Raw genomic sequence first — 144,179 nt, 5'->3', positions numbered from 1 at the left:
GTGTGTTCGTGGTTTTGTGTGCGGTTGTGGGTGTGTGTGTGGTTGTGTGTGTGTGTGGTTGTGTGTGTGGTTGTGCGTGTGTTGTTTTGTTTGTGGTTGTGGTTGTGTGTGTGTGGTAGTGTGTGTGTGGTTGTGTGTGTGTGTGTGTTTGTGTGTGTGCATGTGGTTATGTGTGTGGTTGTGTGTGTGTGGTTGTATGTGTGGTCCTGTCTGTGGTTGTGTGTGGTTGTGTGTGGTTGTGGTTGTGTGTGGTTGTGTGTGTGGTTGTGTGTGGTTGTGGTTGTGTGTGTGTGGTTTTGTGTGTGGTTATGGGTGTGTGTGGTTGTGGTTTTGTGTGTGTGTGTGGTTGTGTGTGTGGTTGTGTGTGTGGTATTGTGTGTGTGTGGTTGTGTGTGGTTTTGTGTGTGTGTGGTTGCGTGTGTGTGTGGTTGTGTGGTTGTGTGTGTGTGGCTGTGTGTGGTTGTATGTGTGGTTTTGTGTGTGTGTGATTGTGTGTGTGATTGTGTGTGTGTGGTTGTGTGTGTGGCTGTGTGTGTGGCTGTGTGTGTGGTTTTGTGTGTGTGGTTGTGTGTGTGTGGTTGTGTGTGTGATTGTGTGTGTGTGGTTGTGTATGTGGCTGTGTGTGTGATTGTGTGTGTGGTTGTGTGTGTGTGCGTGTGGTTGTGTGTGTGGTTGGGTATGCTTGTGTGTGTGTGTGTGTGGTTGTGTTTGTGTGTGTGATTGTGTGTGTGGTTGTGTGTGTGTTGTGTTTGTGGTTGTGTGTGTGATTGTGTGTGTGTGGTTGTGTGAGTATGTGTGGTTGAGTGTGGTTGTGTGTGTGTATTTTTGTGTGTGGTTGTGTGGTTGTGTGTGTGTGGTTGTGTGAGTATGTGTGGTTGGGTGTGGTTGTGTGTGTGTGATTGTGTGTGTTGTTGTGTGTATGGTTGTGTGTGGTTGTGTGTGTAGTTGTGGTTTTGTGTGTGGTTGTGTGTGTGCGTGTGTGTGTGTGTGTGGTTGTGTGGTTGGGTGTGGTTATGTGTGTGTGTGGTTGTGTGTATGGTAGTGTGTGTGTGGTTGTGTGTTTGTGTGGTGTTTGTGTGTGTGGTTGTGTGTGTGTGGTTGTATGTGTGGTCATGTCTGTGGTTGTGTGGTTGTGTGTGATTGTGGTTGTGTGTGGTTGTGGTTGTGTGTGTGGTTGTGTGTGGTTGTGGTTGTGTGTGTTTGTGGTTTTGTGTGTGGTAATGGGTGTGTGTGGTTGTGGTTTTGTGTGTGTGGTTGTGTGTGTGTGGTTGTGTGTGTGGTATTGTGTGTGTGGTTGTGTGTGTGTGGTTGTGTGTGTGGTTTTGTGTGTGTGTGTGTGGTTGTGTGTGTTTGTGTGTGTGTGGTTGGAGTTGTGTGTGTGTGGTTGTATGTGTGGTTGTGTGTGTGGTTGTGTGTGGTCGTGTGTGGATGTGTGTGTGGTTGTGAGTGTGGTTGTGCGTGTGGTTGTGTGTGGTCGTATGTGTGTGGCCGTGTGTGTGAGTGTGTGTGTGTGTGGTTGTGTATGGTTGTATGGTTGTGTGTGTGCATGGTTATGTGTTGTTGTGTATGTGGTTGTGTGTGTGGTTGTGTGTGTATGGTTGTGTGTGTGGTTGTGTGTGTGTGGTTGTGTGTGGTTGTGTGTGTGTGTTTTTGTGGGTGGTTGTGTGGTTGTGTGTGTGTGGTTGTGTGAGTATGTGTGGTTGGGTGTGATTGTGTGTGTGTGATTGTGTGTGTTGTTGTGTGTATGGTTGTGTGTGGTTGTGTGTGTAGTTGTGGTTTTGTGTGTGGTTGTGTGTGTGCGCGTGTGTGTGGTTGTGTGGTTGGGTGTGGTTATGTGTGTGTGTGGTTGTGTGTGTGGTAGTGTGTGTGTGGTTGTGTGTTTTTGTGTGTTTGTGTGTGTGGTTGTGTGTGTGTGGTTGTATGTGTGGTCATGTCTGTGGTTGTGTGGTTGTGTGTGGTTGTGTGTGGTTGTGTGTGGTTGTGGTTGTGTGTGTGGTTGTGTGTGGTTGTGGTTGTGTGTGTTTGTGGTTTTGTGTGTGGTTATGGGTGTGTGTGGTTGTGGTTTTGTGTGTGTGTGTGGTTGTGCGTGTGTGGTTGTGTGTGTGGTATTGTGTGTGTGGTTGTGTGTGTGGTTGTGTGTGTGGTTTTGTGTGTGTGTGTGGTTGTGTGTGTTTGTGTGTGTGTGTGGTTGGGGTTGTGTGTGTGTGGTTGTATGTGTGGTTGTGTGTGTGGTTGGGTGTGGTCGTGTGTGGATGTGTGTGTGGTTGTGTGTGTGGTTGTGAGTGTGGTTGTGTGTGTGGTTGTGTGTGGTCGTATGTGTGTGGCCGTGTGTGTGTGTGTGTGCGTGTGCGTGTGTGTGTGCGTGTGTGTGTGTGTGTGGTTGTGTATGGTTCTATGGTTGTGTGTGTGCGTGGTTATGTGTTGTTGTGTATGTGGTTGTGTGTGTGGTTGTGTGTGTATGGTTGTGTGTGTGGTTGTGTGTGTGTGGTTGTGTGTGTGTACTTGTGGTTGTGTGTGTGGTTGTGGTTGTGTGTGTGTAGTTGGGTGGTTGTGTGTGGTTGTGTGGGTGTGTGTGTGTGTGGTTGTGTGTGTGTTGTGTTTGTGGTTGTGTGTGTTGTTGTGTGTGTGTGTGGTTGTGGTTGTGTGTGGGGGGTTGTGTGTGGTTGTGTGTGTGTGGTTGTGTGTGTGGTTGTGTGTGTGGTTGTGTGTGTGTGTGTGGGTGTGTGTGTGTGGTTGGGTGTGTGTATGGTTGTATGTGTGGTTGTGTGTGTGGTTGTGTATGTGGTTGTGTGGTTGTGTGTGGTTATGTGTGTGGTGGTGTATGTTGTGGATGTGTGTGTGTGGTTGTGTGTGTGTCGTTGTGTGTGGTTGTGTGTGTGTGGTTGTATGTGTGGTTGTGTGTGTGGTTGTGGTTGTGTATGTGTGAGAATCCCGAATGCTTGTAAGCGTGAAGGCGGGTGGAGGGGCAGAGGTAGGGAGCAAGCAAGAGGAAAGACAGATGGGCTGAAGGCTGGCGGTTCGCGCGTGCACGCTCGCATGAACGCAAGCTTGTCGCCAGCCAGCTGCACATTGAAAACTCACCTACTAAAGTCTCTCCAAGCAGCGCAAGCGGGCTGACTCAGCGATACCTAAAAAAACATACAGCTGCCAAAGTATGGTGTGCGTATGCTTGTAATAAGAAAAAACTTAAATGTATCAGCAGAAGGCTGTCTTCCAATGGTTTTGTACATAGTGTGTCATCGTTTTAAATTCCTAACATCACCATCACGTTTAGAAGGAAAGAGTTGGCCATCTTGGAGTGGTAAAACAATGATACAGTGTTTACATTCCAACTCCATCTTGGAATTATATTTTGCATACAGAATCTTTAATATAAGATCCAAGATGGTCAAAATAAAGCTTCTAAATGTGGTGACCATCTTAGAATAATACCACCATGATACAGTATTAACAACAACATGTCAAGGTGACTGGCAATTGAGAAGCAATGCTATGTGGGATGAAGTGTGCTGCAGATCAAGTGAACTGCAAGTGAGAGATAGCATCATCTGGGTAGACATAGCACACTCTAAAAACAAACAAAGTAAAAAAAGGAGAAGGGGGCGTGGCTTGGACGCCGAGCAAGATGGCCGGCTAGATTCAGAGCTCCGCCGCACTGTAGCACTTCACGGAGGTTTTGCCCGTGATTTGGGGAACGTTCCTGCAACACTTGGTGGCAGCTGCAGTCGGAACATGCTGGGGACGTTTTGACCGACTTTGGACTTCCGAGGCCAGCTCTTTCGACCCGAACGCCTGCACGAGTGTTTTACCTCAGGGTGCGCCATGTCAGACGCCGGGGAGTGACGCCGCCGGAATTCAATCGTTTCATGGACACAAGGTATGCACACACTGACGTGCATTAATTTCCCCTGTGCGCTTTTGGGTCACAAATCCTAATCCTAACAAACGTTTTTAATTCCATAGGACAGGACAGTATCCCTTCTACATCAATTATTGTGCCAATTTTTAAGAAGGGGTCTAGGCAGGACCCTACATGTTACAGGCCGATTTCATTGATCGACTCTTCTGTGAAAATTTTGGGCCGGGTTCTGTTGCATAGATTGAATGATAGTCTTGCTGATAAAGGTGTCCTGTCGAAAACTCAATATGGTTTTAAAGCTAAACATAGCACTATAGATCAATGTTTGAATTTACATCTATTAATTAATAAGTACACTGTGGCAAGGGAGGGGTCCATGTACATGGGGTTCATGGACCTCTCCTCTGCATTTGATTATGTAAATAGATCCAAACTCTGGAACATCCTGCTTGAATTGGGGGTAGACGCACCCCTAGTGCACTTCATAGCAGAACTGCACACAAACCTCACGGCCAAAATTAGAGCAAACTCAGATGGTAGACTCACTAAACAATTTAGGTCAGATAGGGGCGTTAGGCAGGGGTGCATTATGGCGCCCTTGTTGTTTACCCTATATATAAATGCCCTAGAACATACCCTAGGGGAGGTTCTCGCAGATAGTCCGCGTGTGGGGGAAACGATTTTACCTGTTTTACTATACGCGGACGACGCGGTCCTTATATCACAAACGGGGGTAGGCCTACAAAGATTGTTAAATAGCTTTGGTTCCTTTATGCAGAATCTGGATTTAAAAGTAAATGCTAAGAAATCTCAGGTTCTAATCATTGGAAGAAGTAAATCAAAAACCATGGCAAAAACCTTCTTTTGCAATGGCGAAATGGTTTCCAGGGTCCCTACATTTCCCTATCTGGGGGTGGTTTTTGATCAGAACGGCACCTGGCGGGCACAAAATCATAGCCGCTCGGTGGCATTCAAAAGAACAGTCTCAGGACTTATGGGGTTTAGTAAAAAACTGGGCGCTAAACCGATTAAGGCAATCTTAAAAGTATATGAATCTAAATGCCTTTCGGTTGCAACGTATGGGTGTGAAATTTGGGGTTAAACCAGGGAAGAAAAACTTCAATTAGTGGAGAACCAGTTTTTACGTAGCGTACTCTCAGTTCCCCAATCCACCCCTACTTTTTCAACCCATACAGAACTGGGACTTGGGTATATTTCTGACCGGATCAAAATCGCCCCCATGATTTACTGGTTAAAAATATGGATGAACGATGAGATCACGCTTAATCATTCAATTATTAAGGATTGTCAGACGCTGGACAATGTTCATAAAATCCCCTGGTTGGCATATATAAGAACTGGATTCCAGAGAATAGGGCGTACGGGTTTATTTACATCTCCAGAAACCATAACTAAAAAAGACATCAGTTTAACGAAAAAAGCCCTCTTGGATCTTCTCTCTCTAGAGCGGGAAGGGATTGAGATGGGAAAGTCCAGGGTACGAGAAAATTATGCACTGATAACTTGTACAGGGCCGGAACCGTATCTAGTCATAGTAAATAAACCCTATCATCGGTTTCTTTTGACAAGATTCCGGCTCAACTTAATTCACTATACGTTGGGTGCATATGATAAATTGTGCTCCCCTGAAGAAGCAGTCCCCTGCTCTTGTGACAGTTTCTCACCCCAAAATACCCTACATTTCCTGATGTTCTGTGAACAGTTTATTGAGTGCAGGAGGAAATATTTGCTGCCAATCCTGCGAGAGGCAGGATTTTTACAAGTTAGACCGGCACTAGTGTACCTAAAACAACTTGGTTCACCAAAAATAATGTTTAATGTTGCCTGTTTTCTAATTGCAGCAAATCGAATAAGAAGGAGAAATGTCGCATTCCCACTACTCTTAAATAATTGTGATAATTAGACGCCTTGAACACGTATACTTAATTTTACTAAGTTATGAATTGATTTTTAAGGCAAACATTGCTCTATTTTTATGAATCTTTTAATCTTATTGAATATTTATTGCAACTGTAATCAATTGTACATTTTTTAATTCAATTTTCGTAGTAATTACTTGTATGTTTATATGACTGTGCTTTCTGTCTTTATATGATATTAATTTATCGAGAATAAAGGAAATTGGGTCACAATTCATCGTTTTTTTTGTGACTAGTTTTGGCCCATGGCAATATTTTTTTTTTTATAAGCTTTTTTTTTTAATGCGTCATGACACTGATAGCTCCCGAATGCAGTGACTGAGTTGAATAGTCACGGTGCTTCACCGCTCTGTTGATGCCGCTTTGCCAGCACCCTGGACAACATGTTCCATTGGTTGTTTTTTCTTCTTTTTTTCTTTACTTGTCATGCCTTTGAAGCTTTTTGAGGATGTGCAGTGAATTGAAGCGTTACCACAGGACTCTTTTTTTTTTTTCTTGCTCCTTTGAAACCTTTTGCCAGTTCACGTGCCATATGTTGACCCTCACTCTCTATGAAGGTGTTCTAATGTCTGCTGAGCTTATCAAAATACAGGCGTTTCTTCAGTGACTTTTTTACTTACTGGTTTGCTCATTTTGCTTCAGGAAACTAATTATTTACATACTGCAATGCTCTAACATGCTACATTCCCAGCTTTACTGTGTTCTGTGCCCTGCCTTATAACACGTCTTTGAATAGTGCGTCACAGCACCACCACTCCTACAAGCCGCGACTGATTTGAGAGCTGCGGCTTTTTTTTCTACATAATATTCTCGACGTGTCTATAATGTCTTGACCTAGTACAAGTTACTTATTTATCTTGTCACCTTGGAACTAAGATTAAATTTTGGAACACGGTCCTTTGCTGCAGAATATTTCTTCATGGTCTCTTCAGTCCTATTCGTACCATACATTTTGTTCTTCCATTGCTGACTTCTCCTTTTGTTCTGTATGGTATACTCACCTTATATTCCTTGTAAGGTTTCTTGGTGGATACACAGGAAATACCCAATTGCAAAGTAACTCTTTATTGTAATGTGTACCTATATTTGCCTTCACTGTGACTCTTTCCAACTTTGATAATGCTTACTTGCAGAATGGTATGTTCCTCATTATAATAATTTTCCTCGAAGGCCTTGTTCTCTCTGCGGAACCTACTGAATGTCTATTGACTCTTGCTAATGTAGGTGCACTTTCCTTCAAACAACTCTAGTTCTTACTTTTATTGTTGGAGTACTAATATACCAAATGGCATCTCTGTCTCCATTTTTTCTCTTATGGTGAACCTCCGCAAACCAAAATTTGTTTTCACTCCTACTGTAAAGTCTCCTGTGAGTCCTCCAGGCGTTGTACCTTCATCTCCACACTCTCCCAAGATGGCGACTTCATCTTCTCATCGCTCCTCTTCAGGACAGTCCTCAACAAATAAATCTTCGCCTCCTGCGACTTCTATTAAGCGTTTGAAGCAAGACTCTCCAGCACCAGATGCACCTCTTGCTTCATCTTCTATTGACTTAATTTTGGAGGAGATTCGAGCACTACGCCCATTTATTGAAGACACAAGTAAAGATATGCAACTTTTAAAGGACAAATGGGACATTATGGATACCCGAATCTCTTCTATTGAACAACAACTTCCGGAAGTCCAATCTAACACACAACGCATCGTAGCTCTGGAGAAGACTGTTCTATCCTTGCAACAACATACAGAGGATTTGGAAAATCGAAATAGGAGGAACAACCTACGTATTTACGGTTTGCCGGAGAATTTGGAGGGAGATGATCCAGTCACTTACTTCACCACCTTCCTGCCAAAACTTTTGGATATGCCACCTTCTACATCCATTAGTATTCAAAGGGCTCACAGACTTGGTTCACGTACATCTACTTCCACGAAACCTCGAGGTGTTATCATCTTGTTTTTGAAATTCACAGACCTTCTCTCCATTCTATCCGCAGCTAGAGCTAAAAAACAAATCTCCTGGCTTGGTCAACGTGTGTATTTGTCTCAAGATGTCTCTAATGCTACTGCCTCCAGACGTAAAGAATTTGTAGCTCTTCGTCCTTCGCTGCGCTCTCTTGGAGCGCCTTATGGTCTGTTCCATCCTTGCACATTCAGAGTAACTTACCAAAACAAATCCTGGTCCTTTCAAGATCCTGGAGAGCTACAACATGTCATCCTTCTGCACAACAATGAAGGAATGGATTCATCACCTTCAAACAGTGGCTGACACTTGTTTTTTATTTTTATTTTATTTTATTGATTGTGCTCTATAAGAGTTCTATGGTTTCCTGTGTCTCTTATCCCTTATGACTTATAATACCTGAGTATTGTTGCTTAGTAATTCATTCATTCCTCTTGAATATGTTCACTTGTTAATGTTATATACTTTTCAACGAAATCCCCATCACTTGTATTCCAGCTGTTTTTCTTGTTTTTTATCTTGTATTGTCCCTTGCATGTTTTTCATATTAATTGTTCTCTTTCTTCCCTTATGCAGATATCTACCGGTCTTCCCCTCATCCTATGTTTTTTTTTCTCCTTTGTGGTCCTGTGAGGTCCCGGTGCGGTCATGCTTCTGTTCCTGGTCTTACCCGTCTTGTTACGCATCACCACTTCCCCACCTCCCTCTGTATACCCTCCCCATCAGGTATGTTGTTTGCAGTCATCCTTTGGATTTGTACTGTCTTTTCTGTCTCTTCCTTTCCTATTGATGTCTCTCCTTCCTTTCCCCCTTTTCCTCTTCCCCCTTCCCCGCTCCTTTTTCATTTCTTACTCTTTCTGTCTTTTTTCTCAGTACTTAATGGTTGGCTTGTTGTTTGTACCAATGTTTTTGCACTCTTTTATCCTGTATATTTTCCCAGGTTTTAACCTTTAAAGTTGTCTCATGGAATGTGAAAGGCTTTAACAATCCTATTAAACGGCAGAGAGTCTTATCCCACTTATCTTCATATAATCCTGACATTGCACTTATTCAAGAAACTCACCTTTCTGATCTTGAATCCTTGAAGTTAAAAAGACAATGGGTTGGTACTGTATTATTTTCCCCTGCCTCTCATAAAAAGAATGGAGTTGCTATTCTGATCCACAAGCGACTCAAATGTAAGATTATTTTGGAAGAAAGGGATGAAGATGGTCGCTGGGTATTAGCTAAACTCCTTATTGACTCAATTCCTATTACTGTATTTAATGTTTATGGTCCTACTAATTTTGACTCTTCCTTTTGGCCATTAATCACCTCCAAATGTATTCAACATAAAGATAAGTACTTTATTTTGGATGGTGACTGTAATCAGATATTTGATCCTTTCCTTGATCGCAAATCATCTGTTCGCTTTGTTCCACACAAACCTCATAAACAGTTTCTGGACACCATTACACAAGCTAATTTAGTAGATTCTTGGAGACTTACTCACCCTGATGTTTTAGATTTCTCTTTCTTTTCCCCTCCACATGCCTCTTTTTCACGTCTAGATTATATCTTCCTTTCGTCCTCCTTGTCTTAAAATCTTCTGTCTTCCTCTATTGAACCTATTGTAATCTCTGACCATGCTCCTATTGTTACAACCTTTGACCTTCTTCCTCCTATTCCTGCATCTTCTCGTTGGCGTTTTAATTCCTCCTTACTAACTGACCCTCATTTCTCTTCTTCTTTTCGTTCTTTCACTTCCGAATTCTTCCAGATTAATTCTGACCCACAAACATCCCCTCATGTCCTTTGGGACTCTTTCAAGGCCACGGCCCGTGGTTTCATTATCGACTTCGTTTCCAAAAAGAAGAAACAGTTTACTCAAAAACGTAAGATTGCCCTTGCTCATATCAAGACTCTAGAACATCAATTTTATACTTCTTCCCCCACTCATGTATCTCCAGACCTTATTAAGGCCAAACTCTTGTTCAATAAACTCACCACCGATTCGGCATCCACCTTTCTTCTTCGAAGCAGTGCTCGTTATTATGGTGGACGTAACAAATCAGGTAAACTTCTTGCTAATTATCTTAAGTCACGCAAAGAGCGTACTCTCATTGATTCTATCTATTCCCCCTCAAATATTCTCGTGCACACAGATAAAGATATTTTAGAACAATTTCAATCTTTTTATGAATCCTTGTATACTCCTGAGAACCCACCTTCCCCTGCTCTTCTTCAATCTTATTTTGATAAATTGCCTAAACCAAATACAACCCAACTTCAATTCTCAGACATCGAAACAGACTTAACTCTTCACGAACTCTCTACTGCATTAACATCTCTTACCAAAGGCAAAACTCCGGGCCCGGATGGATTTCCGGTTGAATTCTACTTACACTTCTCCGATCTTCTTCTACCTCGTTTACTTTCTCTTTTTCAGTCTTTTTGTTCTACTGGTATTGCTCAAGGTTCCTTTCAGGATGCGACTATTTGTCTTATCCCTAAAGAAGGCCGAGATCCTAAGTTTTGCAAGAATTACCGACCAATTTCCTTAGTTAATGTGGATTATAAGCTATTTGCTAAACTGTTAGCCTTACGCCTTGACCCTTTTATGCCTCACCTCATTGGAAAAGAACAATGTGGATTTGTAAAGGGTCGTCTCACGTCGGATAAATCTAGACTTTTTCTCAACGTTTTAAATAAAGCCTCTTCTCTCTCCATTCCATTAACAGCTATTTCTGTCGACGCTGAAAAAGCTTTTGATCGGGTTGATTGGTCTTTTCTATTGGCTTCTCTGAAATGGCATGGTTTTGGTCCTAAGTTCATTTCCTTAATATCTTTAATTTATTCAACGCCCAAAGCCTCAGTCCTTGTAAATGGTCAACTCACTTCCCCCTTTGTGCTTCAACGCGGAGTTCGTCAAGGTTGTCCTCTCTCTCCCCTTCTATTTATATTAGCTCTTGAACCTTTTCTATCTTCTATTCGCAATAACCCCTCTATTTCTGGCTTTCCATATGGAGATCAACATCTCAAATTGTCTGCCTATGCAGATGATATTCTTTTATTCATCTCAGATCCAGAGACTTCTGTCCCTTCCTTGTTAGAAGAATTTGAGAAGTTTTCCCTTGTCTCAGGATATAAGATCAATTCTGATAAAACAGAAATTATCCCATTAACCAAATTTTGCCTTCCGCACTATTTTTCTTCGACTGGTTTTGCTTGGACCACTACTAAGATAAAATACCTTGGAGTTCTCTTTTCTAATTCCATTTCATCTTCTATCAAACTTAATATGAATGCGGTTATTTCGAGAATTGAATCTTTATTTTCTTCTTGGAATCCCCTCTTTCTCTCTTGGTGGGGTCGTCTGGATTCTGTTAGGATGATGATTGCTCCGATCCTGATTTATCTGCTCGCCATGCTTCCGGTTCATATTCCAGCTCTCTATTTTCGTCGCATTGATTCTGTAATATCCAAATTTCTTTGGAAACAGAAGAAACCTTGTATATCCTTAGTATCTCTCCGTAGAACTAAGTCAAATGGAGGGGTCAATTTCCCTGATTTTCGCCTGTACCATAAATCTTTCTCTCTTCGTCAAGCTTCTCGTTGGTTATCTCCAGAACCGTCACCTTTTTCTCCACTTTGGCTTCATATTGAACATTCCTTAATGTTACCCTTTTCCTTTCAAGATACACTTCACTTCACATCTAAGTCTCCCTATCTTAAATCGCCATTATTCAACCATACCACTTCTCTTTTGAGACCTTTATTCTCTATATCACCCGTGTCTCGAGAATCCTTTCTGCTTATGCCCATTTGGTATAATTCACTCGTTCTTTTACGTAACAGACCTATTGCCTGGCCTTCCTGGAGATCAAAAGGTATCATTTGGATTCACCATCTTTTTGATGGTTCTTCACCTCGTTCTTTTCCTCAATTTCAACTGCAGTTTCATTGCCCCCGCTCGTTTGCACAGAAATATTATATTCTTATGGAAATTGTTCTTGATCGTTATTACTCTCTCCCATCTGCAGAACTACCTTTCCCCTCTTCCCCTCTTCTTACTATTCTAGCCACTATTCCTAAAGCTTCTCTTATTTACCGTTATTTTTCCGCTCCTAATCCTGAACGTAACAAATCAAAATTGGAGTTGTCCTGGGAAAAAGATCTGGATTGCTCATGGTCTGTTTCGGTTTGGGATAAGCTCTAGACTAAATCTTTGAAGACCTCTCGTTCTGCCTCTCTCACTCAATCCATCTTTTATTTTTATCATAGACTCTATCTTTCTCCTCTTTCTCTTTCTCGTTTCCTTCCCTCCTCTGACGTCAAATGCTGGACATGCAACACTCCTAACGCTGATCTCTTTCATCTTTTCTTTCTCTGTCCTTCAGTTCAAACCTTTTGGATTCAGGTTTGGTCCCGCATTTCCGCATTTTCAATATCTCTATTCCCTACTCTGCTCCCTTAGTATTTTTAGGAAGTCTTTCTGACTCCTTAGATCTCCCCACACATTCACTTGGTCTCTTTGATCTTATGATAGCCGTTGCCCTCCAACTCATCGCATCCAATTGGAAGTCCCTCACCAAACTTTCCGTCACTTGTTGGTGGAATCTTCTATGTCACTCCCACAGAATGGATGTCGCCTTTGCTTCCTCCTGTAAACCTTCCCGCAATGTTGACCTTTATTGGTTGCCTCTTACTCTATACCTTGATCAATCTGCCAAAAGTAATTATACTTCGTTATCTTCTGACAACTTTAAACCTCCTTGAACAGTTGTGCTCCTGCTTACAGTTTTTTCTACCACAGATTTCACAGTTTCTTAGTTCCATTATTTAATGTATTGTATATTTCTTTCCTTTCTCTTATGTATTTATTGTACAATTGAATTTTTTGCCAACAATGTTTATGTTTATGCTTATATTTATAGGATTATTATCATCATATCCCTTTCTACCCTCCCTCCCCTCCCCCCTCTTCCCTTCCAAAAATTAGAAAATGCTTTGATTCTTTATTAGTGCCTTCAGTAGTATATATTTGCTTCACTTATTGCATAATGTATCTGTTTCTTTATTGTTTTACTGTTGCCACCTTCTTGGTTTTATAATTAATATTTCAATAAAGCTTTCAAACTAAAAGAAAAAAAAAAGGAGAAGGAAATAAATGCAAGGGGACCTATATAAGTAGAAAAAGTAAAACTAAAGGACTGGCCTATCAGCCTTTAAATAGAAGTGCATTGATTTTCAGGTGAGTGCGGACATGTGATCGGGCAACATGTATAACTGACAGAGCAATAGAGCCAAAGGCTGAAGTGAGTTGAAGTGAATTGACGCATTGTCACACGCTGTATGTGGTCATGAGCAGAAACAGAAATGAAATACATGGCAAGTTCTATTCTTGTATGAATATGTATTTCTGTACAAGTAGGTATGATTTTTTGGGAAATGTATTTATGATTACAAGAACCTGGCAGACTATCAAACCTGTCAAATCAAAAACTGCAAACTTACAAGGTACCACAAAATATTTTCACCCTTCATCCGAAAAAAGAGCCAATTTCACGCGGTGAAAAGAAGGAGAGTTGAAACCCTTGGTTAGAGTAGGTTTCTAGCTCATTTGTGGCGCCATTCACCTATATAAAATTCAATATGGATTTTGCATGGGATGCAGCTTCAGAAGAATTCATGTTTGTACTTTGGGGGCCGCCTCAATTACCTCTCTGTGGCTTTTCAGAGACTAGCACTAAGCCCTGCCTATTTTTCATGGCCCCTTCCTTCATACAGTGACGGTCTCAAAGGCCTGCCCCCCAAAGCCACATTTCTCTCTGGGTAAAACATTATTTGAGGTTGGTAAGTCTGCAGGTACTCCAAACAAGTTCTGTCAGGGATTAGCACAATTCAAATCTTCTACACCTAGGAGTTTCCAAAAGGTGCAACCAATACCATTAGCACACTTCAAATCTTCCACACCTAGGAGTTTCCAAAGGATGTAAACAATAACAAAGTCCTTGACTACTAGGGTAGTCTGTGAGACTCCATGTAACAAATGTTATACCAATAGGCTTTAACACAGTGTACTTGTATTCCACCCATAGATGCCTGTTGCCTTAACATATGCATTTGACAATAGTAAAAGTCCTCCCTACTGCCTTTGGCGTAACCTTTCCCAATGAGCCAGTCAAGCTTATAGGTCTAATATTTCAGTTGTCACTATAATCAAAACAGTCCTATCGTATTCAGCATACGATTTACAGAAGGCTAAAAGCAGTCAGTCAGGAAATTGAATGTGTACAAAATTATATTTGCCCTACAGCAACAAAATGACATATATGTACAAACTTACATTTGGCTAAACAATATTCAACATCCCTAAGGGCGCCTGACAAGGATTATCACATGCAACTTTGTCCCATGGGGCAGCCAGCACAGAACCATTTCCTAGTAATAATAATAATCCACATTTGTAAAGCGCACCCGTAAGGGTCTCTAGGCGCTGGGGGCCGTCAGGAAGATTAAGTAAGCTATTGCCCAGAGTCACATGGTGCTGGGCTAATCTGCCGTCGGGATCGAAACGTGATCCCCAGATTCCGGAGTCAGTCACCCTGGCCGCGGCGCCACACCTCTTCCTAGGATAATCTGTGACATTGTATTTAACAAATACCTATCTATGGCCTTTTACATAGGAAATGCAAATGCTTATTTCTTTAACAAATGCTTGCCACAATAAATAACTGCCTTATTTGTATTTGTTCATGATATATATATATATATAGACACACACACACACACATATATATATATATATATATATCCGACTTAAAGCCTTGATCATAACCAACTCTGTCCTGCTGCATTGAGCATATGCTTGCTAATAAAAGCAAGACTAGTAATACAAGCACTCTTTTTCAGTGCGAGCACATAATTTGTGCCCAATCAAATGCTGTAATCAAAGCAGTCAACATGTGGATGGGGCTGTAGCCCCTCTTCTAGTAGTGCTTTTGAAAGCTCTTTTTCGGTTGATTGCAAGGTATGGCGACTGATGTTCTGTCAAGCCAGACCCAAAAGGATAGGCAATGTGCTATTTCATAAACAGGTGTCGTTCGTCTTTAGCAGAAAGGGCTTTGCGTGTGTGAGTCAGCAGATTCTGATTTAGAAAAGATGTCTAAAGTCTCATTTGTCACTGCTAATGATGCCCTTATGAGGTGCTGCACAGTCGCATTCTTTTCCACCTTTGAAAGTTCAAGCAACTCAGATATGCTAACATGGATCTGAAAGTAGAAAGCACACTAGACTGAGGCCCAGATGTACGACCAGGTAAATTGCGCCTCGCAAATTGCGCCTCTTTTGCGGGTCGCAATTTGCGAGTCGCAATTTACTATGTACAACAGTGTTTTTCTCACTGTTAGCGATTCCCAACGGGGTCGCAAATTGAGAGGCGCATGAATATTAATGAGCCTCTCGCAATTTGCGACCCCATTGGGAATGGCAGGCCCTCCCAGGGATGGTGGCCTGCTGGGCTCAGCAGACCACCATGCCTGGGACTGCTTTTAAATAAAGCAGTATTTTTTTTTAATGAAGCCTGTTTTCCTTAAGGAAAACGGGTTGCATTTTAAAAAAAAAGAAAATTAAAGGTTTCATTTTTTAAGGGCAGGCAGTGGTCCCTGGGACCACTGCCTGCCTTTAAAAATATATTCTCCTGTGTTTGCAAAGGGGTAGGGGTCCCCTGGGACCCCTTCCCTTTTGAGACCCCATTACCACCCTCTTGAAGAGGGTGGTAATTTGCAAGAGTTTTGCGACCGCAATTGCAGTCACAAAACATTTGTACATAGGGTTGCGCACGCTATTAGGAAGGGAATGCCCCTTCCTAATAGCGAGTCGCAAAACCCTATTTTGCGAGTCGCACAAAAATTGCAAGCCACAAAATAGGGTTTGTACATACCCCATGCTGTTTTTGCATGCCCAAACGGGTTTGCAAACCCGTTTGCGCATGCAAAAACTGTCGTACATCTGGCCCTAGATCTTTTGCATCTTACAAGTATAAAATCTACGATAAACTAAACCCAGGTGAAAATTCTGTTACGGAAATGTAATCTTGTGTAATGTCTGCTTACATTTGTTATACACAATTCCTGAAATGGCGTTATTATACCAGGTTGCATGATAGTGCACTATTCGTGCAAAAATGACAGTTCTCTGCTCTTTTGCAAGGAGCACATCCACACATATATGAGCTCCTTCGGTGCCAAGGACCACTACAGCAATGTATCGTTTCTGAGACCTAAACATATCTTCACCTTTAGGTGATTTTTATTTTATAATATTGCTAACGGCCCATCAGTTCCCCAAAAAAGAAAATCTTTGTATAAATCATGAGAAAACAAACAATGACAAAATTAAAAGGTCATCAGCCCATGTCACAACTATTGGCTTTGCCAGTGCTTGTTTCTAAAAGTATCTAATTCCCATGGGAAGTGTCCATGGAGGTTGCAGGAGGAAGTTAACACAAGGTCAAAGTAATATTACATATTGAAGGAAGTTCCTATTAATGCAGGCTACCAAATGACTCGATCACAAAATGACTCATGATCATCAGAGACTCCCTGTTCCAGGGCTAGGCTTTCCTTTCACAGGTCATTCATTTGAGGTATCAGCCTAATTAGCTTAGTCGAAATGAACTAACACTACAACTTCCAGATTTAATTACAATGCTAAAGTATAGGCCAGAGCTGGAACATGGCGTCCCTGCGGCATGGGCTAAACTGTTCATTCTGTTATTCAAAAGTCAAAATGTACCTTTCAAGGAAAAGGCAGATATTTTGGATTTACCAATGCTTATTTTTTTGGCAGCACAGTTGAGACAAAAGCAACGGGAAAATGGATAATTTGTGGAAAAAGTTTGCATTTCTTTTCCGTAGCACAACTTTTTCAGATGCTTTGGTTAGAGTTCTTTTCTCAGAGCGCCTGGGCTTGCCAACTAATTTCAGGTGGAAAATACTGCCTGTGCATTTCAATTAAGGCTGAATCCAATTGGAAAAAAACCTGAAATATTTCCTTTGGCGTGATGTAATATATTGTCCGAGATTTAGTTACTTTTTAACACAGACCTGAAGCAAGGTCTACTGGTGGGATTTGCAATCCAAGGCAAATCATGATTTCTGTTGGATTGTAACTCGGCGTAACGCAAGGCAGCACAATCACTACCGTGCGTTACTTTGCATCATGGGGGCATTCCATGGTTGGAGTGCGTGCGTACTGATGCAACCACCCATGGGTTTTGAGGGAAATCCCTATCTGCAAAGAATTGTAACCGACAATTTGCGTCAAAATCCTGCGCCTCCCTGAGGCTGGTGTAATGAGGCGATATGTTGTCGTTTCTTCATGTTTTTCATCTTTGCACTTGGTCTACATTCAACAGCCCGTCTGCAACCAGGAAAATGCCGTACAGCATAGTTTTCCTACAGGAAGAGCCCCCTTCCTGCCATAAACTATGCTGATTACAGTATAGTCACCCTTGCACTTTGGCTCAAGAGTGTCTCCGTTGGAGCATGGCTGCCAAAAATGCACAGGCGCAGGGAAAGAGCAGAACTGCTCAACTTCTTAGTAACTATGAGGCAGTTCTGCTCTTGCACGTTCACGGAGCGCAGCAACGTTACTCGCTGCATAAGCAGTGGCGACTCCTTTGCTAAGGCAGAGGAGCCTTGCCCTACTGCTTTTCAGCAGTGTAAAAAAGGAAAAATAAAAGGATAAAAACACGATCATTTTCTTTTTCCCTGCTGTAGCAGTTTTGCGGGGCGGGCTGCTCTGCTCACCGACCAGCGGGAGGAGTGGTAAGTGCATGTCAGTTCATATGATGGTTTGGCCAGCCGTCTTAGGCCAGCCAAACAGACATGCGCACTATGCATGTTCTCCACCCTGTAAAGCACAGCCTGGGTGGTGAACATGCACAGGCTCAAACTGCCTGTCTGAACGCCGAACCACGGCGCTCAAACCAATCACAACACTGCTGACAGCAGCACCATGATTGGCTTAGGGGAGCCTGTGTGCTTCCTGCTTCCGTCCCGGCCAGAAGAGACACGGAGAGAAGATGGAGGAGAGACGCGGTGAAAAGATAAATGTCTTTTCTTTTCTTTTTCCCCCACCCTACCACCTCCAATCCGTGCCAGCCGCCACTGTGCATGAACTCTTTGGAAATCTGGCCCAAAGGGTTTCAAACAATGGCTGAAGGTAACAGATCAAAAGAAGCCAACCTTTAAAGGAAGTTGACTCAAAGTTGTATAAAATACTTACAGAATATAGTTTATTTGCTATGTGTGACTCTAGTGCAATAGGCAGCAACCTCAAAATAAGAGCCCCATAAAATGTAAAAATCCGATTTCTAAAAACGCATTGTAAATCGAAGGTTCAAGCTCAAGTAATGACGCCTTATGGTTGTCACGGGTCTATTTTCCTCACAGATCCAAGAATGCATAGTAATTTGAAAATTAAGTCTGGACTCAGACTCACCTGGTTGGTGGCATGGATGGAGTGTAAGCCATTTAGCAATGTAACAGATTTCCAGATCCCGTGTCTGATATTCAAAAGCACACACAGGTGCCAAAGGAACTCCTTTATATACTTAATTTCCCATCTAATCTGATTCCTACATAGTTGAGCAAAAGCCAATTGGCAACCAGACTGGCAGTGACTCAAAGAGCAAACTATGGGAGCTGATAAGCGGTCAAATTTAAGGAGTTTGCAGACTCCTAGAAGTTATTGGAAGACCAGGGAAGCAGCTGTGATCAGAATCTGGTGTAAGTAGGGAGGCTGGGATCTGTAATGTCTGTTGTTTTATGTCCTCATTGGTGTCATATGTGCTTGCCAGAGTGTGCGGGTACATAACATCGCATTGTGAGTCATTGGCTGTGTGTTCCATGTGCAAGGCCATTGCTGGGGATTGCTGTTTGGACGCTGTGACTATAGGTGACAGAAATAAAGTTTGGGCGTCCAGCCCTGCTATGTTTCCCAGGTCCATGTGTGGTTTGCTGCTCCAGTTCAGGTTTTTTACTTTGAATACTGGGACTTGTAGTCTTGTTTATTCAATTATAAAGCAGGAGTACGAGTCCAAGAATTCAAGGAAAAAACTTGGACTGGAGCAGCACCTGGGAGACTAGGCAGTTAAGGGCGAGACCGATCCTAAAAACAATTTTACTAGGAGTATTCTACATAGTCTAGACACACAGCCCCTCAAGTTAGGTATTGTTAGGTCCAGTACTGGTTAGAATATGTACTCTAACCAGTACTGGACCTAACAGGACCTAACTTGAGGGGTTGTGTTGTCTGTGTATGTAAGGCCTTAACAAATGTTGATTCGTTTGCACATATTGTGTTTTAAGTACACCTAACAATCCACACTCCTCTCTCTCTTCCACTGCCTCTTAAGCCCCCCTCATGTTTGGCTTCTCATATAATGTGTTTTAACAAGATGTCCCAGTGTGATTGTTGGGAAACCTGAAGCTCACACCCCCCAACTGAAACTGACCAAGCTACGCCCATGATTCAGCATAACTTCTCCATTGCTGCAGGTATTTCTGGGAGTTGCTGAGTTGACTCTTAGAGCTATCTAGTGTAGTTTGTCATTTTTTTTCGCTTCAGCAGTTTTTGCTAGGCAGGTTGATGGGAGAAAGAGGGAGGTTGAGATGTTAATGGTTATCGAATATTTGTTACTGATTCCCTTTAATCAGTGTCACAACATGATTTAAAGCTCTTGTTTGGAATTTACCATTGATCAAATCTGATTACCAGACTTGTTACCGACATGCTTGCATGTCCAGAGTGGCATTCTGCCAGTCTGGCGTGGTATGCTTCAGGGGAGGGGGCTGCTTTCAGAGCTAAGTGGCTTTCATCACCCAACTGTGCCCACGAGGCCCCATTCTAGCCATCCCTCCTTCTGTGTGAGGCTGGTTTGTACAATATTGCCTGGGATGATTTTGGTTTCCAGCTCAGCTCAATATGCTGTATTGGCATTTGACCTAGATGTTGAAGTTTTCTTAAACTTCTCAAATTTTCAGCAATTTTTTTTTACTTTTTCTTCCCTGTGCAGTTAAAAACAAAATGAAATTTTTTTTTTTTAGTTTTTCTAATTTTGCCAGCCTCACATAATAAGGCTGTTATATTGATTGTAAAGCACACATTACCCAAAATCACATGCTTCCCAAGTACACGCGAAAGTAGCTCATCCAGGCCAAGTTCATAATTTCTTTGCAGTCTGGGGACAGTGACGATTTTATAACGAGGCAAGCATTGATATAAGTCCCAAAATACTAATAAAACTCCTTGACTGTCTAATCCAAACTGGGGTGGCCCTCAGAGCCTTGAGACCTTTGTGTGGCATGCACAGCTGTCCAGTCGCCCCAAGTGATGCCCTTTCTGTCCGTCCTGGCTTCAATCCGAACCACTAGCAATAACAATGAGTAGGATTTCAGGTCTTTGTCTTTTTTAACCCTCAACCGCGGGGCTCATTCCCCTGCTGTGCTGGGGGGGAGGGGGGTGCGCGCAGCGCCATGGTGCTCATGATTTGCTCGACTCATCATGCTGCACGGTGGCGCTGTGCCCATGACGAGCTGAGCTCGTCTCGACCACCCCGGTTCCAATGGAACGCCCAGCACAGCAGGGGAATTATCCCGCGTGGGCGAGGCGCAACGGTCATGACGGGCTCAGCTCGTCATGAGCACAGCGCGACCATGCCTCATGACGAGCTGAGCTCGTCTCAACCACGCCGGTTCCAATGGAACGCCCAGCACAGCAGGGGAATTATCCCGCGTGGGCGAGGCGCAACGGTCATGACGAGCTCAGCTCGTCATGAGCACAGCGCGACCATGCCTCTTGACGAGCTGAGCTCGTCATGAGCAGGCAACGGGTTAATGTCTAGTTTAACAGCATGACATATTGTCACCAGTTCTTTAAAAAAATGCAGACTGTGCTTTGCTTCTGCCAAGAGAATTATGTCTCTCTTCCCTTGTGCCATTTGGCTGTTTAGTGCATCTTTCCACATCATATAGAATGCTTGAATTGCAATGCATGAGGGGCAATTTTACAACCCCCAAAAACTCGTAATAATCGTTCATTAAATCTGAATGCTATCTCTTACCTGCGCTGTATGCAGTAAGCATGTTTGCTTTGTTTTTTACGTCAGCAGCCCTTTTAAAGCACTCATCAGGGCTGAAAATGGAAGGCAGTTCTTTCGGCTTTGCCAATTCTCATTGCTCTCAGTGCCTTAACAGAAAATACCCAACCAAAATGAGGAGGGAGCACACTGCCTGGCATACCAGCACACAATTAGCCCAAATGCATTGTGGTAAATGCAGTGCTTGATAACTCGCACTTCAGTTGAAAGTCTTTTGTATTCCTCCTAGTTGGTGCAGCCAGTGTTGTGTATCTCTAGACACGTGTTTCAGGATTGTTGCCCTTCTTCATTCGAGAGTAACAAGTGAAATTTGGGGGGGCTGGCAATGTTGAATCTGCCATGCCCCAACACCAAATGGATGTTCAAAGCTGAACAGCTAGGCCAGGAACCGTCTGAACTGAACGCACAAAAAATATTTCACTATTATGGCAACTTTTTAATAAGGTGAAGCTTGAACTCCTCAGGCATAGAGAGCTAAGGGACCAAGGTCTGAGACAATATCTCTCACTTAAAGTGTCACACTGAGACTGCACGTGTTACTGTCCCCAAGATGTCATGGGCCTTCGGTCAGTTCTGGATGGATAACACTTTATGAGCCAGGCTGATGATTAATTCATACATGGTTGGTCCTTTTCGGTAAATACACAGGGGCAGATTTACAAGCCCCATGCGCCACTTTTGCGTCACTTTTGCCCACAGAGAATAAATAAACACTGTCTTGTTCGCTCTCCGGATTACATATCAGAGGTTCAGGTTGTTCAAGGACTCCCGCCATTATTTTGGTAGAAAACCCAGAAAGCAGATGATTAATTTGGACGTGATGTAAAGGTGTGTCCGTGGGATTGCCTTATTACTCTTCATTTCACAATGAAACCATGTATCTATTGCTGGTCTTTCTTTTCATATGTTTTATTGAATTGACTGTGTTAGCCCAGTTAGGTTCAATGAAAGCAAACCGACACTCCCAGGTCCATGATGCATATTTTTTTAACCACATCCATGCTGTTGACGGAACCACTTTGTCACCAGCCACGGACGCGCTGTATTGGTGACGGAATGGTTCCGTCACGGCCCGGCTGCCGCACCTGCGCGGCATCAATTTTGCACCGGCGTGGCGCGTTCTATTAAGCGGGCAGGGCCGTGACGGAACCACTCCGTCCGAAGCACAGCGCGCCCTTGGCTCGTGACGGAGTGGTTCCGTCATGAGCGCGGCGGCGCCGCGCGGCCCCCCTTCCCCCCAGCGCCACAGCGGAATTACCGCCGCGGCCAAGGGGTTAAAGCATCAGGACTTCTTCCATGGTGTCGTCCTGACATGGCAAAGGTATGGGCTAGTACGGAGTTAAAAATCAAGGCCCTATAAAAAGAATCAAGGTTTCACTGTGAGTAAGATGTGCCAGTCGAATTCTATGTCAGGACCAGAGGCCAGGATTACGCTATTCTTTCTTCACTTTTATTACAGCAGCCATTAGAAACACATTACAACAGACTTCATTTCCCACAACCCTTTGGGAAAAAGTGATAGTTCAAACTTCAACAATGTCCAATCATTTGGCTCCACAAAATCGCCATAGTCCTTTGTCACTGCTGCCTCTTCCTCTGCTACTCTGGCAGCCGACTTAAGTGCCCTGGCATTTGGCCTTTTCCCTTTCTCGTTTTTCAGTGTTTGACAGGTTTTACGTGCCGTAATGACTGATTATTATGCTATTTCATTGTTTTATGCTTAACTATTGTTCATTTAAAAAATAAGTTGGAGGCTTTTATTTGAGTTATTTATCGATTGAGCTAACGTACAAAATATAATCAAGTCTTTGCACACAACGCTAAATGACCAATTGCTTTATATCCTAACGTGTATGATATATAATTAAGTCTCTGGATATAAATTTGAATGATGGATTGTTTTATAATTTTAAAATTTGTTGGTATTATAGCTATTTTTGTAAGATTTTAATTAATCAAACAAAATAAATAGACTTGAAACTTATTGTTAATTTATACTGCTGTTGCAGCAAGACAGCTAGACACTCCTCCACAGCCACTTTGAATATTAACTGCGTGCTGTACACCTGGAGCAAGTGCGGCGTCATCATCCGATCAATGTAAGCAACCATCTTCAATGTGCTTGATGCGTTATGCTACAGTGTGCAGGCCCACACTGTCAGTTTCAGGGAGATTGCGGCGCGGCCATGCAGGTACTTACCTCTGCCTTCTCTGCCCTGTTTGACTGGTGCAAGACACCCGTTCTGGATCAGTACTTCACAAGCATAGATTGCCCTTGTTCAATAGACAGGACATCAGCCCAGGCAAAATCTATTAACCCCATAATGCAGGGGTGTGTGCTGTCCTCGGGGCCTGGCACTCTGTAATTGGCCTCCTCGGCTACTTAATAGGGATGGGAGACCCCACCCTTATGAACCCTCTTATATCTGCTCAGACCCCCAGCATTGGTAATAGCTCATTTTTAGGTCTCGTGGCGTTTACAGCGCGAAGCGCTGTCTCGCCAGAGACCTATTGTCAGCGGCTTTGCTTTCCAGGAGACAAGAGCGCGCATCGTGAAGAATCGGATCGGAGTGGGCCACGCGCACGTGAACGCGCGCTATATTGAGCAGGCCACAATTCCCTTCCAATGCGCGCTTACACAGACCTTGAACTTTTAACGTTGTTTTTTCATTTTCAGCTTTCAGTTTCCTTAGGTTTCAGTTTTGTTCTTACAAGCTTTCCCACCTTAGGTTTCAGTTTTGTTCTTACAAGTTTTACCACCGACTGTTGAAATGCGCTACCGTCACTAAAAAACAAAGTGCAACTTATTAGATGAGCAAGTGGCGTTCCCCTCACAACAATCGCGTGTCAAAGAAAGGGAAAGCAGCAATTTTGGCAAAATTCTGGAGGTCAATTAAGCTTCCCGTTTCTTAGGGAAACTCTCTTCGCCCGCCCCCCTCGATCCTATTAAGTTCATCCAGGACTGAGACAACAGAAGTCTACAGTGATTTGTCGTGCGGGCAGCATTGGGCTTGCCCCTGCTCGCCAGACTCCCCGCCCCCTCCTTGCATGATCTGATCACAGCTCAGCCACGACTCTCACTTCGCACATGCCACCCTGTGTGTGTTTGCTGGAGGCTATGGTCGCGCGCATGCGGTCCAGAGAAATCGCCGACTGTTGGCACCAGGGTGAGGAGGGGGCAGGCGTAACCCACAGTTCTCACTTGTACTTGGAGACCCCACGCAGCCTAAAAGCGAACAGGAGGGCTTGGTGCATAGGTACCTTGTGCCCGAAGACACAGAAAAAGACAGGATGGATCAAAAATGACTCATCGGCATCTGGAGTGGCACCAAGGTACACGAGCAGTATCCTAAAACTAGCACTACGCGCCTAACGACCATTACCATCGCCACCAGGCCAACAAAGAATCCGACAAACCTCTCCGTCAACCACTCCACAAAGTTATGTCACAGCACAGTACCTGCTCCCACAGCACTTACCACTACCATGTCAATTCCTGGCACTGAACACATAGTATTCATCCTAACTATATCGTCACACCACCTCTGACACCAATCATAACCCCAGAAGCACACCTGATCCCCTCCATACTGACTCTCAACAAACTGTCCACGAACCACCTACCCAACCTCAATGTAATAGATAATGAATAGACGGTTGCGATGTATCGCCACGTTAACCCCGTTATATCGCGATCAATTTTGCATTAGAAAAAGCTCAGCGGCAGGGACTCACCCTGGGTGCTGGGCGGATCCGGTGCTGCTCTGGCGCCCTGTGGTTGTTGGGCCGGCGGGGAGGGCAGAGGCTGCTGAGGCCCAGCCGGCACGCTAACGTACCGCTCAGGTGGGGGCAGGTAGCGGCGACAGAAGGAGTGTAAACAGGGCAGCAAGCAGGGTCCACGTGATGTTATATTCTGTTTGCATACTGGGCAGGTATCCAGAAGCGTCCGGACTCAACCAAGCTGCATCGCTGCTACGGGGGAGACCACGGTTCCAAAACATGAAGTGGTGAGTGTTGCCAATGTTTCCCATATTCTAGAACGGCGCAACTCTTACTTTGCGCACGAGCACCTCCAGTTTCTAACCGTCACAGGCCGCTCCGCCTTCCCATGGGGTGGGCGTGACCTGAAGGGAGTAGCGTTCAATTGTCTATGGCCTTCGCTCGCTGCCAGCTGATGTATTGTCAGTATTTGAAGAAATTGGGATGTCCTTTGCACTATGTGAATCGCTGGTGCAACTTCAGATTTAAGCTGCACTCGAGCGAATTGGCCTTTGTCTCAAATTGAGGCTTGATTCTGGGCAAATCACTTAATCTCTCCGTGCCTACCAAATAATGAATGTGTACTTGTGTAACTGGTACTCATGTAAAGCACTCCAATACCTTGGGTCGAGTTCGCCTTATGTAAATCTGCCCCTCAAAAAAAAGAAAACATAAAAAACGAGCATTCCCAATGCAATAGGTCTCTGCATTTATGAGAGTTTGTGCTATTGACACAGCACCACCACAGCATCACTCAGCACCACCACAGCATCACTCAATGCTACCCCAGCATCACTCAGCACCACCCCAGCATCACTCAGCACCACCACAGCATCACTCAGGGCCCCCACAGCATCACTCAGGGCCTCCACAGCATCACTCAGGGCCTCCACAGCATCACTCACGGCCTCCACAGCATCACTCAGGGCCACCACAGCATCACTCAGGGGCACCACAACATCACTATGTGCTACTACAGCATCACTTAACGCCACAGCATCACTCGTCGCTACCACAACATCACTCCGCGCCATCACAGCATCAATCTGTGCAACCATTCAACAACAACTAGTTCAAATATGTTCTCTCAATTTTTCAAGTTTTATTACAAATGTCACAAAAAGATGTTAATATTTCACTTCTGTTCTTGGATTTTCGTCACAATAAAATACACTGAACATAATCTTCACAAAAGTTATTTACAAAAGTTTAAGCTATTGCCATTATAAATTACAACCACTTTTATTTAAGTATTAATTATTAAAAAAAATCAAAAGCCATTGTTCTTTGTAATATCAATACATCTAAGTCACGTAAATACAAAACATGTTGCATTACAAATGCTATAGGAGTCACATTTGCGAAAGTTATAACTATTGGCATTGTAAATGACAAAGCTATTAATTTAGCTATTTTCAAAAACAACACATAAATAAAAAAAAATTCATTTACAAGACCAATGGCTCAAACTTTCCTAATACGAGACCTATTGCATTGCAAATGCTTGTTGTGCTTGTTCTGGAGTCATATGTGGAGAAGGATAGTGTTACCTACCTCCCCATAGATGACCATTTCTGCAAAATTATGGACACCTCTATTTCTAAGGCGGTTTTGCAGGCAATGGCCCCGTGCGGAAGAACTTACTGCAGTATGCAGAATTCTGCTTCAGACCCCTCCCTTTGAGGGAAGACATTTTGGGACTCGGAAACCTGTCTCCTGGCAGGCTTGAACCACCCGCACCGAACCCTAACTGCAAAAGGGACACAGAACCAGGCATCGACCTGAGTGCTTTTGATAAACTGAAGCAGGTGTTATTGGAATGTTCTAAGGCCACCTCACTAGCTCACCATCCATCCATTTATTCCTTTAGGTCAGCCCTTTCGACAGGCCATTCACCAGTGGGGGATTATCCAGTTGAGGAACACCCCTTGTACGAAAACTTTTGTGAGGCATCCGCCTGTCCCTTCTTCCAGAACCCAAATACTCTGTCCTATGGGATGTGAACAAAGTCCTTAATATGTTTTTGTCTTGGAGATCCAATAAGTACCTCTCAAGGAAGGAGCTCTCAGCTAAATTAGCCACCCTTTTCTTTTTAGTTTCTTGCCGGCGAGACTCGGATGTAAGAGCTCTGGATTTAACAGGTAGAGTTTTTTCACCGGACGGGTTACTTTCCATGTCTCAAGTCGTAATTCCCATTTGGTTACCCAACCTTCCTTACCAGATTCCCCAAATCTATGTCTAGTTAGGTTCATAAATAGCTATGAGACGATGACAGCGGATGTCCATCCACATGGAGAGAGACAACTCCTGATAGCCCTGAGGAAGTCATTCTGGGCAGTCTCTTCATCCACTATCACCAGATGGGTTACATGGGCCTCTCAACACTGGCATTGATACCAAATTGTTTGGAGCTCACTTGGTCTGGCAAAGCTGTTCTCTCGCAAAGCCCATTTAGAGGATATCCTCAATGCAGCGGACTGGTCTAAAAACTCTACTTTTAAGAGGTTCTATTTCAAACCAGTCCAGACTATATATAGCTTTGCTGGTTGTGGATAAACTTTAATCCACCATAATCCTCGGTCCTGATATAGAAAGTAAAATTTCCTAGCTATTGTTAACAGAAAGTTTCAATTCTATTAAGGACACAGAGGCAAAGATTAACATACCAGGTTAATTTACTCCCACCCCGATATGGGAGAACCAAGTAGGAGTAGGTAGGCTTTACTCTCTTGATAGTGCTTCTGTAAAAATAATTTCTTGTTGATACTGTGTAGTTTCTGACAGAATATACTCCTAGTTGTAATCATATATTGTTGGCTACAAACTTTGGCTGAAAACATTATTGCGGATATTCGTTTCATATATCACCATCCCTTTACATAGGATCTGATGGGTCAAAACAGGATTTAGAATATCACTACCCGTCTGCAGTCGCAGGAAGAAAGAGGAAGAGGCGACAGTGACAAAGGACTAAGGAGCTATTGCGGAGCCAAATGATTGGACATTGTTGAAGTATGAATTTTGACTTTTCCCCCAAGAGTTGTGGGAAATGAAGTCTGTTGAAGTGTTTTTCTATTGGCTGAAGCATTAAAAGTGAAGAAAGAACAGTGTAATCCTCGCCTCTGTGTCCTTAATAGAACTGAAACTTTCCGTTATGATAGCTAGGACATTTTCCATTATATAATCATTGCATTTCACTAACTACAAATCCCGGAGGTGCACATGCTGCAAAATGGAAACTCATCTGGAAAGATGGTGTCTTGATGACACGAAGCTAGGTGGCACACACAAACTTAAATATTGGTTTAGGCTGTCTGCTTCTCAAAAGTCTTGGCCTCTGCAGTAATGCCACCAACAGTTGCCCCGTGGTGCTACTTGCAGGGCCCCTGGAATTATGTAACAGTGGAGTATGAAATGATATGGCATGGCTGACTAAATTAGGTTTAAGTTTATTAGTTAATTGTGTGGTTTCTTAAAACCATTGGAATAAAATGACAATTTTAAAATACAAGATATATATTCCATAAATACCCAATAAAAGAAAATGTTATATCATGAGTTTAAAATGCACATATGTACGTTTTAAAAACTTTAACATCATTAGTTCCCGTCAGTTCTGTCTGTGTCCTCAAGGGTGCATTGTTTTGGTCGTCACTTTTCCCAAGTTTTAAACAATGATGGGTTTATGATAAAGTACAAGTGTGAAAAAGGTGAAGCCAATGTTATCCTTTTGAGAACAGAATGAAGTGAGGATGATGGTTCCGCTAATGGGGTACCCCAGCAGTATGGCTGTGCCTGTACTTGTTCCTGGTTATGGGTGTTACAATATATGTAAAGTAAAGTGAAGGGGCATAAAAGTTCAAAAAAGTGCTGCCGATATTATCCACTTGGAATTAAGATTAAGGAGTAGTGGTTCCGCTAGTGGGCTGCTTTACCTCAACAGGCCTTGGAGGTGTGCTGTGAGGCGTCCTTTTCTCCACCTTCTGCAGATATTTAACAAGGCGATAATTCAACTGAGGGTGCCCTTGATTGCAGCTGTCCAGTAAGGCCTGCCTTTTCAATCGTATTCCTCTTTGATTGAAGGGCATTTCATGAACTGTCTCCTTTCACCTTGTATCATTGCAGGAATAGAATAAGGGCCTGATTCTGATGGATGTGGGTTGGAAAGCTTCCTGACTGAATCGGTTTAGAAATGGTTTCCGACCCACTCGGATCGGGAGAGTCCGACCGATGGAGTACGATGCATGCGGATGCTTCCAGATAAGATTTGGTTGGACTCCCATTGACTTCAATGGGAGCATATGTTCCTAACCGCATCATAATTGGGCCCTGGGTCGGGAAGACAGGTTCTATGCATGGGTTGCATGTGGCCCACTGGCCTGTGCCAAGCAACGGTGGCCCCGGGACTGGAGTAAGTGGTGCGCTGCCACCCGCAGTGACTGCCTGACAGTGAGGAACAGATACAAATAGCACCCCGCAGCATCCCAAAACGCGCCAGCTCAAGCGGGCTGAAATCATGTCTCTCCGGTGGGGATGGGACAATGAACATTACACACAGCAACTGCACCAGCGATAATGCATAGGATAGTAACGGCCCATGCGGATGCGGCAGGAGTAAATGTATTAAAGGTTTTAATGTCTAATAGCTTAAATCCTTGGATGATACGACGTTGAATGCGAGCAGCAGATAAAGACCTTCGGAACTTCAGGCGATCTGTGATGCGGCAGTCACAGCGGTGGGTCATGGAGAACACGTCGGAACACGTATTATGTCGGCGTCTACGTGTGATTCTGTCTCCCCGAAAACTGATGTCATGAATGGTGTTGAGCGGCGCAGAAATACGGTTTCAATAACTGGTTAATTATGTATTGGTTGTTGCTGCCAAAGTTTGTACTTGCGGTGATCAGCGGACCCTCTCCGCAGCAGGATCGGGCTCGAAAGCAGACGACATGCCGAGTGGCGCTTGGAAAGAGAAGAAAGACAGCTGTGCATACTCGAGCCTTTTCGGACGTCCGAAGTTCCGTTACTGTGCTGCAGCTTTGGAGCGGGACAGTCTAATATTGCCAGAGGAAACCGTATTTTTAAAGTTTAAAGGAAAATAGCAAACTTCAACATTGTCCCAAGTGTTCTGTTAAATGCCAGTTGCATCTTAAAGGGCTTACATGTATACACAAGAAATGCTTCTTTGTTTTCATCACCCAAGTGTATTCCTTTTCCTGCTCGGAGGTTAGTTTTTGTGATTGCACTGCAACCACCAGCAGGCGGCCATCATACCATTACAGAGAAGTAACAGAGGGAGCAGCCGACCCTGAAGAGGTACTAATCTGCAAGCACCGGCAGGCGGCCATCTTACCACTACAGAGGTAACAGTGAACTGAGGGAGCAGCCACCACTAAAGAGGGACTGCACTGCAACCACCGGCAGGCAGCCATCTTACTACTACAGAGAGGTAACAGAGAACAGAGGGAGCAGCCGACACTGAAGAGGGACTAATCTGCGAGCCCCGTCAGGCGGCCATCTTACCACTACAGAGACGAGGGAGCAGCCGACACTAAAGAGGGACAAATAACATTAATCCTCTGGAAGAAAATACATTGACAATGGGTAATTTCCTAGTTAGCACGGAGGACAGTTTCAATTCTGTTAAGGATGCGGAGGTGAGGATTATGCATATCCTTTCTTCATGTATTAAATAGCATGCCCAGAACCTGGATGCCTGATCCTAAGATGGCGGCCTTTGCCACCAGGCAGTGCATAGAACAGAAAGAGGAATGCTCCTTCAAATCTTTGATGGCCATCTTGGATTGGTGCTTTCTCTTCCTCTTTTAGAAACTGAAGAGGTATGCACTCATGATTCAATGCTGCTTCTCCCCTGTACCTTTCTTCCTGTTTCTTGCCATGTCGGGTATCTACCTTTGCTCCTGTTTTAATCTCACTCCTATTGGTTTTATTCTCACTGACTTCCGGAATTTGCGCACACCCTCTTATTTTACTTCCTTGCGCCTTCACTACCCTAGTGGCTCCCCTTTTTCTGTCCACCACACCACGTCTTCACCTCATCTCCTTATCATGGCTTCCAGTCAAATTAAGTCTGGAATCAACTGCTTCAAAGTAATCTCTCCCCCTCATATGTCCAAAGCAGTAGCTAAACGGTTCAAACATAACACCATTGAACAATTTCCAGATTCCCTCTTTGTTGACCAATTCCATAATGGGCGCCTAGGCAAGATTAAAAATGACTTCCTTTTCTTCACTAATGATATCCCTTCCTGGACCTCCAGCTTCTCCAATTCCCTCAACGTATCCTCCTCCTCTTCTTTCCCGCATGGGAAGCGGTTAAAAATGTCTCCCTCCGCTCGCTTTAATGGCTTTCTCACCATTACACTTTATAACAATGGCACTGTCATGATCCAAGCTTCTGACTCCTCTCTCTCTCTCTTCGACCACATCTTCCACTCCCTTCGTCCCACCCCTGCGACTACTATCTCTCTAGATTCTTCCTCTTCTTCTTCCTCTAACTTGTCTTCTTTCTCCCTTTCTCCCCCCTTGACCCCCACACATTCATTTAGACCGCTCTCCCGGGAGTCACAGGTCGACCCTTTTTCCCCCCCTTCTCTCGTTCCCTCCCCTCCCATTCTGCCACCTTCCCAACTGGACCTCCCCCGTACCTCAACTGCTTTACACCCCACTTCACCTCTACATCCTGCATATCCCCACTATTCCACTGCCTTCTCCCACCCCCAACTCCCCTATTCCTTCCCATTTCCCCCCTTTTTAATCCACCTTCCTTACAATCTGAATTACCGATCAACTCGCCTTACCCTCCCCCTCCCTCCCCTCTGCTCCTCACCCCTCTCCGCTATTCCCCTTTCCTCATACCATCAATTCTGTCCTCACATCCCCCATCTCTCTACAACCTTCTCTCACCCTTCCCATGCCTCACATCCCTGCCTCCCCTATTGGTAATCCCATCATCTTCCCTCACACCCCAATCCCTCCTCATTTTACATTCCCCCCTATGCTTCACAACCCTGTTTCCCCACTTGGTAATTCCTCCCTCTTCGCTCCCTTTGACTTCTCAGTCCTTCACTCCTCCCACAACTTTCATTTTGCTCGACCCCACCCACTCGGCGTGGTGCCTTCGCCCCTACATTCACCTTTCATTACCCATGGTACCTGGCCTGCACCCTCTCTCTTCTCCCCACTCGTGTGGCTTCCCATTGACCTCCCTCCCTCATATCCCTGTTCGGCCTCTTCTCCTCTCACCTCACCGTATCCATGGCCTTCCCATTACCCCACTCCTTCCCCAATCCTGCTTCAGCCATCCATTTCTACTTCTCAACTTTCTCCTCCTAGGTATGATCTCTATTCTTCACCTCTGCTCAACACCAGTAGAAATAGCTCAGTAACTCCATTCACTCCTTTCCACCCCCTTCTCCCCCCCCCTCAGACCTGTACAGCACATATCTCTCCCCAGTCCCCCACAGCCCACTGCCTTTCTTCGCATACTTCACTACCTCCCCCACCTTCGACCCTCGCACCCCAACACTCTCCCCGGTCCCCCACTTCCTCCTTTCCTCCTTTGCCTAGGCCACTCTCTCCCTTAACCATTGAGCCACCCTTCACTCCGTGCTCAGCACACCGCTCGCTGGAAACTAAACTTGATTCCCTCATCTCGTCCATTTCCCAGCTTGAAATGTCCATTTCACTCCTATGTGCTGAGATATCCCCCTCCCCGAACAACCTCCAGAGGAGTTCCTTGCTCTCGCGCCCCAATAGAGCCAACCACAATCTGTCCTCCACAGACATTACCAACCTATTGACTACCTACAAGACCATCAATTTTAATTCCCCTACACTCGCCTCTCCTAACAACTCTACTCAATTTGCCATTCAGACCATCTCTTCTGTCAGAACTTACCAGCCTCCCCCTCAAGGGGCACCTTCATTCAAGAATCTAATCCCTATCCCCTCATCAGTCCAGACTCTCACATCACCAAAACAGTTGCGTCAGTGCTACACTGTATGCTCCATAACTGCAGATCTGCAACCACACAAACTGGAAATCCCCGACACCATCACTCACCACAATCTCGACATGCTCTTTCTCACTGAGACCTGGTTTAATGACTCCTCTCACACTTCATTTGATCTTTTGTTACCTACTGACTACTCTATTCCCAGAAACGACAGACCAGTCAAGATCGGAGGAGGTGTCGCGATCATCTTCAGAAACACCCTCCAAATCAAAGCCTTGCCCACCACCCTCTTTCGCACCTTTGAATGCCTCTCCCTAGAATTCCAAGTTCATCATGGCACACCCTTCAGGTTCCATACCATCTACTATCCGCCTGGTAATTGTTATTCCTTCATTGAGGAATTCATCGACTTCATTAGTGACCAATATTCACAGAGCGACAAGCAGATCTTCCTAGGCGATTTCAATCTCCACTGGGGCTCTGTGGAAGACTCGGCTGCCAACAAGCTTGCAACCTCTCTCAGCTAACGATCTTGCACAACATTGCTCGGAAATTACACATGCCAAGGGCTCAATTCTGGACCTTGTGATTTCCAAATCAGACCAGATTACCACTGCTTCACCCATCCGTGTCGACTGGTCTGACCATTTCCTCATTCCCTTCTGTTTTCACCTCTCTCACATTTCCACTCTCGGCCAACCCAAAAGAGCCTCTACATGGTTCCGCAACACAAAAAACATTGATCTTGAGACTCTATGTGATTCTGCTATGCAGTCTCTTCCTAGTCTAGACCCCAATATGGATGTCAATGATCTCACTCCCCTTTGCCTCTCAATCCTTGCAGTTGAAATCGACAAGGTTGCTCCACTCCAAAGCAAAAGGAAAAGACCCCATCAGCTCCTTGGTTCAACAAAGCTCTCTATGACGAAAGGAAAAACCTTAGAATCTTGGACAAGCACTGGAGACAATCTCCATCCACCCCCAACCTCTCTCTTTTACGTTCAGCAAGATCCATATACCACAAGCACATCTTCCAGGAAAAAACATCACATTTCAGATCCCTCCTTGATTCAGCTAAAAACAAAACTTTTCGACCTCATCAAAAACCCTAATTATTCTCCCCAAACCATCAAGCCTGAGGATGCTTCTAAGAAAGCAACTGAGTTCACTGTATTCTTCGATCAAAAGGTAAAATCTCTGGTGGAACAGGTCAACCACCCCACCCCCATCGAGGAGCGAAAATCCGTAGTCACTTGGCAGAACTTTGCCGCCATCTCAGAGGTTGATCTCCTCAAATGCATCCGCGAAACCAAACCCTCCAACCATTCCTCCGACCCCATTCCCAGTGGCATCGCCATTGATTTCTATACTAACACTCTCTCCTACTGGACCAGGCTAGTCAATCTCTTCCTCAGTCAAGGATTTATTAATTTATTTTTATTTATTTTTATTTTGAAAGTTTTATAGAGCGCGAACAAGATCCTTACGGATATCAGAGCACTTTACAAACAGTGTATGAATATGCATGCAAATGAATAATAATTAAACAAAAACATTTGAGAAAAAAGGTGTAAATGGTTACAAAATAAAGAAAAACAATGTAAGGTGGCAACGATGCAAGGCAGTCAATATACATACAAAAAACAATATAAATAGTGTCAGGAGGACACTATTTATTTATTTGAGGACACAATTGTCCTCAAAACAGGACAGGTTACCCCCTTCTAAAAAAAACCTCTGCAGATGCAAATGACCTCAATAACTTCCGCCCCATCACCAATCTCCATTTTCTTTCAAAGATCACAGAAAAATGTGTTGCAAAACAACTCTCCCAACACATTATGGACAATAATCTCCTCGACATGTTCCAGTCGGGCTTTATTCAAAACTGCAGCACTGAAACATCCCTGCTGCAAGTGATCGATGATGCGCTGCATATTCTCGACTCGGGGGAATCGTGCCTTCTGATTCTTCTTGACCTCTCTGCAGCTTTTGACACTGTTAATACGAACACCCTCCTTAACATTCTTCAACAGAGAATGGGCGTGGAAGGCACAGTACTCAAATGGTTTGCCTCTTTCCTCTTGGACAGATCCCAAATTATCAAGATTGCAAACAGTCTCTCTTCTCCACTGGTGGTTGGTCAAGGCGTCCCTCAAGGTTCTATCCTTGCTCCCACTCTGTTCAATCTCTATCTGGAACCATTAGGGAACCATTTAAGCAAATCTGGAATCCTCTACCATCTCTATGCGGATGACACCAAAATCTACCTCAAGGTGTCTTCCTCTCATGATCTCTCACTACTCAGCTCTACTCTCAATACTATTCACAACTGGATGTTAGTTCACCAACTCATTCTCAATCCCTCCAAAACAGAATTCCTCCTCTTTTCTAGCTCTCTCTCTCCGCCTCCTGTTCAATCCTGGATGGATCAATCAAATCTACTCAACAGTAAAGCCATCATTGTGGACTGCGCTAAATCCTTAGGTATCTTACTTGACAAAAGACTCAACCTAATCTCACACATAAACTCCATGGCCAAGAGCGCACGTTATCAACTGCGCCTTTTATGGGTGATTCGTCGGTTCTTCCCGGAGAATGACCTAAAAACCTTGGTTCAATCGCTAGTTCTCTCTAGACTGGAATATTGTAAATCTCTTCTGACTGGCCTTCCCAAATCTCACCTCTCCTGCCTCACATCCGTCCTCCATTCAGCAGCTCGCTTCATTACAGGGTCCAAACCTAGTGACCACATCACTCCTATCCTGTCTTCTCTCCGATGGCTTCCCATCAAGGTTAGAGCTATCTACAAAACAGCGTGCATCACCCACAAAGCTTTGCACTCTTCCTCCCCTCGCTATCTGGCAAATAAAATCAAACTGTCTGGAGGCTCAAGACCTTCTCGGAATGCGGAAAAGTTCCTTCTTGAACCCCCCTCCTTCAAAAGGGAAAAATTGTTGGCACAATCGTTCTCAGGTAATGCGGTGAGAATCTGGAACTCGCTTCCTCCTTCGCTCCGTGCCATCACCTCCATCCAGATCTTCAAAGCGGACCTCAAATCTCTTTTATTCCAAACACACTTTCAGAACTAATTCCCTCCTTCTCAGACCCCACCAGGAAGTTGTTTAGTCATTGTAAATTTGTCACAAATATTTTTATTTTTGTTTGTACATCCTGTGCTTGCTGCGTTTGATGTTGTGTTCCTTTTGCCTGTGTTGTTTTGATTCTATGGCCTGCTATTGTTCGCCAGGAAGTTCTTTAGTCATTGTATAATTTGTCATATTTATTCTTATTTTTGCTTGTACAGTCTGTTCATACTGTGCTTGAGATTGTGTGCCTTTTGCCTGCATCGCTCCGATTCTATGGCCTGCTATTTTTGTTTGTTTTATTCCTGCAACAGTTCTCTCATGTAACGTAACTGGTTCTATTGTACAGTGCTCTGACACCTTCGGGTAAAGTCTGCGCTTTATAAAAATGCATTAAATAAAATAAAATAAAATAAAATAATCGCATCAGAATCAGGGCCTAGGTGGGAATGCTTTCCTAACTGCATCAGAATCAGGCCCGAAGTGGAGTAGATCTTCCTTCCCAACCCTGCATAGCCGACATGTGTTTAAATTGGCATTCTCGTAATCAGGGTGGTAGGAGGATCTTAACGGGTAGCAATCCCAGTCGATATTTCAAGAACTGCATCTTGACTACGGCTGGATATCCTGTGGTGAAATATTTTTTCCATGCAAGGTTTTTGTAGTTGTTTAATGTCATCCATTTGTGTGTTCTTTTTGATAGCGAGGCCATGTCCTCAATGATGGAGCGGATTTTTAAGGCCTTCCAGGCTGTCTGGTTGAAAAATTGGTGACTGGTGTGTAGCAGGGTTTCTGTTCTCCCACAGAACTGTGCACAGAGGATTGGAACCTCAGCGAATTAGGGTGACCCAAAACTCACCTTAGTACCCAACAAACCCCTTACCGAGCTAGCTACAGTGTCTCATTGGTCATAACTAACTCCCAATGTTTAGACAAACCAGAACATGAGCTTACAATACCTCAGGTTACGTGGAACACATGAGCACTCTTTCGCTATACTATCATTTCAAACCAGAACGTGGAGTAAATGAGGACACGTGCACATTTGAAATATTTATTTACTAATGCCGTCTTCTCAGGCGCAGTATCTTAGATAATACAAGGAAACATATTATCAGAAGCAAAGTTATCAGCATAGTTACTAATCCATAGAAAGCAAATGGTGACAGCATGTTAACATGCTGTAATGAATAAGGGTTAACAACACTTATTTCTCACCCTCCCTAACACACATATTATATTAATAGCTAAGAAGGTCTCTTTGGGTTTTAGCAGGGCGGGCCCATACCTCAGGATCCTAGAATGAAGAGATCACATCAGCATACACCAGCTCTCTCTGCATGCGAACAGCATCAAGTGTGTTTTTGTGCTTCAAGCAAAGCAATATAAAACCCGCCTAAAGCCCAAAGTTGGCAGAAGCTGCACTTATGTTATGTCTATGAAGGCGCGAAGATCAGACCTCATAACAATTCTGTATCGTGTTATTCCTGAAGCTTCAGCACTATCTGTACAGACATAGTTTATTAAGCAAAGCTGATATCAGAGTAATAACATATTATTCTCATGTAAACCACAACGAACTACTAGGTTGAAAGCTAAATCAACAATTAAGTGTCGTGTGCAGAAGCAGCAAAAGGAAAAACGGCGTTTAAACATGCAATGAGCCCATGCTAACTTAACGCATTCTAAAGATATACAGTAGCTATATGACACCCCCCCATGATCCGAGGACGGATAAGATATGATAAGATAAGATAAGGGCAACTTCAGGAAAGCAGAGTTCAAGAACTATGAACAACCTTATAATTATAAAAAACTACTGTAATCAAATCAAAATTCAAAGAATGTCAATTTCAGAATTCAACAGCACTCAAGCCAATAGGAATGGGAGGTGAAAAAATGCAAAAAAATTGGGGCATCATCATAAACCAATAAGGGTCATCAAGGCAAGACCGAATATGCAAAATATGCAGCAACAGCCTCCAACAGGAAATCACCGTCTTCATCCGAAAACAGTTCAGCCATCCAATTCAAAAGAGGAAAAGAACAAACGTGTTCTCCCAGTATCGGAGCCTCTATTACCATCAGAGGACAACTCGGTGGGTTTTCAAGAAAGCTCAGTGCCAAGAAATCTTGCGCTGCTGTAAGAATGTTCCAAGGACCCATTAGTCCATGCATCGCTGCTAAGGCCATAATCCTGTCGCCAGTACAAACCAACTCGTGAGTAACGATGGGACTCATCAGCTGATTAAAGTCGACCTCAGGAGAAACCGGTCCGCAGAGACACAAACCAAGGGCCCAGTCAAAATCACAGCTAAGGCAATGAAACACAGGCTGGGCACAGGTGAAGTAGGAAAATCGAAACGATAATCCATATGCCGTGCTTAAAATCGCAAGCGGCAGCGTGCCATAATATTCAAGCATCCGGTTGCGAAACAGCGCCAGGAGGGGCTGGGCGGCTCCTTCCACATGTGGGGCATCCATATTTAAGGAAGCAAACAACCACTAGAACGGCTGCGCTAGTGCCAGTATAACCGGGAATCCACCAAACAAACTTGAGAAAATGGAATGGAAGAAAGCAGGGATGACTCCAAAGATTTTTTCAAATGAAGTTACAAGACCACTGCTAACAAATTTTAAAAAATGCGCCAGCCCAGTTGTGGAGGACGCGTTAAAGATAGAATGTACCATCTCGCTGAAATGCAACGGTAAATCAGTATTTAAAAGGGCCTGAACCTCAGTACGGGTATTAGCTATGTGAAGAACGAAGGTTTCCCTAGCCGAACTCAAGGCCACTTCCTTCTGGGACAATAGAGCCCTTATTCTGCTCATGCCGCTGAACTCTGCTTTCAAGGTTGGGATGCGTGGCCAGATGGAAACATCCCTATTTTCATGCGTGGGTGGGTACAGAACATTTCTGCAGCAAACTACACGTTCAGTTACGGTGACCACATAAGCTACACCTCTAAGTAACCCGCAACAATCTTCATTATTTAAAAGTAAATAACTTCCGTTTCCCAGCAAGGTAAAAGTCGGGGTGATTGCAGGAACTGGAGTCCCTTTTAAAACACAGGCTAAGTTCGGCCGGTCTTGGTTACAAGAACCGTGCAATTGTATATGCCTACACATTAGCGAATGGTCTGGTGTTTCTGTACACTCCTCCCCATTCAGATAAACCTCCTGTCCGTCTTTCAAACATCTATAAGTGAAAGGGAGGGACCAGACTTCATGGAGAAACGCACTACCTAAGGGCTCATAGCGACCTATGGCAACATATCTCATACAATTTGTAAATTTATACAAAGCAAACGGTAATGTTATCAAACCATGGATAAGCCACGTTGCAGCATTGGCTTCTGCCACAGAAAAAGGCAAGGACTCCAGTCTCTCAATATGTAACATAGAAAATGAAGCATCTCGCATGGAAAGCAAGCGCTGCTTGTCAGTCAAATTAAAGGGGGCAAAGAGAGAAGAAACATTCATGTAGGTCCATGGCACCTTGCCAGATTTCAACGTTGGAAGGGTCCATGCAAATTGCATGATAGAACGCAATTGATTCTGACCATGGTACAACACAGACACTTCATCATGCACAATATCCACTACAGAAGACACAATATTATCTAAAGTGTAAATGGGGAAAGAAAGCATGTTAATACTATTATCTACCACAGCAAGCACTTTTTCTAGATTGGCTTTATCTATAGCTCTAAGGCGTGTCGCAGCCTCAATCTGTGATGTCTTCCAGATCTCATTGTAAACAGCATATATCCATCTTTTTGATCTACCACTAGCCGGGCCCTTTATGAAATCATTTAAATCTACATCATCATTCAGCTTTGCAAGATGTAATTTAACTGCAGACAATTTAGAATGTTTCAACCAATTTTGACATAATTTGCCCACAGAGTAAGTTGTGACAGAATGCTCGGTTTCAAAACGTGGATCAGGTCTGACCTGTGTAAAGCCATCAGATAAACCTAGAAAACGGTGCTGGCACGAATCAGCACTTCTGTGCCACATCAGCCAACCTTTCGGATCCATACTGGATATGTTAAAGGATGAATTCAACAATAGGGTTTGCAAGTCCCTAATCAAAAACTGAGTATAATTACTCCAGCCAGAATATTCTTCTAACTCTGGGATGGTGGGAGAATTTAACTTTTTAGAAGTAGCCAATCCAAAGCACGTCGTTTGTGAAATAGAGGAATTCAAAAACAACAATTGATTCGGGATGAGACAAGCACGGTGCAAAGCCTCAGTGCCTTGTACCTGCCAGTTTTTAGAACCCCAAACTGATTTTAAGTCAATAATTTCCTTCCATAATTCATAGCCGCCAACAGCCAGCTGATCAAGAAAGGACTTCGAATACAATAATTTGGTATCGGTAAGTCTAACCTTGGACATAGGCTTCTGTGTCATTTTGAAATAAAAGGACTCGGGATTAAACTGATTGAAGTCAGTAAAATAAGTGTACTTTTTCAAAAAAGTACTCAAACTGCCTTGTTTAGGGGCTGGGCAATGCTCCCATTGTGTATAATTTACAGTATTCCTTCTGGATGCTGTTTTATGTAAGAAGTGATTGCCAAAATGTTGAAAGCAAAACAAATCACCATAATTAGCAGATTCAAAGTACAAATCTTCAGCATCAAAGGCAGAATAGTATTTCAAATCAGAAAACAAAGATTCTACGGCCTGAACATCCCAATCATCCGAACGTATGTTTTGTTTCACTACATCCCCCATGTTAACTCTAAGCACATTGGGGACATTAACAACCTCGGTAGGGCCATGAATTTGAAACCTAACCGCATCCCACACTATCCCATCAAGGACAGGCCAAGCAGTGATGTTAACAAATCTCAAGTCTCTTTTCAATCTGTGTGCAGAATGCGATGAGGAAAGGGGGGCCAAAGTTCCATTTAGATGACGAATGCATGTTCTTTCTTCGACATAGTGTCCATTCATAAGTCGGAAAAAGTAAAACACAAACCCAATTGACATAAAAAAGTAAATTGAAAAAAGCACCAGCCAAATATATGTCCAAGGGGGAATTAAAAAATGTTTTTTAAATAAGCTGGCATAAACTGCAAAACGTGAGGGTTTCTTCGAGGCATTGGAAACAGTGTCAAATGAAAATCTGGATTCTGTGGCCAAACGGGCTTGCAGGTCAGGCATGGACAAGTCAGTGGGGTAAGTATAGTCTATTTCATCAAGGTCTGTACCAGGCAAAGTACTTAATAAAGGACTGGAAATAACAGGCAACGCGATGGCCACTTCAGTTTCATGATTAGAAGCAGTGGGCAAAACTGAATTTCTCACAATGGAAGGACAGGAAACAGCCGGTGTCATGCTAAGAAGAATCGGCCACTCTGTGTATCTTGACATTGTCAATTGAGATAAACCTGTTTTCCTTACGACCAGGAAGCGGTGGTAAAATGACTGTTCTTGTGCCCTTCACTCCAAGTACTGGAACCGGAGCTCGATAGGAAGGACCAAATTCTTTCTTGTTATCGATCTTCTCTCGAACCAGTTCTCCAACTTGGGGTAGCCAGCCGACTACCGGGATCTGCAACGCATCATCCGATGTGGAGGGCAAATGTTCCTTTGCAAGACTGTCTCTGGTCTTTTGTAGATCCTGTAAAACATTGTAATGTTCATCTACGTCAAAGGTTGTGGCGCGAGCCACGCAGTCTAGACCGTCAAGGTCAGGGACGTACATCTTGATGCCAAAGAGCATTTCATATGGGGTCCGCCCACCCAGAGACCTTCTAGGGAGATTATTAAGAGCACGCTGCACGCCATAGAGGTGGGCTAGCCAGTTTCTGCCAGTGCCTATAACTCGAGCTGTCAAAGATTGCTTTAAATCACGGTTCATTCGCTCCACTACACTATTACCCTCAGGTCTGTAGGGAGACGAAAACTTGACTTGGACCCCCATCGAAGTCATGGCATCCTTATACGCCTTAGAGGCGAAAGCCAGACCCTGATCCGAATGGAAGGTACCACAGGCAAAAATCCCTACAAAGATGCGCAAATCTCTAATGACAGTCCGTGAATCAGAGCTGCGATGGGGCCAGACCCACACAAAGCGTGTGCATGAATCAACTGCTACTAAGATGTACTTATACGCAGTATCAGAGGAAAAAGGACCGCAGTGATCTAAATAAACACAACCTAGCGGTTTATTAGAAATGTACAACTGTGTCTGTGGCGGACGCGCAGGAGTCGAAGGTTTAATCTGCTGACAAATGTCACAAAGAAGGACATAATCACGCGTCTGTTTGTACAGTCCCCGCCACCAGAAACGTTGTAATTGAGTTACAGTGGCCGAGACGCCCGCATGCGCAGACGCCACACCTTCATGAGCCGCTGTAATCAAGTCAGCCCTGCGATCCGAGTTGGGAATCAAACGTTCCCCAACATCAGGAATTTTCACAAAAGGAACCTTTTCGGGACTTAAGTGGTATGTGTACTTCGAAGGGAACCCCGTAGGATGTTTACCTCCCTTCTCAGTGGCAGCAACAGCCGCCAAGATGTCATATCAATCTTACTTTTGGACCGAGTAACTGCTGCAACTAAGTATGTAGACACCGCTGATTTCGCTGCTTCATCAGCAAGCGAGTTACCGACAGCGTGGACTCCAACACGCTGGTGGCCAAGAGTATGAATTACAAAAACGAGCGGCAACGTAGCCTTAAGCTCTGCAACTCGAACCCAGATCATCTTATGTTTTATTGTGCTACCCTTGGAATCACGAAAGTCATTCTGAATCCAAAAGAACAAGTTTTCATTGTAAGACTGGACACAGTAGAAAGAATCACTTACAATAAGAGTAGTAACACTAGGATCAGCGTACTCCAACGCTAGTAAGAGAGCACGAAGCTCTGCCAATTGTGCGGTGCAATCTCCCAGTGGCAGCGTGTGCACTTCCCTGGATATGAACTCATCGTTCAACATAGCACCGACCACAATGGCGCATGCAGAAACGTCGGCATGTTTAGAGCCATGCGCAACCTGCACCGAACCATCAGTGTAAATGATGCAATGGAAGTCCTCCAAAGGTCGCATAGCTAGAGGAGCAGGATGAACAAACTCATACTGCAAGTACTCTTGCGACCGCAACGAGGCGTCAAAAATAAACGTGACATCCGTGGACGTCAAGGACGCAGCCCACTGAATCCACCGAGGGTGCAAAGCTTTTGAATTTGGTACACTGGCTTTCGTGACTGCCTCCAAATGAGGACAGGGTGTAACAACCAACATGCGTTTCCCCTGTGACAGAGCCCGTTCTTTAAGAATCGCCATCTGCACAGCTGTTAAAACCTTTTCCACAGTGGGAAATCGCATCTCAGCCGGAGTGTACAAGTGTGACTTGTAAGCAATAGGTACTGTGTCTCCTTCATTAAAAGTGAGGTACGTGAAACCCACTGTCCCCGGTATTATTCTTATCACCAGGTTGGTATGGTTATCACGAGTCAGTAAGAACTTAGAAGCGAGCAGATCAGCCTGCAAGGACTGCAAGATGGCTGAGTGCTCAGGCAGCCAGCATGATTTGGAAAAAGTTGGTTGTATCAAAGCATACAAAGGCTTGACACGCTGGGCATATTCCGGAATGTATGTCCTCCCAAAATTCAGAAAGCCCAGTAAAGACTGTAATTTTTTCAGTTATGTAGGAGCGCGCAACTGTGCGCATTTCTCCAAGAAGTGAGGTGCCAAACCTCTACCTTCATTGTTGAGCTCATAGCCCAGGAACAACACTGTGTACTCAGCAATGTGCGATTTTGCAAAGTTAAATTTGTAACCCATGTCTGCAAAGTTACAAATGATTGAATTTACACGACACAGATGCTCCCAAATCTCGTCGTCTGTGAGATATATGTCATCCACATACGAACAAGCATCTGGGTCGATCCTCTCCAAAAGAGAGACTATGCGAGCGGTAAATATACCAGGACTATTCTTATAGCCCATTGGGAGACGCCGGAATTGTTTTTGGACCCCAGTGCATGTAAAACTGGTCCATTGGGAGCTAAAGCTGTCCAATCTGTGGGCATAGAAACCGTTGGATATGTCAAGCGTTGTTTTAAAACGCTTACGCACTAGACTATCCACTAGGGCAGAGCCGTGAGTATTCTGTACTGCACAGTTACGGCAATGCGAGTTCAAATGCCGGTAATCCAATACCAAACGATATGATCCGTCAGGCTTGGTCACAGTAAAAAGAGGATTATTCATCGGTGACACACACGTTTCAATAACTCCCTGATATTCCAATTGTTCAAGGATTTCCGCGACGGAAGCCTTGGCCTCACGCCGAATGGGATATTGAGGTTGAGGCTGCGGCTGAGACCGCAATGGAATTTCGTGGCAAGGGGACAATTTATCCCAACCACATTGGTTACGGTACAGAGCCGGCGCGAGAGCCCGAGCCCACTCTTCTGCAAAATGCTGCGCATGCTCTTTCGAGACTGTGTTCGCGAAACTGGGGAGGATTACCTCCTCCCCTCGCGGCGCCGCGAGCACAAAAGGTTGGGGCCAGTCAGCCTCCGAAAGCAAAATATCATATGTAGAAGAAAGTTTTTCTAAAAAATACCCCTTTGACGGTACGCTGTATGTCACCTTCAATTAACAGGACAATTTCATAAAGTCTTTCAGGGGGAGCAAGTCTCGTATCGGCTGTTTCTATCACAACGTAGACATCAGTCGCTGTCACCCTCAGTGGTGGACGCAGTGCCTCTCTCACTATGGTAATCTCCGCCGCGCTGTCCAGCAAGGTCAGAGCCCACGTCAGATTCCGAAGCCGCGTTCTCACTATCTGTGGCATATCGATGCGCTGTTAAGGCTGCGACTTTCTTCTTCGCAAACTGCGGTCTCTTAGGCGTAGAATCCTCCTGCTTCGCTGCGCCGTCTGTCTGGCGCGACTGGCCACGTCCTTGTTGGCCACCACGTCCCCTACCGCCTCCTCCTCCACCGGTCTTCGGGGCCGATGAGTCCTGAAAGGAACGAGGAGAGCGTTGATCAGAAACCTGAAATCGATCAGGTGATTTAATCATCGCGCGATCGCGCAAATCATAAACTCTGTCTGTCGGCGCAGGAACTTGTGGCACAGGATAAGAATCCTGAGTCTGCTGTTGGTGCTTCCCCTGTTTCTGTTTTTTAGGCCAATTCTGTTTATTGGACTTGGGCTGGACATCTGCTGTAGCAGACTGCCCCTGTGGTTGTTTTTCCTCCTTGATAGGAAAATATTTCAGACCTTTACTTGTGCGACCTATAGTTTTATATGTGGCCACAACAATCTTCGCTAACTGTCGGGGTTTTTCGGCATCGGGTAGAGCAGCCAAAGCATTCGACACCTGAAAGTTCACCGCATCTCCCTTTATATTGGAGAGGATGAGATCACTAACAATCTCAAAAGAACCACACAGGCGCATACCCAATTCAACCGATGCTTCCGGTCCGTGATCATCCTGAACACGTTTAACGATCGTAGGCAGTACGGACATAGACGGGGTGCCGAAACACCTCGTATAAACGGCCGCAAAAGTTTTTCCCCAACTTTCACAGTCAACGAGTTCAGGAGTTAAATCCTTAGGCAAAGTAATCGTCAACATTCTATGTTTATCAGCAGGAGTAGAATTCGGAAACACAGCCTCCAGTTGGTCAAATTTCTCAGCAAGCCAGAAAGGGAAATCATCTTTATCATCGGGTCGCTTACCAAAAACCGAATTGACCATAACCGGATTGAGTCTTAAACCGCCATGTTCCGTTTGAACGGCCGGACCCCCCGGGGAACCTCTCGGGAGAAGACGAACTATGTATTGCACTAATGCACGAATCACGGCAATCGAGACAACATGTAGTCTGCGAATATCCGCTAAGGGACAAGCGCCGTGATTCGGGTGCGGGGTGAATCCACCCAATGCAGGCCAATTTGTGCCTGGAATGGACAATGGACCCAACCTCGCAGCGGACAAAGAGTGGGGTAGGTCGCCATCAAACCAAACGCGATGCTGCCAATGATCAATAGGTATCTCCAGTGCCCTGTACGGTGTATATTTAGCCGGTACAGGTGAGGGTGTGTAGGTGTGGAACACACCAGAATTTGCGTCCACTCCCGGAAACGTTACCCACGAATAAAACAGTTCGAAAGGGTACGCCGGATCTGCACACACCACCAAAATCACAGCCAAGCCCTCTAACGGGACTTGGAAAGCCTGTAAATGGTTGCGCACCGCAATGCGACTATGCTGCGGGATGGCCACAGCCTGCGCCATGATTACACCGGAATAACTGAAAAACAAAGGAAACTTTGTAGCACAACTGGGTAGTAAATCAAAGAAACCGTTGTAGATAGATTCAAGCTTGAAAAGACCTATTTCAAAAAATAGGCAGGTTTCACCGACACCACCGTTTTCCGGAAACGACAGTGAAGGGGTTAAGGTTTGAACGATATACTACTCGAGTGTCATGATATAAGTCCACCCACGTTGGGTGCCATGTAACAGGGTTTCTGTTCTCCCACAGAACTGTGCACAGAGGATTGGAACCTCAGCGAATTAGGGTGACCCAAAACTCACCTTAGTACCCAACAAACCCCTTACTGAGCTAGCTACAGTGTCTCATTGGTCATAACTAACTCCCAATGTTTAGACAAACCAGAACATGAGCTTACAATACCTCAGGTTACGTGGAACACATGAGCACTCTTTCGTTATACTATCATTTCAAACCAGAACGTGGAGTAAATGAGGACACGTGCACATTTGAAATATTTATTTACTAATGCCGTCTTCTCAGGCGCAGTATCTTAGATAATACAAGGAAACATATTATCAGAAGCAAAGTTATCAGCATAGTTACTAATCCATAGAAAGCAAATGGTGACAGCATGTTAACATGCTGTAATGAATAAGGGTTAACAACACTTATTTCTCACCCTCCCTAACACACATATTATATTAATAGCTAAGAAGGTCTCTTTGGGTTTTAGCAGGGCGGGCCCATACCTCAGGATCCTAGAATGAAGAGATCACATCAGCATACACCAGCTCTCTCTGCATGCGAACAGCATCAAGTGTGTTTTTGTGCTTCAAGCAAAGCAATATAAAACCCGCCTAAAGCCCAAAGTTGGCAGAAGCTGCACTTATGTTATGTCTATGAAGGCGCGAAGATCAGACCTCATAACAATTCTGTATTGTGTTATTCCTGAACAGACATAGTTTATTAAGCAAAGCTGATATCAGAGTAATAACATATTATTCTCATGTAAACCACAACGAACTACTAGGTTGAAAGCTAAATCAACAATTAAGTGTCGTGTGCAGAAGCAGCAAAAGGAAAAACGGCGTTTAAACATGCAATGAGCCCATGCTAACTTGACGCATTCTAAAGATATACAGTAGCTATATGACAGGTGGGGGTGTCACAGAGTAGTGTGAGCTCTGTGCTTTCCAGTGAGTCCTGTAAATAGTCCCTTGCCAGTGATAAGTCGTGTCTTGCTGCTTCTTCCATAGCAGGTGATTCAATGTATTAGGTTCTGCTTTCTTGATCTGTTCCAGCATAGTAAGTATGTTCCTCGCCTGGCCAGAGTCTGTTGCAGCAATCCAAATTCCAGGTGGATCTGCACGAGTGAAGTGAGTAGTGGGAGTGAGAATATGATCCTATAGGCACGCACCATTGCATTGTCCAGGGTTCTGGCATCCTGGCCTCTAAGCATCTCACTCCCAGACAAAATTGTTGGTATGAGTTTTGATCACGCTACTTCAAGAAGGGTTGTCAGAGAAGGCCCGGACAGTTATTTCTTCAGGTTTTTAAGGGTTACTCCCAACACCAACCCTTTCCTTTGTATTGCCTCCTTCTGCACTGCGAAGGAGCTTTTCTTATCGCTGATGACCCCTAGATATTTGCATTCATCCATACTTTCAATCCGGGTGTTTCCTTGCAAAATACTTGACCTGGTTGTCAATCATGGCGATTAGGCGATAGTTAGCCGGAGATGATCTGTCACCACCGTTGAAGATTAGTGATAGGTTTGATCCCTACCACGAGGCGGGCAGGATACATGAACTCCTGATCTGTGTTAAAACCAGTGCTGGAGTTTCTGCCCCTAGGGCTGGGTCGTGTTTGAACAGCGCTGGAGGGATCCCATTGGGATGCACCAAGTAAGAATAAGCAAATTATGCAACATAATTTGGTACATTTTTTCACAGCATTTCTGCATTATGTTGTCTTTTATTAAAAATGTTAACACTGTCTGGGCAAAGATTTCACCTTATTAGTAACAGTATAACACTCAAACATAGCAGTAGGTAATTGAAAGTTGACCAGATGGCTTTGGCGAGGGGCCTTTCACTATGCAGCAACATGCATCACCGCGTTTTTACTAACTTTTGATTCACTTGCACCAGAAACTATTTTTCTCCTTAAAATCCGTGAAATATGCAGTGGATGAGGTATTATGTGGAAAATGCGGCAAGTTCATAGTTATGTGGAAAACTCTATGGCCACAAAATCACATAATTCGCGGTCCGATCGCCCGGCGGCTGCTCAGCTCAGTGCCATGTGACTTTGGGCAGTAGCTCACTTAATCTCCCTGACGGCCCCTAGCGCCTTGAAACCCTTAAGGGGGTGTGATATGTTTGTGCTTCAAAAATAGAAATTATTAGTATTATTGTCTCTGTATGTGTTTGTGATTTAAAATGCTCCGACACCCTACACTGGCATGAGAAGCGCTATAAAACAAATGAAATACACGTGAGAGAGGAGCTATGGAGAGATGAGGGGCACTGTTGAAGAAGGTAAAAGTGAGGGAGTCATTCAAGAGCCCCAAAAAAGATTGTTGAATCCTGGTGCATTGTAAGGTCATCATTTCCTATGCTTTAAAAACGAATATAATTGAATATATAATAAAAAAGTGTGTTGGAGAATGCACCATTTTCGCCATTTTCTCACATTTACTTGGGGGGCGGGGGGGCTACAAACCCCCTTCTAGGGGTCCATATGGGATCAGGTCTGACAAAATGTGCCAGGGCTGCTTTGAGTACCCAGCCCGGCTCTGGCCATGCGAGGCAATATGAATCTTTCCATGTCTAGCAGGAGGAACGTGAATTACACTTCACAGTTGTTGAGGTTGACATTGCTCAGGGATCATCGCTAGGTAGCACAGGAACGGCTTTAAGAAGCACGTCATGCCTCTGTAACTTGAGCGGGCTGCCGCGTCTCTTGCCAGGGGGCAGAATTTGTTGCCGGTGCCTTGCCTTTACATGGATCTTACTTCCTGTTTGCAGGCTGTCATAAAAGGGACCTCCGGGATGCTCCACCTGCGGCGTCTGCTTCAGCCATTCAGCTCAGTCACAACACAAGGGCGGCTCTGCACGCGCGCGACAGACACCATGAGCCAAGGTAAGCCACGGCGTCCTGTCCGGGCGGGAGGGCAAGCGTCACGGGCCGTGCTCGGCACTGTCACTGGGTCTGCGCTCTGTGCCAGGGAGTATGTGCCAATGTCTGTGTTCTGGTTGTCTTGTGCACAAACTATTTGTACATTTGCAATTTTTCTTTCTGTTTGTATCTCTTCCTTGTGTGGCTTTACATCTTGGACATTTGCAATTTTTTCTGTTTGTATCTTTTATGTAACTCTTGTAATCCTAAATCTTTATGTTTTGCAACTGGTTCAAAGCGCTCTGACACCTTCGGGTAAAGTTCGCGCTGTATAAAAAATCGCATTAAATAAAATACCAAAAATAAAAGTTACGTTAGAAAGCAGGATGAAAAGGAACTTTGTACTCATGCTGAGTCTGTGATCACCAGGGTGAAAGTAACTCTGTACTGGCAGTGCCAGGGTGTAGGCACGCGGCTCAGCTCTGTGCCAAGGGATGTGACAGGTAGTATGCGCTCAGCAGTGCCAGTGCAGTGTGGGCTTTATTGCGCCCGATGGCCAGGAACTAGGAGGACCATGTAGAATTGGGCGAGCCATCAAAACCTCGAGCCAGATGCCTGGCTCGGTCTCGGCTCGAGATCCTCTCCTCCAGGCTCCTCGAGCCCACAACGAGCCGATCTTTCTCGGGAGGTGATTTTCCTTAGTGCCACATCTGGTAATCCTGTATCATAGGGACCCGGGCTCAAATCCTGACAAAACTCTCTGTGCTGAAAAATGTACCGTGGTCTGTGTCTTGTGTCTTTGCCAATATCCCGTTATATAAAACGGCCCAAAATAAAACACGGATTCTGCCTGTCACCCACACTCTAAACCTCGTCATCAAATAAACAACGAGAAAGCATTACCCTTGCATGTCAGAAAGAGACACCCTCCTAGTGGTTAAATTTCAGTGTGAAACTGGAAAATCCGAAATAAATCCTAGATGAATCAAACTGTGTGATAATAGGCATATGCTTTATTACCTCCCGTCTGTTCATTATCAGACAGAACAGCACCTTCAAATACGTAAATTTAGGATGGAGCTGAACAATAAACGTCTTGTGTTCAATAGCTTATAATATTGCCCCTTCCATAATAAGAAGTTAAGCAACATCTAAGGCGCGCGTGACAACTGACTTGCCTGTTAGATCGCTGGTAGCATTTTTATTAAGGCGGGGGCAGTGTTTAAAAACGCAGTTTTAATAAAGACTTTTTAAATAACCTAATGTGCTGAGGTGGGATGCTCCTCCCTGTTAAAGAAATTCCCGTTAGCGAATTTTGAAGACGTATATCATATTGTACATTATTTTCAAGACTCCGCTTCAGCACAGGCTCTTGAAGCCAGAGGTGACCCATGGCTCGGCTCGAGACTCTTGGAGCCAGAGCTGACCCTTGTCTCGAGACTCTTGGAGCCAGATGTGATCCCCCTTCGCTCGGCTCGAGACTCTTGGAGCCAGAGGTGCCCCTTGGCTCAGCTCGAGACTCTTGGAGCCAGAGGTGACCCTTGGCTCAGCTCGAGACTCTTGGAGCCAGAGGTGACCCTTGGCTCAGCTCGAGACTCTTGGAGCCAGAGGTGACCCTTGGCTCGGCTCGAGACTCTTGGAGCCAGATGTGACCCTTGGCTCGAGACACTTGGAGCCAGAGGTGACCCGTGGCTCGGCTCGAGACTCTTGGAGCCAGAGGTGATCCATGGCTCGGCTCGAGACTCTTGGAGCCAGAGCTGACCCTTGGCTCGAGACTCTTGGAGCCAGAGGTGACCCGTGGCTCGGATCGAGACTCTTGGAGCCAGAGGTGACCCATGGCTCGGCTCGAGACTCTTGGAGCCAGAGGTGACCCGTGGCTCGGCCCGAGACTCTTGGAGCCAGAGGTGACCCTTGGCTCGAGACTCTTGGAGCCAGAGCTGACCCGTCGCTCGGCTGGAGACTTCTGGAGCCAGAGGTGACCCGTGGCTCGGCTTGAGACTTTTGGAGCCAGAGGTGACCCGTGGCTCAGCTCAAGACTCTTGGAGCCAGAGGTGACCCTTGGCTCGAGACTCTTGGAGCCAGAGCTGCCCCTTGGCTCGAGAATCTTGGAGCCAGAGGTGACCCGTGGCTCGGCTCAAGACTCTTGGAGCCAGAGGTGACCCATGGCTCGGCTCGAGACTCTTGGAGCCAGAGGTGACCCATGGCTCGGCTCGAGACTCTTGGAGCCAGAGCCGACCCTTGGCTCGAGACTCTTGGAGCCAGAGGTGACCCTTGGCTCGAGACTTCTAGAGCCAGAGCTGACCCTTGGCTCGAGACACTTGGAGCCAGAGGTGACCCGTGGCTCGGCTCGAGACTCCTGGAGCCAGAGGTGACCCATGGCTCGGCTCGAGACTCTTGGAGCCAGAGATGACCCTTGGCTCGAGACTCTTGGAGCCAGAGGTGACCCTTGGCTCGGCTCGAGACTCTTAGAGCCAGAGGTGACCCATGGCTCGGCTCGAGACTCTTGGAGCCAGAGCTGACCCGCCGCTCGGCTGGAGACTTTTGGAGCCAGAGGTGACCCGTGGCTCAGCTCAAGACTCTTGGAGCCAGAGGTGACCCGTGGCTCGGCTCGAGAATCTTGGAGCCAGAGCTGACCCTTTGCTCGAGACTCTTGGAGCCAGATCTGACCCTTGGCTCGAGACTCTTGGAGCCAGATGTGACCCCCCTTCGCTCGGCTCGAGACTCTTGTAGCCAGAGCTGACCCTTGGCTCGAGACTCTTGGAGCCAGAGGTGACCCTTGGCTCGAGACTCTTGGAGCCAGAGCTGACCCTTGGCTCGAGACTCCTGGAGCCAGAGGTGACCCGTGGCTCGGCTTGAGACTCCTGGAGCCAGAGGTGACCCATGGCTCGGCTCGAGACTCTTGGAGCCAGAGCTGACCCTTGGCTCGAGACTCTTTGAGCCAGAGGTGACCCGTGGCTCGGCTCGAGACTCTTGGAGCCAGAGGTGACCCATGGCTCGGCTCGAGACTCTTGGAGCCAGAGCTGACCCTTGGCTCGAGACTCTTTGAGCCAGAGGTGACCCGTGGCTCGGCTCGAGACTCTTGGAGCCAGAGGTGACCCATGGCTCGGCTCGAGACTTTTGGAGCCAGAGGTGACCCGTGGCTCAGCTCAAGACTTTTGGAGCCAGAGGTGACCCGTGGCTCGGCTCGAGAATCTTGGAGCCAGAGCTGACCCTTTGCTCGAGACTCTTGGAGCCAGATCTGACCCTTGGCTCGAGACTCTTGGAGCCAGATGTGACCCCCCTTCGCTCGGCTCGAGACTCTTGTAGCCAGAGCTGACCCTTGGCTCGAGACTCTTGGAGCCAGAGGTGATCCGTGGTTCGACTCGGCTCTCCCTTCTAATTTGTTGGCGCACCCACCTATAGGGCTAAATCGTCTTAACTCAGCAGTGCGACAAGGGGTCTCTGCTCAGCAGGCAGCGCAGTGTGCCAATTGGCCTGTGTTCAGCTGTGTGCAGGGGTCTGTGGTCACCACAGCAGTGTTCCAAATATTCTTTGTTTCGCTGTACGGCGGAGGTCTGTGTTCAGCAGTGCGCGGCTTGTCTTTGTTCAGCCGTGGTCCGTGTTTAACAGTGTGTCATATGGTCTGTGTTCGGCCTTGTGCTCGATTGTCTATGTTCAGCAGTGCGCGGTGGATCTGTGTTCAGCCGTGTGTTATATGGTCTGTGTTCAGCAGTGCAAAGGAGGTCTGTGTTCAGCGGTGTCCAGATGGTCTATGTACGGCTGTGCGCGGTGGGTCTGTGTTCAGCCGTGGTCTGTGTTCAGCAGTGCAATGGAGGTCTGTGTTCAGCGGTGTCCATATGGTCTGTGTTCGGCAGTGCGCGGTGGGTCTGTGTTCAGCTGCGTTTTATGTTCAGCCGTTTCCATCTGGTATGTGTTCGTGGCCGGAGTCCTTTACCGGCTACCCGTCGGCGGTCTGTGTTCCGCAGCTCAGAGGGTCTTCTTTGCAGGGGGTGGTTACAGGGAGGCGCCTCTCGGGCATCAGGAGCCCGGGGGCGTAGGAGACACTAAAATTCTGGGGGGGACAGGGACAACCTTGTGGACTTTCCAGTGACCCTATACAAATCATCACCCATTAAACAAATACAATCGCATACTTTCTATGTGAAATATTGAGAAAAGCAGGCATGTTGTCACAGTTTGCATGTATGCTTTATTGTTATTTACATTCATATAGTAATCAGACCAAATGTTTAAAAAATGGATATGAATCGTGCATCTTCATGCACCAAGCAAACAAAGGTCGCTGACTTAGGTTGGGGGTTTCATGTTTGCAAGTGCCTTATGGTTTGAAAAGTACCTGCTCCTGCATTCCTGGTCTCCAGCAATTTTCAGGCAACAATACAAATGTGAAGATAACTTTGGTGAATAATGTTCTTTATTGAGAGAGATCGGAGATTTGTCTAGTGGTAATTTTGACTCTAGGTAAGGTAGCCACAGTGGGGTAACATGTCTGCCGCAAAGAATGTGTACCACGCAGATCACAAAATGCATATCATGTAAATAGGTCAGTGAGTTACTGCTTTTGTCTGAGAGATTCTTTTGGTATTTGCAGTTTACAAGTTAAAATCCTAACATTGAACTGTGAGTTATTAACCGTCATCAAAGAGCTGCATGAAAACTTCAAGGTATAGATTAGAACGTTATGATTTTTCCCCAGTCTTTCCTTCTCCTAATGTTGGAAAATGGGTGCATTAGGATATAAATCAATTCTGATTATTAAACACAACCCCCCCCAACCATGGTGTTATGTTTTAAATTCTAAGTTTGGGCTTCTTTAGTGTTGCAAAGCCATCCTGTGCCCTGGGTACTCCCCAATGTTTTGCTGACTGGTACTGGTGGTACCTGACTCTGACTGACCCTGGCCTCTGCCTGAACAGGCACAGGGCCAGTGGTATTCTGAAAGAGACACTTAAAGACACTGTGAAAGCACCTACATACACTAGGGTGCACTATGGGTTAGGGTACCCCTATAATTGGATTGACCTCTCTTATAAGGCCCTAGTATATAATAGGGCAGGGGGATTAGAACTACCTTTAAGTCGCTAGAATATAATAGGGCATGGCAGTTTAGAGGCCAGTAGCCCTTTCTGCATTTGCATGTATGCACTGCTGAAGCCTGAAGTCAGTTTAAAAGTAGCCCTGTGTTGTAGGACTGCTTTTAAAATGCAAACTGTGCCCAAACTCAACTTTTGGGTTTGGGGAACTTATAAATTGATCAACTACAATGCTGGGGCAAAATTAAGTTAAGTGGAAACATGTTTTCCACTTAACTATGGCTGTATCATATTTGCCACATAATATACATCATCTGTTGCATAATCTAACGATTTCACCCAAAACAATTTTGTAGCTCAAACGGATCAAAAATTACTAAAAGAAATGTGATTTATGTTGCTGTGAAGTGTAGGGCCCTTTGCAAAGGTTGACTGGTCACCTTTCCCACAGCTGCATTTGTATGTTACACAGGTACTAATGAGGCAAAAGCTTTGCAGAGGCTGTTCGTATGTATAAATATGTCAAAATAATAAAGTATCATAAAATGCACTGCATTTCGCTGCAGACTTTTTATTGTTGCATCATTTAGTCAACACTGCAACATAATTTTGGCCTCCATTGCTGCATAACTCCAGTGGCCCGAAAGCAGGCGGCACATGTTAAAAGTGTTTGTGCATGAAGCAGAGACCATAAAGTTTGCAAACGTAGGCGCTGATTACGATGGGAGGTGGACTTCAGTCCGTCAGCTATTAAATCGGGGAATGGGACTGCTGGCCTCCAAGGGGGCGGCCCCACAATATCTTTTACATTGCAGCAGGTGCTGATGGCTGCATCATGTGCCGCAATGTAAAAACTGACATGTTACATATATCATTGCACTACGTGGCAGGCACAATGCGGTGCCTGCCACATGGTGCAGTGATATGTAGGGGGGCTTCTTAGATGCACCCAGGTCCCATGTCTGGGAGCTGGGGGGAAAGGGGCCTGCTACAGGCCTCCAATGTCCCTTTCCACCAACTTTTCCATGGTGGGTGAACCGCCATGGATAGGCTGGCGGTTAAGGGATATCATAATCCCTACTGTGGTGTCTGGTAGGCACAACCAGCATTGTAGGAACCACAAGCCCCTCCGCTGCACTGGCGGGCTCAAGGAGCCAGTCGGGTGCGTGGCGGTTGGTCTTTCCGACCGCCAGGGAACCACCCGCCATTGTAATATGATTGGTGGTGATGCAGTCACCGATGGCGGTGGGACCACCGCTGACAGGGTGACGTGGCGGTTCCACCTCCATTATAATCACCCCCTAAGTTTGGTGTGCATGCAAATCCTACATTGCCAACCACTGGTAAGTTGCACCACTACTGCTGAAAAAGGCCAATGGAGGTACCAATGGGTGCGGTGGACTGGCCTCAAGGATCTTGTGACCTCAGTGTCACTGTCGATCTAGGGTGTGCTTCTTCGTATGCCTGCCCGCAAGACTGGAGGTGAACTGCAGTATGGATTGTGGTGGACAGGCCTTCAAGGTTAACTCACACTTGCCACCGTTAGGGTCCACCTGCGGGTGCTAAGACATGAGGGCTTCCAAGGTCATACGCGCCTTCTAAGGTGTAGCATCGGAATGAGCTCTGTCAGGAGTGTGGTCCGGTGGACTGGTCATAAAGGCTGAAAATGGTGCTCCAGTTCTAAATTCAGTAGCTCTGGCCAGAGTGCCACATCCTCTCCCACACTGAACACCATACTGCCCCACTGAGAGAAACGTCCACTGCCTTCAGCTACAACTCAATTGTGCTGCGACTAAATTCAAATTATGCTCTAGACAACAGTAAAATGCTGCCTGAAAAAAATGAATAACACCCTAGAAAAAGCAAACACTCATAAGGAATGAAAGAATAAGCAAATCATGTGAAATTTATTCAGGAGCAACATGGTTACCTTAACAGTTTAAAACTCATTATTCAGAAATCAGTAAGTGATTTTGCCTGAAATTCAGAACATGGCTACAGGACCATGAAGGGACCTGTTTCAATGTCCATTGCTTATATCCTTTCAAAATGTAAGCAGTTTGGTTTAAAAAAGACCACATCCCTGGACTCAGAGCCGCAGTACACATTTTATAAGCTAAAATTATTAAAACAGTTGAAAATGATCATATTAAACATTTCCACTCCATCCATCAACCAGGTATTTCAGTCCCTTTAGGAATGGTTCCCCACCCTGGGAAAACAATGTTGCTCAAAGAAAGAAGAAAGAAAGAAAGTAGCGCTTTCACTGGCAAACTCTGTAAAGTGGCGCTAATGTGTGTGGGTGTAAATAACAATCTGGCCTGTCTGCTGACCACTCTGTATTGCTTTATTTCGGTATTTCATTATTTTTTCTCTCCATCCCGAGGTTTTTCTTTGGAATAATAAAACGGTCAGTAAATGAGGACATTTCCAGCCAAAGTGTTCCGCCTATTTTGGATCCATTTCACTGGGAAACGAAGAAAAAGAGAGGCAAGAGAGAGTATGTAAGAGCTCTTGAAATCAGAACTTAAGGAGGAGCGAGACAGAGACAGAAAGAGATGGAGGAATAAAGAGAGAGAGGGGAGGAGGACACCTGCCAGAGGCAGGACAGGAGAAGTTGACACTGTCCTTGCCTTCTCCCGGGGGTATGAAGGAAAAGAAACAGAGTTTTTTCCCTTCTCTGCCCTTCCCAGAACGCCAAGCCTTCCTGCAGCATAACAAAGGGCAGAGGGCGGGAGGCCTCTTTGACTCCAGGCAGGTCAAGTGCAGGGCCATTAGGTAGCGCTTTTCCGGGATGATGGCCCTGCGAATGACAGAAGGGAGAGGGGAAATTCTTTTGTTCCCTCGCCCCCCCCCCGTGTCCCCTCCCCCGTGTCCCCCCACTCCAAAATCTGGGGGGGGGGGATATATCCTCCGCGTCCCCCACACTTCCTACGCCCATGCAGGAGCCAGTTGGGGAGCCCTAAGGGACCTTCGTCACTCAGTGTGAAGAGGGGGCTCGGAAGTCATTGTATCCGGATATCTACCTCTGGGTCCTGCGAACGAAATAACTGTAGAAATAATTGCTAAACTCCACAAGAGGCGTCATTTAATTAATGTATAACTATTTTGACTATAGAGAGACAAAAAAAAAGTGTATTTCGAATATAAATGTGTTAAGTTTGTGTGCAAAGAGATTACAGGAATGTGTGTGGCAGGCAGCCGAACGGGCACGGACTGACTGGGCAAGAAATATGAACTCTCGTGCCAACGCGAGGAGATAGAGTAAACACGACCGGTGCCAGGCAGGCGCCACTGGTGCTTCTTAGCTGGATGCCATACTTTCAGTGCCGTCGTATTCTCAATGCATTTATATAGCTCTTACTGCACATAACGAGGAATGGAAGCGCTATATGTCGAGTAACACACTAAAACGGAATACGTGCTTAATCTAGTAGGTTTTGGCTAGAGCGTGTGATCTTCTCTTCTCAAAATAAACTACTTACTACACGCATTCGTGCTTGAAATGAAAACCTAGAAGTGCAGGTGCCCAGACCATCATCAATCAGGTTTCCGGAGGGGTCACAGCACTGAATCGGCCCTTGTACACATTTTTGATGACATTCTGAAAATGCTTGATAAAAACGAATCCTGCCACCTGATCCTCGACCTTTCCTCTGCATTCGATACAGTCAATCATGACATCCTCCTATCCATCTTACAAAACAGAATGGGTTTCTTGGATCATGTGCTCCTCTGGTTCTCATCCTTCCTTCTACACAGATCTCAAAGATTCAAGTCAAACCACTCTCTCTCTCAGCCCTCCCTCGTACTTATTGGGGTCCCCCAAGGATCTGCCCTTTCACCTATCCTCTTCAACCTTTTCTTGGAACCTCTCACTAATCTACTTAACTCAATGAACATTCTCTTCCACATGTATGCTGACGACACTCAACTCTATTTAAAAATCTCATCCCTGGATAACATCATTGCGCTAAATTCTATCCTCATGCTGACTCAAAATTGGTTAAAGGAGAACCATCTCCTGCTCAATGCCTCCAAGATGGAATTCTTGCTCATCTCCCCGCCGAACCACACCCCCAAGATCGACCTCTGGATACCTTACCTCACGGCTTTCAACTGTACTCCGATTATCATAGACTCAGCCAAACTGCTTGGAGTCACAGTGGACAGTCACCTGAATATGAAGACTCATATCAGCAACGTTTGTAAGGGAGCGAACCACTTGATGAGGACTCTCAGATTGATCAAATCCTTCTTGCCACAAAAGGATTTCAAGCAGGTTGTACAAGCTCTTGTCTTACCAAGGTTAGACTATGGCAGTGCAACTCTCTGTGGCCTTCCTAAATTTGCCCTGGCCCCACTAAGGGCCTCGCTGAGCTCTGCAGCAAGACTGTTTACAGGCTCCAAACGAAATTAGCACATATCCCCAGTCCTTAAATCTCTCAACTGGCTACCCTGAGAAGCAGGAATTCAGCTAAAGATTGCAATCCTGATGCACAAAGCCCTCCACTACAATACTCCCACGTACCTAGTGCAAAAACTTGAATTATCATGTGGGGGGAGGGCATCTAGAAGCGCCTCCGCTCTCCTCCTGAAACCTATCATCCTCTCTTTCTCCGGATGTACGTATACTCTCCTCGACGACAGCCTTCAAAGTTGAAGCCAAAAGATTCTTAATGGGAAAATTCTTGCCATAAGGGGATGGTGCACTATAAGGCGTCTATCTCTTTGTTCCTTGCTCAGTGGCACAACTAACAGTAACAGATGTACCCTCTGCATAATATTATACCTTATATTTGTTTCTTTGTTTACTGTTTTTAGGTTTTTTTTCTCCTTTTCTCAATTACTATGTTTATTTCATGTTGTCCTCTCTACCAATTTATTGTAAAGCGCTCTGATATCCTTCAGGATCTTGTTTGCGCTATATAAAACTATATAAATAAATAAATAAATGCTTGTTTTCGACAGAGAAGTGAAATGAAATTAAATGAAATGAAAAATTCCACTTATATAGCGCATAACTACCCGGAGGCCTCGCAGTGCCAGTATTATCACCATTAAAAGTGTTGACCCTCTGCTGAGAAGTGCTGGCCTGCTGCCTTTCAAAGCATAGCAGGTACTGGTACTCGGTGCCCGACAGAACCGGCCTTTTAAAGCGCTGATATACTGGCAACCTGGGGGATTGCTAGCGGGGCGCTAGGATGTGCAAATGATTGGTGGGTTAAATAGATACAGGGGCGTGGCTTCTGTTACTACAGCAGGCGCAGTGACACCGGGGCCCAGAGACCCGATGGGCCGCTGAACCCTGATTCTTGCTTAATTTCACAGTCTTAATGGAGCGGTTGTAGATTTAAATGCAGAATACGAATATATATATATATATATATATATATATATATATATAAAATATATATTTATTTTTTTGTACAGGACTGCTTATTTTGTAAAGAGACTGTGGTAGCACTGCTAAGATACTAATGTACCTTACAGATAATCGAACCAGGACTTCTAAATTGGGTTACCATGGCCTAGATGTATCAAGCCTTTTGCGATTCGTTAAGGCCGAAATTCGCAGAATTTCGGCCTTAACGAATCGCAAACGGACATTTTGCATCTTTTGGGATGTATTAGAAATTAGCAAAATAAGGAATCGCAAAAAATTGCGATTCCTTATTTTGCTTAAGCATTTAAGGAATCGCAATTTTGCGATTCCTTAAATGCCATGTATGAAATTTTTTTACATTGCGAATTCAGGTTAAGGAATCGCAAATTAACACCAATTTGAGGTTTGTGTTAATTTGCGATATCCTTTCAAAAACCAAAATATGACAATTTTGAAGGTGGCATGTGACACACATACATGCCCATAGGGAGAAGTGTGGCTCAATGGTTAGAGCGGCAGACCCTGATGCAGAAGTCTGGCCCGGGACCAGGGTTCAATTCCCCGCCTCGGTGGGTCTTGTGCTCAAAATTCCACGGACCTGATAATTCTCGCCTCGGTGCCTATTCCAATCATGGAGTCCCACTCTGCAACTCTGGGCAATAGCTTGCTTAATCTCCACAACGGCCCCCACAACGCTAAGGATGCCTGGCCTCCACCTTGGGGGTGCCCAGGAGTGGACACCTCACAGGGAAAGCCAGGATGGGTTCCACAGCGGTATTCGTACAAGCGCCTTGAGACCCTTGCGGGTGAGTAGTGCGCTATACAAGTATCAATTTACATTTACATTACATTTACATGTGCCATATGCACACACATGTAAGTTTCAGGGGTGCAGCAGGGTGTCCATGAGACACCCCTGCACCCTTGAAATAATTCTCAAATTGCGATTAGCAAATTGCGAATTCGCAATTTGAGAATTGCTTCACAATCATTCCTAAGGGCCTCCTGGCCCATAGGAATGCATGGGAAATTATTTCTTATTTGCGAATTCGCAAAATGCGAATTCGCAAATAAAGATTAATAAGGAATCGCTAAAAAAAAGCGATTTTTTACATACATTCCGTTTTGCGAATCTTAAATAGCGATTCGCTAAAAATCGCTATTTAAGATTCGCAAAATGGAATCTTGATACATCTAGGCCTATATGTTTAATGATTTACTGCATTAAATGGTACAGATATATAATTTTCCATTTACTACTCGCGAGGGACAGTGCCAGCACCACATAGAAGGACTGCAGTGTTTTAATCCCTTATGGCCTTCTCAGTGCCACTGCTCCTAGAAGTAGGCACACCGGTACTTCTAGGGCTGGCCCTAATTTGATTGGACAATACGGTAATGTCTCAGTACGGTTGCTGTTGTACCTTTAATTGTACACTCCCGGCCCTTGCTGGCAGTGTCGACAGCAAGAGCCGATAGAATGAGCGGCTATTTTGCCTGCAGTCGCCTCTTACCTCCCAAGGTGACGTACACTACTTTGGGGGACAGATGGAAGCTTTCACTCATCTCCATTCCTTGAAATGTAAACCTGGTTGACCTTTACCAGGCCTTTCAGAAATATGTGATAATGATGTACAGTAAAAACAATCCTTCTCATCTTTAGAAAGGCAGCACCTGACCTCTTAGCCTTTCCAATAGTTGGCGATTCTGAACAGCAGCCGCAAGCCAATAAAGCTTAAGTCTGGCCAAAGGGGAGGGGGGAACGTATGAGCACGTGCCTACGTTATGACTCGCTAACTAGAGAATAAGAGGGAGAGAGGAAGAAAGCATGTGCACTCCCATGGAGTGTTGAAAGCAAAAGAAACAAGTAGTTCCTTGAATGTAAGCCGTGGAAGGATACACGTCATCGACCAAGAGGGTGGTAAAGTGACCACGGAAGGACAAAGACAAGAAGAGGAAGGCAAGTCAACAAATAAGAAGCCAGAAAATGAGTGAAAGAAGTCAACCAATGGTAAGCATTGGGCGGGATGGAAGCCCACAGGAAGTTCCACTGTAAGGCCTAAATCTACATACACAGGTATGATCCTACTCCAGTAGCCGCTATTCCTTATACTAATGTTAAATATTATGATGTGTCGGCTAGAGCTAAGCATTTGAGGTGCATCTGTAGTGTAGTGGAGAGCAACTAAGAGGAGATGCTTCTCTGAAAAGCAGGGTTTAGTAGTGTGAAGTAAATTTCACATGTGCGAATGCTGGTCAAATGTGTTTTGAGACGTCCAAAATATAAAATACTGCTCTGGTCAACGACTGTACGATTCAGGGCCCAGTTCTTCTTCAATGTGAAATGTTGAATTTGTCTCTAAATATTTTACGACACTGTAATGATCAGTTCTAAGAGGTGTGTCTAGTTAAGTCCATAGTTTTTGTTTCATAAATTCGCGATTATTCTGAAGGAACTTTTTCCCCAGCATTCTCTAGTATGTACGCACAAACCACAGTGTGCACATTCCTTATATTCTATTGATGCCCCGATGTAAAACGTCCGCCTTTTTATATGTACTGACACAACCCTTATTTACTCCAGGTTCTATATGCGGTCAGAACAACAATGCAAACTGTAGTGAGGCAGAGCTGCCAGTTTCAAACCTATGCAACCAGCATTGAACCCACTGAGCTATCAGATTAGCTCCTAATTATGCACAATTATGCAATATACTGCATGACACAGCGATTCTGCCGTATCGTGCATAATAAAGCGCCAAAACTTGAATAAAGGCTGCATGAATATCCTGATGTACAGCAATCGGTGTGCCGGGAGTTAGGTGTTAGTGCTTGAATGAAGAGCGCTTCTACCTTCTATTTTGGTCATCGATCTTTGGCTACTTGCCCAGTTGAGTGAGCATGCGCGGGAGTAGGCCCGAAGCACAGGGCGCTGTTTATTTTCTAAACAATGCGAATATCTACTAAAAGTATGAAGTAAGTTTTCCTTCCACTGTATTGACACAACTAGTTCCCCCTGGCTCCTTTTCGGAGTATTTCTATGGTGTTCATGATTGTGTTGTACCATTTTAGTAGAGCTTAACCTCTGTCATGGAGAGGCTTACCTTTGGTCGGGCCTAGTATGTTGGCCAATAAAACTTCCATTCATCGGAATCTCAAGTTTTCTTAGCGACAGATTTGGTAATGTTTCGGAGTTTTCTTTGAATGTTATATACTGAGGCTTGTAGGGCCATACATGTAGAATTTGAGAGTTTTGTACTTTGAGGCTTGTAGGGTCATACATGTGGAATTTGAGAGTTTTGTTCGCAGGGGCTTGTAGGGCCATACATGTGGAATTTGAGAGTTTTGTACTTTGAGGTTTGTAGGGCCATACATGTGGAATTTGAGAGTTTTGTACTTTGAGGCTTGTAGGGCCATACATGTGGAATTTGAGAGTTTTGTTCGCAGGGGCTTGTAGGGCCATACATGTAGAATTTGAGAGTTTTGTACTTTGAGGCTTGTAGGGTCATACATGTGGAATTTGAGAGTTTTGTTCGCAGGGGCTTGTAGGGCCATACATGTGGAATTTGAGAGTTTTGTACTTTGAGGTTTGTAGGGCCATACATGTGGAATTTGAGAGTTTTGTACTTTGAGGCTTGTAGGGCCATACATGTGGAATTTGAGAGTTTTGTTCGCAGGGGCTTGTAGGGCCATACATGTGGAATTTGAGAGTTTTGTACTTTGAGGTTTGTAGGGCCATACATGTGGAATTTGAGAGTTTTGTACTTTGAGGCTTGTAGGGCCATACATGTGGAATTTGAGAGTTTTGTTCGCTGGGGCTTGTAGGGCCATACATGTGGAATTGAGAGTTTTGTACGCTGAGGCTTGTAGGGCCATACATGTGGAATTTGAGAGTTTTGTACTTTGCGGTTTGTAGGGCCATACATGTGGAATTTGAGAGTTTTGTAATTTGAGGCTTGTAGGGCCATACATGTGGAATTTGCGAGTTTTCTATTCTGAGGCTTGTAGGGCCATACATGTGGAATTTTAGAGTATTGTATGCTGGGGCTTGTAGGGCCATACATGTGGAATATGAGAGTTTTCTATTCTGAGGCATGTAGGCCCATACATGTGGAATTTTAGAGTTTTGTATGCTGAGGCTTGTAGGTCCATACATGTGTTTGGGAAGAATAACACTTAGTCCAAAGTGTTGTTATTTGCAAAGCCAGAACTAGTTGAAGGCGATTGCCAATGGCATGGAGCCAGTTGCCAGCCAAGCTCCTGTCCTTGGGGGTTCAGATCAGGCATTTGTGGTGTTAGTTTCTGTAGCGACTGGAGGCGCTTTAAAGAACCAGACAATACCGAATCTTCTTGGGAGGGCCTCGTGTTAAAAAAACACAGTGGCCCTTATTACGAGTGACCTCTTAGTTCATAAGGTGGTCTAACAACAATTAAAGCCACTGTCAGAATTCTATTTTTTTCTACTTTCACAGAGAGGTTCAACTGCTGAAAACTGTTTTTTTTTCCCCAAAGGCTTGGGGAGAATGTTGAATTACCAGTGGAACTGGACTAGAATTACCACTCTCTCTTACTCCCTCTGCCCCAACAAGGTTGGACAAGGACAGAAGATAGGCACCGGCATCAAAATAAAAGAGGCTTCCATTTGTGAATTAGAAAGCTAAAAAAACAGTGGCCTATGTTTGCAAATTGGGGCAGTTTTCAGCTTGTAAAGATGTATGTGCTGTACAAGTGTTTTGCAATGTATGGAAGGATGCATGGATTTGAGCTTGTTGCAAGTAATGTTTGTTTTAATATCAGGGAAATCAACTGTAGAAACCAGCCCAGCAGAACTTAACCCCTTCCACGCTCATGACGAGCTGGGCTCGTCATGCAGTAGCCTCCTGCTACACTGATGACGAGCCCAGCTCTTCATGAATAATGGTGTTCCTGTATTTACAGCACAGGGGAAAAATCCCCATAGCGTTCAAGTGGTTAAACGGGCCCACAAACAGCCAATAAATGGCCCACATGCACCAACGAAAGATTTAAACAATCATCAGAACTCAAAAGACCTTGTAGAAATAAATGAGTGCATTACCATACCACTGATCGTACACATGCTGATCGGTCAGACCCGTCCATCGGGCACTGTTTGATTGCCCACAGGCCAGTCCGACCCTAGGCCCCGTTCCTCATTTATGAGAGGGTCAGGGGGTCCAGCCCATAACGGGCTGGATAGCCCACAACCTTAGCGTTACCCCTACCTCAGTATCGGTAAATGCATGGGTGGCAAAAACGTAGCTAATTTTGTGGACCACTCACAAATGCCTTTATGAAGAGTGGCTCAGATTTCCTGGTGTTACCAATATCGGTGGTATCAGTAACTCCGGGTGGGGGGTAAATCCAACCCCTTTCAAGTTCAAGTTCAAGTTCAGAAATTTGTATAGCGCACTACTCACCCATAGGGTCTCAAGGCGCTTGTGGGAGGGGGAGCATTATTTATCGAAAAGCCAGGTTTTAAGTTCCTTTCTGAAGGAAATGTGGTTCTGTGTGAGGCGGAGTTGGGTGGGGAGAGAGTTCCAGGTCTTGGCCGCCAGGTAGGAGAAGGATCTGCCTCCCATGGTGGATCTGTGGATGCGCGGAACTGCGGCAAGCGCTTGGTTGGAGGATCTTAGTTGGCGGGTGGGTGTGTAGAAGGACAGTCGTGTGTCGAGGCATTCGGGTCCTAGTTTGTAGAGGGCCTTGTGAGCGTGGGTGAGGAGACGGAACGTTATTCTCTTGTTGACGGGAAGCCAGTGGAGGTCTTTTAGGTGGCCGGTAATGTGAGCTTGGCGAGGGATGTCCAATATGAGTCTGGCCGAAGCATTTTGGATGCTTTGGAGTTTTTTCTGTAATTTGGCTGTGGTTCCGGCGTAAAGGGTGTTTCCATAGTCCAGTCGGCTAGTGACCAGTGCGTGGGTGACCGTCTTTCTTGTTTCGGTGGGGATCCAACGGAAGATTTTTTTGAGCATACGGAGTACGTTGAAGCAAGAGGATGAGACGGCGTTAACTTGTCTGGTCATCGAGAGGGAGGAGTCTAGGATGAAGCCCAGGTTGCGTGCGAGGTCTGTGGGTATGGGTGCTGTGCCCAGGGCAGATGGCCACCAAGAGTCGTCCCAGGCAGAGGGGGATGATCCTAAGATGAGGACTTCCGTTTTGTCTGAGTTGAGTTTTAGGCGGCTGTTTTTCATCCATTCGGCTACTTCTTTCATGCCTTCATGAAGATTGGTTTTGGCTGTGTTAGGGTCTTTAGTGAGGGAGAGGATCAGCTGGGTGTCGTCAGCGTAGGAGATGATGTTGAGGTTGTGTTGTCGCACGATGGATGCTAGGGGGCTCATGTACACGTTGAAGAGGGTGGGACTGAGTGATGATCCTTGTGGGACTCCGCAGATGACTTTGGTGGCCTCTGATTTGAAAGGGGGGAGTCGGACTCTCTGGGTTCTCCCGGCGAGGAACGAGATGATCCAATCTAATGCTTTTCCTTGTATTCCGATGTTGCTGAGGCGTTGTATGAGGGTGCTATGACAGACTGTGTCGAAGGCGGCGGAGAGGTCGAGTAGGATGAGGGCAGCTGTTTCTCCGTTGTCCAGTAGCATTCGGATGTCATCTGTCGCTGCAATGAGGGCGGTTTCAGTGCTATGTTTGGCTCGAAAGCCAGACTGTGAGGGGTCGAGGGAGTTGTTGGATTCAAGGAAGGCGGCGAGCTGGCTATTGACGGCTTTCTCAATGACTTTGGCCGGGAAAGGGAGGAGGGAAATGGGGCGGTAGTTCTTAAGTTCAGAGGGGTCAGCTGTGGGCTTCTTCAGGAGGGCAGTGAGTTCGGGGTGTTTCCAGCTTTCTGGGAAGGTAGCGGAGTTGAAGGACCAGTTGATGACATCACGGAGATGGGGTGCGATGATGGAGTCTGCTTTGTTGAAGATGTGGTGGGGACAGGGGTCGGTTGGCGAACCTGAATGGATGGAGTTCATTAGGCGAATGGTGTCTTCAGTGGTGATTGGGTTCCAGGCGTTAAGGTTGTTAGCGAGCGGTTTGGTTTTGGAAGTGGGTGGGGTGGGTTGTTCTTTCGAAATGTTCTTAAAGCTGTTGTGTATGTCGGCGATTTTGTTGTAGAAGAAAGAGGATAATGAGTCGCAGAGGTCTTGGGAGGGAGTGATGTCGTTTGAGGCTGCGGTGGGGTTGGTAAATTCTTTGACGATGTTGAATAGTTCCTTGCTGTTATGGGCGTTGTTGTTTAGTCGATCCTTGAATGCTGATTTCTTGGTGGATCGGATCAATTGGTGGTGTTTGCGGGTGGCGTCCTTGAAGGTGGTTAGGTTGTCAGTGGTTGGGTTTTTTCTCCATGTTTTTTCGAGAGTACGGCATAGTTTCTTGGAATTCTTAAGGTCATCGTTGAACCAGGGGGCCTTTTTGCTACCTTGTTTGATCTAGTGGTTTTTCAGAGGTGCTAGTTCGTCAGCGCTGTGAGTGATCCATTGTTTGAGTTTGGTGGCAGCTTCGTTTGGGTCTGATGAGAGGGTGGGAGGGTTTTGGTTGAGCGATGTGAGGAGTTGGTCGGTGGTGATTTTGTTCCAGTTTCTTCGAGGAATAGGTTGTGGGGGGTTGTGAGTTGTGGTAGTTTTGTAGCTGAAGTGAACACAGCTGTGGTCCGTCCAATGGAGAGCTGTGGTATGATTGAAGGAGATGTGTTTGCTGGAGGTGAAGATAGGGTCGAGCGTGTGTCCGGCTAAGTGGGTGGGGGTGTCAACAAGTTGTTTGAGTCCGAGATTGGCCAGGTTGTCCAGAAGGGTGGTGGTGTTGCAGTCGTTTTTCTTTTCCAGGTGGAAGTTGAAGTCTCCCAGTAGAATGTAGTTCTCGGAGGGGAGGGCATGTGGGCTGATGAAGTCAGTGATGTCTTCGCAGAATTGTTTACGGGTTCCTGGTGGTCTGTAGATGAGGGTGCCTCTAAGTGTGGTCCTGGGGTCGGTGTGGATCTGGAAGTGGAGGTGTTCGGCGGGTGTAAGGTTATCGTCGAAGCTGGTCGTGATTCTGATGGTGTTCTTATGAACGATGGCGATGCCGCCTCCTGTTTGGTTGGTGCGGTCTTTTCGGATGATGTTGTACGCGTCCGGGATGGCTATGGCGATGTCGGGTGCTGATGATGCGTTCATCCAGGTTTCTGTAAGGAAGGCGATTTCCGGTGAAGTAGTGTCGAGTAGGTCCCAGAGTTCTGTGGCGTGTTTGTGGATCGAGCGGGTGTTTAGCAGGATGCATTTTAGGTGGTTAGAGTCGGAGCTGTGTTTGGAGGTCGTGGATTTGGTGTGGGTCTTGATGCAGGCAAACTTGCAGGAGTGGCAGGCGAAGGGACCGTGGGTACGTCCTGGGGCAGCTTCGTAGCATTGTGGTGTGCGTCCGGGGTTAAGGGCTAGGAGGGTGGCGGCGTCATACGTAATGCGGGTGTAGTGGGTTTTGCGAGAGCCAGGGGGTCTGGCGCTGGGCGCGGTCCAGGCGCGGACGGGCGTAGAAGGGCTTACCTTTGGCGCACCTTCGGTGCGACCGCTGCGTGTGGACGCTGCGCGTAAGTCCATTAGTCATTAGTCTTTCAAGCTAGACTTGAGGCTCCATTTAGAAATGAGGATCTATATGATGAATTGGTAATTATGCTCTCAATTTCACCCTCTTATTCCTCATTCCTCTCTTGGTTTTCAACCCTACATTTCGGCTGCTTGTAGATGGACGAGTCACCGACAAAGAAAGCAGAGGCCTACCCCGAGCCAGAGGTCTGCCTCCTTCTTCCACCCACCTTGTTTCACCCCTCATGCACCTTCTTTCCGTTTCCTGGCACATTCCTACCAGATTCTTCCTCCGACATCCGTCATGGTCCCACCTTCTCTTTCCTGACTCCTTCATCCACCCTTCCTCTTAATCCTACTCCAGCCACCTTCTGTTCCATGCTCTGTTTGTCCTATGCATCCTGTGCATCATCCTGATCTCCGTACACCCAATGGACTGGTCGCCCCGGCGTGCCACCCTGTGTATTGACCGTCTTGCTGAGTCTGTCAGTGGAGGGATCTGCTAGAAAGCCTCCCTCCATTTGGGTGAGCTTCTGGTGGCACTTTTGTAGATCCGCTGCTTGTTCTCCCTTCACGGTTTACTTTTTGTTTGAAGAGTGGATATCTTTGAATTACACAGGCTAAGATCAAAGATAACTAATACATCATTGGGCGTCAAGGGCCTTGTTGGACTTGGCCCTTTTAGCAGGTTCACCCCGAAACTTTTTGCTTTTGCCTAGCCTGTTTCTGTAACCTGGTGTTGGTGATTTTAGGCATCTGCGCACTTTTTCACTGTGGTACAGTGTACAGTGCGTGCGCCCTCTGTGTATGTGTGGTGAGTGGCCTGCCCTCCCATAGGAATGCATGGGGCATATGTGTGTCCATGGTAGTTCCTGATGTGTGGGGAGTGCTGGGTCGAGTTTGGTATGTGCGAACTCGTTTGATTAAATGCTGCGCGATGATGTGCGTGGATTTATTGTGTGTGGTGTGGAAGTGCCACTTCTAGAAGTTGGCATGTCTGTGCAGTGAATGTGAATTGGCTGTCTGGATTGTGATTGGCTGGAGCTGGCTGGTGTGCCTAGCTCCAGGAGTCAGGATGGGTCTGCCCCGGTGGTGAATGGAGAGATGTGCATGTTGATGTGAGGGAGGGGTGCACCTGGGACCTGAATAGGGCTAGGCCTTCCCTACACAATGCTGGCTCCGCCCCCTGTGGTGCGACTGGCGACCCTAGCCTGTCCTGTGAATAGTGAGAGGGCTGAGCACAACAAAGTGCTCAAGAGCCAGTTGTAACTGGTTCTCCCCCTGCCCTGCAGCCTGAGACAAAGGGATTTTGTGTATAAAAGAGTGGCTGTGACCCCATAAAAATGTTCTTGTTTTCCTGACTCAAATCTACCAGGGGCGTGCTGCTGCTGGGGCCAGGGGAAGGTTTGCTTCCCTGGGCCCTGCCCAGCCCCTGGATGCCATGGAGGACTTCTTTTGGACCCTCCTGCCCTCTGCACCTAGGAGGACTTTGTTGCTGGGGCCCTGTTTGCTTAAGGGGCCATTCCTGGGACCTTTGGGGGTTGTTTTTTGGTGCCCCCCAGCGCCTCTGGGAGCGCTTTATTTTAGCCTGGCAGTGCTGAGCTGCCCTTTGCCCTGAGGGAATCCCCGGTGTAGGGATTCCCCCGAATTTGCCGCAATTGCGGGTGCCACCTCCCGGGATGGATGTGCCCTTATGTCTTATTATTACGGGTGCCCACCCCGTTTTGATGTGCTCCAAAACAGGTGCCCACCCTGCGTCGCTCCGATGTTTAATTTATTTAATTACGGGTGCCCACCCCGTGTATCTGAGCCCAAGCGGGTGCCCACCCCTCTTCTACTTTTTACTTTGATATCGAGGGTGCCTTCCCCTCGTTTTGCCCCCTTTAACGTGATCACCGTGGCGGCCCGCGGCGGAAACAGGAAGCCAGGCCCGTGTCGCCTGACTGAGGGCTGGGCCTGTGGAGTCCAACTTCCGCTTCCCCCTGCCGGGGGGAAGCGGTCCCACGCCGCAATGGTGACCGATGGCAACGCGGGGCTCCCAGAGGTAAAGGGAAGCCCCGCGCCACAGAAGAATGAAGCCACCATCAGCGAGGCTCTCGGGAGAGAGAGAGCCCTGCTCGCTGCCGTGCTGACGTCCACTGGGGCTCCCAGGAGCGAGAGAGAGCCCCGGCAGACTGCAGGAAGAAGACATCGTCCCCCGCCGCCTCCGGAAAGCAGCCGGTGAGTAGGGCGAGGGGTAAGAGTGCGCAAGTGATCCCCACTCCCACGGGGAGCACAGAGTTAGGGCGGCCCTGGATGGCAATGGGCTGCCCCACCGTTTTTACCGAGCCCAGGCTGGGCTCCAACGATGGCCCATAGTTGTTTAAAAGTCCCTGTGAGGGGCTTGGGGGCATGTATCTCTTTAAGGAGTCCGCGGGCTCCTGGGGGCAAGTTTCCCTTACAGAGCCCGGTGGCTCCGAGGCCCCAGTAGTTTTGAGAGCCTAGATGGCTCCAACATATGCACAGTATAGTTGTAGTGCCAGATGGCTCCAACAGTTGGCGCAGTTTTGCTCGTAGGGCCAGTGAGGGCCCCTGTCGCAGTTTGCTTCACTGCTGCCCAGCAAGTAGTAGGCAGCTGCACCATTTAGGTTTTCTTTCTAGGGACATGTCTCTGGACTCAGGAGTGAGTCACACTCCTTCGCCCCTACTTTGGCCATACACAGCTGCGCAGCACTTAGTGCCAACTGCAGCGTTTAGGCCCTGTTCTTGTCCTCAGCTGCCCAGCAAGTAGTGGGCAGCTGCAACGTTTAGGTTCTGGCGCAGTGGCGCAACCTGGACCCTAATGTGATTTGTGTACTAGAGTGAGATGGTGCTAGGAAATGTATTGTTTATAGTATGTTTTGCGCACCCTGTGTTTTATACCTCTAAACTGTGGTTTATGATTATGAGGTTATGTTGCATTCCATGTGGTTATGCTAGTGAGATGGTACTTCACTCTGTGCTTTACGCCCCTACATGTGCTATACTTAGGAGGTAGGGTCTAATGTGTTTAGACTAGTGAGGAGATTGCCTACTGTATTTATACTGGTTAGGCCTAATGTGATTTATGCGTAATGTGATATGCCTTTATGCCTGTGATACCTCTACATGTGTTCTCATGCTTAGGAGGTTGTTTTGCCTAGTATAGTTTATACTAGTGAGTTATGTGTCCCTGCGTGGTCTATGCCTATGGCGATTAGTATTGCGTAGTGTGTACCTACCTTTTACCAGTGGTTACTGGTTGTGTTCTACAATTGTTATTTTGTGCTATTTCTACTAAGTGCTGATCCTGAAAGTGGCCCACGTGGCCTTGTCCTGTGTAAATAATCCCTTGTGAATATTGCCCGTGCAAGCTGGCACAATGTATATTGTGTGATTACTATCTGATGTGTTTTAAGAATACAAAAGTTATTTTTATATAACCTTGTGTGGAGTTCCTTTTGTAGTGGGCCTAGGATGTTGTTGCTGTGTGCGTGCCAAATGCTTTACACATTGCCTCCGAGATAAGCCCGTCTGCTCGTGCCAAGCTACCAAGGGGGTGAGCAGGGGTTATCTTTGGCGTGTAACTCCCTTGCCCTGACTAGAGTGGTGGTTTCTGCCTGGCTTTGGTACAAGCCTTAGCCAACCAGAAATCCCAGTTCTAACAGGCCTTATGAAGAATGTGTTGGATGTTGGACATCTGCTAAAAAGTGGTGGTTGTCCCATCCAACCTGTTTAAGGTGTATGAAACCCTTCGCACACACATTTGTGTATACCCGACCTCTGCCGCTCTGTAACAGATGTGCCGTATCAGCAGATCTCTAAACTAGGCTGTAAGTCAGGCAACATATGTGTCAGCCATAGTAGTAATGTGTGACCAATTGCATTAAAGTGTCTGGTTGAAAAGTTATTTTTAACTCGCTTGGTGCTCATTAATCGGGACCCTGATCTACCAAGGCGGGCGATAGCTGAATAGTACTGTGTCTCCTGCCCCATGTGATGCTTCTTCAGCCTCACCCCAAACAAGCATTGAGAAACCAATTATTTTATGTTTTGTAGAGTGAAAAGGTTTTTAGCAAACTCCACAATCGCAAATAGTACACGTCCCCCTTAGACAGGGTTCTCCGGCACAGAGTGCCCCATGGTCAGTAGGTCTTGCATGTATCTTTTATCGATCAATTTTGCATTATGGCTCTCCGCCTTGGTTGGGTCTGATATTTCTTGCAGGCTTTGTGTCCCTGCTGTACTGCCACACTCTGCTACCACTGTACCGACCACTGGCCTTGGCCTGACCTCGCTGAGCCATGGGCAGAATAAGTGTGGATGTGCCTTTCATCTCTGATAAACGCACATATTCTCCATCATTTTTTATTTGACATTGAGGTGTCTTCCCCCCCCCCCCCCTCAACTGGGGCGTTACCACAACCTGAATTGGCCTCAATTATGCTGTTGTTTGATCTGAATGTATGACATTACAACAAAAACTATTACAATGCATAACTTTACAATGCGCTCAATATAAAGCAGCTTCCATTACAACACATGCCATTACAACGCATATTCCATTACAACGAAAATTACTATTCTAACACCGCCGGGTGCTTTCCTTAGGGAAGGTGCTGGTCAGTGAGGGATATGCGTTGTAATTTCATGCGTTGTAATGGAATGGTTGTAATGGATCTTGCGTTGTGTTTATCGCGTTGTAAAGGCACTGCATTGGAATGCCTGCGTTGGAATGGATGTTTCCCGTTTGATCTATATGTCTGTTCTTTCTGATCATGTGTAAAGCGCTCAGATATCCTCATGGGTCAGGTTTGCACTATATAAAACTTTTAAATTAATCACCGTGCAGAGTACTTCCTTTCGAGCTCTGTCATCTCCCACATGGTAGGGTGCTGGCGGGTGACTGAGCAGAGCACTGTATGCTCCAGGCGGTGATATTGGTGATCACGCAACACTGGCTATGTGAAGCAGCCAGCCTATAGATTCGGATGCATTTATACCACATGGAATCACCATCCCAAGCTTACTCCAGTGATCATCATACATGACATGGAAACACTTACCATATAGGATCAAAACCAAACATCCTTCCAACCACACACCCTACGTAGTTTTGTGTGCTACTCATGTAGACAAGCGCTTCAGCTTATATAGGATAGTATGCGCTATGTAAATGCTGTAATACAGTTTTAGGTGCCTTAACCATGACAAATCTGTCTGGCTGCCGCCTGCTTTCCTTAGGTGCTCTGAGCGTGGACTCAAGACAAACAACTTAGGGGCTGTTTGACACTCACATCCTTTCACCCCTTCATCTCCTTTTAAGGCTCCCTCAGGTGGTAGAGAGCTGAGAATTTCATTTTGGATGTTTCGATCGGACAGATACCTAACCCATGGTAGCCCCTTGGCGGCAGGTGTTTCGGCACCTTGAGCCTTGGCGCATGCCACTTCATCAGGGAGTATCCATACAGAAAATAGTGCACCTCAGAGGCAAGGTTCAAGAAACAATATTTGCTTTTGTTAGCAGACAGAGCATCATAGAACGGGGTTGCGAAATATCAGGGTAGTGCCCAGGGATGGGAAATAAGTACAACAAGGGGCGGTGATGGACAGAGTCTCTGAATTAAGCAGAATACTCTCACCCAGTCAGGGATGGGAAATAAGGGCGGCTAAGTGAGCCAAAGTCAGTGAAGGAGACAGAGAAAGAAATTAAAGGATTGAAAAAGGATGGAGAGAAGCAAATGGAGTGAGCGGGAGAAAGAACCGAAGGTGAGAGGGTAGATAGGAATTAGAAAGGAGGAAAGCGAGAAGGAAGGCAGGAAGAAATGGGGAAAGGAATGATGGAGAAAGGAAGGGTGGTAGAAAGGGATGGTAAAAAAGACAAGCATTTACAATGCAATGATCTCAGCATTATTAAAGGTAGAGCTATTGGCATTGCTCATGACATTTTTTTTCATTTTAAAAAAAAAACATAAATAAATGGTATTGTCATTTACAATGGCAATAGGTGAGCATTAGAGAGTAGTAGAGAGTATTCGCGGACACAGATCCACACACACAGAAAGCCACCCACACACACAGAAAGCCACACACAGAGCCACACACACACACACACACACAGAGGCCCACACACACACACACACACACACACACACACACACAGAGCCCCACACACACACACACACAGAGCCCCCCCTACACACACACACACAGCGAGCCACACACACAGCGAGCCACCCACACACACACAGCGAGACACACACACACACACACACACACACACACAGAGAGAGCCCCACACACACAGCGCCACACACACACACAGAGCCCCACACAGCGAGCCACACACACACACACACACACACACACACACACACACACACACACACAGAGTTGGTTACTAACAAGGGACTTGGCAACCTGGAGGGTCATCAACAGGGTCATCAATGGCAAAAAAAAGTGGTTTTGAGGCTTTCTGGAGAGGCAAATTTGATTCAGATGAAAGACAAGGGATATCATCCAGGGAAAAGGGTTTTTGACGGTGCGGTGGAAACCAGACAGGTTTCCATTTTTCAAGGAACAGAAATTGTCTGCTCCTTGCTGAATCATCTGCTTTCTGTGTCCTTCTGATTTTCGGTGGAAAACGTTTTACCAATAGCAAAGTATTAGGGCAAAAGAGGAGATTAAAAAACAGTACAAACTCTTGGCATGTGGATTATCGGTATACATCTTTAAGCTGCATGTGGGACGTAGTTTGGAAAGGGTTCGGGTATTGTTCCTCAGTGCTACAATACAGGATACGTTATCCCTTGCCTCGGAGCTCAGCCTCCACCTTGAGAAGGGAGTCATATAAATCAATGGAATAGACAACAAATGAAACTCGTTCTACCTGGAAGTCTGCATCTGAAATGCAGTTGATGGTTGATGGAAATAGCTGTGAAAAGAAAGTCCCTTACAAATAAGATGCAGCAACATTTTTAATTATGTTTGACTCTGAGGAACCAGATGTCAAAGTGCGTTCACTTCATTGCCTGAAGTTTTGGACAATTACAATAAGGTAAATTGCTATTAAAGAGACAATTTCATTCCATACGTTTTGATATAGCTTACAGCAAAATATCAGTTAACCAGGGACACACAGTCCAATCAGAGAAAATGTATCAAGTTAAGTGAACGAATACACAAATGAGGCATGATGAAAAATTCCATATTGCTTCTACACAGTCTGACGCTTAGATGAGACATGTCAATGATATGAAATAATATGATAAAAATGTATAAAGCGCACTAAAACCCGCAGGTGCCAAAGCACTGTAACAGGATAGATAGGTAAACAGGAGGAGCACTTGAAAATGTTAATACTTTGAAGAAGGCATATTCGGTGTGGGATCACATTCTACAAAAAAAACTCCACCTACCCATGTCCGTCCAGCCTGATATTTCCCACAAAATCATAGAGGTGTCGGCTAGGCCCTTCACATTCAATCCTGCCAGAAAGCCTCATTAAAACATCAATGTCCCTTATTTCTGAGGTTAGCTGCAAACCCTGGGGGGAGGGAAAACATTTATTCAAACATTATCAAAATACTATTATTTAAACAATAACAATATTGGAGATTAAATGTAAAGACTGCATAAACACATGAGCATATTTAAGCAAGTGTTTTGTTTTATTTATATGTATGTTAATCCGGAAATGCGCGTGCCAAGCACTATCTTTGCAATATTTTACAGCTGTAATAATATAATACCTGTTGCCAGACTCCATCACATCCTATATGTTGGCTCTGGTGGCTCAGTGGACTAGTGCATCCACGGGAGGAATAAGGCATTGACCTCATGGTCACAGTTTTAATTCTGCACCAAGAAGCCTCCTCTGGGTGAACTAGAGGCTTACAAATACACATTGCGAGTAAACATGATGCATCATGGGCATGGAATTTAGTCTTCTCCATTTCCAACCTGCGGTTGGATGCACTTAGTAAATCCTCTTGAGAAACTTCGAACTTCTAGCTCATTACCCAGCGGTGGAGCGGAAAATGTTTTTGGCTTCTGGTTGTTTCGTGAATACGGATTTCCTTGCGCTGTTCTGTTCCAGAAGGGGCAGAGGCAGGCAGCCAGGGTGTTAAAGCACCAGCATCAGCGGGCACGCGATCTCCGGACACGCTGAATTACAGACCTCGTGAGCACGGGGGAAACAGGATGTTTGCTGGCTCGGACGCTATTACCAAACACAGAACAAATATCTTTCTTCACGCACTATATTTCTGAATAATGAGCAGCAGCAGCACTAGGGAGCGCAAGGCATACGGACGTAAACATGACAAACATAATGCCTCATATTAAGCGCTGTGTGCAATACCTACCGTAACAATGTCCAAAGCATGCAGCAGTAAATTAAGCAGTCACAGTAATTATAAGAGCAAAGACTGAGAAAGCACATAAATCACCAATGGTGAAATACAAATTACAGCATAAAAAACAAGCGCTCGCCATTTTTTTAAGCTAAGCCCCATCCTTTTCAGACTGGGGGACGCTTTACATGCCACATGCTTACATTACCCATGCAGGCACAGGGAAAGTAAGTGATTCACCCTTCCCTCGATCGGCAAAGTGTTGACCACATTGTAATGCAGTACTTGCTCACATCATGGGCGTGAAGCCTTACTCTCCCCCCAAAGTGGATCCATCCTTCACAGAAACAGCCTTGCACTCCCCCTGCAAATCTCCACTGGAGCCGTCCGCACCAGTTAGCAAACAGGCCCATTGACCCTCGCATTCCTTCCAGGCCCCAAGATAACCCCTCCCACGCATGCAGCGAGAAGCGCATCGAAGAGCGAGGCCTAAGAGCGGGAAATTGTCGAATTTCGAGTGGGTTTATTTAACGTTATGTAACGTTACAATGCTTAGATGTTTATTTAAATAGGCAAAAAACAGGCTGACTGATCTATCGACCCTCGTAGTGCACTGAATCGGCAGTATGAAAAGCATGTGAATCTTCGTCTGCAGCACGCCCCGTGAGAACGGGCCTGCAATCGCATATGCACCAACGAGCATTTAAATGCTGCCGCAAGCCCAACGGGCCTTTAAACATTGCCGCAAGCTCCGTGAAAACGGGCATGTAAACCCATATTCTTCCTGAGCACCCCAGTCATGGGAACGTGTGCCACGATGATCAAGTCATCTCTGCACATTCTGGTGACCCGCGGTAATATCGCGGGCCCCCTCGCATTCACCAGCTGAAAACCGCTGCTCTGCATCGCTGATGCAGTCGGCTGGCACAAGTCGACAAGTGAGTGCGAGGTTAAATACATCACGAGCAACAGCACGAAGGTCAAAAGCGCCACAGCTTTACCCAAATCCTACCAACTAACGCTGAGCCTACCAAATTGACTGCATCCTAACACTGCGAGCGACCGCCACAACCCCGTGCAAAGACTCAGAAAGCACATAAATCACCAATGGTGAAATACGGATTACAGCAAAAAAACACAAGCGCTTGCCATTTTTTTTAAGCTAAACCCCGTCCTTTTCAGACTGCGGGCGTGTTTTTGTTGAGTGACGGATGATGTCCCTCAAAGAAAGAACGCAAAAAACACGCCTCCGAATCCAAAAAAGACGGGGCTTAAAGGGAGTGACGCCCCTCTCATCCAATGGCTGGCCAGCATTTACGAGGCCAGCCAATGGTGAAGAGGGGCAGGTTCAAGCTCCCTAACTAAAAAACATTAAATCTTCGGACCGAACTGCGCATGCGCAGCCTACGGTCCTCGACCTAAAAAAGGAAGGGTTCACAGATTAAGGCTGAAGGGATGGATAAATGGGTGAAATAATGGATATCGTCGGATGACTGGAGGGATGTTTGAGCAGAATGGCCATTAAATAACATGGTGGATGGAAAGACAAAAGAAAATGGTGGCTGGGTAGGTGAAAGGATGAATGGATCAAATTGTGAACAGATGGTTGGATAGACCATATGGTAAAAGGATCAACGGAGGGGTGAAAGAAAAGATGGATGGATGAAATGACGGGAGAAGAGGGGGATAATGAATTTCTCAATATATAGATACAAGTGTGAACAAAACTATTCTTGGACTTGCTTGCCTCACCTACTTGGCACCATTTAAGGGTTGGTTTAAAGCGAGTGGCCATGCAATTATCTGGCTACCCCCTTAATGTCATCCACTTTTATTTCCATTCACTAAAGCACACAGTGAGGGTAAATGAGTCGGGCCACTTCAGTCATTGGCTGATTTTACTGTGAGTGCTGGCAAACTCCCCTCTCACAAGGAGCACAGCCGCACATTAAGTAGTTCCTCTAAGTGTCATGGACGACTATGGCAAAGTGTGCTTTTTGCCAGTTTTTCCGTTTTCGTGCTTTTTAGATTGCCATAATAAGGAAGTATTGCAAAATCCATGAAAAAAACCAAAATGTTCAAGCCAAAAAGGCTGTTGGCCAACAATGGCCCTGATGACTTTGCCAAAGCTTGTTCCATTTTGTTTGGCAAGGGCCTGGCAGCTCCATAGATACTGTTTGTATGCTTTAGTGTGCCCATTCTACTAAAACTCCTGTTAGCACCAAGATCAAAAGGACGACTCTAGTGATAATCAGGAATCTAAATATTGCTGCTTTCTGGAGTTTGCCCTTGGTAAAGCCTGTTGCAAACCGTGCCGGTAAAAGAGAGAGAATCGGAATTTGCACAGGTCATAATGGCAGAATAAGAAATAGTTACGTTATCTCCCATTCCACGGGCCCAAAGTCGTAAAGATGCAATAATTTGTACACCCGGTGATTAGTGTGCCAGACAAAAGGTGCGCCCCGCCATCTCTGAATTTCTCACCTGTGCAGTTTGCATCATGGATTGCTCAATTCTTGTCACCGGAGTGTGTGGGTCCATTGACCCTGTAATTAACCACAACCTGGCTCAGCCTGTTTCATGACAACATGCTAACACGGATTCCTTGACAACCCCAACCCCAAGCCCTGCAGTCATGGTCGTTCTAAAACCGCGGCATATACACGTCAGTAATAGTTACACTGCTCTGAAAGACTATACTCTCAGCAGTTTCTGTAATCTGACCGGTACTCTTGGCTATAGAGATCTGTGCTGTGCTTAATTTGAGCCGGTGATTGCAGGTGGCGCCCACTGCGCTTTGTTTTTGGGGGCACCATCACTTATTTTTCTTCAACAGACTTTGATACAGAGCAAGAGGGTAACATTTTTATTTTAAAAAACGAAAGTGGGAAAGAAGGAGAAAAGCAAAGTGATAAAGGAGGGGTGAAAGAGAACCTGAAAGAGCTAAGTGGAGACCGAGGGAGTGTCTGGTGGGGAATTAAAGAGGCGTGAGGTGGGATGAAGGGTACGCAGCATTGGTGCTCGGCCCCCGGCCTCTGATAGGGAAGGAGACAGTGGCAGTGTTTCCGACCCGCTTGCCGGTCAACCTCGCTCCAGAGAACTTTTAAATTACGTGTCAGTGATTGTGTCACTTTTTAGAACAGAATTAGAACAATAAACCAAAGCGCGCAGCAGCTGACCAGGGTTTCGCACATCAACTTTGCCTGTTTCAAAGGTATTTAGTGGTGCTGCTACTCTCACCATCCGCTGCCAAGGATGTATGTCAAAGCAATAGAAAAAAGAGTAGAGAGGCGCACTCAATGAAGTCAGTAGCACAAAGAGTCCATTAAATATGTAGATCTTCTGTTGTTTTCTTAGATATATTCTTTATTTTCTTTCACATACAACGGCACAGCCAACGCGTTTCATTCCCATTTGTGCCTAGGGAATTTCATCAGGGCATATACTGAACAGTCAGGTTGATACGGTAGTCCTAGAGGAAGTCACTCTTAGGAAGCTGTTGTGAAGAATGATCGCAGTAGATCACAGCGTATTCCTGGGAAACGCTTGCCGCTCAGGTCCGAGTAGAATGGTAGTTCATGTCCCCCGAGTTAGCCGAAAATACAGCTTTGGAAGGACAGGGTGTCTGTTGATCCTAGACCCCTTAAGGGAACTGCAAGGCGAAGGACGTTCAGCGTGCTCCGGGAGATAACCGGCGTGTGTAGTTCCTTGTCTTCGCGTTATTGCGGAAGGTACCTCTGATATGGTGCCCGTTCTCCGCCGCTCCTCCTCATGGATTAATGGAAGCCATTAATCCATGAGGAGGAGCGGCGGAGAACGGGCACGCTGAACGTCCTTCGCCTTGCAGTTCCCTTAAGGGGTCTAGGATCAACAGACACCCTGTCCTTCCAAAGCTGTATTTTCGGCTAACTCGGGGGACATGAACTACCATTCTACTCGGACCTGAGCGGCAAGCGTTTCCCAGGAATACGCTGTGATCTACTGCGATCATTCTTCACAACAGCTTCCTAAGAGTGACTTCCTCTAGGACTACCGTATCAACCTGACTGTTCAGTATATGCCCTGATGAAATTCCCTAGGCACAAATGGGAATGAAACGCGTTGGCTGTGCCGTTGTATGTGAAAGAAAATAAAGAATATATCTAAGAAAACAACAGAAGATCTACATATTTAATGGACTCTTTGTGCTACTGACTTCATTGAGTGCGCCTCTCTACTCTTTTTTCTTTAGAACAGAATTAGCGCTAAATGTGAAAATCTGTGTTTTATTTTTAAAATTGAATTCGCATTGCACGCACTACTTTTCATCAACACTTGCCTCTAATTTCTTTGTTGTGCCTTCACAGTTGACTATAGCGCTGCTTGCCGCCTCCCAACTTACACCGCAGCAAAGGGGGTGGTAGACATTTGCAGCACTTCCGGTCCCACTAGGAGCGGTTAGCGCTCTAGTGGATGCACCCAGGGCTATTTAGGCGGAGCACCGGGGGAGCTCGCGGCGGGAAGGAGACAGTGGCAGTGTTTCCGACCCGCTTGCCGGTCAACCTCGCTCCAGAGAACTTTTAAATTACGTGTCAGTGATTGTGTCACTTTTTAGAACAGAATTAGCGCTAAATGTGAAAATCTGTGTTTTATTTTTAAAATTGAATTCGCATTGCACGCACTACTTTTCATCAACACTTGCCTCTAATTTCTTTGTTGTGCCTCCACAGTTGACTATAGCGCTGCTTGCCGCCTCCCAACTTACACCGCAGCAAAGGGGGTGGTAGACATTTGCAGCACTTCCGGTCCCACTAGGAGCGGTTAGCGCTCTAGTGGATGCACCCAGGGCTATTTAGCCCTCGCACCTTCGTGGGCGCGCAGCGATCGCGTGCAGCCCCGCTGAAGACCCGCCAAAGAGCTGCCCGTCTGCGCCCGTCCGCGACAAGACGGGGCAGGGGGCTTGCGGCTCTGTTGTTACTGATATCATGGAGGTACCAATAACCACCCCTCGCATCAGGTATACTTCTAATGCCCTCCTTGCCTTACAACCTCAGAGCAAGTCTAGATGTACTAACAGATTGTCTGTATGCCCCGAAGGGCCATTCTCCTGTATTTCATGCGGGTTTCAAGCCACCCACTCCCACACTATACTCGGGTGCCCCTCTGATAAGATAAATATTCCTAAAGGCTGGAAAAGCTTTCTACTAAATGTAAGATCCCTCCCAAAACATCACATACAACTCTGGGACTTGATACATAGTATCAAACCAGAGATGTGTTTCATTACTGAAACCTGGCTTAAACCCCACACCATTCCCACTATTACCTTAGGAATACCGATGGGGTATAAAATTTTGCGCCAGGACCGACTTGAGAAAGTAGGAGGCGGGACCGCCATTATATATAAAGACACTTTAAATATCAGAATATTAGAACAAGTAATGTTACCTACTATGGAAGTAGTGATTTTCCATCTAAAAGCTAACTCTAAGGTACATTGGAAAGGAGCACTGGTATACCGCCCACCCGGACCTAATGCTGGTTTCTCCCTAACCTTAGCTGAACTCTTAGCTCCTTACATTAAAACTAATGAAAACTTTATCTTACTCGGAGATTTTAATTTTCATATTGATGCTGCAGACCAACCTGATACAAAAGCACTTCTGACAGACCTTGCCTTGCTGGGCCTACATCTTCGTAACACTGGCCCTACTCATTTAGGTGGCCACACCTTGGACTTAATTTTCACCTCACTCCCCAACGTCTATTGTCACCCTCCCAACTACATTTCCTGGTCTGATCACAAAATTATAGACTTTACTGTTTTGCATCTACCTGAGTCTACTAATCACCCTATTACACAGCCTGTTAAACGTAGACCATGGCATAAAGTCACTCCTGCCAGATTTGCACAAGTCTGGAAGCAGCCAATATTTCTAAACACGGATGACGTTGAGACTTCCCTTTCTAAATTCAACTCTACTCTAATGACAGCCATCAACACACTAGCTCCCCAGAAAACTGTTAAACAGCCAACCACTGCTAAGAGGGAAACATGGTACACTGAGGCCCTCAAAGTGGAAAAGCAGGGGTGTAGAAAATTGGAAAAGCTGTGGAGACGGACACGTGAGGGAGAAGATAAGGATCGATACTTGGCAGCCATGACCACTTATTATAAAAATATAAAAAAAGCAAGGAAATTCAGTCTTACCTCCCAAATAACAGAGGCAGGCAACTCTACCCGAGAGCTATTCAAAATTATACAAGCCTTTACTAATCCAGTAATGTGTGAGAGCCCGGATATTTTTACCCAAGATCTATGTAATAAAATCACTCAATTTTTTGAGGATAAAATTGAGGGGATATACAAAAAAATTCTGAAAGTCGCAGGTCCTTTAGAGACTGAGACCTCTGAAATCTCCCCAATGGTGACTCATGGCAATACCCTTCATGCAATCCCTGAAATAACTTTACAAGACCTGACTATACTTATTAACGAAATGAAAACTGGCTCCCCCACTGATTTGATCCCTGCTAAAATGATTTCCTCTTTGACGGAATCATTAGGCCCCACTATCCAAAAACTAATGAATCTTTCCTTTGCCGAGGGACAACTTCCACAACCCTGGAAAGAAGCGGTAGTGAACCCTATACGCAAAAACACCACTCTACCTTGGCCAGAACTCTCCAACCTCCACCCCATTTCTCTCCTCCCTTTTATTAGCAAACTGGCTGAGAAACACGTTAATACCATCATCTCCAGCTTTATCGAGGCGACAGGGGGCCTGGACCAATCTCAATCTGGGTTCAGGCCCAACCACAGCACTGAATCGGCCCTCCTCTCGGTGACTGATAAGATCAAAATGTCATAGGATAGAGGGGGATCCATGATTCTAGTGCTGTTGGACCTGTCTGCGGCCTTTGATACCGTGTCTCATAACATCCTTCTCAGCCGTTTGCAGGGAGTGGGGATTGGAGGCTTAGCACTATCTTGGCTGGAGAGTTTCCTTTCTGGGAGGTCGCAATCTATCAGCTTAGGCCCCTATTGTTCCATCTCGAGGGAACTCACGAAGGGGGTGCCACAGGGCTCATGTCTTAGCCCTACATTGTTTAATGTATACGTGGCCCCCCTTGCTGAGATTGTGCGGAAGTATGGGTTCACACCGGTTTCCTACGCTGATGACACCCAGCTTCTCTACCCTTTCAGCTCCCTTGGCCCTAGAGTCATGAAGAACTTTGCTGAGGGTATGAGAGCAGTGTCACACTGGATGGCTGCAAATTGCCTCCAATGTAACGTTGCAAAAACAGAGGTTATGCTCTTCGGCAAAGCAAGCCTTCTGTGGTCCCCAGATTGGTGGCCGCTGGATTTGGGTCCAATTCCTACATCAAAGCCACATGTTAAAAACTTAGGGGTAAAAATTGACCAAAAATTGACCCTTAAGGAACATGCTAATTATATTGCAGGACAGTGCTTCCACACTATTGGCCTTCTAAGACGAGTCTTCCCATATCTTCCGGATACCTATAGGAAGACACTCGTACAGGCTCTGATTACTAGCCGCCTAGACTACTGCAACGGCCTGCTGACATTAGCAAATGCAGATGCAGTGGGCCGTTTGCAGGTAGTTCAGAATACTGCAGCCAGACTGGTCATGAGTGCACCGGCTGGACTCCCTCTAAGCCATTGTTGGAGGAGCTGCATTGGCTCCCTATACGGCAGCGTATCAGTTTCAAGATATGCTGCACGGTCCACAAGTGCTTATATGGGGATAGTCCTAAATACCTGTCTCAATCTCTGGAGTTGTATCAACCCAGCCGATCACTCTGTTCAAGCAATCAAGCTCTGTTGAAACCCCCTGCAACAAAAAAATCCAGACAGGGAGACCGAGCATTCTCCTCAGTTGGCCCTGCCTTATGGAATAAACTTCCTACAGACTTGAGAATGACCACCAACCATCTGTCCTTTAGAAAGGCATTAAAAACTCTTCTCTTTCAGGAAGCATCTCAAACTCTTTAACCATCTTCCTCTGACTCTGTTAATGTTCTGACCGGCAAAGCGCGGAGATACCCTTACGGGATTGATTCCAGCGCTATACAAGAAATTAAAATAAAATAAAATAAATTGCAGCGGCCTCAGGCCTCTGGGCCCCACCACTTTTACAAACTAAGCACTGGATCAGCGGAATTTGACAACCTAGCTCCGAGGGTTCGGTGGCTACCGCTGGAGCCTCGGTGCAATCTGAAGGTCACTTATATAGGGAGTGATGGTGGTGTAACAATCCTCATCCTTTCCATATCTATTAAGAGGAGCATCCGATAACGGTGGCTACAGTCTTGGCAAAATATTCGTTTTTTAGGTCTCGCTGAGCCAGCACATGCGCTGCTCTGCAAGACATTTAGTGTGTGGGATTTTAAAAGTCCTACAACATGCTTTTGGCTGGCATAGAGCGTGCAATTACACGCACAATGACGAGCAGAGGCGCCATATGGCTTTCCTCTCTCGTCATGGTGCACTCACACCACTCGCCAGCCTGCGTGTTTTTTTTTATTTACTTTCTGCGCGCGCGCACACAACTCCCGGTCGCGGCCGCATGTCTTGCTCGCGATCACTTTCGCGCGCACCATTTGCTTTTTTTCCTGTAGTTTTCAGGCACCCCCTACAGGACATTTGGTTTTTCACTCTTGGGCATTGAGAATCTGGATGGAGTTTAAGACAGTGCAATTTGTGAGTAGTGGCTTCTTGTTTGAAGGTGGGGGTTGCCATGGAGTGAAGGGTTTCACTTGCGGTTGGTTATTTCCTTTTAGGGTGAAAAAATGTGCGAAACCCATAGATTTTCAAACATTTAAACCCACTAGTGGGGCAGGGCGTGTAGGAGAGAAGGATTAACCAGATGTGCAGTGAATGTAAGCCATGTGTTTCTGCTGGGAGCTCACATTTTAACGTATACAGGATTTAAGAGCAGACAGACTGAAACAATATCCCCCTGTAACCTTGTGATCTCTGTGCCCATTAATTCCACACGCTAAGAACAAATCACATTTTTCTATTAAAGCAAGAGCATTTTTCCGAAGTAAACCTCTCCAAACACATATCGGCGATTGTTGGACCCGGCCTCGTGGCGTGGTCCTACCCCTCCCGCATGGCGGGCCTGGGACGACATCGGCCTCCGTCGACCCACCGTCGATCCCCCTGAACACGAACCATTGACGAGAGCAGCCCCCCTGGCAACCCACAGCTCTCCCCCCCCCCCCCGGGACCCCAGCGGACCCTGCTCGCCAACACTGCCGGTCTGGCGACCATGCCAGGCCACCATTTCCGGCCCGACTCCATCTTGGACCCATCACGTCCCGAGCACGCGGCCGCAGCCACCCCTGGCCCCGGCCCCAGCGAAGCCCCGACATCGAGGCACCAAGATCCTCCCAGGTGGTAGAGTGGCCACTTGGCGTATCCCGGAGGAGGGGAGTTTCGATGGGCCTCCAGCCATCCCCGGATGCCTAGTGTCGATCGCCTCCAGCCTCCCTGGGCCCTGGCTCCACCCCCCTGCTGGGTGTCTGGACACCTTCATCCCGGCCCCTCGGACCCCCAGGCGCGAGGGTCCGGACATCAAAGGACTCCAGTCCTATATCTGGGCCAGCCCTGGATTAGGACTCCAGTTGTATCTTGGAGTCGAAGCCCTGCGGACCTTGTCGCGGCTGATCCTGATCCGAACTCGTGCACCGGAACCACCTTCGAGGCCATGCTGACGCTGTCGCGGCCTGACCAAGCTGAACCACCTTCGAGGCCCTGCTGAGGCTGTCGCGGCCTGACCAAGCTGAACCACCTTCGAGGCCCTGCTGACGCTGTCGCGGCCTGACCAAGCTGAACCACCTTCGAGGCCCTGCTGACGCTGTCGCGGCCTGACCAAGCTGAACCACCTTCGAGGCCCCGCTGACGCTGTCGCGGCCTGACCAAGCTGAACCACCTTCGAGGCCCTGCTGACGCTGTCGCGGCCTGACCAAGCTGAACCACCTTCGAGGCCCTGCTGACGCTGTCGCGGCCTGACCCCTTGAACTATCCCCGCACTAGTTGGTGCCAAGACTGTCCCGCTACCCCACTAGTCCCGAAACCACGACTTTCTGGATCCCTCAATCCCTGCCTGCTAACCTGCTAAGAACGTGCCTTCATTTCTTATATAAAGAGACTTGTGAATATCCCGTCGTGTGGTGTCCGTCTGTAGTAGTGTGATTGCTCAGCTGGTACGATTGTATAAGAGGAGCCTCGCCAAGGAGGCCTCCCTACGGCGCTCGGCCTATTCCATAGAGAGAGGTGAGTCTCGGGGCGGGCAGTCAGACATCTTCTGTCTCCCCTGGGATCGCCTTTCCAACAGCGATGCTTAGCAGAAACTTCCTGGATGTATGCTTAGGGAGAGGTGTGATAGCACTCTGCCCTAAGCGGTGCTTGAGATATCCCTACCAGCTCCTAAGAACACCGAGGTCTCTCCAGTTCTTAGGAATCTGGCAGCCGGTCTTTTAAGTGCAGTTTGTTCCTCTTACATACGCAGTAGAAGATATCACACATATTAGCGCGTCTTCTTCCATATTCGCATTCAGAGTGTTTCAGGTAAAGACTGCAAAGATGCAATCCCCTTTGGTAGCGCTTTATAGAATGTTCCAATACTTCTTGTGCACCTCCTTTTGGTTCAAGTCCGCTTCACAACATTAGCTTTTTTCATCTGTTGTGGACGGTATTCAGAGACAAAACCCTTAAAACTGGATGCCATACTTGCACCTGTTTTACTTGACAGATGTCCTTTTGGATGCGTGCCCTGTTTATTTACTCTCAGTAAATAGTTCTTACCACAGTTTTAAAAACAAGCATTGGCATAGCCAATAGGTCTCGACTTTGGGATCTTATAAGTGTTTAGTTATCCAGCACAATATCCTTGGTGCAACAACATTAACTGTTGCATGGCTAAACACTTATAAGATCCCAAAGGCGAGACCTATTGGCTATGCCAATGCTTGTTCACACTGACCCCAAGACCACCCTCAGAGGCACCCTCGTCTACAGACCGCCGTGCCCACACCCCCAATTCGGCAACTCCGTCGCGGACTTCATCAGCACGCATGCACTGACCTCCACCAACTACATCCTGCTCGGCGACCTGAACTTCCATCTGGAAAACATCAACGACAGCAACTCCTCCACCCTGGTCGACAACCTCGCCACCCTCGGACTGAAACAGATCGTCACAACCCCGACCCACATCGCCGGCCACACGCTCGATGCCATCTTCTCCTCCAGCCCCCACGTCACGTTCGGCCACAACTCCGAGCTCACCTGGACCGACCACCACTGCATCCACTTCACCATCCAGAAGCCTGTCACCCACCACCGCACCCCACAGATCCCCCGCCGTCGCTGGGGCTAAGTAACCAAGGAACTTCTGGAAGTTCACCTCGCAATCCAACCTCCGACCAGCCCCACTGACCCAGAGGAGGGGGCCCGCACCCTCAGACTCTGGATGGAAAAATGCGCCAACACCGCAGCACCTCTACGACTACCGGCCGACAGAGACACCAACCAGAGAGCCAGCTGGTTAACCCCGGAGCTCCTGGCCTCCAAGCGCGCCTGCCGGAAACTCGAAAACATCTGGCTCGGCTACAGAACACCCGCCAACCACGCAGCCCACAAAGACGCCATCCGCAACCATCACCACCTCATCAGAACATCCAAAAGAGCCTCATTCACAGACCGCCTCGAAAACAACGCCCACAACAGCAAAGAGCTCTTCAACATCGTGAAAGAACTCTCCAATCCTAGCTCCTGCACCAACGACATCCCGCCGTCGCAAGCTCTGTGCGACACTCTCACCGCCTTCTTCCACCACAGGATCACCGACATCCACAACAGCTTCAACACTCAGATCAACCCAACGCACCCCACCATGACAAGCACACCCAACCCCACCGACCAAGACCTTCTGACTACATGGACCAACGTGCGCACCGAAGACATAATCGAGACCATGAGCACCATCCACTCAGGCGCCCCTTCGGACCCTCTCCCCCCACCACATCGCCAACAAAGCCAACAGCCTCATCACACCCCACCTGCGCAACATCATCAACCTCTCCTTCGAAACTTTCCCTGAGAGCTGGAAGCACGCGGAGATCAACGCCCTCCTGAAGAAACCCAGGGCGGACCCGAGCGACCTCAAGAACTTCCGGCCCATCTCCCTGCTTCCGTTCCCAGCGTCATTGAAAAGACCGTCAACACCCAGCTCACCTGCTACCTAGCAGACAACATCTTGGACCTGTCCCAGACTGGCTTTCGCAGCAACCACAGCACCGAAACCGCCCTCATCGCCGCCACAGACAACATCAGAATCCTCCTCGACAACGGCGAGACAGCAGCCCTCATTCTCCTGGACCTCTCTGCCTCTTTCGACACCGTCTGCCACCACACTCTCCGCACACGCCTCTATGACGCAGGGATCCGAGACAAGGCCCTGGACTGGACCACCTCCTTCCTCACCGGCAGAACCCAGAGAGTCCTCCTCCCCCGTTCCAATCTGGAACCACCAAAACCATCTGCGGCGTCCCTCAGGGATCTTCCCTCAGCCCGACGCTGTTCAACGTCTACATGGCCCCCCTCGCCCGCATCGCCAGACTACACGACCTCAACATAATCTCCTACGCCGACGACACCCAGCTGATCCTCTCCCTCACCAAGGACCCCCTCATCGCCAAATCCAACCTGCACCAGGGGATGAAGGCCGTCGCCGACTGGATGGAGGCAAGCCGGCTCAAGATGAACTCAGTCAAGAAGGAGATCCTCATCCTTGGGCCCAACCCATCGGCGTGGGATGACTCCTGGTGGCCTCCTTCCCTGGGAACCCCCCCAACACGACCAACCACGCACGCAACCTAGGGATCATCCTCGACCCCACGCTCAGCATGACCAACCAAGTCAACGCAGTCTCCTCCTCATGCTTCCGCACCCTCCGTATGCTCCGCAAGATCTACAGATGGATCCCAACGAACACTCCGAAAACAGTCACACACGCCCTCATCAGCAGCCGACTCGACTACGGAAACGCCCTCTACGCCGGAGCCCCGGCCAAACTCATCAGCAGACTCCAAAGAATCCAGAACGCCTCCACACGCCTGGTCCTAGACGTCCCTCACAGAGACCACATCACACCCCACCTGAGAGACCTGCATTGGCTCCCCGTCGACAAAAGAATCACCTTCAAACTCATGATCAACGCACACAAAGCACTCCACAAGACCGGCACAGCCTACCTCAACATCAGACTCTCCTTCTACGCACCCAACCGGAAACTCCGCTCCACCGACCTTTCCCTGGCCACCGTCCCGCGCATCCACAGAACCACCTCCTTGGGCAGATCCTTCTCCCACCGCTCCGCCAAGACCTAGAAACGCCCTCCCCCCTCCACCTACGACAGACTACAGACCTCCCGGCATTCAGAAGACTGCTCAAGACCTGGCTCTTCGACCACTGACTGCAGCTCCCCCCCCCCCCAGCGCCTTGAGACCCTTGCGGGTAGGTAGCGCGCTTTACAAATTACTTGATTGATTGATTGTTTAAATGAAAGGCCAGGTCTGGAACAGCCGGAGCCCAGATGTTCCAACAAGCTCTACTGTAGTATAAAATCAATGAGGCGTTGCATAGCACAAAACCTCAAGTGGCATTAGCCAAACGAATCCTTATTCGGCCATGGAAATGGTTTGAATATGTTGATCCCAATATGTCAACCCTCATTCACCCTTTATACTTACCCATTTTTACCACTCGCATGAACTCACTCTAATAATTACACCTAACTCCTAGTAACTTAATCCTCCACTAGAAACTGGAGGACATGCTACAGTCTCCTCAGACACAAGACAAACCCAATAACAAATGCATTTACAAGAATAACTACTAACCCCGAACTGTAGGGGGTGATACCTGCCATAACGCACTGTAGTGCCCCCACAGGGGTAGTAGGCGCTGCATAATTTCATTTACAATATAACTGTAAATGCCCAGTTGTCTTTTCCGCCCACCACTTTTTCTGGAAGTTAATTACATGCTAGTGAGTGGTAGCATTCCTGCAGCCAAGGGGTTTGCAGTTACAACTAATGTGCCCCCACCTGCTACACTTTTACCACACAATGGGAGAGCAGCTCCAGTGCTTAATTTCAGCCAGTGGTGTCTGGTGCTCAGCACTGGCACTTAATTGCTGGAACAAGCAGTTAATTGCCGGAACCTGCACTTATGACAGCTGCCACATCTTTGCATAAGCCTGTAATAGCAAATGAGCAGAAAAACAGTTGTTTGTTAATTCAATATTCATTAAAAAAACTAATAACTGCCACCCAAGCCATAATTAAAGCTTTTGTGTCCTCGAACAGTCTGAATTGTCACACTTGTAGTGCGATGGTTAGTAGTTGTGTAAGTACGGTGCGATGTCTGGTGCAAACTGCAGTGGCCTAAAAGACAAGGGCCCTGCACTTTTTTTTTTTTTTTTAAATTAAGCACATTGTTCCAGCTGATTGCTGACACACTGTGACAGGGTGGGACTGCCCAGTAAGGAAGTTTAGCAGTGCCCAAAAGGCTGGTCTCACATGTCGGTGTGTGGGCTGTTATTCTTTGCTTGTGGGCTGGTTTTATGGTTTAGTAACCCAGTATTTATTGTTGGTTTCTCTGATAGCACTACAAATATTGCCAGATCAAGTACAAATGCATGCACTCTCCTATACCTTACAAAACACTTGCAAAGCTTTGTCCTTCTAAGTTTAAAACTGCCCTGATTTGTAAATGTAAGCCACTTTTTAAGTCGAGACTGGCGTAGGCTGCGCACATGCGCAGTCTTGCCAGCGAGACTTGATGTCTCAGAGTAGCGAGGGTAAACCCCGCCCCTCTTCTCCATTGGCTGGCCTCCTAAACGGCGGCCAGCCATTGGAGAAGAGGGCTCTGTGAGGTTCTCTTTTCGCTGTAAGCCCGTCCTTTTCGGATTGAGGGGCGTGTTTTTTTCGTTTCTTTCTCTCCTCTCCTCCAGCCAATGGAGAAGAGGGGAGAAAGAAAACCACGCCCCCAGTCTGAAAAGGACGGGGCTTAAAGAGAAAACTCACGTCATGGCGAGTGCTTGTATGTTTTTCCCGCAAGGCTTCCTCCGTTCCTCCCGCAGCCCCGTCCCATGTATGTCTTTTCCCACAAGGCTACCTTGTTCATTGTTCAGTGTTCGTTTAAATTGATGGGAGGCAAAATGCTTGCTTGCTAAACTACTGAATGCTACGGTAACACTGTGACCACAGCGCTTACATTTAATAGGTACTATATTGTTGTTGATTTTAGCTCATGTGAGTAAAAGGTAACCTTTGGCCCCAGGGCACTGTAGGGGGCAAAGGTCGATTGCCTGTTCACTGGCACTGAAAACAGGCCGAAGGCATGCGGCATGGACGGAGCTGTCGAGCGAGAGCCCTTTTCGCTGCTCATGGTGCCGCTTCCTCACACTAAAACCATCTCCTGCGGCCATTACACAATGCTCGCTCTGCTGCGTGGTTGTTGCCTGGCGCTGCACACTGGCCATTCTCCCTCAGTCACACATTTCACTGCTGAGTGCACTGACGAGTCACATCCTCACAGTTTAGTGACTCTTTCGCAGTCCAACAAAACGGAGATTCATGAAACAACGTGACCCATTAATTAATGGATGCGCGGCAGGACGGGTACAGCTGGTAAATTAAACTGTGTCCAGGCCCTGCTCGAGCACTGGGAGCCAAGGGCCTCATGTATAAAGCAGTTTTTGCAATATCACCCCCCTGCGATTCACAAACTCACATGGTTTGTGACCGCAAAAAAAGCCCTTATACGAGTTGGAAAACTCTCTCAGACTGGTGAAAAAGAAATGTTATGTTATTTTCAGAATCACATTAGGAGGCAGGGTTAAAAGGACGCCCCCTCCTATTTCCGATTTCCAAGTTTGGGTGTTAAACTGATTCCAAACATCTTAATCATGTTGGCAGGCTCGGAAGGCATCGATCCAGGGGCCCTGGACCACTGCCCCATTCCCTTCAAGTATTCCAAAATAGATTCTTTTTTGGGGTTTTTAAAGCAGCACTGGTACTTTAAGAAACCGGAGTTGCTTCTTTAAAAGGATAAAGGAATAAAAGGTTTCTCTATTTAATTGCCTTAATATGGATTATGTTCCGATGTCTCTTGTTAAACGTGACCTATTAGTGAACTAAGAAGGCAAGTGAGCTGTCATGTAAACCTGCACGTGGTGCTCAAAATAACAGAAATCAACATTGTTGTCTATTAAATAAAATACAATATGAATTGCACGACTTCGATACACGATGGGTGATGTTTGTGTGCTTGACATGTTGACGCTAAAGCGACGTGCAGCACGAGGGCTGGCCGAGTGAGTGATGGATGCTGTACTCTGATTTTTCTCCTGAGCACTTTGACCGCTGCTTGGGCCTCGCTCCTGTGGCCCTGGCTTGGCCCTTTGACCTCCTGGCCCCCGTGGCACCAAGGCCTTCTGGCATCGAGGCGCTTTGTCTGTGATCTGGGGGAGGGGAGCTAGTGAACTGTCACATGCTGCTGAGCAGGGGGCGCCGACTATCTTCAGTTACATAAACTGCAATGGAAGCTGCAGTTGAAGCCGGTACTGCAGAGTACTGTCCCCGGTGGGTGCTGGCAGGCTGCAGCACAGCTGCAAAGGTTTCATATTGCTATGTGTGATATTTTCATAATTCTGGTGTAATTATCAGTGACATTCAACGACTGAGTGACATTTTCTCGCAAGCAAAATGAAACCTATACATATCATTCAATTTTGTTTACAGTTCTCTTTAGCACCAGAAACGGGCCTTTGCAGACTGTTAAAACAGCAACAATTAGCGTTTTTCTCTTGGGAATGTTGCAGCCCTACTGGCAGATGTGCACTTATAAGTGTGCACCCATGCCAGCCTAGTTCCACTGTACATTGTGGGAGGTGAGGGCAGGCTTACTCGCAAGTTGTTGACACATTCCAGCGTCAACAATCTATTTAATAAATCACCATCGGGCTCACACATGTAAAATGTCTGTGAGGAGTTTCTGGAGCCCAGGAGCAAGGGCAGAGCACAGCAAACTGCATCCTTTGCAACGCCAGCAGTGCTGCGCCCCTTCACAAGCACAGGTCTGCATCTGAACTCAGCTGCTAAAATTATCCGCTTTAAAACACAGATTTGCACACGTGTGCTCAATAACACACAGAGCTTAGCAGAGCACAGCACCAGCCGTGGCACTGAATGTGTGATTGCTGTACACAGTCAGTCATGGGTACGGCTGTACTGTAGTCAGTGTGGCCGGGGGAAGGTGGAGCGGTCAGTGCCTGGAGAATTTAACATATTTAAAGCTAGAACTGCCCTCCGCGAGATCATCACCGGGAGCAGTTAAAGACTGCGGTCGACCGCCACCGTTGTTGTTATCTGAGCCTATGCTTAGTGTACCACCTTCTCAGTCACACCACAGGAAGGGGCACTGTCTGTCGTTGTCCTTCCATACTGTGTGTGTGGGGCTGTGTCTGTGTGTGGGGCTCTGTGCCTGTGTGTGGGGCTCTGTGTGTGTGGGTCTGTGTGTTTGTGTGTGGCATTTGCGAGCGATTAAGCTATTGGCATTGTAAATGACTGCCATTTATTTATCTGTTTTCAAAAGCAACACATAAATAAAAATGTTGTCATTTACAATGCCAATAGCTCTAACTTTTGCAAAGGCGAGACCGTTGCATTGTAAATGCTTGTTAACTATCTGATTGGGTAATGGGGCCAACTTTAATTTGGTGCCCGGACCTATTTTTTGTCCCAGTTCGACCCTGCTCTGTTATTCTGAGCAAGCGACTCTATGAGCTGTATTACGTTTTTTTTAGTAATGCAGTGGAAGCACCATAACTTGGTAGATACCTCTGTTCATGAATATGCTGGCAAAATGTAAAGTGGGCTGGCGTAATTCATGTATCTCAAAATTTTACATTAAGCTTGTTACACAAAATGGCGCCACTGTGCGTCAATATGCTCCGTTCACAATAAAATGTAGAGCGAATGGGGTGATTCGTCGGTGAAAAATTTACTTGGAACACACAGGAACGACAGCACACGAATGTCTGTTCACGGTAGTCGTGTTTAAATGTATCCTAGTGCCAACATTGTCAAGAGGATGCATTTTGTGATTAAAATATAACAGAATTTTAAGGAATATAATTTCTCATAATTACGTGTAATTTTGTGATAATTGCCTGTATTTACATAAAAGCAAATTTTTCACACCCCTATCCACAAAGAAGTAAGATGCTACCTGAGAGATAACTGTTTCACTAAAGAGTGTGAGAACTGAGTCGGTGTGAGTCGTGTAGCATCGGAGCTTTGTTCGGTACGACCCGAGCATGCCAGTCCTGTGCAAATTTAGAGATAAATACATTTGGGCTCTCCACCATGTCGTTCCTTGGAAATCAGAAATTTCCCATTTAAAGAACACATCCCTGCGCTTGTGGCCAAATTGGTTGGACCACTTTTGGGGATTTAAGGATAAAGTCATTAATATATTTTGATTCCAAAGTATCATTGCCCTTCTCCTGCAGCACTACAAATATGTTCTGCAGTCTCCTCTGAGCACGAGGTGACGTCCAACAGCCAACTACCTTATCCAATCCAGATGCTGCTCTCATGTTACATGAGTGAAGGGGCTGGATTGGCTGGCCTCAGCACTCCAAAAAGCACTGGAGGTCTCTGCCTGCTCTCCAAGGACAGCTGGGTTGGAGCGTCTGAATTGCGCATGTCGGTTTGACCGTAGCAAGGTAGCCGGCCAAACCTACATGCGCAATTCACACTTAAGGGGCCACTCCTCATTGCTGCCAATCACTTGGCAGCAATGACGCACTGGCCCCGCCCCTACACTTTTTTTCGGCAGAGAGTTAAAAATAAAATGGCACTAAAATCATTTATTACCATTATATTTTCCACTCTTTTTGCAGGAGTGGGGGGACGCTACTGCAAATGGGGGCCCCTGAGTGTGCCCACCACCCCTTGCACAGCAGATGCCTGGCCTGCCTTAAGCCCCTGCTGCACATTTTTTTTATTTGATCGAACAATCTTGGCCTCCAGCCATCCTTCTGAGTCTGGTATACGGAGCATGTTGAAAAGGTCTCTGGTTATATGAGGTACTTTGGAAACGAACCAGGACACTTCTAGACCTGCAGTGTTTCTTCACTGTTTGGTCTGTTTCTATGGTGATTCAGTCCTGCCAAGTATCACGCACCACGTGTGACGCTCACGCATTTCAGTGCAGTGTTCCGCATCACCGCACTGAAATGCATTGTCACGCATTTTGGGCACCTGCCAGTGCGCACCACCAGCGGTGCCTGTGCATGCTCTCTGCTGCTCTGGGAGACGTGCTGCTTGCTGGGCTGTCAGTTCCTAATAGTTAATTCTTCTCTCAGCTCTGTGGAGTGGCTCAGAGCGCTACAATGTACCTCACTCTGCTGCCTGCTGTGTCGGAAACAATGCGGCAAAAGTGGCTGCCTGTGGTGCCTGCCGGCGCCGCTTACAGTGATTCAGACACACACTCACAAGTGTTCCAATTAGGGGGGGGGCTGCGCTCTCAGCAGTGGATACTGCCTGTCAGTCAACTGTGGCACACCATGGGGGCTGGGATTAATTATCCGGATGTGCCGGGCGGCGGTAGAGTGTGCCGTCAAGTCCGGAGGAAGTCAGAGGCAGTAGGCGGCAGAAGCGGCGGGGGACTCATCTGAGTCAGTGGAGTGCTGCACGAGATTCGAGGGCTGCTATGTTTGATCATCCTTCCGAGTCAGTGAGCCTGCTGCCTGAGTCCTGGTTTTACCTCTGCAGCACGTGTTATCACAGTAGCAGCTGCTCTGTCTGAGTATCATCTAGGGCACCACTAGTTGGGTATTATCATCAAGTCGGGTCAGTGCGTGACCATTAACACACTCTGCAGTGTTCTTCACATCAGTGGTTTTTTTTTGTGATTTGTGCCTGCCTGCCCGGCAACACACTGACGTCACACAGACAGACCTGTGCTGTTGACTCAGTGGCTCCTCTGCTCACACATCCTGTTGGGGACTGGACGGTCCTAGAGAGAGACCTGCCACATGACTCAGACTCGAGGCCCATGCCAGGGGTCCCCATCTTGTTGCTAAGCATCATTACAGGCATGGGGAGGAGAGGCAGCTGAGCCCCAGTGATGTCACCTGCATCCCCCACCAGCACAACAACTACAGGTGGCCAGCCGGGTTGCTTTTGGTTCAGCCTGTGCCATGTGATAGAGAGGCCCTGTGATGATGCTCGCTCCAACTGCAGCATCTAGAATAAGGGAGGAGGAGAGGCCGCACCTGCCCCCACCACCAGCACACACAGATGTCCAGTTTTGCTTTCCATTCAGCCTGCCAGACCTCTCTCTCATCCTGGTCTTTCATGCCTCATGGTGCCCTAGCCTGCCCCCTCCCTAGAATTGGTGCTTTGGTCAGGGCAACAGAACTTCCTCTGAACATGTGTCTCTAAGAGCACGTGCTCTGAGAGAGTTGAACTGGTGATGCGTTTGCCTGTGTTCTCAATCACAGTGCCACCAGCCTCTCTTCTGCAACACAGAACCAGCGTCAGCTCCTCTCTACTCACCAGCCTCCGAGTCTTGACGTCTTCAACTGCATTGCCACTACAGCAGGACTTTAAAAGAATATTATTTATTTTATGCAAATGCTGTTGCATCCAGTAAGTATTTTTGTATTTAACTGTGCATGTGTCAGCATATGTACACAGAACTTTAATAAAGTACTGCTGCTGAAAAACCTAACTTGTGTAATATCATGGTTATGCATTTGTTTACAGTACAGTCCGGTTACAGGAGGGAGCAATGGGGTTAGTGTCCTTCCATTTCTGGTGCTCTGCAACAGTTTTAAGAACTTCTTGGAGTTTCTTGTTGCTCAAATGGCTGTAATTTCTGATATTTAGAAGTTTCTCTCGTCCTCATTGCATGATTTGTGCTCGCGAGAAAGTGTCACTCATAGTCGTTGAAATGTCATCCATAATTTTACTCAAATTTTTAAAATGTCACACATGGCATTCTGAAACCTTGGCAGCTATGGTGATTGCCTCCTCCTTTGGATCTCTCAGAGGAGGACATGTTGGGAGTGGTTTCATTACTGTGTGGTTCAGCTCCTCTTTCAGTGCTTATGGCCCCGAGCTCATACAGGGTGTTCTTGCTGTCTCACTGGTTTTTCTTAGGTGTGGTGTGCATGGACTTGGTGTGCTCAGCTGTGAGTTCAAGGTTATTCCTGTTTTCGTTCAGGAGTGATGATTGATGATTTAGGTAATTGAATGTTAACAGCTTTCTTTTTTTTATCCTACAGCATTTTAGTTGTGTTACTTCCCTTCTTTGGCTTTCAATACATGCTTTTGTTTGCAACTCCATTGAGTTGTGTGTTTGTTTCACTTCAGTTAAACCCAAATGATACATTTACTTATATGTGGGTTGTGTGGCAAACATGGTTCTTGTCATCATTTATATTGTGCGATTTAAGAGTCAATCAGAGATTTGGGTATTGGTGCAGGTGTCATTTCATATATCCTTGATTTGTGTATTCAATCCAGGTGAAGTTAATCAGTGCTTAGTTTGGGCAGGTGGGGGCCACGGGAGCTCATTTTTTGGGGACCTGTACTTATATTTCTGCAACAGAAATGTACTGAAATCAAGAGGGAAAACACACAAACAAAAAAGACCGGGGAAGAGCACAGTAGCGGTTGGTCTCCAGGGCCGGACTGGGAACCAAAACCGGCCCTGGCAAACTGCTCTGCCAGCCCCCCTGTGGAGAAGGGGAAGTGCGGCCGAGCTGTTTGTTAGGGCCGGTTTCGGCCAATTTTGTTACAGGGGGCCGATATTGCAGGTCCTCAGTAACAAAAATGCCCCCCCATGGCCCAAAATCGTCCCCAACCCTTGCGGCCCACCGGGGAAACGCCCAGTGCCTGCTATGGCCAGTCCGGCTCTGCTGGTCTCACGGCAGAGTGACAGGGAAGGGTATGGGGTGGGGAGACGAACGGATGACAAAATAAACAAAAAAAAGAAAATAATGTATCTGCTCCTCGCCGATCACCGCTCTGCCACTCTTTTCCTTTCTGCTGTGTATCTGCTGAGGCACCCAGGCTCCCCACGGGCATTCCCAGCGCTTCTGGCATGCTGGCCAGCATGAGAGAAGTGCTGAGATTGGCCGAAGTGGGCTTGTTTTCTGCTCCAAAGGGGACTGGGAGCCCTACGCCACTGACCACACCCCTTCTGTGCCTGTCATGGCATAGCCCCATCCCCAAAGACTCCGCTCTGTCCAGAGGAAAGTTAACATGATAATAATACTGTTTTATTGTCGTTTTATTTTTCCTTTCCCTCAGCTGGCCAGCAAGGGGGTCAGGGAGGGGGGGCTGAAGATTCCCCGCCATTGTGGTGGACCACCGCTTGAAGTGCGACTTGAAAATAGTCACAAAGGGAGGAAGCCGGGACCAGCAAGAGTGACATAAAGTGCCAGGGAGCACCTGGCAGTGGATTAGAGAGGTACAGGGGGATTTAGGAATTCAGTCTTGGTATTTCGCGCACATTCATTTGCCTTCTGAGCAGAGTTTTGGGCAGCAGCACACTTTCATTTACAAATTAAGTACTGGGTTACATTCCTGGAAATCTGGAGTTATTCCCTGTTCTTATCGTTCACCTATTACTTAGTTTTCGGATTCAGAGCCTGTTGTTGGGGCCTCTGAAAAGGGGCCCTAAAATAACAAGCATTTACAATGCAACGGTTTCGCCTTTGGAAAAGTTTGAGCTATCGGCATTGTGAATTACAAACTTTTTATTTATGTGTTGGTTTTGAAAACAGATAAATAAATGGCATTGTCATTTACAATGGCAATAGCTTAATCTCTCGCAAATGCGATTTGTATTGCATTTTCAATGCAATAGGTCACGTATTTAAGCAAGTTTATGCTATTGACATTGCAAATAATTCGTTTTATTTATGTTTCAAAAACCAAAACATAAATAAAAGGTCTCACACTGCTGTCTCTCTCACACTGCTGACTCTGCCTTGAACACACCCACTGCTGTCTCTCTCACACACACTGCTGTCTTTCTTACAGACACTGCTGTCTCTCATACACAATGTCTCTCACACTGAAGGTGTGGGTTGTTTCCAGCTCATCCCGGCTCCCCAGGTTTAAAAAAAAAAATCTGATACGATATAAAGGGCTTTAATGCTTTTGGGTCAAGTTCCCGATATAAAAAAAAATGAACAAAAAAAAAAAGTTGCATTACCACCTAAACAGAAAACTCGCTACTACTAATATATGAGGAGGACACTACCAATTCTAGTAAACAAAAAAAACACCAACGCTCCAATTTAAACAGAAAATACACCCCCCCTTGCATGCAAATAGAAAACATACACGCTAATACAGCACACTTCCACTTATACGTAAACAGAGCACACACTACAGCTTGTATTTAACCAGAACACACACCACTTGATTGTGAACAGAAAACACACAACCACCAGAATGTAAAACAGAAAACACACAACCACCAGAATGTAAAACAGAAAACACACAACCACCAGAACGTAAACAAAATAAATACTGCCAATTGCGGCTAAACAGAAAACCCTACCATTTGACTGTGAACAGAAAACACTACCACTTGCACGTAAATAGAGGAAACACTACCACTGGCAACAAAATACAGAAAACACTACAACTCGCTTGATTGCCAACAGCAATCCTGAGGGCCCCGGGATTAAACACGTGCCAAGTGAGTGCTGGGTGAGTGACTGAGCGCAAAGATGGAAAAGTGAGGGGATAGATGGGCTGCTGGACTAGTGGGTGAGAGCATGAATGGATGAACAAGGTCTAATAAGTACAACTCTCTGGGGTCTACCTTGTCCAGCTTTCTGGCGGTGATATTACTATAGGGAGCACAACGAGAACCTGTGCAAAAGTACAGTCACCCAAGAACAAAGGGTACAACAGTCTCCTGAGGCAGATGTATATGAAACTAGATCCCCCAACAATAGTACCCATCAGCAGGGACACAAGGGACTAGGAACCACACATTTTCAAGGGGCAATTTGAAGTTGTGGGTATTGGTGTATATTTAAAAAGAAAAATATCATGGTCTGCAGGCCTTCAGCATAGCCAATTTAGTAATTCTAGAAGTACTAATGTTGTAATCAATCTCCAAAAGTGCCACTTGGTTGTAGCATGCAAGTACATTTTGGTTGTCACCAGAATCTCTATTAAACTTCACAAATTGCTTGTAATCAAGTGGTTGCCAAAGAGGACAACCTTTTTTCTTCTAATGAAAATTGATGCAAAAAAACTCTAAAACCCCTAGGAGAGGCAACAAAGCAGCTCCAATGGGGTGAAAAAATAAACAAGAGAAAGGGCTGTGATGTGTTCTGTACTCTAGTGATGATGTAACCACTGTATCATCAATAAAATGCTGACAATGAATGGGGAGACGGATTCCAGTTGGAGATATCACGAAGAGCGGACCTTTGAGCAGCTTCTGGTGTGGATGAGGTCTCAGTTTTTTGCGAACCTAATAAAAAGGGTTTTGGACTTTTGCTGCTGTTGTAAAAGACTCAGTTGGATCCTAACAGATTGCTTTAAACCCTATCACCAATGTCGAATACAACTGCACAAAAGCAATTCTGGCTGCAGAGATGCCACACACTAGCAAGAAAAACATACACCTTAGTACCCACAGCATCAACCTACAGAAATCATGCCCTGGTGTGTCAAAAAAATTCAAACCCGGGGCAGAGAGGAAACTACAACCAAAGAGCCAGAAAACGTCACTTGCTGGTTTTAACGCTATATTAAACTATGTAATTATGTTTTACTAAATTTCATGGAAGTTAATAAAACTAAATTACTATTAGTCAAGCAAGATACGGCAAACCACTTTTCTTTGCTATTTTAATACCAAGTCATACCGCCTACATAACTGCTATGCAACATAACAAAAGCAAAAGAGTGGCCAGGAAAGAAAATGTCTCTGCGATACATTTTTGGGTCACAATTGTCTCCTGTATGTGAAAATGACGCAAAATGGCATAATGCAAAATTGAGAAGTTTTGCCTATTTCGCGTAATGCAAAATTCAGGAATTTCGCCATAGGGATTTCAATTTTGCCCAGGCTTAGCTTTTTACACCCTTGTTAAATTCTTAACTCCCATACAAACTTTTAAGTTTATGGGACTTGCCAAGCATTGCCAATGTCAATCATTTTGATTCCTCTATACTGAGAAGGTTTTCAGTAAGCTTAACTAACATGCAAAATAAGGGCAGCACGAACAGGTAAAAGGCAGGTGGTGATAGCAGCAGCTCAAGATTGTACAGAAATAGTTTATAAAAAGCCGAATGCGTACAATTTGGGCTGCACAGGAATGGCAGGCAGAAGTGCACACTTATTCAGACACAGAACAGTTACTCAAGTGCGAACTCCCTTGCATACAAAGCATAATAAATGCCTATGATGTGGAACTGCCGGCATCCACAGAGAGAGGGAAAAGAGAAAGGAAATAAGAAAAAGAGAGTGGAGGGTAGGAAAATAAAGCAAAGAATGAATAGAAACAGTAAGTAATAACGTGATTTAAAAAGAGACTGAAGTAGCATTGTCAGTGCAATATCTTGGTCAATGAGAATCCACACATGCACACGCACACACACACAAACACACACCCATGCACACATGCACACACACACCCACACCCACACCCACACGCACATGCACGCACACACACACACGCACGCATGCACACACACACTTTCTCTAAAATACATTTAAAGTGGTTTCTCACAAATTTTCTACTTTAAGTTGACATTTGAAAGTGAAAAATACCCCCTTTTGCTGATTTTGTCCTATTTAACTGGCCTTAACAAAGATATGCTGGCTACTCAGCTAAAATGTGCATAAGAAACCACGGTAAGTTCGTCAATCGATGGCGGCCGTGATGTCAGCCGTGTAAGCTGGTGTTTGACTCCTCTGGTCCGTGACTATCCTCCTAGCTCAATTTCAATATTCCTTTCCCTGAGCACTTTAAAGGATAATATGTGTGCCAAAAGAACATGCTAATAGAGTTTTCTGTACTTTATGGCGCTTATCTGCCGATTGAACTACGTGAGATTGGGACTCACCGTTAAGCTGCTCTGGGTGTGGCGGGCGGCTCCTCGCTTCTATCTCCGCACACCTGGGTCGACACCCACACAACTCCACAACTCCACAGACCCGAGGAAGTGATTCCTGTTGCGAGCAAGGCACCTCGCTCGACAACATGCCTCCGAAGCCCCAAACAAAGGCGGCTGGTGCAGCGTTGAAAGCCCGCGCCTCGGCTCGGGTGAACACAGAAGCTGAGCCTAAGGCGGCTGCCCCTGCAGATGCGAGTGCGAAGGGACGTCCGGCAGCTCCCACGAAGTCTCTCTCTCCAAACATGATTCCGGCGGCAGCTATGGGAAAACAAGCACCTACGAAGACACAGGGGGCGGCGGAGGACACGGACGGCGGGAGGAGGGCGGGAGAGGACACGAACGGCGGGAGGGGGGCGGGAGAGGACACGAACGGCGGGAGGGGGGCTGGAGAGGACACGAACGGCGGGAGGGGGGCGGGAGAGGACACGGACGGCGGGAGGGGGCGGGAGAGGACACGGACGGCGGGAAACGTGCACAGGACAGCGAGGGAGGGGCGGGGAGGCACACGGAGGGGGCGGGAATGGACAGCGCATCTGAATTCACTTTCAGTGAAAGGGGAGGGAACGGGAAAAAACGTAACTCCGCCCTGGGAAAAAATCTCGGGAACGCCCCCGAATCTGGTCCGGCCTTGACGGACAGATCCGGCACTCAATGGCTAGCCTCCATTTATGGAGCTAGCCAATGAGAGCCGGGGGACGTTCCCGAAGTGCTTAGTGTCGACATAGGATTTCACCTGCGCTGAAAAGCTGCGCAGAGCGCAGCCTTTCGGCAGGCGAAACCCAAAAACTGTATCTGAGAAACCTCCACTGCCGATGTAACTGTGGATGCGGCCTAAGCATGTGAATTTATGATTTTTCGTGTAATAAACAAAACCCAATGGTCATCCATAAATGACATTGTTCCCATTTAGAGATTTCATAGCATTCTCCCCCATTTTTTTTCTCCCGATATTTAGGGCCAAATATTTCACCTATTTTGCATTCACATACGATGCAAATCGCTAAATTTGACCGTTTGCGAATGCAAAATAGTCTTTCAAGATGTATGAACGGCTTTGGCAGTACATTTTAGGTAATTACAATTTTTTTTTGCGATCATCAAAATTGTGACTACAAATAGGGAATCTCAATTTGCGGTTCTCCAGGCACATGTACCAAGCATTTTCTAAATGGAAACTGTGCGTTTAGGAAATGCTATAACCATTGACTCCAAGGAGTCGATGGTAACTATGTGCAATTTTTGAAAATGCACAAAAAAAATAATTTTTCAGAATGCCATGTAGGGCACACATGCCCCTAGGGCATGTTTGCTCTTTACATGTGCACATTTCTCTTTTTAGGGTGCTTCAGGGGGTTTTAGGCCCCCGGGCACCCTTAGTTTTGCATGACCTAATTAGCGATTATCAATTAGGTAATTGCAAATTGGGTAATGCAAAACCAGTCTCACCTATGTGCCTTTAGGCCCATAGAAATGAATCGAGTAGTATTACCTAATAGGGATTACCAAATTACGTACCTATTGGTGGCAACATTATATTACAGGAATAGCCCGAACACTAGCAGCTGTAGTTAGTGATATTCTTTTTTTTCAGTGAAACATGCACCACGGTTTCAAAATTGATTGAAGAATGTATGCTAAAATAGATCATTAAATGATGGATTTCCATTGTCCATAATTTTGCATAATTTTGCATAATTTCACCAAAGTATTGCGTAATTACACCAAATCAAATTTAGCACACCTTTATATTGCATTTAATAGGTTTTCTTTCTTGTCTCAAGTTGTCTCAAGTTAGGAGGGAGGAGGTGCGGAAATGACTGACTGACTCCATCAAAAGCATTGTAAGGGTGTCACGGTGGCCGTCATGAAAGCAAGGAAAATGCCCTTCTGCATTCCTCAGTTGGGTAGTAAAATGCAGCAATAACCAGTGTGCACCGGGGCCCTCACGCCCCAGCACCCGCTCGCTGCTTCAGGTGGGCACTACATACTTTGGGCCCGATTCACAAAGGGTCTACGCACTCGTGGCGGTGGTTCCAACCAGGGCCGGACTGGCTATAGCGGGCACCAGCCAATCCCCCGGTGCGCCGCACGGGTGGGGCTGGTTTCGGGCTGCCGTTTTTGTTACAGGGCTGTTTTTGTGTCATACCTGCAAAATCGGCCCTGTTCCAAAATCGGCTGAAAACTGGCCCCAGCAAAGAGCTCGGCGGCACCTCCAACGCCCTCAAGTGGGGTGAGGGGGCTGGCCGAGCACTTTACCTGGGCCAGTTGTGGTTCCCAGCCCGGCCCTGGTTCCAACCTCGTCCATGGACATCCGCAATGAGAAACTGCAATGCTGTGGTACCGCTCCAATTGTGGGCCCCCTGCCACTACAGCGGGGCTTCCGCCACGAGCGCAGAGGCCCTTTGTGAATTGGGCCCTTTGTGTTCACCAAGTGAAGTGTGGAAAAGTAAATTTTGCTATGTTCTGTGTCCCTACGTGTCATCCATCATATGTTATCTGTGCATGATTAATATGCATATGTTATTCCCCATGTTCGATTAAAGACGCAATTATAGTTGTGTCCACCTTTAGTATGTCAGTTTCCAGTTCTCGTGAATACTACGAATATCAGGCCTATGTAAAGCTACGTTGCCACGTTTCTCAGTGTGCACGTTATTCCATTGTATAATCTCCGTTTCTAGGCCTCAAAAGGGCCTGGACACCAGATTCAGCTCCTGTCCCCTGAAGCCTCGCTGAGGAGCGATACAGCCCCCACCTGTATCCTCGACCCTTCACTTACTTCCTGCCTTACAGTGCCCGGTTCAGCCTGGCTCTGCTTCTGAGTCTGCCAAGAGTATGTTATGATTCGAGTTATCAGTACAGCCCTCCTTCTCTGCATTCCTAAAGCTACTGAATCGCATCAATAGTTTCCGTCATTGTCTAGCCTCTACGTCTCCATGTAAGAGAAATACTGCATTTAATGATCATTTAATATTCTTCATCACGCACTACATGTAGAATAATGCATGCTCCAGTCTTAGAGTCTGTTCGCCTTTACCCCGATAACATTTGGATTCTATCAACATGTTCTCTAAACATCAGATACTAGATACTGCTTAGGTACATGTCGCCCTGACTCTCCAGACTTCAGTCTCTGCTCCTAACACAGAGTTCGAAGCCCCCAGCTTCTCCTAGTAACACGTCATTGCCAGCTTGCGCGCACCATCAGGTTAGAGGTCCCGGCTCCTTAGGTAGCCCCCTCCATGGTTTCCACCCCATTCATGACATATTCTGTTACGTTTGCATCACATGTCTATGTATACGCCCTGTTACACCTCTTTTCACCCTTATCTTTCGCGACTGCTACGCGTCACGCCTATTGCTCTTCCCACTGCTACGCCTATTGCGATGTAATGCTATGTGTTTGCGTTATGTATATATGCTCATGTACTGTTATTAAAAAGTTATCCTTCCTAGCCTTCTTGTCCAGATCCTGGCAGCGCTGCCAGGGCTTGCCATCCTATTCCTGTGCAGGTTGTCCTGTCCCTGTCCTTATGCTGTATTAAACCTGCAAAAACTCCTACTACCTCGAATCTTGACTCTTATTTATTGAGCTATCTGTTATTCATTTATGCATTCAAAAAGAGAGGTATTATTTATTTATTTACCACATAATGGCGCCCGAACAGGGACTTGCCCTTTCCCCACGCGTCGGTGAAGCCACGCCGACCCCCTGACCCTCTGCAGTCGTGACGGAACTCTTCTGCGCACCGGCAGATATTTCTGCTTCAAGTATCCCTCAGGCCCACGGAGGAGACGGAGGAGGCGGTCCAGCATCCAGACGAGACGGTGGAGGAACGCGGCGAGTCCCGACCAGAGCCCAAGCCGAGAGTCCAAGGTCCGAGGTATCCGGAGGCCCACCCGTAACAGAAGTCCGAAGTTCGTCCGTCCGGCGTCCAAGCAGTCCCGTCCAGTCTGAGGCCTTCCGTTCTTACTGCCCGGTGAGTACCATTACTGGGGTAGTATCTAGACAGGGTCAATTTAATTGACTCTGGTCCGTGGGTTGGTGGTACACAAGCCCACAAACGAAGTGTCCACTTCGGTGGATGCGGGTCCTGACGTGTCTCTTTATGAGACCGGTAAGTTTCGTACTGTTTCAGCAGTGCATCTAGTTTCTGTTCTAGTCAGTTCTGTTCTCGAGAAAATTCATGTATTCTGTTTTCCGTATTCCAGGTAGTATTCTGTTCGAACTGTTATTTTAAATGTTCTTCATGTATTTTAATGTCGTGGTATGAGTGCGAAGTGATTCTCGTGTTTATTGTGTATTATATTATGTCCAGATTATAGTTCAGTCATGCCGCTCTTTTCAAAACTGCGTCAGTTGAGAACTAGAAAAGGTCTGCTAGAAGCAGCAGTTCCTGTCCCGCCTAGGGACAGTCCAGGTCATTTCATGTACCAGAAGCATGGCATAAGTGCCATATTGTATCTAGATTTATGGGTAGAGTATACCAAACAGTTAGAGGAAAAGTATAGATGGCCTGTATCAGGCACATGGGATGCCGAGTGCATCATGAGAGTAGAAGAAGCATTATGGAAAAAGAAAGCCAGACAGTCACAGAAAGATGCCATTGAGTTATGGCGCAAAGAATCTCATAAAAGAACCGAAAAAGAAATCAGAAAATCTGAACTAAGTAGAGAATCCTTAGAACGAGCCCAAGAAAGGGAATTAATCGAGATTGGTGAACGAGTTAAAACCGAACAGTCAGACAGACAGAGGCATGCTCTTATTAAGGGTATGTATCCTCTTCTTGCCGAGGGCCGGCCAAAAGCGACCCCGGAGGCATCCAGTAACTTTCCGCCACCATTAGTTCCGACCAAGCTACGTCACAAACAGACCGCAGCTGATATTTTCATTTCGTCCTATTTGGACGACACAGTCCCAGAATATGCAAATCCTGTTCGCGCTCCGCCAGTCCCTGTAAATCAGGCACTCCCCGTTTCTCCAGACACCGGGGTACCCCTTGCAGTACCTGTTACGGTCCCCCCGGTCCAGCCCGCCATACCAGTTCAGCCCGCATTTCAATTTCCTGCCACACTAGTACGAAGAGGATCAGTCGACGATTCTAGTTTAGGGGCCGCAGGAGGAGGTCCTCCTCAGACCCCGCCGCCACATAAGCGTTTAACGTCAGCCGAATTACATGCACAAGCGTCACAGCGTACGCCCAGACATCAGTCTGTAGCAGAAATAAGAAAAGCCCTAATGAATGCGGCTATGATCCAGTCCCAGGCGAGGATAATATGGTTTTATATTCATTACGTGTAAGAAAGGTGGCCGAGTATCTAGTCACCCTACCGAATATGAAAGAAGATCTAGACAGAATATATCGTTTCATCCGTACAGGGGATGATCCAGAAAGCATTGGCGAAGTTATGTCTCAAAGGAAAGCCGAGATCCAGCTCATGATACTAAAGTTTTTGATTAATTGTTTAATAAGAGAACAAGATTACCCGTCCAAAGATCAAGCCGAAATGAGAACCCTGACAAAGTGGAGTGATAATATAGCCGAGGGTAAGCACAGGACCATCAGTGCTATGGAAAGTATGTACATGAAAATCCGTAAAGAAATAATAAAGTTACACGAACAGCGTAAAGCAGCACAAGTAAGCGAGAAAGAAAGTAACTCTGATACTGAAGAGGTAGACGACGAGAATCCCGCCAGAATAGCGTATGTAGGAAAATCTAGATTTCCAGATCGCCATTTACGCCTAGAACACAAGTCAACTTTCCATCATCCAGCACCAGAACAAGGTTCTCTAGAACAAGTGTTTCAAGCTACCGATCACATTCTGAAATCACGAATCGGTTACAGTGAGTTAAGTACTATGCATGAACAAGAACTAGCCCGATCAGCAGTCCGATGGACTACTGATTCTACCACTTTTCCAGACGAAATAGTGGCACAAATGTTTCTGAAAATGCCCCCAGCCGAGCAACGACTGGCGGGTATGTATATGATTCAGCACCTCATTACATTGTATGAGGGTCAGCACTCTGATCCAGGCCCGTTACATGATATCCTGAACGAGTTACTCCAGTATAGATGGAAAGGTTTAGGTACCGATTTAATTAGTGTCATTCTAGAACAGCGTCACAAATATAGAACGTTTTTGAACCCGCATTTTGTTCATGTCTCACCCCCAGAAAATAAACCATTTTACATAGAGAGACAGAATCCGTTACGAGAAGTCCACCCAGTTAGAGGAACGGGTGGCGAACTAGAACGAGTGTTTGTTTACACCCCGATCACAAAGATGGAACTCTTAGAGATGAAAAAATTAATCCCCTGTCATGATAAAGATCCAGCAGGGTTCCATCGAGAATTAAAAGACATGCTCCGTATGGGAGAATACACGTATCCAGATATAATTAAAATGTTAAAGGTTCTGCTGCCCGCAGGGGTGTATGAAAAGCTCAAGGAAAAAGAATGGGAGGTGGGAGAGAAAAAGATCGATTGGGCAGTTCTAGAAGCTGAAGATAAGGCACGAGTACCAGGTACCGGTCTTGGAGCGAAATGTAAAGAATTACCTGAATTATTGATTCAAGTTTTACCCAGATTGTTAACAACGAAAAAGGAAGACTGGGATGCAATCTCAGCCTGTAAACAGAAACAAGACGAAGACATTAGTGATTTTTATTCTAGATTTGAGAAATGTTTTAGCATCAACAGTGGCCTCAAGACAAGTAGTGAGTCATACCCTCACCTTTTTGTTACTAAATTAGTCGAGAATTCAAGTCAACAAATTAAGAATCGAGTTTTGAAAGTCGAAAGTACCTGGCAAGCTAATACCCCGTCCCAGATGTTACAGATGCTCCAATACCACCAGAATAGAATTAGAGAAGAGCAAGAACACGAGAGAAAACGTATGAAAGACACGAAAATGAAAGTACTAGTTGCACAATTTGTTCCTCAAGACAGTCAGAAGAGGGGTCCGAATCAAGCCAGTCATCCTGCAGCTCCCGTTAAAGGGAACTGCAATTATTGTAAACAGCCAGGTCATTTTATAAACGAGTGTGCAGTTCTGAAACACAACATAGCTACTGGTAAGACTAAAGAAAGACCACGTCCGCCTAGACAAGAACAAGTTTCACAGATTCCTCAGCCACAGAATGCACCACAGACAGTTACAGCACCGCAGCCCATCGCTGCAACACAGCACGTTACACAGCAGATGTACCAGTATGCACAGTCTGAGTATCCAGAGTATCAGCCATATTCATGAAACAGCCTAGAGAGGGAGGTAGGCTTGCCTCTCATCGAGATACCTGTAGATCAAGAAGGTCCCTATGTTCACAGTCAAGTATTAGGGAAAGACAGAAAGTTTTTGATTGATACAGGGGCAAGTAGGACCACAATTAGCCACGCCGAAGTTCCAGGGGCTCCGCTCTCAGGCTCAAGAAATGTTTCCCTTGGATTTTCAGGAAAACCCATTGTAAATGAAATATCAAAGCCAGTTACTCTAGAAGTAGGTCCATTGTCCCGTACTACTGACCTGTTACTTACTAAGTCATGTCCAGAGAATCTATTAGGTATTAAAACACTGAAAGAGTTAGGTGCAGTTATATGCTGTTCCCCAGAGGGAATACGATTGTTCCTGCGTGACTTTAAGGGTCACTATGTATTACGAGATTTTGATCCCAGATTGTCCAATGTTCCGCAGCATCTATGGGCGCAAGGTCCAACTGATGTTGGTTATATGCAAATCACACCCCATCGTGTGACTCTCAAGCCAGGTGTAGTGTTACCACGAATCAGACAGTATAGATTGCCACCGGAGGCAGTAGCAGCCTTATCCAAAATTATTGACGAGCTCATCGCTCAAGGAGTGGTTGTAGAAACTGACTCCAATGTATGCAATTCTCCGATCATTCCAGTCATGAAACGTACTGATCCAAATGCACCCCCAGTATATCGATTAGTGATTGACCTACGAGAGCTTAATAAATGTATTATTCCCCAGTACCCAGTTGTCCCAGATATCTCTTCCCTATTGGCAGCCATTGATTCAGAAGCTTCATTTTTTACAGTCATAGACCTCAAGAATGCATTTTTTAGTGTCCCCATTCATCCAGACAGCCAGTTCCTTTTCGGATTTTGTTTAAATGGAAGGAGCTATATGTTCACACGAGCTCCTCAAGGTTTCACAGAAAGTCCTAGTATTTACAGTCAAGCACTTAAGAGACAACTGGACAACATTCACATGCCAACTGACACTGCCCTGCTCCAGTATGTCGATGATCTACTGATCACAGCCCGTTCTGAACGTGCTTGCGAGCGAGCATCCCTCACAGTTCTGTATTTCCTAGCCGAGATGGGGCACAAGGTGTCCCCTTCGAAGCTTCAATTCTGTGTCCAGCAAGTGGTCTACTTAGGACACTTACTGTCCAAGAGGGGTAGGCAGTTGACACCTGACCGTATCCAGTTAATAGCGAGTCTTCCTCAGCCCAAGACCCAGAAGGAGGTACGTGCTTTTATCGGCCTCACTTCTTACTGCCGACAATGGATTCCTCAGTATGCATTTCTAGCCAAGCCACTGATACAGTTAACGACACAGGAGACAGCCGTATCGACTGTCCTCCCTTGGACATCTGAACATACACTCAGTTTCAATGAGTTAAAGAAAGCCCTATGTCAAGCTCCAGTTCTAGCTACACCAAACTACAGTAAGCCTTTTACACTTTTCGTCACAGAACGCGAAGGTACCGCATTATCTGTTCTCACACAAGATCAAGCAGGACAATACAAGCCTTGTGCTTATTTTTCGAGCACATTAGATCCTGTAGCCCAGGCTCTCCCTGCGTGCCTCAAGTCAGTTGCAGCCACAGCACTAGCTATCAGACAAAGTGATTCCATAGTATTAGGACACTCCCTGACAGTACAAGTTCCACACTCCGTGGAAGTTCTTTTAAACCGAACACAGACTCAGCACTTGACAATTGCACGTTTAACAGGTTATGAATTGACACTGTTCCAGCCACACATAGAAATCAGACGCTGCAACATCCTGAACCCTGCTACACTGTTACCATCAGTTACTTTAAGTCCGGACACACACGACTGTGTGGAAGTAGTTAATATTACGACAAAGCCAAGACAAGATCTGACAGATATTCCGTTACCAGATCCCGACCTGACACTTTATGTGGATGGTTCATGTATGAGAACAAGTACAGGAGAACTAGTCGCCGCGTATGCAGTGACTACCGACACCGAAGTTATTAAGACACACCGTATTGACACCCTGTCCGCTCAAGCAGCAGAGCTAGTTGCTCTGACACAAGCCTGCATACACGCTAAGAACCGGAAAGTTAATGTTTACACAGATTCACGCTGCGCCTTTGGAGTCGTACACGACTTTGGAGTGCTCTGGCAGGAGAGAGGTTTCATGACTTCTCATGGAACCAAGATTCAGCATGGTCTCCTTATTCAAGCTCTGTTAGATGCCATACATTTACCGACATCCATTGCTATCATGAAATGCAAAGCACACACGAAAGTTACTGACATTATTTCCCAGGGTAACGATCTAGCAGATCGCACAGCCAAGCTTACAGCACAGACTCCAGACATTCCAGTTAACATGACACACACTCCAGATCCGACTACATGTATGACAGTTAAGGACCCTACTCAAGATGTCATAGATATCCAGTTACATGCTACTCCCGAAGAAATCAAGAAATGGTCCGAACAAGGAGGGGTCCAGACAGATCAAGGATGGTTAACGAAAGGAAAAGCCACTTGGTTTCTCCCCGACTCTATGGTTCAAGTCATTATCAATACCGCACATAGTCCAGCACATTTAGGAGAAAAAGCTATGTTAGACAGTATCCAGAACATTTGGTTCAACAAGCATCTACGAGCTGCAGCCAAGCAGAAAGTCTGTACCTGTATGATATGTTGTCAGTTTAATCCAGGTAAAAGTGTCCCGGTGGAACAAGGTGGATTCCAACCTCCTGATCACCCTTTTGAAGTCCTCCAGATGGATTAGATTCAGATGGAGCGATGTCGAGGTTTCAAGTATGTCCTTGTAGTTGTATGCGCTTTGTCCAGGTGGACAGAAGCATATCCAGTCCCAGATTACACAGCCGCGACCACTGCCAAGCAGTTGGTTCGTGAGTTTTTCCCCCGTTATGGACTCCCTAGGGTCGTATATTCTGATAACGGCCAGCCATTCTCCTCAGAGTTAATGAAGCATGTTTCCCTTTTGTTAGGGTACCAGTGGAAGTTCCATTGTGTACGCCATCCTGAAGCAGCAGGTCTCGTAGAGAGACATAACCAGACCCTGAAAATTCGCATCGCCAAAGTATGTAAAGAGAAAGGTGTGGACTGGCTAGTAGCTCTGCCAGTCGCTTTGTTCTATATGCGCATGGTCGCACATTCCAGATCAGGTCTGTCCCCGTATGAGGTCGTTTTCGGCCGCCCCCCTAACATGTGGGGTACACCCAGACCCCGAAGTATTACCGATGTTTCAAGTAATATGCTGACAGATTACCTAGCTTCCTTGATGTCTGCCCTCAACTCTTGTCGTTCACAGGTTGCCGCCGCATTTCCAGACAATACCGAGGTGGCACCGCATGAAATCGTTCCAGGATCCATGGTCCTGGTGCGAAATTTTGACCGCTCAAGTCCGCTGGAGCCTCGCTGGAAGGAGCCCCGACAGGTCCTCCTCGCCACACGTACAGCCGTGAAGTTGGAGGGACGCAAAGGCTGGGTGCATCTTTCACATATAAAGAAGTTTTATGGACTGAAACCGGTCTCAAAGAACATTTCCCAGGATTCAAAGGATTACCAAAGTACTATTCTTAAGGACTGTCCCGCAAAGAACAATGATACTGCACCCTCCCCGTTAGAGAAAACCCCGCAGCAGGAGTATAAGTTGAAACTCCGGTCTAGTAAAATAAGTCAGCCAGTTTGATTGTCTAAGTCCTCCCCTAGGTGAAACGGTTAGACTGTTTCTGACATGTATAAAATAGACCCCCATAGTGAGAGAGTTAGTCAAAACTCAATTCGATGTATCGTTTTTCTAAGTTTCATATTATTTCTCAGCATTATGATTTCCTGCACCAGTTATGCATTTTATCTGTATTTTCCAGTCTCTCATGTAAATAAGTCTTCTAATGTTACAGTAGAACACACGTTTAGTGATCTGCCTCCTCATGAACTCTCTTACCGCCTCGCTATGCGAAATAATTCTTTCATCCGCATGTTACATTATTCACACCAGACCAGCAATGCCACTAATTGTTGGGTGTGTGGTCGACTCCCCCCTTTTCAGACACCGAAGGGAGTTCTGCCACTCTTTCCTTATCCTTTTTCACATAATGGTTCGTGTGGAGCATGGTCCACGTTAACGTCATCCTCAACAGATATGTCTTTTCTTAACAGTACATGTTTTCCAGACAAGCAAGGTCTTCCTCACAGAACAGGGTTAGATCTAGAAAATGAAGTGTATAATTTAGGTAATTATTCTTCGAATTTCATGGTCCTGAATGTTCAGTCTGATACTACTCCAGACTTACCTGCAATTTCAGTACTACCAGTCAAAGGCGAATTATGTGTCCGAAATAATGGTTCTACACAAGTAGGACATAGTGATTGTACTACTATTGTCAAGTATAGTGACAGTAGGAAATCTATTTTCAAAGCTTCACGTCATTCTTATTTTATTTGTGGTCAGACCGCATATGTTCGTCTGCCCCTCGATTGGGAGGGAACCTGTTACATTGCCTTCCTACTGCCACCGGTTTTTCTAGCCCCACCCGACTACCATAGGAATTCCCACCTAGTACATACTAGACACAAGAGAAACCTCCCGATTGTCGATTATACTGAAACTGCTCTAGAACAATATATAGATATCAATAAAGGTGTCTTCCCTTATTTAGGTACAGTTGTGAATAGTAAACTGATACGTAGGTTAACCAGAACACTCGAAGCAGTAGTAATTGAGACTACTTCTGCTCTAAGTAATTTAACCGAAGAACAATCCTTTATGAGAATTGTCGTGCTCCAGAATCGTCTCGTCCTTGACGTCATATTGGCCGATAGGGGCGGGGCCTGTAGAGTCATCGGATCTAGTTGCTGCATTTTCATTCCAAATAACGCGCCGTCTGTTTATTCAGCTATAACCAGACTTCATAAAATTGCCCATCTGTTACACCAAGATCCAGGCACCTGGACATGGTCCGGTTGGTTCTGGAATATAATTTCCGCCTGGGGATGGAAAGTCTTGTCCTTTCTAGGTATTGCAGTAGCGATCATATTTAGCTGCTGCCTCTGTATACAATGTGGCCCTGCGATTTGCGGCATTTGTGCTACCTCTTGTATTCCTAGTCCCAAGCCCCGTTCTAAAACACGTTCCCAGAAAATTCGTGACGAGCAAATGATACTGTATGAAATGATAGATGGTATCATGAATATTGATGTTTCCTGATGGAAACGTAGTGACAAGGAGGGAATGTGGAAAAGTAAATTTTGCTATGTTCTGTGTCCCTACGTGTCATCCATCATATGTTATCTGTGCATGATTAATATGCATATGTTATTCCCCATGTTCGATTAAAGACGCAATTATAGTTGTGTCCACCTTTAGTATGTCAGTTTCCAGTTCTCGTGAATACTACGAATATCAGGCCTATGTAAAGCTACGTTGCCACGTTTCTCAGTGTGCACGTTATTCCATTGTATAATCTCCGTTTCTAGGCCTCAAAAGGGCCTGGACACCAGATTCAGCTCCTGTCCCCTGAAGCCTCGCTGAGGAGCGATACAGCCCCCACCTGTATCATCGACCCTTCCCTTACTTCCTGCCTTACAGTGCCCGGTTCAGCCTGGCTCTGCTTCTGAGTCTGCCAAGAGTATGTTATGATTCGAGTTATCAGTACAGCCCTCCTTCTCTGCATTCCTAAAGCTACTGAATCGCATCAATAGTTTCCGTCATTGTCTAGCCTCTACGTCTCCATGTAAGAGAAATACTGCATTTAATGATCATTTAATATTCTTCATCACGCACTACATGTAGAATAATGCATGCTCCAGTCTTAGAGTCTGTTCGCCTTTACCCCGATAACATTTGGATTCTATCAACATGTTCTCTAAACATCAGATACTAGATACTGCTTAGGTACATGTCGCCCTGACTCTCCAGACTTCAGTCTCTGCTCCTAACACAGAGTTCGAAGCCCCCAGCTTCTCCTAGTAACACGTCATTGCCAGCTTGCGCGCACCATCAGGTTAGAGGTCCCGGCTCCTTAGGTAGCCCCCTCCATGGTTTCCACCCCATTCATGACATATTCTGTTACGTTTGCATCACATGTCTATGTATACGCTCTGTTACACCTCTTTTCACCCTTATCTTTCGCGACTGCTACGCGTCACGCCTATTGCTCTTCCCACTGCTACGCCTATTGCGATGTAATGCTATGTGTTTGCGTTATGTATATATGCTCATGTACTGTTATTAAAAAGTTATCCTTCCTAGCCTTCTTGTCCAGATCCTGGCAGCGCTGCCAGGGCTTGCCATCCTATTCCTGTGCAGGTTGTCCTGTCCCTGTCCTTATGCTGTATTAAACCTGCAAAAACTCCTACTACCTCGAATCTTGACTCTTATTTATTGAGCTATCTGTTATTCATTTATGCATTCAAAAAGAGAGGTATTATTTATTTATTTACCACAGAAGGAGGCTGAGTGTCTGCGCGTAGGGCTTCAAATTAAGCTACATTTAGGAGCCTTGTGCAAAGTCAGTAGAAGGACTTTAGGAGTCAGACCTTCCTATGCTGCGACTGTTTAGAAACCAAATACTTTTAACACTTTATTAAAGGATGTATACAAGAAAAGCAAGATGGGAAATTTTAAAATGCTCTGTAAATGTGAACAAATTTGAAGTTGACGGCTAGCATTTTAACTTAGTATGCTTAGCTTGACTTGAAGGAGCAACATTAAACAGCAAATGGACTGTAGCATAAATGACTGAGGGTCTCAATGGAAGGGTTGGTATGGAAACCTCGCCCGCCACCCATTGGGCATAATCATGGGCAGTATTGAAAGCAGGCAGGGCAGTGGGCTTGTATGCAGTGCTTAATGTGTAAAAATGGAAGTGCGAAGACCCATGGTATTTCAGAGGAGTCCCCTGCAGCTGGCACCACTCGCTTATCACTGTAAACTGTAGGTTTCAGTCCTTATTTTAACATTTGTAAGGTGCATTAAATAACTATATTCCCAACTAACAAGCTCTGGTAAAAAATACACAAACCATGCCACCCTGTGGTGGATTCTAATAAATACATGCTGGTGTTTACAAATGCAAATGACACACACTTGATTGACGGAATGCAGAACAAATCAAAACTTTCACCCCCAGTCAAGAGATCTGGGTTGAATCCATCATTCTTTTACTCACCATGCCACCCCAGTTTAGACCTTGCCATATGCAAATCAGTCTTGACCCTGTGCCTCATGGGGACAGTCCAGCCCGAACTGCCAAGCCAGGTCCTCCGTGGACCGGAAACAAGCATCCTAGGACCGGTTTTGGGGTTTCAAGTGCTTAATTTATGAAATATGAAGTCCAGGAGCTCAAATGTTTGTCAGGGGCCACACCTACTTTTCACGGACCCCACCCACTTCCTCCACTGGCTCCACCTACTTATTCTATTGGCTCCACCCACATCCTCAACTGGCACTGCTAAAACTCAGATGTAATACCCAATCTGAATATTATGTTTCTTTCGTCTTCATTGATTGAATTTGCATGCCACAGTGTTATTCATACTTTTTTAAATGTCACCCTTACACACTTTCATGCTACTATAAAGAACCATCAGACAGCGAGTCTAAAACTGATCTCAAACTTATGGGCCCGGCCCTTTCGGAATCATGGACCGGCCTTTATTGTTGAGTTGCCAGTTATTAAAACAATGATTGCCTGCATTAAGCAGCATGATGTCACTTCCGGGAGGGCAGCAGGGTATTTAGGTGGGCGCCACACCTGAATATTCCTTTTTTTGTGGCCAGCAGCAGAGGGCGATGGGGCCGCTAAAAATGAGAACCTCAGGCCATAAGGGGCAATGAGAAGAATGCGGCGGTGACCCCTTCTTCCCGGAAGGTACAGTTGGTGTCCTGACAGCTGGGGTTGGCCTTAACTCGCTCCATAGTGGCACGGGAGCAGCAACCATGAAAATCATTGGGCCGCAGCCCCAATGCGAAATATACAGCACCGGATGAATAATAAGGTGGCAATGTAATGCCTGGAAACTGGTCCACGATGGGTGTAAGCGGTTAGTCCTAAACGGTGCTGCACTCGTATGATCACCCGTAAGTTAACTCTACCTATGTACTGCATAACAGAATATGAATAAACTTGCAACAGTTTTCCCACACAAAATGTGTGTGGTCTGTTTTGTTGATGATGCAATTGTATTTTGTCACAAATGTATGTGAGTAGGCATGTCAGAGGACAGAGGGGCTAGGGGTGGAAATGCTTAGGGAATGAGTCAAGATGTCTGCGGGAGGACTAGAAGTTTATTCTGTAGCCTGTGAGAAGTGTTTGGTGTTAGCGAGGGGGAGGAAAGGAAGACCCTTAAAATGAGAGTAATGTTTTCTAGAGGGAGGGTGGATTTAGAGTTCATTTGTTATTACACTGTTAGGCAGGGTTTTAATTGGGATGAAAAAACTGGGGGGGTCTCTTAAGGGGGCGTGACCATTGTAATTAAGGGGGTGGCTTAAAAACACGTAAGCTAAAAGTTTGTGCTTACTAGCATTGTGTGCCACCCGACTGGTATTTTGCTGTTTTTGTCATTGCATCCAGATATATGATACAAGTAACATCATACCTACAACAAGTCAGGACTATTGGCTTTGTCAATGGTTGTTAGTTGCATAAGATAAATAAGCAGCAACTGTGGCTTGTATACAATATTGAAACATCTTCCACATAAAGCCCTTATGACACCACAACAATGTTACTGCTCCGGAGTTCCAAAAAGAGAAGAGAAATCCAGAGAGAAAATGACTCTCTTTAAAGGATTTCTCTTCTCCTACAATGCTCGAAAAAGACCGCCTGCCAGGGCACAAAACAGAGCCTGATAGAGACCCATTTCGAGGCCTCCTTAAAAAAAACTGCCGGTGCTCAGACCCGGTGAGACCCGGACCACTTAAGGCCCTGCTGTTAGGGACACCTAGACTAAACAGTTCAGCCAATAATGCTTGCTTCCGAATAAAGCAGCATTTTCCTCAAAATAACCGGAATGTCGCCCTTCCATAGGGGCTCCAGTTACCAATCACATCCCATTGTTACTACCCAAGGGTCATCGAAGCAAAATCTTTGTAGGTTGACGAGTTTGGGAAATCCACGAGTTTTTCCGTTTGAAAGTTATATACAGATTTTAATTTTTGGATTTCTTTTTCTTTTCTAATTGTTTCTCAAAAAGTTAAAGTTATTTCATATGAAGATCTGAAGAAAGTGACTGGGAAAGTTCCAATTTTCGACGTGAGATCGCCGGAGGAGGTCTCCAATGGGAAAATCCCGAGCTCTGTTAATATTCCAGGTAAAGAGTCACACTTCTTTTTATTTCTTGACGATCATTTTCGCTAGATGAGTAATCTGTGCACAATTGCATGCATTTTAATTTTAGACACTTCATGAAAATGGAGAAGGGACTAGATCTGGGGTCTAATTGCCCATTTTTTTCCTAACTGTTCGTTGCTCTGCCTTCATAAAGAAGTGTGAAGAAACTGGCCTGAGACCCAGTGTTGCACAGTTGGTTTTGTAAGCTCATTGTATGATATACCATTTTTTTCTACTGCTCTCCCATCATGTCTAAGCACTGTAAATAACAGGTTTTACTCCATCCAGATATGCAGGCCTCAAAATTGAAGAAGTCTAAAGGTGGCCCTGGCGGGTTTGATTTTTTTCTTTTTGAGTTCTCTAAAGATTTCAGTGGCGAGCGTTTAAGCCACTCCAGCACCTTCCTGGGGCGTGAAGGAAGTCGGAAAGTAGTGGTTCGTTCCTTATATTGCACCTCTGAGCATTCTTTAAAACTTCACACACACCTCCAACATTGTCCATTCACCCACACATATTATACCTAACTTTTTACACTCAAAGGATTCCATTTACCAAGGTATTTCTCTCCATAATTACAAGTTTACAGCCCAAAATACCCTTTAACACCTTCCTGGAATTCCTGGTGGGTGTAAATGCATTTACTACTGCAAATTCCCTGCCACCAAGTGGGGAGAAATCTACAGTAGGAAATCTGACTCGGGGTTATGTAAGAGGGTGTTCCAGGCCATGGTTTGTTAGGAAGTATGAGAACGCCAACAACATCTATGTTTGCGGCCATTCCCAAAACTCTTCTTTCACCTTTTCCAACATGGATATAAACAGTTGGCAATAGCTGGAGGAATTCCCCTTACATGATAGGAAAGGGGAAAGATCACCTTGAGTTTTTCCTATGGAGAAAAAAAGGGTTTTTCACAGCAGTCTCTGCCCTTTGTAAATGTAAATGTTGAGTATTTATATAGCGCACTTCTACCCGGAGGCCTCGTAGCGCTGTATTCATACCGCTGCGGAACCCATCCTGGCTTTCCTGTGAAATGTCCACTCCTGGGCACCCCCAAGGTGAAGCCAGGCATCCACAGCGCTGCTGGGGCCGTTGTGGAGATTAAGCAAGCTATTGCCCAGAGTCACAGAGTGGGACCCATGATTAGAATAGGCACCTAGGTGAGAATTATCAGGTCTGTGGAAATTGAGTCCAAGAGCCGCCGAGGCGAGAATTGAACCCTGGTCCCGGGCCAGACCTCTGCATCAGGGTCTGCCGCTCTAACCATTGAGCCACGCTTTGTGGAGTCAGAGTTTTATGTTCCATAGCACGGGTACTCGCAAACATTTTTCCAGGGGCCAAAGATTTTGGTCTGTGGTGTGACCGAAGGCTGCACTGATGCCTGTAGTTTGGCGGTGGGTGGTGGCCGGGGTTGGGGGGGATCAGTGCAGAGGAAGCAGGCCTTGTACATCTAGCGGCTGAACAGCACAATGTGAAACCAGAAAACCTGGGGTCAATCCCGCGTTCCCCAATTTGGCCAAACAGTGTGATTGTAGCCAATTGATGTATTTCACTTTCCCTTCCCTTTTCTATATTATCACATATAACAGGACCTCGAAATACATGACTTCAGGATGTGTGCTGTACAAAACCTTCTCCTGGGTTTAGATTTGATAAACCTTAATGTTGTTCATGTTTAATAAATAGCAACCCAGGCCAACCAAAGCGTGCACATAAGAACCAACTTGCCTCTTAGTTCACTATTAGCATTGTTGTCGGGGTGGGGTAGAGTAATATTTCTAAATTCATGTTTAAAAACAATGACATTAACAACATATACTAATCTAATCTGATGTACTAAGGTGAAATAGTGTAGCATCTAAATGAAATACACTTTTTGAATTTTGAAGAGACTTAATCATATTTGTACATGTTTACTACAAGAAGTCTTTAATAATTAAGCTGCTCCCAGAGTTCAGCAGTGCGGGACGCCCTAGTTACTTCTTGTCTTTCACTTCAATTAACTGTTAAATAAATACTTGCCCATTTGTTTAATGTCTTTTTAATGTTAATGCTGAGTCGAGTAAACAGCAGCCCAGTGCTGCTGTTGACGAGGATCCACATGGAAATGTCAGGAGGGCCACATACAGACCCATGGTGGTACTTTGAGCAGCCCTGTACAATTGAATAGCAGGATTCTAGTGCCACACAAGCCACATAACATTTCTAGTATAACACCTGGAAGGAAGCCTTTCCTTAATTAAAATTTCCTGGCACAGTAGTAGGAATTTTGATGAATGCAAAAACAAAAAAACAATTGTAACTTCATAGTGAAACACCGTTATGTTGTCTCTGAAATGGGGGCAGTGCTTAATTTGAGCAATTGGTTCCCGGTGCTCGGCACCGGCACTTGATTGTCAGCACCGGCTCTAGTGACCATTCACCACATGGTAGCGCTGTCTGTTTAATTTTGGGATGAGCACAAAAACTGTGTTTATTAAGTGAAATCACATTGAAAATGAATAATGCCAGGCTCTCACGCCCTTATTATAGCTTTGTGTGGCCTGAAATAGTCCGAATTGTCACACTTGTATGAGTGCGATGGTTAGGTGTTATGTTGATACTGTCATTGGCAGCACTGGCAGGGGCAACGCGTGGTGCAGGCTGCAGGGGCCTTACGAGAGGGGTCATGGCACTTATGTTTTTTTTTTTTACAAATTAAGCACTGATCGGGAAATAACCGTTTGTGCAAGTTTTCATTGATTCCAAGCACTTTTCCACCCATATTTACTACCTGCTGTTAGCAGATTGCAAATCAGAGTGGAGGGGGTCGGTCAGGTCAGGTCTTGGCAGAACATTCTCTCCCACTGGTGGCAGGAGCAGCAGTTGTTTTATTGGCTGAGTAAAATAAAGGGTGTGTTTCTGCAGCCAATGAAAACAGGCTTGGTATTCCAGCACTCAGGAATACTGCGTGTGATACACTGGGCCGCTTGGAATTGACCGGGACAGTATTACCCAGGGGAATATCACCCTGGACAACTCTTTTATGTAGTTGGAGGTTATTCTGCCCGAACCTAGATGGTTGAATTTTGGAATTGTGTGGGTGAATTGGGTTCTTCATAAGAATTTGTCTATGTCTCTTGCCAGAACTGCTCTGCACCAACTGCTCCTTGGTGTCTCTGAGTTCCAAGCTCGCCCCAACATGGTTGTAGTCTTCTAAGTAAAACCCTCTTGCCCAATTCACAACACCAGAGGCAGCCTAGCGCACCGTCCGCCCTGCAGGATTAACAATAATCTCTCAACACTGGCTTCTGCCAGGCCATATTAACCGATTCAGAAAGGGGGTGGTGATGGACAGAGCATCTGAGTTAAACAGAACACTCATACCCAGTCAAAAGATCAGGGCTTGATCCATCACCGTTTTTTAGCTCACTGCACCATCCCAGTTCAGAACCTGGCTATATGCAAATTAGTCTGACCCTGGCCCAGTGCATCATGGGAACAGGGCAGACCAAACTACCAAGACAATTCTTTACTGGAAAGGAAACAAGCTTCCGGGGACCGGTTTCTGGCATTACAGCCGTCTTCGGCCCGGCTTGCTTGAATCCTGATGGTGCAGTGAGCAAGGGACTCAGGTTCTGAGCTGGGATGGTGCAGTGAGCTAAAAAAACGGTGATGGATCAAGCCCTGATCTTTTGACTGGGTATGAGTGTTCTGTTTAACTCAGATGCTCTGCCCATCACCACCCCCTTTTCTGAATCGTTTAGGCCATATTAACAGGGCGGGTCTGGGCGTAGCAAGCATTTGTCATTTTTCCAGGAGACTGCAAGGGTGGGGCCAGTTTTGAAGCAGTGGGGGTCAGTTTTGTGTTAAAGTGCTGCAATATAAGCCCCCAGTACCAAAAGTAGCAGTGCTTCACATTTGCACACCGCTGTTCCACCCCGGTGGGGGGGGCCTGGTCCTACAACATTGCTAGGGCTGCTTTGGGTTCCCAGACCAGCCCTGCATACTATGGCAGAATGTGTACTGTATAAATATGATGGCCTACCATGCTCTTAGGTACCCAGTTTCTATATTTCATTTCCTGGAAGACACCATCCATTGCTGAAACAAATTTGACCGTATAACTATTGCTCATAGGAAGATAAGTAGGTGGGTCTTGTGGTCCAGTTAAACAATTGTCTCGTTTGCTCTTTCCCTTAGTTGATGAGATCGACCAAGCTCTGAAAATGGACCCCGAAGACTTTAAGAAAAAATATGCTGTGAACAAACCGACACCAGGGGACGACATTGTCGTGCATTGTCAGATGGGCCGAAGGGGCGCGCGGGCTGCTGAGATTGCCATGGCTCAGGGATTTTCAAAGTAGGTGCACCTTCTGTGATCGACCACCTTCCTCTGCAATTTGTACAGATTTTCTCAATCTCCCCAGTGCACATTTGAGTATCGCAGTGACGTGGTAGCTATTTAGGGTCTGCTGATTCCTACAAGATGCCCAGTTCCTATTGAAAATGCCCTATCACAAAGATTATGCACGTGTCTGGATCTGTATATATGATCTGCAATCCTAGTAATCTAAAGTCATACCACATCAGATTTCGGCATGCAATAAAAGGCAGGCTGTAGGTCTGGCTTAGGTTTAGTCCAAGGAAGCAAGGCGTCATGTCGCATGTTCCTTTGGGAAACATCCTTTACCACGAAACCATTACAACGTGGTGTGGTTACATCGCGGTTTTGACAAGGCAAGTCGTTACATCGACTTGCACTGCAGGGCGCTCTAGACTAAGAAATAGTGTGAACTACTATTCCAACACCTTCCCTACTGTACGTATACTGGAGTTGGAATAGTAATGCACACTATTCCTAAGTCCAGCGCTCTCCAGCATAAGTCAGTGTAACGACTTGCATTGTCAAGACCGCGATGTAACATACCGCGTTGTGATGGTACACGTTGTATCATCATACATCCGTTCCTTTGAATCTGGCTACTTTGGGAGTTTTTGTGGATGGTCATACTTTTCTTATCTTCAAACATTCATTTAAGCCTGTGCAATTGGAAAATATGCTTCCCATGGTTTACATTATCATATTTTTACTTTGCTAATGTCCATCCAACAGGCGATTCCTAGATGCAAATGTTTGCAGTTTGTTTTCTGTGTCCAGTTTACTGCACATGTGGAAAACCATCTTCCTTGACACTCTACCGATCTGTCCTCCTGTATTTCCCTTTCTCCTTGGAGGCAGTCTCTTTTTACTTTAAAGCTTATTGCTTTTATGTTTTTTGTTTGTTACCCTCAGCTCGGGTCTGTTACTGTACCCAAAGGCTCTTGGCAAGGAAAGGATAACCAATAGTGTGAAGAGTTTCAAATTAAAATCAAAACCTCGGTAATCGTTGGACACATGAAGGAAGGAGGAAACTAGCTTTATTTGTTGTTATAGTGCAATTGTGTCAGCCAGAAACATCGTAGAATGCTTTAAACTGTTCTATGAAATGGCAACAAAAATCAAACCGTTCTGGCAAATCCAGAATAGAAAAACAATAATAAGAGTGAAATACAATAATAAGAGTGAAATATCATAAGAGGCAGTACATGCAGAGAAATCCCAGCTTTCACCTGCAACCTGGCATTGTCCGATCCTTCAGTGATGGGAAGGAAAAGATGGAAAAGCTTTCCTCACAAGCAATGGTTTAGCCAATAGGCCTGGGTTTAATATGCGAACACATGCAGCTTTAGCACATAAAAGCGAAGTGAGAGAGAAGCAGTGGACAGAGAGCGCTACAGATGTAAAGCAGTCCCTCACGCAGTTTGATGAAAGCACTGGAGTGAGGTTGAACGATACACCCAAACAGCCAATATTTTATTTTTATTTATTTTCAAGGTTTTATATAGCGCGAACAAGATCCTTACAGACATCAGAGCGCTTTACATATAATGAGAAGACAAAAAATGGAATACAGGGGAAAGAGAAACAGTTAAATAGTATTTACACAGTTTTAAGTTCAAGTGAATTTAGCCAGGAGGATCGATTTGACTTCCTTTTTGAAGGATGCAGTGGATGAGATAAGTCTTATTTCTGGAGGGAGGGCATTCCAAATCCTGGGGGCCATCCCTGAGAAGGGGCGTTTGTATGTTTTTGTCTTGTGGAATTTTTGTGCTTTCAGGAGGAGAGTTTGTGCGCTTCTTGTTGTTCTTGAACCTCCTGAGATTGTCAATTTCTGTGCGATGTAACTAGGCGAATTGTGGTGTATGGCCTTATGAGTAATGCACGCAATTTTCAGGTGTATTCTGGCTTCATAGGGTAACCAGTTCAGAGATTTTAAGTCGGGGAGATGTGTGAGCGTTTTTTTGATCCAGTGATGAGTCTTCCTGCAGCATTGATAGAAGCTTTTAGTGGTGCGGTTGTAGATAGGGGGAGGCCACAGAGTGAGGTGCTTCCATAATCGATCCGAGGGATAACTAACGCTCGGACCGCAGTTCGGAAGTAGTTGGCTGGGAGGAAAGGTTTCAGCTTCCTCAAGGTGTTGATTTGGAAATTGGCTCCCTTCGTTACATTGCTGATATGTCGTTGCATATTGAGATTGGAGTCCAGGGTTATACCTAAAGATTTTGCTGAGTCTACGATGATGGGTTGGACGTTGAATGCATTGAGGTGTTTAAGCCAATCCTGAGCTATGTGGTTTTTGGCGGGGGGAGCTATTAGTAAGAACTCAGTTTTTGGAGCATTAAGTTTGAGATGGTTCTCTGCCAACCATGTCTGTGTTTCCTTAAGAGTTGAGTTGAGAAGTTTGATGTCTTCAGGGGATTGAAGTTTGAGGTAGAGTTGGGTGTCGTCAGCATACATGTGGAATTGCACATTAGAGGCATGAAGCAGTACGGTGAGTGGCTCCATGACTAGATTGAAAAGTGTAGGGGATAAGGCTGATCCTTGCGGGACACCTAGTGTTACTGGGGCAGGGCTGGAAAAAGTGTTGTTGATTTTGAATTTCTGAGTCCTATTGAGGAGGAAGGAGGTGAACCATTTGAGTATTGTTCCCGAAAGACCCATTCTGGTGTTCAGCAGATCGAGTAAGTTCTCATGTTTGACCGTGTCGAATGCTGAAGACCGGTCGAGAAGGATGAGGAGGCAGGTACCATTTTGGTCAAGAATTTGAAGTACATCATCAGTAATGTGAGTCATGGCTGTTTCTGTGCGGTGGCCTGCGCGGAAGCCGGATTGGTGTCGGTTGAGGAGGTCAAAGTGATCGATGTGTTTTGTCAGTTGGAGGTGAACACATTTTTTTAACAGTTTGGCTAAGGTAGGGATGTTGGAGATAGGGCGATAGTTATTAAGGTCAGTAGGGTCAGCTGTGGGTTTCTTGAGTATGGGCGATACTTGTCTCACTTTGAGGGTGCTCTACTGGGTGGATCCAAGAAGTAATTGACTACGTCTCAAGCCAATGGGTAAAAGAGGGTGGTCTAAGAAAGCCATTGGTTGAAAGGCCGGACTCAAAGCCCTCTCTTTATTGTTGGTAATAGGTCTGTTTGATAGCTGCACTGTCGAAACTCAGATCTAAAAAGTAGGTTTTGCAACAGTGGGTAGGTAACAAGTCTCATTGGGCTGTAGGTGGCTAAACAAAAACACCACCCGCCCACAACCATGGAGGAGTGGTTTCGGCTGCCCAGTCTGCAGACCACTAGAGCATGAACGGGTAATGAGAATCTGCTAGAAGAAAGAAATAAAATGCAGGTGCAGAAGAGGGAATAACGTGAACACATTTTGACCAGCTTCTATTAATGCTTTCAGAAAGAATGGGACTAATGCCAAAATGTTCAGAGAAGAAAACCAAGATTACATTAAAGTAAACTATGTGAAGACATAAACAAGAGAAACTCTGTTGAATTATTCATGATAAGAAAGTGACGTGCCATTCGGTCTTTAACCATGGAAGAGTTTGGAGTTACAGACATACATTATTGATTCTGGAGTTGCATCCCAAAAAAACATTCTTGGAGCCATAACCGAGCTTTTGACATTCAGTTTTGACTTGTCCTCTCCTTTTCTAAATTATGTATTGGAGTGTCACCTACAGTTCTTTACTTTTACATCTACTTCTTACTCCTGATGTAGTCTCTTCCTCTGTCTTTCTCTCTACTAGATATGTATACCCTCAGCCTGTGTGTAGGAGCTAACTTGTCTTCTTTTTAAAATGTTTCTAACTTTATTTTCTGTCTTTGCTTCTCACTCTCTTAAATTATTTTGAAAGCTCTTCAGTTTTGACAATATCAAATTTAGTATTCACAGTTTTAATCAGTCACTTTTTGTGTACATTGTGTAATTCCAGAGTCCAGAATTATGCTGGTGGCTACAAAGAATGGTCAGAAAAAGGTGGAAAATGATGAACTTCTCCTGGTCACCAGCTAAGGAAAGTGCTGCTGTCCCTCTTGTTAATCCGCCCACCACTAAGTTCTACTGGCGATGGAATGTGCAGTAACCCCGCCCGGTGAATTTCTTTTATTCATGGACAGCTTGGATGTGAAGATGAACATTAATGTTCTTGTGTGGGTTTTTTTTTAACCCTCTTGGTTTTAGTTTGTGAATTTACTAATATTTAAATAAAATGATGTAATTTGTAACTCGTGTAACTTTATTTGACCCTATTGGTCTGCTCCTGCGCCGGTGCTTCTGAAATGCTGCACAGCAGCAGCTAAACTGAACCATGGGTATGTTTAATATTTAATAGAGAAATCAATGAGCCATCTATCCTTTCACTCACCCTTCCAAACCTCATTTTACTACTATGATCTACCAATAAACAAGTTCTAGACTCTTTCCTCTTCTTTGCCTCCATTATCCTTTTCAATCCAACTACCAGACTGGCATGTCCACCGCTCAAATTAAACCATTTTTCCCTATACTAATCCTTTTTGGGTTCTGGAGTAGTGTCCTACTTGTCGAAAGGGCTTCGACGTCTCTTCAGGGGTAGTAAGCGCTACAATTATCAACCCAAGAAGGTTTGAACTAACGGTAGAAGTAGGTGTCACACCATAGTCCACAATTTGTCAGCCATGTACCTTTGCTCCGTCTACCATATGTCAGCAGTGCTCTGTAGCTCAGTCTAACATATGTCAGCAGTGCTCTGTAGCTCAGTGTACCATATGTCAGCAGTGCTCTGTAGCTCAGTCTACCATATGTCAGCAGTGCTCTGTAGCTTAGTCTAACATATGTCAGCAGTGCTCTGTAGCTCAGTGTACCATATGTCAGCAGTGCTCTGTAGCTCAGTCTACCATATGTCAGCAGTGCTCTGCAGCTCAGTCTACCATATGTCAGCAGTGCTCTGTAGCTCAGTCTACCGTATGTCAGCAGTGCTCTGTAGCTCAGTCTACCGTATGTCAGCAGTGCTCTGTAGCTCAGTCTACCGTATGTCAGCAGTGCTCTGTAGCTCAGTCTACCGTATGTCAGCAGTGCTCTGTAGCTCAGTAGCTGTCTACCGTATGTCAGCAGTGCTCTGTAGCTCAGTCTACCATATGTCAGCAGTGCTCTGTAGCTCAGTCTACCGTATGTCAGCAGTGCTCTGTAGCTCAGTCTACTGTATGTCAGCAGTGCTCTGTAGCTCAGTCTACCGTATGTCAGCAGTGCTCTGTAGCTCAGTAGCTCAGTCTACCGTATGTCAGCAGTGCTCTGTAGCTCAGTAGCTCAGTCTACCATATGTCAGCACTGCTCTGTAGCTCAGTCTACCGAATTTCAGCATTGCTCTGTAGCTCAGTCTACCGTATGTCAGCAGTGCTCTGTAGCTCAGTCTACCGTATGTCAGCAGTGCTCTGTAGTTCAGTCTACCGTATGTCAGCAGTGCTCTGTAGCTCAGTCTACCGTATGTCAGCAGTGCTCTGTAGCTCAGTCTACCATATGTCAGCAGTGCTCTGTAACTCAGTCTACCATATGTCAACAGTGCTCTGTAGCTCAGTCTACCATATGTCAAAACTGCTCTGTAGCTCAGTCTACCATATGTCAGCAGTGCTCTGTAGCTCAGTCTACCATATGTCAGCAGTACTCTGTAGCTCAGTCAACAATGTTAGCACTATACTGCCACTCAGTCAACAATGCTGGCATTGTACTGTAGCTCAGTCTACAATATGCCCTCAGTGTTCTGCTGTTGGCCATTATCTGGGAAGAAACATTGCAGTCTGTGAACACAATGTTGCCTGGATTTCCAAAACTGCAAATGTTTGCAATTGTTGCAAATGTGAGACTTAACCATATATGTTTGCCTCGGATAGTTTACCTTCTCATCATTCACATTTTATCCCTACAGATACTGAGAGAGTTATATTTACACTCACAGTAACATTTTAGTAAATGCATTTCTGGAACACATCCCTCCTGGCTTCACTTATTTTAGCCTTGCAGGCTTGGGTACATTGAACACTGTAAACTATCTTCTGACTTGTTTCTGCTGGCACCATAACCGGCCTGACGCCCACAACGTGTCTACAAGTGGGAAGATAGGTACAGGAGGGTACTGTACAAAAAGTGCTGTGTTTGGAAAAAAACTTTAATGAACTTGTTTGTCATTAAACACAAACATAAGTAAACAACACAACTGAAATCCTTGTGCCCATCACATAAGACACATCTTCTTCATTGAGTAAAGGTACCACTCACACTCGGTGTGTAGTCCTGTAGTAAAATACACTTTCATCATATCATATGGCTGCAAGACACTCGAAGCACTTCATACCCCCCCACCCCGTGCCACACTGCCTCCATCTTCAATCAAGGAAGATGTAAATATACTCCAAGATGCAATGCTGGGAAGCCCCAGCCTCTGTTTTGAGAATGTGTGAACTAAAGCAGCGTAATGGGGGAATAGCTGGAAGGAGATGGAAAAACTTTGATGGAGGGCCAGAAGTGGGTGGTCATTGAAAGTGGGCAACAGAGCCTGCCACCAATGTGGTGGAGGAGCCTTTAAAGATTGTGGCAGGAATCTGGGTTTTGGGTCTGTGCATAGAGTGGATGTCCCACCAGTGTAACCCATCGAGGCCTCACTCCTGAGGCGTAGGCATCTTAAAACTAGGACCTTGTCTAATTTCTCCAGAGAGCCGAGAAGTCCAGGTAGGGTCAGGTATTTGCTTCTGTGGTGGGAGATGGCAATTATATTTGGATCTTGCACCTGGAGCCCCTTCGCAAGAACCCAAGGTCGAAAGTACGGTTGGAGTCCTAGGTTTTGACATCTTCTCAGGTTCATTCAGGCGCTGCTGATCTCAAATGCTGAAATTTAATCCTTAAAGATTCTCAGGTGGATACATTGCTTTTCTTGTCCGACACTTGCCAATCGTTCTCTCTGTGCAGGGTGGGCAATGTTTTTGCCTGCTGCTGAATTTTGGCTGTTTGGTTAGAGGTTAGCTGCTTTGATTACACAAGAGGTTGCAAAAGTGACCAACCGCTCCAAGCACACCATTGACGTCCTTCAATTTGCCACAAATGTCTACTATCAATACAACTATGTAGAGGCTGAATTTGTTGGTGTTATGTTGAGTATTCAGGATATCCAACTTCCTGACAAAGATGCTGTTTCAAAGTGGCGATCAACACGGATGCTAGATTAAACACTCAACATTATCCTCCTGCATCTTCCGAATGGAAGAAAGAAACTTGCATCAGAATTTTTGTCATTTCAACGGACCATATACCAATACCAAGACATTTCCTAAGCAGTCTTATCATCTTGTGTTTTGACAGTTGCCTGTCCCATCATTTTTGTTACGTTACAGTTTATATTTTATTGCCATCTTGTATGGTCTAGGATTTTGTACAACACTGGTTTAGGGGAAGGCACATGCTCAACAAACTTGAAAATTGTACTGGCTTTTTCTGTGCACTTCTGAAGATACTCTTTGAAAAATAATGGTGGCTAAAAGTGACAGGATCTGAAGATTTGAGGTTATGGAACGAAGGATAGGTCTTATTGATTGTCATATCTACTGCAGAGTGTAACCTAATGGGCAAATATTATAATTCCACCCGTAGCCTGTTTGTCCGATTCTGTTCTGCTTTTTCATCAAGAACTAGCAAAGACAAAAGATCTGATAACATCTCTCAATGGGGAGCTCTAAAGGCTTTTTCAAGTTCTTGTGTTTTTGTAATGAAGGTGCTTCTTCATTAGTCTGTGATTCTGTATGTGTGTTCTGTTAATTGTCGAGTCGCTGAAATAACCCATCTATCCATGTTTCCAGTCACCCAGTCACCTGTTTATCCATACATCATCTCCTTCACATACACCTACTGACCCATCCACAAATACGTACACGCCAATCAAAGAAAAGCTTGCCTAGATCTAAAAAGGCCAGATCCATTGGTTTTCTGAATGTTTGTTCCATGAGTTGCCCGTAAAAGAATCCAAAAATGAAAAGAGTTCAATTGTAAGCTTCCACAGGTCATCACCGTCCCTGCACCAGTTGGAAAATTCCAACAGAGCCAGACGAGAACTTGTCATTATATACGGATGGCTCTTTCATGAGGATATAACCTAAAAATTAGATGTATTCTGGAATGTGCAAAATGTGCTAAGGAGCCAACCACACTTCCCTACCCAGGTGCATGGGCCAGGTATGTCACGCAAAGACCCATGTGTTTGGGGTGCACGTTGATGCCATGTCCGTAGCTCTCTCTACAACGATGAACTAGAAACATCTGAAGTTCAAGAGAAAAGCTTGGTTTGACGTAAGCTGTGAGTGCCTGCAGACGACAAGAACGCTAAGGAGGATAAGGCACAGCTATGGTCTTCAACAGAAACAAGTCTTGATGAGGACTAGTGGTGGCTGCCTAACCAGAAGAGAAGCCTCCTAAGTCAAGAGCCCTGAGAATATCAGACCAAACACCTGGTTGTCCCAACGCACTCACCCAACAGAGAGGAAGCCCATGTCTGATGTTAGACTTGAGAGGCCGAGACCCATGGTCGCCTTTGGTAAGGACAGGATAAACACTGAAAAGCAAAGGAAGCACACCTTGCCCATCTCACATTAACTTGCTCATGTACCAGTATGAAACCCTGAACTGGAACTGGAACTGGCAATGGTGTCCGCAAACAACACAAAAGTGCCAAAGCCCAAAGGCTGTGGTGAGGAAGCAAAAATAAAAATTTCCAGCAAGTTCATCCGGGTCTGTAGAAGGAACTTTATGTCAACAGAGGTCTGTAAAGTATTGCCATTTGGATGGTTGTCAGAGCGGTCAGGTACAGGTACCTTCATGAGGTGGTCTTGAAGATTTTCAGACAGACCAGAGTCTGTTTCAGTAGAATCACGAGTAGTGTGGGTGCATCTCTTTGTGTGTTGTTTGGTGTGTGTAGTTGGACGCCACCAACTTGGATCCATGCTGCCAGAAGGACATGCTCATAACCCGGCTTGACAAATATATATGAAGTAACAGACAGTGGTGTCTTGCTAGGGTCCACAGTATCTCATAAGTCACACTAGATGTGGGTATTCGGTGGAAGGAGAATACTATTTTTGGACCAGTTCAGTGCTGCTTTGCAAGTGTCAGCTACATTGTTCCTGCATTGGATGTGTGAGCCTTGTTGTGATTGATGCATTCTGATGGAGGTTGCGATCATTTGAAGTGATGGTTAGGACTATGGGGCGTGTGTGACAACTAACTTTATGGAATATCTGTGCAGTGTTGTACGTGAACTAAGTGTTCTATGTAATGTAGCCTGTGTGATATCTGTTACTTAGTAGCATTTACTTTTGTTTGCAGACTCCCAGTCGCAGCTGCACAGCTCTGTTCTTCCAAGGACAGTGCCGTGTAGTGAGACTGTAAATTATCATTGGGTCTCCTATGAGCCACATGTCACCCCACTATATGCAATGTCCTCCGGGGAGGGGGGCGTAGGGGTGTGTGGGTCTGTGTATGTATATATATGTATATATATATACATATACATACATACACAGATCGCACGAAAAGTGCATTGAGGGACAGGCTGGAGTTCATATATATATATATATATATATGTGGTTCGGTCTTATGTATTATGTTGAGTGTTTGGTTAACTGTCACTAGTAATTGAGTTATGTTATGATTGCAGTCATAACCACCTGAGGGATATTGGGTGCATGTTAAGGGTTCTGTCTAATGTTTCCAGTAGGGTGCGGGGTATAAATGTGTAGCTGTCCTGCCACACTCCTCTCCTTAACTGGGTAGGAGTCACAGTCAGACCTGCGACTGTCCTTCCTCTGTGTAGTTGCTCAAGGCAGGACGTTTGAAAGTGATGTGCCTCCTTAAAAAGTGACCTCATGTCATGTGTGAGACCTCCAGTCAGTCCTGCCACTATCTGTCGCAGCAGCCCATTTTTCTGCCTCGTCGCGCAACACTATTTTCCTTCTAAATGCCGCTAAGATCGGGGTCTCGTGAGCTGGCTCTTTTCCTTAGCTCTCCTTCAGCACCTGCCCCCCATCGTAACGTCCTTCTTCCACCCAAAGAGTCTGTTGACTCCCAATACTCTGTTCACCAATTCATAACTCAGGAAGGGATGAAGTCTCGACTGATTGAGAACTAGAAGCCTACATCAGAATCAACACCAATATCTGTCCAGCGTCAGACATCCCTGTGCCGGGCAGATCATCACCAGAGGAAAAGCATGCCATGGTCTTGCCTTCAATGAAAGGTCCAACAGGCGAAGCTCTGGTAAGAAACTGAGAAACATGCAATGTGAAACGCACTCAATCTCTAAAACTGCGTCGAATTCAGAGAACGAGGAGGACCACCAGGTCCTGAGGGAAGCACTGGAAGTAGGGTGATGCTTACAGTGGCTGTCATTCCATCCAAGGAGTGCATAGAGGGCCCAAGATGCAGGTGGGAGGCCAAGAAGAGTGCCTAAGAAAGGGCAGAGGACCATGTGGGTGAAGAGAAGACAAGAGGACCCCCCAGGGGCCACTACACAACTAATGACCACCCAACCAAGCTTCTTCCAGGACTGACTCACTGCAGCACCCTCAGACTACATCTAAGCGTCAGGAGCCAATAGGGTCTCTAATCCATTCTAACACTCATCTGACCCCACCTCAGGACCACATCAAGGATCCCACAGCCCTCCACCTTCCTCACGCCGGAGCCCTCTCATCCAGCGGCTAGACCCACCAACTCTGACACTTAAGGGCACTTCTCTGCCCCTACCTCCCACTTCTTATCTGCTCCTCAATTTGCCCCAACTGTGTATCAACTCTGTGCTCGGACAGATGAGAGACCATTCAGGACCGAAGTCCACCTAAGGGGAGACCATTTTAGACCGAAGCCCACCTAGGGGGAGACCATTCCGGACAGAAGTCCACCAAAGGGGAGACCATTCCGGACAGAAGTCCACCAAAGGGGAGACCATTCTGGACAGAAGCCCACCTAAGGGGAGACCATTCTGGACAGAAGCCCACCTAAGGGGAGACCATTCTGGACAGAAGCCCACCTAAGGGGAGACTATTCTGGACAGAAGGTCACCTAAGGGGAGACCATTCTGGACAGAAGCCCACTTAAGGAGAGACCATTCTGGACAGAAGCCCACCTAAGGGAAGATCATTCTAGATCGAAGCCCACCTAAGGGGGAGGCCATTCTCGACAGAAGTCCACCTAAGGGGAGACCATTTTAGACCGAAGCCCACCTAGGGGGAGACCATTCCGGACAGAAGTCCACCAAAGGGGAGACCATTCCGGACAGAAGTCCACCAAAGGGGAGACCATTCTGGACAGAAGCCCAACTAAGGAGAGACCATTCTGGACAGAAGCCCACCTAAGGGAAGATCATTCTAGATCGAAGCCCACCTAAGGGGGAGGCCATTCTCGACAGAAGTCCACCTAAGGGGAGACCATTCTCGACAGAAGTCCACCTTAGGGGAGACCATTCAGGACAGAAGTCCACCTAAGGGGACACCATTCAGGACAGAAGACCACCTAAGGGGAGACCATTCTGGACAGAAGTCCACCTAAGGGGAGACAATTCTCGACAGAAGCCCACCTAAGGGGAGACCATTCTGGACAGAAGCCCACCTAAGGGGAGACTATTCTGGACAGAAGGTCACCTAAGGGGAGACCATTCTGGACAGAAGCCCACCTAAGGGGAGACTATTCTGGACAGAAGGTCACCTAAGGGGAAACCATTCTGGACAGAAGCCCACCTAAGGAGAGACCATTCTGGACAGAAGCCCACCTAAGGGAAGATCATTCTAGATCGAAGCCCACCTAAGGGGGAGGCCATTCTCGACAGAAGTCCACCTAAGGGGAGACCATTCTCGACAGAAGTCCACCTTAGGGGAGACCATTCAGGACAGAAGTCCACCTAAGGGGTCACCATTCAGGACAGAAGACCACCTAAGGGGAGACCATTCTGGACAGAAGTCCACCTAAGGGGAGACAATTCTCGACAGAAGTCCACCGTAAGCACTGAAGTTCCAGAGCATAATGCAGAGAGACGGGGACAATCTAAATAGTAAATCCTATGTTGAGGTAACCTGTTTTAATTCTTTTGATGTCCCTCCTTAACCCTAATTAGATGCTAGCCTGTAATACTAATCCCAATATTATGGCATGTCCTCGTTCTGGTTTTCAGAATCAGATCGCCCCACCCATACACGCCCTCTCTCTCACAGGCGCAGGAAACCGGGTTTTGGGGGGTACTGCAGCACCCTCAACATAATCATGCTGCAATTCTGAAGGTAGATGAGCAATAAAAAACGCCTTTAAATGTTGCTTTTATCTTGACACGTTCAGTGCATTCAATGACAGAGGTCAAATGCCAGGATATGCCTTCTGAAAAATTGGCTCTTATTCTTTTAACCGGAGATTGGTGTTTACTTTTTTGTCCCTGACTGCAAAAGAGGATTTTGTAAAATGGAAGGTGACAATCATGCTTTACCAATGTTACAAACCATATTGCACAATGTGCAGCATGAATAAGGAAAAAGGGAAACATTGACACCTGGGCAGTGAAGCGCATCCAACGGTGAGTGAGTGTTCTATCGCCTTTTGGCTCACACAGACCCCTCATTAAACCAGCAACCCACTGGACTGGTCCATTCTCTGAGAGTCCCAACCAGTGACACAGAGTCAGCTGCTATGCATGCTTCAATGTTATGAATAGGGCTCCTGTTTTTTTGGAGAAGTGTGGCTCAATGGTTAGAGCGGCAGACCCTGATGCAGAGGTCTAGCCCGGGACCAGAGTTCAATTCCCCGCCTCGGCGGGTCTTGGGCTCAAAATTCCACGGACCTGATAATTCTCGCCTCGGTGCCTATTCCAATCATGGAGTCCCACTCTGCAACTCTGGGCAATAGCTTGCTTAATCTCCACAACGGCCCCCACAACGCATTGGATGCCTGGCCTCCACCTTGGGGGTGCCCAGGAGTGGACACCTCACAGGGAAAGCCAGGATGGGTTCCACAGCGGTATTCGTACATGCGCCTTGAGACCCTTGCAGGTGAGTAGTGCGCTATACAAGTATCAATTTTTTTTTGGGGTATTTATTTTTCTGACATTTTCGTCCATATTTATCCATTTTGCTCATTTTATCTGTATCTATTTTGGGCTTAGCATAAGAAATTAATCTGCGACTGGTATATTTCCACATTCATTTAACGAACCTTTACTCATGTTTGAATGTCTAGGTCTTGGCCATTTAGAGTACAATTAAGTCATTTTAAACCATTTGCATTGTGGAACAGCTTAAACAGCAGTACAGCTGCAGTTGTAGTAGTAGTAATAATATGTTAACAAATCTTTTTCATTTTTTTAACTCCCCTACCTGTCAATCTGCTCAGCTATTGAGCAGGCACTAATGACTGACAGCAGTGCGACTCGTCCACCAGAAAACCAATTTTCCATATTTAATACTAAATACAAACAGGAACATGAATTTCTTTCAGTCTGTATATATCTGAAAAAATCTGTGAAAACTGGGAACCTTAATTATGAGTAAATCGTGTAAATTGAGGACCATTTGTACAGTGCACACATGAGAAAGAAAGATATCAAGGCGCTTCAACAAAACATCATTGTCGTCTCGATTAGTGCCGTCCCTTGAGGGGTGATGACATTTCACAGGAGTGGGTGGAAAGAATGCAAACTCTACTGTTTGAAAGTGTATCCGTTATATGAATATATATTATATGAACTGCGGTTCCGTTGTCTGAGAGGCTGGGCGAGCGGTACAATGCCTTAGAGTCATGCCAGGAGACACCAAAAATAGGCAATATAAAGTAAAGAAAAATAACACGATATAGCTGTGAGAAGGTGGGTTGGTATATGCTGTCTACTAATTAAAGTGGGAACCTTGTACCAGTCCACACGACCCTTATGATGTACGAGGTCAAAGATAACCTTTATTGAAAGCTATCCTAGTGGTAGCTATGGAGAACAACCTTCAGGCCTTCAGGCTTAATCTTGAAGGAATGTAAAGCAGCTTGCTTTACCAGAGCACCACCTCCTAAATGACTAAATGAAAGGAGAACCGCACAGTAGTAATGTAAAAATATGTATTTATTAATATAACTATCTCTACTAATCTCTTCAAGAGATTAGAACATAAAGCACACACTACTGAATCAATAGAACATTTGTGAATAGCACCATACACAGCAGGCTCCTGGGAGAGATCGAACCATATACTAAAAAATGGTATAACCACTACTTCACTAGAGACAGTGCCTAGAGCAAGTAGAATTGCTGGGACCCCCAAGGAACCACCCAGAGGAGTGACACAGGGAGCCCACGGACGACGGATGCAGTGAGGAAACACTGACGCGTGCTCTTGACAACTCTATGGGAAAGTCGCATTTGGAAAATTAAAAGTTAAAGATACTTCTAGGAGGAATTCAAGCAAACACTTTGAAACATAGGAGGTTCTAAGGCAAACCCACCAGTGCGTACTGTATGTGTCAAGTAGTGTCGAAAACCTTTGTTGTATTCAATGGAGAGCTGCAAAGAAGGACTGCTGCCAGGGAGGCGAAGAGTGTCCGGTGGAATCCAAGCCTGGATTCAAGGTAAGAGGAACCTGAAAGCAGAGGGGACAGAGTCTGGGTCACTTCTGGTGACCAGGGGCTCGGTAGTCGAATGCCCACCGATGTCGGGTGCTTCAGGTGAGAAGAAGGGTTGTTTAACTCTGCAGCTACGGGGACCAGGAGATGTCTAGGATGACCAGAACCCGGAGGTGAGCTGTACCACGAAGGATGTCGAGAGATGAGGCGTTTGGCTGGAGCACCAACAAGCCTTGGCAACTGCAACCCATGCGGTCAGAGGAAACAGGTTACGGTGTGGACCAGCAAGGTCCAGGGGACTCTCCAAGCAATGGTGAGTCAGGGCACATTTGGAGCAACCAGGTAAGCCCAAGAATTCACAAGGGGACCCTCGATAGGACCCAAAGGCCAACGGACCAGGGATCGCGAGGAGACCTCAAGCAAGTAAGCAAAGGACCAGTCCACAGGACACTCGTGGAGTGGAGGCTGGAAATCTTTGGTGCAATTACTGCTCGCAGTCAGGACTACACAAAGTCCAATGCACAGGCTCAGGAATCGTCACTAAGCATATGCAACTGCAAAAGTATGCAGTGCACAGGGGTCCGGGTTGCACTGTCCCCATGAGAAATACTGGTCTCAGAATTGCTAAGAGGGCAAATCAACCTCAGGGACCTTCAAGAACCCACCTCCTGTGTTGCTGAAATCTTCGGAGTCCTCGGGAGCAGCAAACCGGGTAGATGCGTTTTGGTGCCCGCTTTTGCAGGGGAGTAACTACTTTACTCCAAGGGAGAATCTTCAGTCATGCAGCATCATGCAGGCAGTCGAAGTACCTGCTTTCTTCTTAGCAGAATTTTGAGGTGCGCTGTATTTTTGAAAATGCAGCGCATCCCTGCGTTTAGAAAATGTCAGAGTACAGCGCTGCCAAATTTGGAGTAGGACTACTGTCCGGCATTTTTTGTACATGTGCCCAGTGTATTTCCCAGAAGTATATTGTATGGAGCTTCAAGGGGTAAAAACGTCAATTAGTAATACCCACATGGCCATTACTACAGAGAGATTTGTGTATTTTGTTTTTAAACACAAACAAATTAGCCCAGCACATTGTGCAAGTGTATTTTTTTTGGGGGGGGCAGATAACGGGTTTGTATGAAATAGTAGATACGAACTGAGAGGTGGGTGCTAAAATATAATATTTGCAGAGATATATTTCACTTGAGGTGGTCGCTATAGTGCTGACTGGCTCTGGTGATCAGCTGAGTGCTTTATTAAAAACATGGTGAAAGTTTTGAACGTGCTGTAAGTGTAGAAGGGCAGTGAACAGAACGCAGCAGCGACGTATCAGGGTGAGTGAGGGTACATGCAATTAAGATAGTACTAGAAGAACAATGTACAAATAAACAACCGCAAAGGTGCACCACAAAGTACTTCAAGTAACAATATTATTAATGAGTCGTGGAAAGGTGATGTTTTTCTTGTTTTTCAAAAGTCTTTATTTTCAATCGTTAACACCATACAGCCGATGCGTTTCGTCCCACGGGGACTTCTTCAGGGCTGTTAATACAAACATATTTACAGTGAGATTTGTTTAAAAAGACGTCAATTATACACAATAATTAACATCACATACACAGTCTCAGTATCTAACCGAGGCAGATATGCTACACATACGTGATTAAAAATAGGCCTGCATTTGAGAACCAACCTGTACAAACATGAACAACAGCAGGCCTAATTTCACATTTAGTAAAAACATTGCTGAAAAGACAGCCGGAAAATGACAACAGGTGAAAGGGTTTCATAAGCCACCTGATGTCCGTATTTCTAATGTCTCCAATACTAAACTCAAAACATTTCAGCTGGATGAATTGGGAGAAGGAGGGAAGCAGCGAATAGAAAACAATTGAGGCTCCTATGGGATTGCCTAGATTAGAATTCTGAGTCTAAAAAAAGGGGAGAGAGGGGGAAAAAGAAGCAAAAAAGCTAGAGCTGAGGGGACAGTAAAAGACAAGTCAAATTTTTTTTTGAGGCTAAGTACCTTGTTAAATGGAAGACAATGCTTCCAAGTAGATCCTCAAAGTCGAGATTCTGTGTGGCGCCTTTCCCAATGTCAATGTCTTTATAAAAACGTGATGAAGGCATGAGCTAAGTCTTCTATTCCGATTCAGTGGAATTCCAACATAGGAAAAAGATGGAAGAAGAAAATATACAATGAAATAGCAGTAAAGAAAAATGAAAAGTATGTGGAGAAAGGCTGTTTTGATAACCCTAGATTATTTATGGGGGACCTAAATGCCTTTGAAAAATGATACTGTAATCCCCAGTGGAATTCAAACATAGGAAAAAGATGGAAGAAGACAATATACAATGAAATAGCAGTAAAGAAAAACGAAAAGTATGTGGAGAAAGGCTGTTTTAATAACCCTAAATTATTTATGGGGGACCTAAATGCCTTTGAAAAATGATACTATCATCCCCAGATGACGAGCCAGAGACAATTCATATTTGAAACTTACTTTCTATGTCTGGAAAATCTAAGATGTGGGTGATACGGACTTCGTGTGGTTATAAATCAGCTATGCCACGTAATGGAGATGTGTTTATAAACCATCAAAATAATCTGTAAAATATAAATCCATAAAAGAAGTGTAAAACAGGGTGTAAAGTTTCCTTTAGGGTTAGCATAGAGAGAACATTTTCTCTTTTATAAAGAGCAATTTAAAGTTAATACATCGAGAAAGCGTAGGACAAGGACCATAGTACCATTGTATCCATGGAAAGGCTGCCAAGGATCATATCAAGGATAAAAACTGTGACCTAATGGAAGGTCTATACTTATAGTTCTCTAAGACTGTTACCTGTATTGATTTCTATTGTCCTCTGAATATGAAATTATGTGAAGCACTTGGACGACGATGTGGGCACTGGAAACCAGTAGGCCTGGAGAGAGAGAAAGAAGAGCTGTCTAAAAACAGACAAGGGGCAAGTAGTGCCTATACAGTCCCAAGTCCTCAATCCTATAGCAAGCACTCTCCCCATCCGGGGGGGATGAGGGTCTCAGGAGCGCAATTTGACATCAAAACCGCCCGCCTTATAATGGATAAAAGCAATACTATGCGGGGCTTCCATAGTCCAAAGTACGGGAGAAGGAGGTGGCAATGCAGCAGAATTGTATGCTAAATAAGCCCCCGTGATCTAGGGCCCCCTTATATAATAGTTTAAAACTAAGTGGGCAACCCAGTGTAACAGTGACATGATACTAACTTAGAATACTAGAGTCCAAGAAACGAGACTCGGAAGCAGCATATCATTAGAGGTCTTACCGATCGTGATAAATCGACCTGCAGTCATCCACAAAGTCTTCGCCCTTTCCGAAATCCGCAATCCGATCCGCCCAGACATAGTGGAAGGGTAACTCTATATTTATAGTCAGACTAATTGGAGGTAATTGATAGCACCTAAAATTGACGCGCGAAATCCCGAGAAATGGAGCCTGACGGTTACTATCAGCGGGGATGCGGATCGGGATGCCCCCAGGTTTCAGAGTGGACTCAGGGCGGTGGCAAGCTGGATGAAGAACAACTGTCTCCAGCTCAACGCGAAGAAAACTGAGATCATGATCGTTGGCAGGAGGGCGGAACTGTGGGGGGACAAGTGGTGGCCCGTTGAACTGGGGCCGGCCCCTATCCCGGTCACAGAACTTAGGAATCTGGGAGTTTGGATGGATCCTGCTCTTAGCTATGAGGGCCATTCGAAGAAAATCGCGGCCTGCTGTTTCGGTATCTTGCGGTCGCTGAGGCCCATTCTTAAGTTCTTTGACCGTGGTACCAGGCAGCTGATCGTCCAGGCCACGGTACTATCTCGCCTGGACTATGCCAGCTCGCTTCTGGTAGGGACCAATGTGGCTGAGACCACCCGCCTCCAACGCGTGCAGAATGCCGCGGCGAGAGCCATTGTTGGCTTACCTCGAAGGAGTTCTGTCTCGGGAGTCTTGAGATCTTTGCATTGGCTCCCCATCAAGTCACGCATCCAGTTTAAGGTGTTGTGCTTGGCGTTTAAGATCTTGAGGGGAGTAGGTCCGCCAATTCTTGCTGATCTCCTGTCGTGGTATGTTCCTTCCCGTGCTCTGAGATCGGGAAGCCAAGCGCTTGCTGTGGTTCCCCGATACAGGCTGTGTCGGGCTGGTGGTCGCTCTTTCCGGGTTAGGGCGGCTGAACTCTGGAATTCCCTTCCAGCGGACTTGCGGCTTTTGGATGACCTTTTGGCCTTCCGTAAAGCACTGAAAACTTTCCTTTTTAAATAAATTCTTTTATCTGTGTTGTGTTTCTGCTAATCTGTTGCACATTGCCTGCCATGCGCTAGGACGCCCCTTAGCTGGGGCAGCTGTGCGCAATACAAAAGTGCATAACATAACATAACATAGTGGTTGCATAGGAAAGCGGCGGCCATCTTTAAGTGTGTAAAGTAACACTGATTCCAATGATAGTAAGAACGTATAGTATGTGTTATTAGTTTCTTATATGTCCTCAAGAATTAAAAACGAGTAAAACTACAACAACCACAAAATACTGATGTACGGGGGTATATGCCGTAATTTATATTATAGGTCTGTAAACGCGCCAATCAATATAATAAGGATGATTTAAAGTCGTCACAAACGAACCAAAATAAGCGGAAAACCCTATCCGGTGCCTCAATCCGTCTCCGAGATGGAACGACTAACTTTTACTAAATAGTAAGTCCGCGTGCGTAGATTGCGATCTCCGTCGCATTGTTCTATAGTGAATGAATATGAAAAAGAAACAGCCAAGCGGAAACTGAGGTCCAAGATTCGAACGCGCCCCATGTACTGCTCGCATGTAATCAAGGAAAAAACATGCGCCCAGTGCATATTATGAATAAAGTATCAATAATATAAAGTACCCGGGGGAAAGAGTTTTCCACCAGATATTTTAAATCTTGTGAAAGAATGTGAGTAATCCTATCCCCCAAACAGGCTAAGTAGAACAAATGAGTAAAAAGAGAAAGACAAGGTTCAAAATAAGAATAAATATTAGAAGAAAGAAAACACGAACATGAGAGGGATATCATAGTAATAAAATCCTGATGGGTTTTTAACACTTTCATCATTCTTGGCAGACTGGAATCTGAAGTAGTCTTTTTCAGTGTTCCATTAGTGTTATCTAAGCTCATGCAAACAGAATAAATATCCATGTTATACAATTTAGACACAGTCGCATTTTTTGGATAGGGCTCTGCTTCAAAATATGACATTACAAAATAATATATGCATTGCAAAGATGAAGGATAATTATTTGTACATATTTGCTGTTTAATAAAGCAGGCATGGATTCATAAGTTGCACATCTGTTATTATTTCTATGTCCGTTCATCAAGCTCTTCGTAACGGAACTTAGAATGAGGATGACAGTTTGTTAATGTGTCCTTAAGTTATTATCTGAGGCGAGGGGAGGAGAAAGCTATTCGAGGAAGTAGTGTAGTTCATCCTCTGTATTGTGGCCGAGTTCAATGCAGCGTAATCTGCGTATCCAGCCCGCCTCTCGTTGTCTCAGTGCAAGTTCCCTATTGCCTCCTCTAGGATGAACAGGCTGGTGGTCAATGCCGATGAACCACATTTTATCCGTGTCTTTGTGGAATTCCCGCATATGGAAAGTCATGGGGTATCTCAGATTCCCATTGCGTCTTGCACGCACGTGTTCCTGGATTCGGATCTTAAGGGCTCTTTTTGTGCTGCCTACATAGATTTTGTTGCAATCACACCCCAAGAAGTATATAGCGTATTTGGTGTTGCAATTAATCAAGTGATCTATTTTGTAAGTTTTTTTGGTGTTAAAACAGAACTCTTTGGTTCTATTTCTCCACAGGGTACACAAGACGCAAACACCGTGGCACGCAACCTCCACCTCTGGATCACGAA

The 144,179-nt window shown here is 45.8% G+C and overlaps 1 protein-coding gene across 1 annotated transcript; it reads left to right on the top strand.

Annotated features, from left to right (window-relative positions):
• Window positions 1–49,022: 49,022 nt before the first annotated feature.
• TSTD1 (thiosulfate sulfurtransferase like domain containing 1) lies at window positions 49,023–127,890 on the top strand. Its single transcript, XM_078669456.1, has 4 exons — window positions 49,023–49,137; window positions 119,164–119,280; window positions 123,481–123,640; window positions 127,599–127,890. The coding sequence occupies exons 1-4, from the start codon at window positions 49,047–49,049 to the stop codon at window positions 127,651–127,653; spliced, it is 423 nt and encodes a 140-aa protein (XP_078525582.1). The 5' UTR covers window positions 49,023–49,046; the 3' UTR covers window positions 127,654–127,890.
• The last annotated feature ends 16,289 nt before the right edge of the window (window positions 127,891–144,179 follow it).

The sequence above is a fragment of the Lissotriton helveticus genome, chromosome 12 (genome assembly GCF_964261635.1).
Source record: "Lissotriton helveticus chromosome 12, aLisHel1.1, whole genome shotgun sequence".
Classification (NCBI taxonomy): domain Eukaryota; kingdom Metazoa; phylum Chordata; class Amphibia; order Caudata; family Salamandridae; genus Lissotriton; species Lissotriton helveticus.
Note: the sequence above shows the minus strand (reverse complement) of the source record. Positions and strands in the feature narration are given on the sequence as shown.

Bases quoted from the DNA above. Each gene is read 5' to 3' on its own strand.
- TSTD1 (XM_078669456.1), top strand. From the start codon at position 49,047: ATGCTCCACCTGCGGCGTCTGCTTCAGCCATTCAGCTCAGTCACAACA. The intron at 49,138-119,163 runs GTAAGCCACGGC...TTTCTCAAAAAG, and splicing joins GACAGACACCATGAGCCAAG to TTAAAGTTATTTCATATGAA. The intron at 119,281-123,480 runs GTAAAGAGTCAC...TCTTTCCCTTAG, and splicing joins GAGCTCTGTTAATATTCCAG to TTGATGAGATCGACCAAGCT.